This window comes from Malus sylvestris, chromosome 4, assembly GCF_916048215.2.
Source record: "Malus sylvestris chromosome 4, drMalSylv7.2, whole genome shotgun sequence".
In the NCBI taxonomy this organism is placed as follows: Eukaryota; Viridiplantae; Streptophyta; class Magnoliopsida; order Rosales; family Rosaceae; genus Malus; species Malus sylvestris.
Window position 1 is genome coordinate 20,033,580 of NC_062263.1, and position 119,395 is coordinate 20,152,974.

The 119,395-nt window shown below is 39.4% G+C and overlaps 9 protein-coding genes, 2 long non-coding RNA genes, 2 other non-coding genes and 2 pseudogenes across 23 annotated transcripts in view; 8 read left to right on the forward strand and 7 right to left on the reverse strand.

The window, feature by feature from the left end:
• Positions 1-19,242: 19,242 nt before the first annotated feature.
• LOC126620233 (histone H4-like) lies at positions 19,243-19,788 on the reverse strand. Its single transcript, XM_050288744.1, has one exon. The coding sequence runs from the start codon at positions 19,701-19,703 to the stop codon at positions 19,392-19,394; it is 312 nt and encodes a 103-aa protein (XP_050144701.1). The 5' UTR covers positions 19,704-19,788; the 3' UTR covers positions 19,243-19,391.
• Positions 19,789-20,243: 455 nt separating this feature from the next.
• LOC126620232 (kinetochore-associated protein KNL-2 homolog) lies at positions 20,244-25,050 on the reverse strand. Of its 2 annotated transcripts, XM_050288743.1 has the most exons (11): positions 24,902-25,050; positions 24,661-24,746; positions 24,389-24,533; positions 23,718-23,832; positions 22,536-23,615; positions 22,134-22,447; positions 21,961-22,039; positions 21,418-21,476; positions 21,046-21,100; positions 20,726-20,768; positions 20,244-20,580 (listed from the first exon to the last, which is right to left on the reverse strand). In XM_050288743.1, exons 1-10 carry the CDS (start codon positions 24,974-24,976, stop codon positions 20,731-20,733), a joined length of 2,046 nt encoding a protein of 681 aa, XP_050144700.1. In that variant the 5' UTR covers positions 24,977-25,050; the 3' UTR covers positions 20,244-20,580; positions 20,726-20,730. The 2 variants fall into 2 exon arrangements, 1 of the variants encoding a protein (XP_050144700.1); XR_007622301.1 differs by lacking the exons at positions 20,244-20,580; positions 20,726-20,768; positions 21,046-21,100 and having other exon boundaries at positions 22,114-22,447.
• A 6,543-nt stretch (positions 25,051-31,593) lies between these two features.
• On the forward strand, positions 31,594-31,759 carry LOC126620528 (U2 spliceosomal RNA; annotated as a pseudogene).
• Positions 31,760-32,846: 1,087 nt separating this feature from the next.
• Positions 32,847-32,918, forward strand: TRNAH-GUG (transfer RNA histidin (anticodon GUG)). The gene has a single exon. It is a non-coding gene; the product is annotated as a tRNA-His (tRNA).
• On the forward strand, positions 32,853-34,500 carry LOC126620234 (uncharacterized). Its single transcript, XR_007622302.1, has 2 exons — positions 32,853-33,094; positions 34,251-34,500. It is a non-coding gene; the product is annotated as an uncharacterized LOC126620234 (long non-coding RNA).
• A 338-nt stretch (positions 34,501-34,838) lies between these two features.
• Positions 34,839-38,931, reverse strand: LOC126618180 (uncharacterized). Its single transcript, XM_050286264.1, has 3 exons — positions 38,401-38,931; positions 36,701-36,868; positions 34,839-36,491 (listed from the first exon to the last, which is right to left on the reverse strand). Exons 1-3 carry the CDS (start codon positions 38,929-38,931, stop codon positions 34,839-34,841), a joined length of 2,352 nt encoding a protein of 783 aa, XP_050142221.1.
• Positions 38,932-50,579: 11,648 nt separating this feature from the next.
• LOC126620235 (uncharacterized) lies at positions 50,580-55,080 on the reverse strand. 2 transcript variants are annotated; one of them, XM_050288746.1, is made up of 5 exons: positions 54,897-55,080; positions 53,937-54,141; positions 53,186-53,525; positions 51,312-52,340; positions 50,580-50,942 (listed from the first exon to the last, which is right to left on the reverse strand). In XM_050288746.1, exons 1-5 carry the CDS (start codon positions 54,986-54,988, stop codon positions 50,812-50,814), a joined length of 1,797 nt encoding a protein of 598 aa, XP_050144703.1. In that variant the 5' UTR covers positions 54,989-55,080; the 3' UTR covers positions 50,580-50,811. The 2 variants fall into 2 exon arrangements, with proteins under 2 accessions (XP_050144703.1, XP_050144704.1); XM_050288747.1 differs by having other exon boundaries at positions 51,312-52,328; positions 54,897-55,079.
• A 14,548-nt stretch (positions 55,081-69,628) lies between these two features.
• On the forward strand, positions 69,629-72,546 carry LOC126620236 (heat shock 70 kDa protein 1-like). Its single transcript, XM_050288748.1, has 2 exons — positions 69,629-69,943; positions 70,696-72,546. The coding sequence occupies exons 1-2, from the start codon at positions 69,730-69,732 to the stop codon at positions 72,426-72,428; spliced, it is 1,947 nt and encodes a 648-aa protein (XP_050144705.1). The 5' UTR covers positions 69,629-69,729; the 3' UTR covers positions 72,429-72,546.
• A 3,168-nt stretch (positions 72,547-75,714) lies between these two features.
• On the reverse strand, positions 75,715-78,226 carry LOC126620237 (uncharacterized). Its single transcript, XM_050288749.1, has 2 exons — positions 77,925-78,226; positions 75,715-77,539 (listed from the first exon to the last, which is right to left on the reverse strand). Exon 2 carries the CDS (start codon positions 77,395-77,397, stop codon positions 75,904-75,906), a length of 1,494 nt encoding a protein of 497 aa, XP_050144706.1. The 5' UTR covers positions 77,398-77,539; positions 77,925-78,226; the 3' UTR covers positions 75,715-75,903.
• Positions 78,227-91,552: 13,326 nt separating this feature from the next.
• Positions 91,553-92,191, forward strand: LOC126620238 (RING-H2 finger protein ATL51-like). The gene has a single exon (XM_050288750.1). It carries the CDS (start codon positions 91,576-91,578, stop codon positions 92,158-92,160), a length of 585 nt encoding a protein of 194 aa, XP_050144707.1. The 5' UTR covers positions 91,553-91,575; the 3' UTR covers positions 92,161-92,191.
• Positions 92,192-93,757: 1,566 nt separating this feature from the next.
• On the forward strand, positions 93,758-94,656 carry LOC126620240 (RING-H2 finger protein ATL33-like). The gene has a single exon (XM_050288753.1). The coding sequence runs from the start codon at positions 93,867-93,869 to the stop codon at positions 94,458-94,460; it is 594 nt and encodes a 197-aa protein (XP_050144710.1). The 5' UTR covers positions 93,758-93,866; the 3' UTR covers positions 94,461-94,656.
• A 6,632-nt stretch (positions 94,657-101,288) lies between these two features.
• LOC126620242 (beta-glucuronosyltransferase GlcAT14C-like) lies at positions 101,289-103,454 on the forward strand (annotated as a pseudogene).
• Positions 103,455-103,496: 42 nt separating this feature from the next.
• Positions 103,497-103,570, reverse strand: TRNAV-AAC (transfer RNA valine (anticodon AAC)). The gene has a single exon. It is a non-coding gene; the product is annotated as a tRNA-Val (tRNA).
• A 52-nt stretch (positions 103,571-103,622) lies between these two features.
• Positions 103,623-119,395, forward strand: part of LOC126620239 (transcription factor-like protein DPA) — an 18,002-nt gene continuing 2,229 nt past the window's right edge. For 2 of the 3 annotated variants that reach the window (XR_007622303.1, XM_050288751.1), the window contains exons 1-7: positions 103,630-103,813; positions 104,147-104,325; positions 118,327-118,394; positions 118,533-118,576; positions 118,875-118,940; positions 119,063-119,200; positions 119,303-119,371. Coding sequence is in view for 2 of the 3 variants with exons in the window: in XM_050288751.1 (XP_050144708.1) it covers positions 104,195-104,325; positions 118,327-118,394; positions 118,533-118,576; positions 118,875-118,940; positions 119,063-119,200; positions 119,303-119,371 (516 nt within the window). In the remaining variant the exon portion in view is untranslated. Of the gene's footprint in view, positions 103,814-104,146; positions 104,326-118,326; positions 118,395-118,532; positions 118,577-118,874; positions 118,941-119,062; positions 119,201-119,302; positions 119,372-119,395 lie in introns of all 3 variants that reach the window. The other variant, XM_050288752.1, reaches the window with a different exon arrangement.
• Positions 104,334-118,189, reverse strand: LOC126620243 (uncharacterized). Of its 7 annotated transcripts, XR_007622310.1 has the most exons (4): positions 117,315-118,189; positions 104,560-104,653; positions 104,490-104,513; positions 104,340-104,442 (listed from the first exon to the last, which is right to left on the reverse strand). It is a non-coding gene; the product is annotated as an uncharacterized LOC126620243 (long non-coding RNA). The 7 variants fall into 7 exon arrangements; XR_007622304.1 differs by having other exon boundaries at positions 104,334-104,442; positions 104,490-104,653; XR_007622305.1 differs by lacking the exon at positions 104,490-104,513.

Sequence of the window (119,395 nt, forward strand, 5' to 3'; positions counted from 1 at the left end):
TCAACCTCCGCCAGTCCCACTGCAATCGCAGACCGCCTTGAACCCCAGCCGGAGTGTAGGTCTGCTACGCCAGCTGCGGTAAAATCCTGACTTTGGACGCAAGGGTCATCGAATTCGCCTGCAACCCCTGCCAATTGCCTCTTCATTTGCCGCCCGAGCTGATAACCCGAGCCTAGGAATATGCCTAGGGCCGCGCTCCGCCTCCTCTGCCACCCCATCTGCCCCATGTTGCGCCTCACGGCGTTGATCCTTCAAAGATCCAGCTTCATTGCGCTAATTGCAAGGCCATCCTCAACGTGCCTCATGGCCTCGCAAAGTTCTGGTGCCCTCAGTGCCAAGTTGACTTGGTTGTCGATGTCGCGAAGCTCCAGTAGTCCCCCAACGAAATCGTAAAGTTCGGGTCCAAAATCCGACGAGCCTCGTCAAGTTTTGACCACCTGAATTTGAATCATTAGTTTCGGAACTCCAAAACGCACCGTTTCTCTCCTCTCGTCGACTTCAAGTTCTTTGACAATGAAGGGGTCCAGCAGTCTAGTTGCGTCGATGGTCACCGTCCAACTAGGGTTCTTCTTCCTTGGCTATGAAGAACGGCGGACAAAATTCAAATTCGACGTCGGATAAGGAAAAATTCGAGCCCAGATTCGACGGGTTGAGGTTCATTGAGACGCTGGTGACCGCGCACAGATGATTAATTTGACGTCGAAACTATGGAGTTAATTGTCAGCCCCGCGATTAGAATTCAAAGGATTTGATGGGGCCCTTTGTTGAGCAGCCTGAGTACAATTTGCTCTTCAGACACAAGGTTCCCTCTATCTGCAAGTGCAATGGATGCTCTCTGAGTTGGCCAGGGCTGGGGTCAAGGCCAGTAGTGATTGGGTCATAGACAGCATAGGCAAAGGGACAAGATAAGATTCTTCGTCATGAACCTGCCCATTTTCTGAAGACCAATTGTCGACCACCAACTTCTGAATCATGCATGTTCCTCTTTTCTGAAAAACAGAAAAGCAAAAGCAGAAAGCAAAAGAATATAAAAAGAAGCAGACATAATTGCAGTGGTGATGACATGCAGAAAAGGGAATTATGGGCGTGACCCATTGAGCAGAGGATCAGATTTATTTTTTAATGATGTAATTTATTTTCCTTATGTTTCGGAAACATCTGTATAAACCCCATCAGATGGTAATAAAAAATAAAAAATAAACGGCAAGCCCAAAATAATGAGCTGGAATGTTATGTGAAGGGCGAAGGCCCATATGCCCAAAAGAGCCAGGTCCTGCTATTACCACCAACCAGGTGATCAAAAGTACGTCCAGTACTCTAAATTTATTCGGCAACCTGCCGCTATTATCACCAACCAGGTGATTAAAAGTACGCTCAAGTACTCCAAAATTATTCAGCAGTCTGCCGCTATTATCACCAACCAAGTGATATTCAAAAGTACATCCAATACTCCAAAATTATACATGAGCATCACTTATGTCAATCATACATAAACATTCATGAGTATCACTCATGTCAATCATACAAAACATTCATAACTATCATTCATGTCAACATTCATGAGCATCACTCATGTTAACATTCATAAGCATCACTCATGTTAACATTCATAAGCATCACTCATGTTAACATTCATGAGTATCACTCATGTCAACATCCATGAGCATCACTCATGTCAATCAACATAAACATTCATGAGCATCACTCATGTCAATCAGCTTCAAAAGCTTCATTTACAGAGCTCCAGCTTCAAAAGCTTCATTTACAAAGCTCCAGCTTCAAAAGCTTCACTTGCAAAGCTTCACCTACAAAGTTTCAGTGCAAGGTATACAAATACCACCTCCGAACAACCGCCACTTCGGCCCATACATAGATTCAATTTGAAGTCTCCAGCCAACAGACTCTATTGACCAAAGACTTGGGGGACTACATTAGGTACCATATATTGGGCCTCAACTGGGCCTCATGAAAAATACTTGGGGGACTTAACTCATTATTCATGTACTAATGAACGAGCCCTTATTCAATAAAATGGACTCCCTCACTTTCATTATAAAGCACCCATTATTCATGTACTAAGGAGTGAGCCCTTATTCTATTAAAAGGACTCCCTCACTTTCATTAGAGAGCACCCATTATTCATGTACTGAGGAGCGATCCCTTATTTTATAAAAGAGACTCCATCACCATCATTAGAGAGCATCACCACCAGCTGAGCAACTGCCTCGCCGCGAGCATCACTCCTAACCATTATTCATGTACTGAGGAGCAAGCCCTTATTCTATAAAAGGGACTTCATCACCATCATTAGAGAGCATCGCCACCTACTGAGCAACCACCTCGCCGCGAGAATCAACTCTTAGCCCATCACTTATGTATTGAGGAGCGAGCCCTTATTCTATAACAAGGACTCTCTCACCTTCAAATGTCACAAGCCGAGCCAACCAAGGCAACATAAGCCACAAGCAGAGCAGCCTCGCAACATGTGCTACTTCTAGTTGAGCATCATTTCAGATTGGGCACCGCCTCATATCGAGTATCAGTTCTAGACAACATCTAGTTACTTCGGCCTACACATGGACTGAATTTCAAGTCTCCAGCCAAAAGAGTCTCTTGACTGAAGACTTGGGGGACTACTGTTTATACCATCTTAGGGGCTCCATATTTAGATCTCGTATAAATACTAGTGGGACTTAAGTGTAATTATGTAATAAAGGAATGGGCAAATATGTAATAAGTGAGAAGCCCTTATTAAATAAAAGGACTCATCACTCTCCTCATTGAGGGAAGCCAATTCCTAGGCTATGAGGATCCTCACACTCTCTCCCTCACAATCCTCTCAGAAATACAATATCAGTGTGGACGTAGCCCAAACCTTAGGGTGAACCACGATACATCTTGTGTTATTTACATTTCTTGCAGATCCACAGTCAGATTTACGTTGTTCCAAGACCCCTCTGGTTTTGTGCATCAACAGACCCAAACACCCTCATCCCTCATCAATTGGTATTTCAAAGTAGCTTAAAATCAACAGTTATCCATCTAAACCCCATTTATCATGTATAGCCAAAATTAATTTAACACCTAATTTCATGAATGCCCTTAACAATGAAACCTAGTTAAACTACAGGGAACTTGTGTGGATGCAAATTTCTTCTTCCTCGATCTTGGACAAAATTGCACCTACAAAACAATTAACACCTTAGGGTCAAGGCCAAGAGCCTTACGCACCCACGATAAATGGGGGGGGCTTTGGCCGAAGAACCTCTGATGCCAAAGTTAGAATTTAGAGAGAAAAGTGTTTAAAGAGTTTTTGGAGTTTTGCAAGAGTGTGGACTTAGGTTTTTAGAAAAATTGGGGTTCAATATATAGAGTATGGCCGGTCCCCTTTGGAGAAAAGGTGGTCGGCCTTTGGGATAATTGAATTTTACTGCTTAATCTCGTATATTCCATATTTCTAAGTAAATAGGTACATACAATTCTTGTTACAAAAGGAAGCATATAAAGGACATATTATCCTTCCTAAACAAGACTCTTATAATTACAGAATATTTACATTCCTTTTTTCCTAAACCTTGACTTATTCCAATACTCCCCCTCAAGTTAGAGCATAGATATTACTCATGCCCAACTTGACTAATGAATCATCAAAACGCCTAATACACACGGCATGGGTAAGAATGTCTGCAAGTTGTTCTTCTGAGTTCACAAATGGTATTGACACAATCTTCTTCTCCAGCTTTTCTTTGATAAAATGCATGTCAACCTCCACATGTTTAGTTCTGTCATGCTGTACCGGATTCTCAGCGATTTCTCTGGCGGACTTATTATCACAATACAACTCCATTGCTTCTGTCTGTTTAAAACCGAGATTCCAAAGTAACTTCCGTAGCCAAAGAAGTTCACACACACCCTGTGCCATTCCCCTATACTAGGCTTCAGCAGAGGATCGTGAAACTACATTTTGTTTCTTGTTTCGCCAAGTGACCAAGTTACCTCCAACAAATGTAAAATACCCAGATGTAGATCTTCTATTAGTCACATCACCTGCCCAATCAGCATCAGTAAAACTCTCAATTCTCATATGTCCATGACACACGTACAATATCCCTTTACCAGGTGTAGACTTCAAATTAGCCAAGATTCTCATTACTGCCGCCATATGATCCACGCTTGGTAAGTGCATGAATTGACTCACCACACTTACAGCATAGGCAATATCCGGACAAGTGTGAGACAAATAGATCAGTCTCCCCACCAGTCTATGATACCTACCCTTGTCAACCGGTTCTTGATTTAGATAAATCCCCAAATAATGTTTTTCCACGATGGGAGTGTCCACCAGTTTACACCCCAGCATCCCTGTTTCTTTTAATAAATCCAAAACATATTTACGTTGAGACAAGAAAATACCTCTAGATGACCGAGCAACCTCCACGCCAAGAAAATATTTCAAATCTCCCAAATTCTTCATCTCGATTTCGGCAACCAGGTTTTGCTCTAGCCTCATCATCTCTTCTGTATCATCACCCGTTATTATCATGTCATCCAGATAAATAATTAAGGTCGTCACTTTTCCACTTCTCCGTTTCAAAAATAACGTATGATCCGAGTAACTTTGATAATACCCAATTCTTCTCATCACTTGAGTAAATTTTCCAAACCATGCATGAGGTGACTGTTTAAGTCCGTAAAGTGACTTTAACAATCTACATACTCCGGTTTTCCCTCCGATATTGAACCCTGGAGGAAAATCCATATATACCTCTTCTTCCAAATGTCCATAAAGAAAAGCATTTTTTACATCAAATTGTTTTAGTGGCCAATTCAGATTTGTAGCTAAAGAGATTAGAACCTGTACCATATTCATCTTCGCCACTGGAGAAAAAGTTTCCTAATAATCAACACCATAAGTCTGAGTATAACCCTTTGCCACTAACCTTGCTTTATACCTGTTTACTGATTCGTCTGCCTTGTATTTAATTGTAAAGACCCATCTACACCCAACCGGTTTCTTTCCTTTATGTAGCTCTGTTACCTCCCATGTATCATTCTTATGTAATGCCATCATTTCTTCATTTATTGCAGCAGCCCATTTAGGATCTTTCAAGGCCTCCTCAACTCTGGCTGGTGCTTGGATTACTTCTATATTATTCACCCAGGCTTGGCGTTCCGGGGCAAGGTTCGAACACGACACATAATTAGCTATTGAATACTTCACTTTTCCTTCAGGAGAAAACCTGTCAGGAGGAACACCACGATTTTGCCTTGGTGGCAGCTTATATGTACTCACAATGTTATCTAGATTACTTACATGAGTATCAATAATACTTACCTCATGGATATTCAGAGGAGACACATTGGGTGGCACTATCGAAGGCGAGTGAGAAGGGGTTGCGGATTTGGTAAGAGGTGGCGTGACTGGGTCGGCAGCTTCTTGCCGACTGTCTTCATCACACTCAGCAAGCTGTTGCCGAGAGGGCTTAGGTGGCTGAATAAAATTCCAATGCTTGGCAGGCTCTTGCCAAGAGCTTTCACGGCTCAGCTCTACATTATGCCAAGAGCTTTCACAGCTCCCTTCTTCAGTACACTCGTTCCCTGAGCTATAAATTTCCAACTACCTAATAGCACCGATAATATTCTCCCCCTGGTGATCAGAATGTGATGGAAACAAACCATAGAAATACTCGGACTCCGAAAAAAGTAACATTCATGGTCACGTACATATGGCGAGTTGCAGGATGGTAGCACTTATACCCTTTCTGTTGAGGAGCAAAACCAAGGAAAACACACCGATGGGCACATGGATCCAACTTACTCCGATGAATCTTATGAATATGAACATAAGCTACACATCCAAAGACACAAGTAGTAAGGGTATTGGTGGACACAACTGGAACAAACTCCGTTAACACTTGGAGAGGTGTACGAAAGTCCAACACCCGGGATGGCATACGGTTAATGACATACACAGTATAAGTGACCGCATCATGCCAAAACTAGGTAGGTACGGATGCACTAATAAGCAAGGGGCAGTCTCTAAGATGTGACGGTTCTTTCTCTCTGCAACGCCATTTTGTTGTGGGGTATGAGGACAAGTAGTTTCATGAAAGATTCCTTGATCCCGGAGAAAGTTAGACAACTCAGAACCAATATATTCACCTCCATTATCAGAGCGGAGAACCTTAATAACAGAGGAATAATGTGTCGCAACCATTTTAAAGAATGACCGAAACACCATACTCACATCACTTTTATTTTTCATCACATAAATCCACGTCATACGTGTGCAATCATCCACAAAGGTAACAAACCATCTAATGCCCGACAAAGTACTAACAAGGGAGGGACCCCAAACATCAGAGTGCACAAGATCAAAGGGTAATAATCTTTTATTCATACTAGAAGGAAATGAAGCACAATGACTCTTCGCGAGAATACATACTTCACAATGTAAGTCTAATTCTTTTATTGCATGGAATAAACTAGGCAACATACGCCTTACATAACCAAACGAAGCATGTCCTAACCGACGATGCAATAACCAAACTTCGTGTAAATTATTGGTACGGGATGCTCGAACTGCATTAGCTCTGCCAGGAACAACGTCATCCACATAGTATAACCCATGTCTCTTAGTGCCACGCCCAATTATCTCCTTAGTTTGAATATCCTGAAGTAAACAAAACAGTGGATACATAAGTACAACACAATCTAATTGCTCAGTGTCGGCCCCCAAAACCAGTGCTCTTTGTCCATTGGCAATTGCAATACATTTTCGTGAACTCGTTGTCATACTAGTAAATAAATTCTTATTAAAAGTCATATGATCGGTTGCACCCCGAGTCTAGAATCCAACTTGTATGATGTTTCATATCAGAGGCTAAAAACGCATGCCCCATACTACCTGGAATGGCCGGGGTTTCACTATGAGTGGTCCTAGTCAGCAAACTTTGACTCGGATCACCAAATGGGGGTACGGCATTCTTAGGAGCAGTAGCCACGGATGCACGGCCGCCACCTGCTCCACCAGTACCTTGTTCCTTGGCACTCAACTTTTTCTTCAATTCCGGAAACCATTCAGGTACTCCATGTTTCTGAAAACATGTATCTTCTGTATGACGGGTTTGCCCACAAAAGGTACACTTCAAGTCATCCTTATTTTCCCGAGTAAATGGCCGAGAAGTTGTTGATGATGAAGGATTAAAGGTCTGGCTACCCGAAAGTGGCCGAGACACCATAGCCACGGGAAAGACTCCTCTCTGATTCCCAACGCAATTACTACCCATCATCGTTGCATGGCGTTGTGCTTCCCGCCTCACAATAGAGAACACTTCCTCCACAGATGGTAAAGGTTGTGATCTCAAGATATCACTACGTGCCTTATCAAATATATCATCAATCCCTGCTAAGAAGGCATACACACGATCTAGTTGGATCTCCTCTCGAAGTGTCTTTAAGTCACCAGCACATTCCATCTTGATTGGTCTCCTCTGATCCAATTCTTGCCAAACAGCTTTGAGATCGACATAGTATACACTGATAGGCCTCCCTTCTTTTCGAAGTCTGAATGATTTCACTTTCAACTCATAAATCTGAGAAATATCAGACTTGTCATAATACATTCGAGCAACTTCTTCCCAAACTTCTCTAGCAGTACGAAGATGGATGAAAAACCCATGATGGTAGGATCCATGGAATTAATCAACCACCATTTCACAATGGCATTCCCTGTCTCCCAAGCTTCATACTCGGCATTGTCCTCCTTGGGTTCTTTGATGCTTCCTATCACAAACCTTTTTTTATCATGCCCAGCGATATGCATCTCCAACACCTTGGACCAAAGAGGGTAATTTGATCCATTAAGTATTACAATACTAGGTACCGCCGAAGCATAACTCTGAATAACAACTGGGTTTCCGACTGAACCATGGGTAGAACCATGTGGTCAACCCTCCAACTTCAGCCCCATGTCGCCTTTGTCACTTGTCATAGGTCACAGCACACACAAGCACACTGCATGACAAACTATTCTTACTGCAGGTATGTAGCGAAAAAACCAGTCAATCTTCCTTTCTTCCCTCGCGACACGCAGCACGGCAGCACAGTGGGATTAAGGTTACAACTTGGCTCTGGTGCCAAATTGTATTTTATGGCTTAATCTCGTATATTCCATAATTCTGAGTAAATAGGTATATACAATTCTTGTTACAAAAGTAAACAAATAATGGACATAATATCCTTCCTAAACAAGACTCTAATAATTACAAAATATTTACATTCCTTTTTTCCTAAACCTTGACTTATTCCAATATTTTTTTGGGTGTATTTTGTGGTTTAATGTGTGATTTATTTGGAAATTAATGGATTAATTAGGCAATTAATCCATTGATTAGCAAATTAACACATTTTTAGAAAGAAAGTTTTGGAGGTTATGGAATGAATAAAATAAATAGCTAATTGATTAGCTAAAAAAGGGAAAATGAGGTAAAAGATATATGGAATGAAATAGGTTTTGGGAGTTACCTTATAGAAGGGATTTGATGAGATAGGTTTTGAATTGTTACCTATTTTGGGCACTTTTGATTTAGTTGAAGGATGATTGCCCGCTGCTCGCGCGCAGGAATCCCGTTGTACCTCAAGGATATTTTTGTCCTCTTTTGTCCAAAAATTGATGTGTCACCTTGTGATTATTTTTTGCTCCACAACTTGCTTACAATTGATTTGATTCAAACTCATTTGTAAGCAAGTTCGGTGTACAACAAAATGATTGCTTGCTTGTCACAAGAAAAATTGTGTTGGGTTACCAGAATTCAATTTTTCATTCTTCGTCACAGAATCTCCTTCAACTAATTGTTAAATCCCATCAAAGTTGTATTTTCTAGCCTTATTAGAAGTGCTTTTCTTTTTGTATTTACTGCTTTGATAAATACAGCCGTGGGCTGTGATTACAATTGATACCATGTGTCAAATGAGCTCACAAGTAATTTTGAACTCACGTATAAATCAATCCAAGGCGCATTTGAGCTCTAGTGTCCGTTTTAGGCCCCTATGACCCGACCCGACATTTCAAAAAGAACAACACAATCAAACTCACCTATTTGTTGTGGCATATGAGCCCATTTAACAGAGTTTTATCGTTTGCTAGCCCAAAAATTTAATAATTCAATAATTCTTCAGCCCATTTCAATGATTCAACGAGCCCACTATCTCGGTCCAGTGACCCAAGCTAGGCAAGTAGACCACTAATTGGATTGACTTGCCACCAATTGGATTTCAATCCGTCCTTAATATTTATTTTTTTTAACAATCAATATTATCTACCCTACGAAAAGGAAATGAGCTAAACCTTACAACAAAACTAACAATAATATAATTCAACTTAACTTTAAATTCATCTTTAACGAGAATCCAACCTAAAATCTTTGACATCTTACATACTAATGAAGAAGAATACTACTGAAGAATAATACTAAGTAAAAATATAAGGGTAAATTACATAAAACTACCTCAACTATTGGGTCATTAACAATTTCATACCTCGTCTTTAAAAAGTTTCAATGTCATACCTTATATTAGAATTTGTTGCAATTAGGCCTGGCAATTCCTGACACGACCCGATAACCGGACACGACATGACACGAAATTAACAGGTGTTCGGGTCGACACCATAACGAAACGGGTCGTTATCGGGTAACCCGATAAGCACCTGTTAAGATAACGGGTTTGTTTGGGTATACACGTGGGTAACACGATACACGATAAGCAGAATATTAATTTAATAATTTATAACCCTAAAAAAATACTATAATAATTATATATATATATATTAATTTAACAATTTTATACCCCTAAAAACTATAATAATTATATATATATATATATATAATTAACTATAATAATTATAATAATTATATATACTATAATAATTATACCCAAAATATTAACTATAATAATTTTATATATATATATATATATATATTAAATTTTATACCCCTAAAAACTATAATAATTATACATACAAAATAAATACAAAATAAATAGATTTAAATCTACTTAATAAATAAATATATATATACACACACACACACCATTGAACTTCATGGGATACGAATTATACGAAACTAATTTCAACGATCCAACCGTCAAACATGTTTGTATATACTTCGAGATCGCATACGCCAAAAATTGCAAAAAACAAACATTCAGAGAGCGAGTAACAGGACAAAACTTTTCGACGGTTATAAACGAAAAATCACTATTTAACGATCATTTTAACTCCGATTTTGATGATTTTTTACAACCACACTCCTTGACCCTATATGAATACAATGATCGAATTCGATCTTCAATATAAAATATTTACACTAGTGGATATCACAAAATCTTATGTTATACTTAATAAAAGTATGAATAAATTCTTAAGTATTAGTGAATCTATTGTTTTGATGGGATACTCATTCTACAAAACTAGTTTCAATGATCCAACCGTCAAACATGATTGTATATACTTCGAGATCGCATACGCCAAAAATTGCAAAAAACAAACATTCAGAGATCAAGTAATGGGACAAAAGTTTTCGACGGTTATAAACGAAAAATCACGATTTAACGGTTATTTTAACTCCAATTTTGATGATTTTTTACAACTACACTCCTTCACCCTATATGAATACAAGTAATGAATTCGATCTTCAATTTAAAATATTTACACTAGTGGATACCACAAAATCTTATGTTATACTTAATAAAAGTATGAATAAACTATTAAGTATTAATGAATCTATTGTTTTGATGGGATACTCATTCTACGAAACTAGTTTCAAAGATCCAACCGTCAAACATGTTTGTATATACTTCGAGATCGCATACGTCAAAAATTACAAAAAACAAACATTTAGAGATCAATTAACTGGAGAAAACTTTTCGACGGTTATAAAAAGAAAAATCACGATTTAACGGTCATTTTAACTCTGATTTTGATGATTTTTTGCAGCTACACTCCTTGACCTTATATGAATACAATGATTGAATTCGATCTTCAATTTAAAATATTTACACTAGTGGATACCACAAAATCTTTTATTATACTTAATAAAAGTATGAATAAACTATTAAGTATTAGTGTATCTATTGTTTTGATGGGATACTCATTCTACGAAACTAGTTTCAATGATCCAACCGTCAAACATGTTTATATATAGTTCGAGATCGCATACGCCAAAAATTACAAAAAACAAACATTCAGAGATTAAGTAACGGGACAAAACATTTCGACGGTTTATAACGAAAAATCACGATTTAACGGTCATTTTAACTCCGATTTTGATGATTTTTTACAACTATACTCCTTGACCCTATATGAATACAATGATTGAATTCGATCTTCAATTTAAAATATTTACACTAGTGGATACCACAAAATCTTATGTTATACTTAATAAAAGTATGAATAAACTCTTAAGTATTAGTGAATCTATTGTTTTAATGGGATACTCATTCTACAAAACTAGTTTCAATGATCCAACCGTCAAACATGTTTGTATATATTTCGAGATCGCATACGCCAAAAATTGCAAAAAAAAAACATTCAGAGAGCAAGTAACAGGACAAAACTTTTCGACGGTTATAAACGAAAAATCACGATTTAACGGTTAATTTAACTCCGATTTTGATGATTTTTTACAACTACACTCCTTGACCCTATATGAATACAATGATTGAATTCGATCTTCAATTTAAAATATTTACACTAGTGGATACCACAAAATCTTTTATTATACTTAATAAAAGTATGAATAAACTATTAAGTATTAGTGTATCTATTGTTTTGATGGGATACTCATTCTACGAAACTAGTTTCAAAGATCCAACCGTCAAAAATGTTTGTATATACTTCGAGATCGCATACGTCAAAAATTACAAAAAACAAACATTCAGAGATCAATTAACGGGACAAAACTTTTCGACAGTTATAAACGAAAAATCACGATTTAACGGTCATTTTAACTCCGATTTTGATGATTTTTTACAACTACACTCCTTGACCCTATATGAATACAATGATTGAATTCGATCTTCAATTTAAAATATTTACACTAGTGGATACCACAAAATCTTATGGTATACTTAATAAAAGTATGAATAAACTCTTAAGTATTAGTGAATCTATTGTTTTGATGGGATACTCATTCTACGAAACTAGTTTCAAAGATCCAACCGTCAAACATGTTTGTATATACTTCGAGATCGCATACGTCAAAAATTACAAAAAACAAACATTCAGAGATCAATTAACGTGACAAAACTTTTCGACGGTAATAAACGACAAATCACGATTTAACGGTCATTTTAACTCCGATTTTGATGATTTTTTACAACTACACTCCTTGACCCTATATGAATACAATGATCGAATTCGATCTTCAATTTAAAATATTTACACTAGTGGATACCACAAAATCTTATGTTATACTTAATAAAAGTATGAATAAACTCTTAAGTATTAGTGAATCTATTGTTTTGATGGGATACTCATTCTACGAAACTAGTTTCAAAGATCCAACCGTCAAACATGTTTGTATATACTTCGAGATCGCATACGTCAAAAATTAAAAAAAACAAACATTCAGAGATCAATTAACGGGACAAAACTTTTCGACGGTTATAAACGAAAAATCACGATTTAACGGTGATTTTAACTCCGATTTTGATGATTTTTTACAACTACACTCCTTGACCCTATATGAATACAATGATTGAATTCGATCTTCAATTTAAAATATTTACACTAGTGGATACCACAAAATCTTATGGTATACTTAATAAAAGTATGAATAAACTCTTAAGTATTAGTGAATCTATTGTTTTGATGGGATACTCATTCTACGAAACTAGTTTCAAAGATCCAACCGTCAAATATGTTTGTATATACTTCGAGATCGCATACGTCAAAAATTACAAAAAATAAACATTCAGAAATCAATTAACGTGACAAAACGTTTCGACGGTAATAAACGACAAATCACGATTTAACGGTCATTTTAACTCCGAATTTGATGATTTTTTACAACTACACTCCTTGACCCTATATGAATACAATGATCGAATTCGATCTTCAATTTAAAATATTTACACTAGTGGATACCACAAAATCTTATGTTATACTTAATAAAAGTATGAATAAACTCTTAAGTATTAGTGAATCTATTGTTTTGATGGGATACTCATTCTACGAAACTAGTTTCAAAGATCCAACCGTCAAACATGTTTGTATATACTTCGAGATCGCATACGTCAAAAATTAAAAAAAACAAACATTCAGAGATCAAATAACGGGACAAAACTTTTCGACGGTTATAAACGAAAAATCACTATTTAACGGTCATTTTAACTCAGATTTTGATGTTTTTTTACAACCGCACTCCTTGACCCTATATGAATACAATGATTGAATTCGATCTTCAATTTAAAATATTTATACTAGTGGATACCACAAAATCTTATATTATACTTAATAAAAGTATAAATAAACTATTAAGTATTAGTGAATCTATTGTTTTGATGGGATACTCATTCTACGAAACTAGTTTCAATGATCCAACCGTCAAACATGTTTATATATACTTCGAGATTGCATACGCCAAAAATTGCAAAAAACAAACATTCAGAGATCAAGTAACGGGACAAAACTTTTCGACGGTTATAAATGAAAAATCACGATTTAACGGTCATTTTAACTCCGATTTTGATGATTTTTTACAACTACACTCCTTGACCCTATATGAATACAATGATTGAATTCGATCTTCAATTTAAAATATTTACACTAGTGGAAACCACAAAATCTTATGTTATACTTAATAAAAGTATGAATAAACTCTTAAGTATTAGTAAATCTATTGTTTTGATTGGATACTCATTCTACGAAACTAGTTTCAATGATCCAACCGTCAAACATGTTTGTATATACTTCAAGATCGCATACGCCAAAAATTGCAAAAAACAAACATTCAGAGAGGACGTAACGGGACAAAACTTTTCGACGGTTATAAACGAAAAATCACGATTTAACGGTTAATTTAACTCCGATTTTGATGATTTTTTACAACTACACTCCTTGACCTTATATGAATACAATGATTGAATTCGATCTTCAATTTCAAATATTTACACTAGTGGATACCACAAAATCTTATGTTTATACTTAATAAAAGTATGAATAAACTATTAAGTATTAGTGAATCTATTGTTTTGATGGGATACTCATTCTACGAAATTAGTTTCAAAGATCCAACCGTCAAACATGTTTGTATATACTTCGAGATCGCATACGTCAAAAATTAAAAAAAACAAACATTCAGAGATCAAGTAACGGGACAAAACTTTTCGACGGTTATAAACGAAAAATCACTATTTAACGGTCATTTTAACTCCGATTTTGATGTTTTTTTACAACCACACTCCTTGACCCTATATGAATACAATGATTGAATTCGATCTTCAATTTAAAATATTTACACTAATGGATACCACAAAATCTTATATTATACTTAATAAAAGTATAAATAAACTATTAAGTATTAGTGAATCTATTGTTTTGATGGGATACTCATTCTACGAAACTAGTTTCGATGATCCAACCGTCAAACATGTTTATATATACTTCGAGATTGCATACGCCAAAAATTGCAAAAAACAAACATTCGGAGATCAAGTAACAGGACAAAACTTTTCGACGGTTATAAACGAAAAATCACGATTTAACGGTGATTTTAACTCCGATTTTGATGATTTTTTACAACTACACTCCTTGACCCTATATGAATACAATGATTGAATTCGATCTTCAATTTAAAATATTTACACTAGTGGAAACCACAAAATCTTATGTTATACTTAATAAAAGTGTGAATAAACTCTTAAGTATTAGTAAATCTATTGTTTTGATGGGATACTCATTCTACAAAACTAGTTTCAATGATCCAACCGTCAAACATGTTTGTATATATTTCGAGATCGCATACACCAAAAATTGCAAAAAACAAACATTCAGAGAGCACGTAACGAGACAAAACTTTTCGACGGTTGTAAACAAAAAATCACGATTTAACGGTTAATTTAACTCCGATTTTGATGATTTTTTACAACTATACTCCTTGACCTTATATGAATACAATGATTGAATTCGATCTTCAATTTCAAATATTTACACTAGTGGATACCACAAAATCTTATATTATACTTAATAAAAGTATAAATAAACTATTAAGTATTAGTGAATCTATTGTTTTGATGGGATACTCATTCTACGAAACTAGTTTCGATGATCCAACCGTCAAACATGTTTATATATACTTCGAGATTGCATACGCCAAAAATTGCAAAAAACAAACATTCGGAGATCAAGTAACAGGACAAAACTTTTCGACGGTTATAAACGAAAAATCACGATTTAACGGTGATTTTAACTCCGATTTTGATGATTTTTTACAACTACACTCCTTGACCCTATATGAATACAATGATTGAATTCGATCTTCAATTTAAAATATTTACACTAGTGGAAACCACAAAATCTTATGTTATACTTAATAAAAGTGTGAATAAACTCTTAAGTATTAGTAAATCTATTGTTTTGATGGGATACTCATTCTACAAAACTAGTTTCAATGATCCAACCGTCAAACATGTTTGTATATATTTCGAGATCGCATACACCAAAAATTGCAAAAAACAAACATTCAGAGAGCACGTAACAAGACAAAACTTTTCGACGGTTGTAAACAAAAAATCACGATTTAACGGTTAATTTAACTCCGATTTTGATGATTTTTTACAACTATACTCCTTGACCTTATATGAATACAATGATTGAATTCGATCTTCAATTTCAAATATTTACACTAGTGGATACCACAAAATCTTATGTTTATACTTAATAAAAGTATGGTATAGTACTATTGTTTTATTTTTTTTCATAATTATTTTGGTAAACTTCTCATAATTTGAATGATTTTTAATGTTTGGTTTTTTCTATGCTTAGTTTATGCAGAAGATAGTTATGACGTGGAAAACCTTACTGAAAACATCATCAACATAACTCTTGAAGGCAATAGATCAAGCCAAAGTTCTAATGCAATTTCATGATGATCGATGTAAATCGAGGATTTTGTAAATTGAGGTTTAAACTTTTGAGAAAGATTTCACAACCTTGAAAACAAAAACTGTTTCATTTTGCATATCCTTGCACATTTAAAATTTGTAATAGATTAGTAGTGTATGTATTATTTTTTTATTATGCTCTTATTTTCGAGTGTAGATGTAGTACTTAAACGACAAATGTGTTTTAATGTTTTGAAGTAATATTTATGTGGCAATGTGCGGTATGTGCAAATTTAAGAAAAAAAATATATTTTTCTTAACGGGTCATAACGGGTCATAACGGGTCGGGTCACTTTACCCGTTGGGTAAAGTGACACGACCTGTTAAGGACCCGTTAAGATAACGGGTGTGACACGACACGACTCGTTAAGATAACAGGTGTTACACGAAAACGACACGAACACGACTGACACGACTCGTTTGCCAGGCCTAGTTGCAATATCATACCTTCCATCAGTTGTCAGTCAATTCCTTTGTTAAATGCTAACGTGTCATGAGGCGAGGCCCACTTTCTATTAAAAATTAATAAAATATTAACTAAATATTAAAAAATTAAAAAACAAAACCCAAACCCATATCCCATCCCTCCCTCCACGCCCCCTCCCAGCGAATCCCACCTTCCCATCTTCCTCATCTGTCCCCCCTTCCAAACCCATAACCCCACTTCCCCCGCAACCCCCCCCCCCCAATTTCTCCCTCCCGAGCCTCCCAACCACCTCATCTCCTCCACTCTCTTCACCTCCCCTCCCATTCAAAACTTAAAAAAAAAAAAAAACCAGTTGAGGTGGTTCAACTTCGACAGGAAGGAAGGGTTGGATAGGGTGCGACAATCTGGACAATCTAGGTTCAAATTTGTTTCTTTTTTTTTTTTTTTTTTTTTAAGTTTTGAATGGGAGGGGAGGTGAAGAGAGTGGAGGAGATGAGGTGGTTGGGAGGCTTGGGAGGGACAAAGGGCGGGGGAAGTGGGGTTATGGGTTTGGAAGGGGGGGACGGATGAGGAAAATGGGAAGGGGGGATTCGCTGGGAGGGGGCATGGAGGGAGGGATAGGATATGGGTTTGGGTTTTGTTTTTTAATTTTTTAATACTTAGTTAATATTTTATTAATTTTTTAATAGAAAGTGGGCCTCACCTCATGACACGTCAGCATTTAACAAAGGAATTGACAGACAACTGATGGAATGTATGATATTGCAACAAATTCGAATATAAGGTATGACTTTGAAACTTTTTAAAGACGAGGTATGAAAATGTTAATGACCCAATAGTTGAGGTAGTTTTATGTAATTTACCCTTATATTTTTACTTAGTATTATTCTTCAGTAGTATTATTCTTCATTAGTATGTAAGATATCAAAGATTTTAGGTTGGATTCTCGTTAGGAGGCTTCAGAGGGAGAAAATGGGGTTGCAGTTCTGGGTTTGGAAGGGGGGACGGATGGGGAAGATGGGAAGGATGGGTTTCTGCTGCTAGGGGGTGTGAGGATGGGTTCTAGGTTTGGGTTTTTTTCTTTTTTTTCCTTTTTTTTTAAATTTAGTTAATATTTTAATAGAAAATGGGTCATGTCTCATGACACGTTAGCATTAAATTGACAGACAACTGACGAAAAATACAACATTGCAACAAATTTAAAGATAAGGTATAACATTGAAACTTTTTTAGTAAAGTACAAAAAACTACCTCAACTATTGGTGTCACGACACCTTCATACCTCATCTTTTAAAATTAACAATGTCATACCTCATCTTACGAATTTGTGCCAATGTTAGACATCCGTCATTTTTTCTGTTAATTTCTCTGTTAAATGCTGACGTGACCCGACACGTGTCCCACTCACTAATCCAACTGGATCAAAAAATAATTAAATATTCAAAAATTAAAATATATATATAATCTCTCTCTCCTCCCCCCCCCCCCCTTTCTTGCCTCTCTCTCTTCTCTGCATCCCAGAAGACCTAAAACCCCTTCCCACTCGACTCCTCCCCCCCCCCCCGACCCCTTCCCACCCATCATCCACCACCCTCTCTCCCCTCTCTATCTTGCCTCTCATTCTCCTCTCCACCGTAGTCTCCTTCCTCCCCACTTCTCTATCTCTCCGTGCCCAGAACCGCCTAAAGCCACTTGGGTTTTTTCATCCGCCAAACTCTTGCCCATTGACCTGTGTCCCCCCTACTACCCTATAGACTCAGACTTCGTCGCAAATCAGACCGGTTCCCAATCCGAGTACAGGTCGACGTCGTCGGTTTGGGCGTCCAGGTGCAGATCGAGGATGGCAAAGTGAGGGAGGCGAAGTAGTCAAGGAAGATGATGTCGTGGAACGACGTCATTGCGATCTCCAGATCAAGGGTGGCGGAGTAAGAGAGGCGGAGTAGTCGAGCAATATTGGGTTCTTCGTTTTAGGGTTTTCAAATTGCGGCAACAATTGTTGCAATGGGAATGTGGGTTTTGTTCCTCCGGGGTCTGGGTCTTCTAGGATACAGAGAAGAGGGAGCCGAGAAAGGGGGAAAGGGTGGTGAAGGACGGGTGGGAAGGTATCGAGTAGGAAGGGGTTTGGGGTTGTAGAGAAGAGAGACGAGAAAGGGGGAAGAGAGAGAAGAGACAGTGAGAGAGATTTAATATTTTTTTTTTAATTTTTGAATATTTTATTATTAAAAATATATTTTATTATTTTTAAGTATTTAACAGAAAAATTAACAAAAAAAACTAATGAATACTTGACATTTACATAAATTTGTAAGCTAAAATATAACATTGTCAATTTTAAAAAATAAGGTATAAAAATATTATGACATCAATAAATAAAGTAATTTTTTATACTTTACCTAAACTTTTTTAAGACAAAATATAAAACTATAACAATATTTAAAGTAATTTTATGTAATTTACCCAAAACATAACTACCTTTCTTTCTAAATACCCAATTCGATTGGACAATTTGTCAACATAACTACCTAACCGGACTCAACCTATTATTTGATCAAGTACGAATCAACTTTATTAATCCAACGTTGTAACAACTTGTCAACATAACCACCCAACACAAAAGCATCGAAATACAATTTCAATAGAAACAAAATAGATAAAATTAACAGAAATTTCATTCAAAAGTTCGAATGAAAACAGATTCACGTTCCATTAATATCCAAACTACAAACATTAAATTTCTGAAATTCGTTAACTAAATCTACCGACCAATTTACAGAAATCCCCAGTCCGATACCACAACAACCTAACCCCCGAACCCGTACAGAGTCCTACCCTGCCTCTTGAGCGCATAGACGACGTCCATCGCCGTCACAGTCTTCCTCCGGGCATGCTCGGTGTAAGTCACAGCATCCCGGATCACATTCTCCAAGAAGATCTTGAGCACTCCGCGGGTCTCCTCGTAGATGAGGCCGCTGATACGCTTGACGCCGCCACGGCGAGCCAGACGGCGGATGGCGGGCTTGGTGATACCCTGGATGTTGTCCCTCAGCACCTTTCTGTGCCTCTTGGCTCCTCCTTTGCCCAACCCCTTGCCTCCCTTGCCGCGTCCAGTCATTGCCGCGGAAATGAAATTAGGGTTTGATTTTGGATCTGGTATTCAAATTGAGAGAGCGAGTTACCGTGACGGAGAGGTCAGGTGGAGGGCTTTATATAGAGAGGTTTGGGAGCTTTGATACGTGGGTTGTGTTTCTTTACATGAGATTTGGGGGGAATATGAGGACTGTTGGATTGGGGGCAATCGACGGTTAAGGATTGCGATCCGTGCCGTGGGTTTGCAGATTGTGGGTTCACGAGGATCAATGACGTGGCGAGTTTTGTGTGTTTTCGATAATAATGACTGTGAACCGTTGGATATAAGCGTTATCTACGTCCGACAAATCGGGGTGACTCGGATTTAGTTGATGCTTGAAAATGGTTCAAGTTCAACTGCAAGATTGAAAATCCTTCCAATTGATGTCTGAATACCAAACGAGACCTCAAGGACAAATGACTCATTTCCCTCATTGTTCAATAAAATTTGCACGTAATCTAACTCTGCGGCAAATCCGTGGATTTGCCGCAGAGTTCCAAATTTGCAGGGAAAAAATTAGACGACTGAAGGAAATAAGTCATTATCGTTGAATTGCAATGATTAGTCTACATGGGTTACAAAAGCACTCTAAATAATCATGACAATACAACGATTAACTTAAATCCAACGCGTAGAGTAGAAACGATAGATCCTCAGTTCAGGTTGTCTCCTGTACATACTCGTGCAGTTTTCCAAAATGGTTATCATCGAGTAGCGGTCAGCTTGACATGAGTTTACAGCCTCTAATCTCTCCCATCCGTGTTAGAATCCCTGTAAAAATAACCGACACGTGCCTCTTTGCTTTTAGTACGCCCCAAACTCCTTGAGATTCTTGTTCCAACCGGTAACCTGTGTTCAGATTCTACAATGACAAAGTCAAATGTTAAACTGGTGATTCTTGTCAACGTAATTTGAATTTTTTTGAGATTGTATTCAGCTCACTTTGGATACCAACAATTCTTACAACAAGGTAGGAAATGAGTCTAAAATTTTGCTAGAAAACCAACCTCTATCATCGTATTCTGCTTTTCTGAGACCCAGATTTGCTGCCTGAAAACATGCGACGCATGCAATAATCGGCATGTATTACAGTAAACCAAACCAAGAAGCAGATTAAATCCACAAAACGGTAAGGAATCTATAGAGTCAGTAGTCAATGAAAGAAACCCGGAAAGCACCAAGTTAAAATCAGTATCAACCCCCCAGTTGCAGTTTATTCTATTCATATATAGCCAGCTAGAGAATACCAGAAGCAGTCGACTTTAAACGCTACTATGTTTAGGAGGGAAAAGAGTTGCCAGCTAAATACAGTTTATAAGGGACAAACCTCTTGATGGTGTTACTACAGGTCGGTCATCCTGAATTCCAGTAATGTTACGATCCTAAAAATAAAACCCAAGAGAGTGTCAATGTACCTTCAAGCTAATAATTAGTCAGGCCATAAAATTATGGAAGTAGACATAAATTATAAAAAGAAATTGTGTAGCAAACCCCCCTACATAGTGTTGTACGAGTACGGCTCAAAAGAGTTATTTTTCTTTTTGGATAAGTTGGTATGCTTTGTAATTTTGATAAATCAAACCCTACTACATATTTTCCACCTATCCACCAGTGAGCGTGCAGCATACATGGTTGTTGCAGGTGAAAGCTAACATAAAAGGAAAATGAATAAAGCAAGAAAGGAAAGGTAGGGAAAAACCAAGTCATAGACTGCTGCTTGATTCCGCCAGAATTCCATGGTGGGTAGAAGTAGTCTCCCTGCAACATAGAGAAATCACATTTTTATAACTTTCATTGTTTGCTGATACACTGTCACAAACAAAATCAATTAAACAAAGTGATATTGACAAAAGATAATAATAAATAGATCAATAGAACAGTACAAATTAAAATTCTGTTGTTTTAACAAAATACAAAACTGAAAATACCACACAGACATGTTTCAAATGCTATGAACCATTCATTTGAACAGAAATGTGCATCCAAAGTTCCCTCATATATCTAGCCATGGAAACTATAACTGGGCTTGTGTATTTCATTTGGCAATGATATTAACTGACAGACTAAGGATAAATATAGCAAAAGAAAAGTAGAACCGTTGTGTGCTTGAATGTGTGTGAAGGGGAGAGAGAGAGAGAGAGAGAGAGAGAGAGAGAGAGAGAGAGAGAGAGAGAGAGAGAGAGAGAGAGAAAGAGAGAGAGAGAGAGAGAGAGAGAAGAGAGAGAGAGTCGCACAAATTCACCTGTTCTGGACCGTTTCAAATTCAAAGATTCTGGAGAAATGATAGACACTTTCTTGTTCTCCACTGGAGTGGGAGTTTCCTAAGCAGACGTTAAAAAGTCAGCATAAATGTGATAATAACAAGACCATTGGAGATACGTGACAATTAACTTACTTTTACTACAGCCAGCTTACCGCGGCATCAATGGTTGTTTTCCTCTTAGCTTTCTTCCTGGGTGTGTTTTCCTTCTTGGCATCAGTTTTTCCTTCTCCAACTGCAATATTGGCAGTTTTTCTCTTACTCTTTTTCCTGGATGTGTTTTCTGTTTTGGTGTCAATTCGTCCTTCTCCAACTACAATATTGGTAGTTTTTCTCTTACTCATTTTTCTGGGTGTGTTTTCTGTTTTGGCATCAATTCGTCCTTCTCCAACTACAATATTGGTAGTTCTTCTCCTAGTTTTCTTCCTGGATGTGTTTTCTGTTATGGCGTCAACTGCCCCTTCTCCAACTGCAATATGAATTTGTCAGTTTGATTAGTTCAAGAGAAGGCCAGAGGGTGAAAAAGCTTATCAAATTGTTCCCAGCATGCACCCTACCTTGAGCTGTTAGTCCCTGTTTTCCAATGCCGGTGGGTTCCAAATCTTCTAGACAGTCAAAATCTAGTCTTTTTACCACGTTCCCGCTGTTTGGTTCTTGAAGCTCTGAATCAGAAGGCTGGGACATACTTCTCCCTCCTACTTCACAATAATCATTTTTTGAAGTGTCGCCCAGAGTTTTAGGGACTGTGGGAATAAAATCCACTATAGTTGGTTCTTGAAGCTCAGGATCTGAAGGACGGGACATACTTCCCCCTCCTACTTCACAATTATCATTTTGTGAAGTGTTGCTCAAAGTTTTAGAGACTGCCGGAACAGAATCCAATGTAGTTGGTTCTTCAAGTTCAGGATCTGAAGGACAAGACATACTTCTCCCTCCTACTTCACAATTACCATTTTGTGAACAGCTCACAGTTTTAGCAATTGCTGGAACAGAATCCACTGTACTTGGTTCTTGAAACTCAGAAGCAGAAGGATGGGACATACTTCTCCCCTTCCCTTTATAATTGTCATTTTCTAAAGTGTTGCTCGCAGTTTTAGAGACTGCTGGAACTGGAACAGAACCCACTGTATTTCTCTCACAGTTCAATCCACTTTCCAGCATTTGCTTCTCTTTCCCTTTACTCCTTAAAAGATTTGACAAACTTCTGAACAGTTCACCCAAAGAAAGTCTTGGATCTTCCTCTGATATGTCCACTTTCTCTCCAGACTGAGTGGTTGCAACTGATGCTCCATCAAGGTTCTCGATGGCCTCTGACGCCACACTAGATTTTGTAATCTTATTCTTCATAAAGCATCTGGATACGGGTTTCTTCTGATTGCTTTCCAGATTCGTTGGTCTACCAATACTCTGAAAATCACCTGATCCAAAATTCGCTCTTCCTGTTTCCTCCTCAGCAGCATGCTTGGGCATGTCATCAACTTTTGTGTCATCAACAGCTACATTTATAAACCGCTTAGAAGATTGCTTTGCGACTTCAACATCATGCCTATCTTCAGAAGAGAGCTGCTCATGTGGAGGTTCTTCCAGATCAAAATGCACAGCAGTTGGAGCAGAACTTTCTGTGCCTGCATCCACTCCTGAGAAAGAGAGAAAATATTTAAATGCAAAGAAAATTTTGGAATGAATGGTACACATTTGGATATTTTAAGTGTTACTTCCCGGAGGAGCAGCTAACTTGCCTGAATGAGAAGTACTTTCAGGACCAGCTCCAGCAATGCTAGAATCTCCTCCAAAGAACTTTACAACACATTGTTCCCAGTGAGGAGGAAAGCCAAAAACAAAATGGCTGAAAACCTATTTAGGATCAGCCACAAACATCAATTGGGAATGTCCCAAATTTTAATGATATAAGATGGAATCCCACACATGTAACTTCTGAGAATATGTTATGCAACAACAAAAAATTACAGGTCGACCCTTCTACTGGTTAGCAGGGCTCCTAGACGAACAAGCAAAGCTACGGCTGAATTGGCCAAAGTAAATTTACTAGAATTTGATACAGACACATTGAGTGCTCATCATTCACTTGTGCTTGTAAAACCAAGACAAAGGGTAATTTCGCATTCTCCATAATTATACTTAATGCCGATATTCATAGCTAATATACTAAGTTACCACTAATTGATTGTTCAAAGCATCAATATCCCAATCTGGATCCGAATTAATGACGGTTCCCAATACTCAGTACCTACAGCATTTGTGAGTCCCCAACACTCTCAAATGCACGTATTTTTCAACACATCCATTCAAACCCAAAATTCAAAACTAAATTTGTACTGAAAAAAACAATATTCGCAATGTCAACCAAAATCAGTAAAGAAGAGCAATATTAACAACTATCGAGTACTACCTCAGACGGAAACCCATTTTCGATAGTCTTCTGCTCGTTTATGAACCCTTTGATGGCTACACAGATGCCATCCACCGTCTCCAGAGTGAAAATATCGAATCTTTTACTTATTGGTGCAGACGAAAACACTCTCCTGGCTTCGTTCCTGAAATTCAACAGCACAATTAACAATTAAGTCCTTCAACAACAGAATTATAAAAACTAAGAGCTCAAAATAATCAAATTATAAAAATCAAAATAATAAAACCCTAGAACAGCGAAATGTATCTCACTCAATAGAAGTCACGCCGGCGACGGCTAGCCCCTTCCCTCCGACGTCATTTTCGGCTATAATCAACCACCAATCGTGCAGACATACCTTTAGAAATTCAAAAGCGAAATAGGGTAAAAATATTTTTCAATAGTTATGTGTGTGTGTGTGTGTGTGTGTGTGTGTGTGTTTGTGTGTGTGTGTGTGTGTACAGACACGAAATGACAGAAATTAAGTTGTGGAGAAGTAGATAAAGGAGTTACTGTTTTCTGAAAGTAGGAGCCATCAGCGTTGTCGCCGCCGTGGACGGTTGGGTTCGCGGCAGGAGTGGAAGCCATGGCTCATGAGAGTGAAGCTCGGGTAATGGATCAATCGGGAAAGACGAAAATAGGGCGCGAGTGTTATATATTTTTGGGTTAATCCAATTTATTACCTTAAAATTTCTTGGTTTTCAATACTTGATCCATAAAATTTTTTTTGTCCCAGTCTAATACCTTAAGTTATAATTCTGTGACACTTTCATACATCTGTTAAATTTTTCATTAAAACTTCTGTTAACTGATGATGTGGCTCGCACGTATACAATAACTGAGCGCCACATGTCAATATGAGCCTACTTGAATATTAAAAAATTAAAAATACAAAAACACAAAAAAAAAAAAAATATATATATATATATATATATATACCCACCCGTCTTCTACCTCTCCCAACCCCCTCTCTCCCTTCTTTCTTCTGCAACCCACACCCTCCTTTCTCTCCTCTGCAACCCCTACCGACCCACCCTCCCTCTTTTCTCTCCTCTGCAACCCACACCACGCTCCCTCATCTTCTCTGCAACCCATACCCACCTCTCCTACCTCACCTCATGTGAAATCCCGCTCCCGGATTTCACTGTTATAATCTACGTATTGTTATTATTGAAAATTATGTTATTTTCGAGAATTTATATTAATTTATTTGAATTTAGATTTTAATTAAACTAGTTACGAAGTTTGAAGTTTGGAAATTAATTATTTAAAATCTGTAGGTCTTTCGAGATCACAATTTATATTTCTAAGTAGAGCTCGATCTCACGAACGTGTATGCGCAAACCGTTCGTGAAACGAAATTATAACGAAAGAGTTATTAATGTTTGAAATTATGGACATTTTTGTAATTTTGTCCTCATTTAAAAGGCTCCAGAAAATTTGGAGCAAAGGATGTGCCACGTGTGTGGCTAGGATGAAAGCAAAAGAAGAGATGGACAGCTGGGATAGAAAGGAAAGAAGAGATAGGAGAGAAAGAAGGGAAAGGATGGGAGAAGAGACCAACCATAAAAGAAAGAAATGAGGGGAAATGAGAGGAAGGGGAAGCAGGGGATCATCGACCCGTCCCCCTTTTTCGACCCCACCCAACTCCTGTTTGTGTTCTCCAGCAAACCAAGTCACCTAACCACCGGGAAAACATTCCCCATCATTCCCTCTTCCTATTACACCCCAAAAATCTTAGATTTTTATCATGGAATTTAGGAAACACCATACTGGTGGGTGCAGCGGTTCTTGATTCGATCCTCCCATTTCTAAAACAATTTCTTCCAACTACCACCACCAATAGACTTCCCTTGAGGTTTGGAACAAAGCCCAAACAACCTTGAAGGCGGCGGAGCACTGGAGGTGATAGATGGAAGTCACCCAAATCAAGGGTTTCCTACGGTTCGTGGGCAATTTAAGGTGTTTCCCAGCCAAATTAGACTTGGCCACATGTATGAAACTTGTTCCCCTCATTGAGACTTACTTGCTTGTAAAATTTGGTAATTTTTGGAAATAGTTGAATTTTTCCAATAAGTCGGGACGCCCGACCGCCACCCGTGGCAGCGCGTGGCTATTTGGCCGACGATGTCTTTGTAAATACTATTAGATGCCCTTAGTTTATGTTTGATATATGTATGATGTAATTTGATTGTTTGAACTTAGTTTTATTACGATACATTACTTGATCAAAATATGAATCGACGATCCGACTGTTGGATCGTCTCCAAACTTTAATGCATTATGGCACATAATATTGAAGACATTAGGAAATGACGGATCGGGAATCGGATGTACAAATCTTCCCGAATTGAATTTCTAAGTTTGTAAAACTAATTGTTGAATGTCACTTAATTCTAGAAATTGGCGGAAATCCGGCCGTCGGATCTCGATAAGAATTTAGTATGTTGTTTTATAAGCATAATGTGGACCTTAGGAAGTTACGGATCTAAAATACGATGTGCGGATCTTCTGGATTAAAGTACTAGGGTTTGGACCCCACCGTTGACCGAGAGTTGACTTTTGGTCAATAGGCATTGAACCATTTGAATTACTAAAATTAGTATTACTAGAGACTCAGTGAGGCGTTGCAGTCTTGTCTCGGTGAGTGACTTTAATATATTATATTAGTATCCTTTGTGAATATGACTTGGTTTTATAAATGTGTTTTCTGTTAAAATGTGATTCTTTTATAATTGGTCATCAATCTATTTTTATTAAATATGATTTGACTCATGGATTGGAAATATTTGTGAAAAGGTGATTTGAAGTGCATATTGAAATGTTTATCAATTGTATTGTAAATATATATTTGAAATGTTGAGAAATGTGTGGGCTAATGTCACGAGGTTAGGTGACACTGAGTCTGCACCATGTAGCAGTGGTACATGAATGGTCCTACTTGGTTAATCCGCGATGGGGGACCATATTATTTATGGATCACGCTTGGTTAATCCGCGATGGGCAATCTTTATGGCCATGTATACTTAGGAGTGATCATGCTTGGGTAATCCACAATGGGCAATCCTTATGGCCATGTATACTTAGGAGTGATCATGCTTGGTTAATCCGTGATGGGTGATCACTGCCTAACAGTTATGTAGGTGTGACTCTGCTTGGTTAATCTGCTAAGAAGGGTCACTACCTACTTGGTTATCTTGACCCTGCTTGGTTAATCCGCAATGAGGGGTCACCAGTGGTCCTGTTTGGTTAATATGCGATGGATGATCCTTATGGCCATACATACTTAGGGGTGATCATGCTTGGTTAATCCGCAATGGGTGATCACTGCCTAACAGATTCGTGGGAGTGACACTTCTTGGTTAATCCGCAATTGAGGGTCACTATCTACATGGTTACTCAGGGGTGGCTCTGATTAGTTAATCCGTTATGGGGGGCCACTTCCTGTTTGGTTACTTATGTAGGCTTTGGCCGAACTGCGTCCCTCTAGCCTTAGTTTTTAATGTACATATGAACAATGTTTTTAAGAATATAGTGGTTTGAATTAGAAAAACCGTTGGATGTCTGGGTGACTCCTACGGAGTTTTCAGCGACTTGATTATGACTCCATAAAGCATGATTCTATATTTGATGTTTATAGATTGTGATTGATGGTCTGTTTCAATTGAATATCACATATTTGCATTATTGTCACTCACTCGAGCTTCACAGCTTATTTGAGTGTCTGATTTGCCCAGTGTCCCATCTCCTTGATGCAGGCATGATTGTACATATGACAAATATGGGTAGATTACGAACAACAACTTGGTATTTTAGTTATGTTGAGTGGTCCGGAATCGTTACCCTTGCTCATTTCCATAAGGTTAGTCTAGAACCCTAGATTCGAGTGAATGAGAATTACCCCTAATAGACGTTGTGAATATAAATTAGAATTACCATGTTTATTACTCATAATCCAAGTAGGGAATTATATAGATTCCCTTAGTTAAATTTGTGAAATGACAAGTTATCGCATTGATTGATTAACGTAAATAAATGCTAAGATCATGCATTTTTTTTTATTAATTGACGAGATTGCAGAATGACTTTGGGTTATTATTTTAATATTTTAGTTGATCAATGTGGCTTGAGAAGAATATTGTGCTTCGTCATTGGTTCTTTGACATATTGCATGGTATGCATTGTCATATATTGTTGAGACATAGCGATTTATGTGATGGTTGTTTGAGTATAATGAAATGACGAACTACGAATGGCTTGATCTCTATTGAGGGTACGTAGGCAGTCTAACGGGAGGTTAGATGCAGCCATAAAGTGTACAAACAACTTTTCTACGCAATTCGAGGCATGGGATGTGCTCGGTATATATCCCAGAGACGTGTATGTTAGATATATGGTTATTTGATGACGTCACGTGTCGATCCTGGATGTATGTCGAGATCGGGGCATGACACCTCACCTCCGCTCCATCCCTTCTTTCTTCTGCCCCCACCCAATGCTCTATACCCAACCCACCTCCACTCTCTTCACCTCCCATCCCTTCTCTCTCCTCCATCCTCTTCACCTTCACCCTTTGCAAAAACCCTAATCCCCAAAATATAAGGAATACAAATTTGAAATTTGATCTGGAGTAGCTACGATTCACGAGCCAATCGAGGAGAAAGAAGAACCAAAGCAAATGAGCCACCACGCGCCGTTGTCGAAGTCCAGTGGGGTGGCGGCTGGGGCTAGGAATGCTTAAGAATCAGTTAGTATTTGGAAATTTATCCAAATTAGGGATTTGGGTCAACTGGGTTTTTGATAAATTTCATAAATTGTATGGGTTTCTTGTTGAATTGGAATTCCTTTGGATGGGATTTTGTTGAGTTGGGTGTGCGGGAAGGGTGGGTACGGGTTATAGAGGAGAGAATGGAGGGTGGTGCAGGTTGCTGAAGAGAGAAGGGATTGAGGGGTGCTAGTTGCAAAAAGAGAGAAGGAAGGAAGAGGGTGGGGGGATGAGGTACGAGACGGATGGGTTTTTTTTGTATTTTTTATTTTATAATATTCAAGTGAGCCCATATTAACATGTGGCACCTAGTTATTGTTCACGTGGGTGCCACATCATCAGTTAACAGAAGTTCTAACGGAAAACTTAACGGATGTATGAAAGTGTCCTAGAATTATAACTTTAGAAACCAGACAGGGACGAAAAAAACTTCACTGTTGAAAAACAAGAAACTTCAAGGTAGTAAACTGAGATTAAGCCTATTTTTAAGAGTAAATTATAGTAATGATCCCTTAACTTTAACTCAATTGAAGCAATAATCATTCAACTAAAAATCTACTACCATTGGTCTCTATACTCATCAAAATGTGCAGCTATGGTCTCTTAACTAATAATTTATTACCATTAGTCCCTCAACTTTAATACAACTGGAGAAATGGTCCTTCAACTTTAACTCAATTGTAGCAATGGTCCTTCCAACATAACTCATTTTGGCAAAATTCTGACAAAAATGACTATCGTTACACATTTTGATGAATTGAGGGACCAATGGTAATGAATTTTTAGTTGATTGATCATTGCTCCAATTTAATTAAACTTGAGAGATCATTACTACAATTTACTCTCTTTTTTTATATAAAAATAAACAATCGATGCAATTTTAACATGTAAAAAAATTTCTTTACATAATTAATTATATTTATTTCAACATATTATTATATCTTTATCAATGCAATTGTGTGTATATTTCATGAGAGATATGAAAATTTAAAATTATATTTTTGAGAGCATTTTTACTTACTACCATTCAATTTAGTGGATGTTCGTCTTCCTATCAACAGATTGTCATGTGTCCCCTCCTACTCAAGGTATTAAATATCGATGATATCGGAAATATCGGTAGTCCAAAAACACAGAAATATCGATGGAAATATCGGGATATTATCGATATCGATAAAAATAATATGGAAACCACGGAAATTGTAAGAAAAACTTGGAAATTTTTATTGAAACTTTGCAGAATGTTTATTTAGTCAATTATCTATTAGTTTATCATAAAAAATTGGAAGAAAATGCATTGCATGATGGATTTAACTGATTTAAGTTGATTATATAGCGAGCTGACAAACATTGTGAGTGTAGAAAATATGTAGTAATTAATGAAAGAAGTTTAAACACACCATAATCATTTATATATAATGAATTAGTACAATATTTTACACTTTATACATTACATGGTATTAACAATTTAATGTTCATTCGTACAACTAAATATATGCAACTCGACAAGATTTAGACATGAGTGAGTGAGAAACAGAAAAAAGAGGGGCACTTAAGATCTAAGAGAGGAATTTTCACTATTTTATGATTAATACAATTTCAAGGATAAATGCACATTCAGCATCTCTAATAGTAATACTATATTTGGGGTACCATACTATATTTCAAGTCAAATGTGAGATGTCTAAATGAACTAAGCAAGATAAGATCAAATTGCTTAGGGTATTAGAAAATAGAAAGTGAATAAAAATGACAGAATATTGTACCGAATTTTGCACTTCCAACTTTTAATGCATTAGGGTGCATTGTAGACGTTCAAGTTCCATATTATAGCATATAGCAATTAACAACCCGAAAATCGACACATTGGAGAAGACCTAACATTAATCTGGGTGCTAATGATGTTTTTCAAGTTTGTATAAAGTAAATGTCAAATTTTTTACGTATTTGGAAATTATATCTAGCGCAAGGACTTGTATCATCCTAAACAATTTTTTCGTTGATAGTTATTGGAGCACCGCCCGTTTTTGTGTTATGTAATGAGTGGTCACAAGCTATGGATAGACTCTCGGATGAGGAAGTTGTTGAAGCCATCGGGGGATTCACAACTAGTATACATACGCTTATAATGGAAGACAACAATATTAATGTAGAAATGGTGCAGCAAAGGATGGTAGCTGAAAACAAAGATGTAGCAAGGAAAGTAAAGTTTTTGGAGGCAGAGGAGGGGAAGGAACAGAAGATTCTGCATAAGCTGGTGTGCGGTAGAGGAGGAAAAAAGAATGTTGCTTCTAGTAGTTTGCATCCCACATCGGCCGTGCACTAGAAGTGAGCAAGCAAACAGGTCTATAAAAGCTAGTTTGCATCCCACATCGGCCGTGCAATAGAAGTGAGCAAGCAAACAGGTCTATAAAAGCCACATTCCAAAGCTGACGAAGGTATACCTTTCTCGGCCTTTTGGCTAAGATCAGGTGTAGTATCCGTTCTTGTTAGTTTAATATTTTTGAGCATTTTTAAGTAGTTTTGGGTTTCGTCTCGCGATATATTGCCCAAATAAAGCATTGAAACGCTGAAAATATCGTTTTTGATATTATCGACGAAAATATCGATATATTGACGATAATTAAGGGGATAAGTGTGAAAATATCGCTATCTAGAAATGATTATATTATCGGCGATATTTCGCCGATAATATCGATATTTTGGACAATGCTCCTACTAAATAACTAGAATTAATTTTAATGTTAAATATTTTTAAAAAGTATTAAAAAATTATATAAAAAAAAAAAAAAAAAAAAGGGCATTCAACCCAACACTAAGCGTTGATAAGTGTACCTTCCTTCCCTTCCTCTCCCTTCCACCCAACAGCCGTCGCCACATCTCCCAATCTCAACAACGGAAACTAACACCCACCCACTTTGCTAGCGCAATCGCCACTGCCACCTTCCATGCCTTATTTATTAAATTGAAAAAATGCAAAAGTGCATCATATATCTCCTCATGAAGATGCTTTAATTGAACTACAAATTATTTGTACTATTTTATTAAATTTAAAAAAAAATCGAACAAATACCACTTGAACGGTTTCAACGTAGTCCTCTCTTGTTGTTGTAAATAATGGGCATTTACTTCACAAGGAATTATGCCTTAGTGGTAGCTCTTTCTAATGTAGCAGAAGTTCAAAGTGTTTTTTTTTTTTTTTTAGCAACGGAGAAAGTTCAAAATTTAAATCAATAATCATCGTCGATTAATTAAAAAAATGGCCATGTTTCAAGTTTATTCTTGTCAATCTACATGACTAGTGACTACTGCACCTGATATTGACTAAGAGTCAAGTGTGATAACATCGATAAGTAAGGGCATATGTTTACATACACTTTTATGTATGAAAATGACATTGAATCAATGTAGAAGGATACCTAATTATTGGAGTATAGGATAGACAAACCCCATATTATTTGAATCGAACTGAGGAATTCAAAGAAAAATTCATACATACCTTTCATTTCTTGTTCTGTTTAATACGCTTTCAAATCATACAAAATCTAGAGAATTGGTAGAGAGAGGTCGAAACTCGAAAGCGATTATAACTTGTACAATTCTAAATAAAGTGTAACGATCATGTGATTGGCAAGAAAAAAATTCCTTATCCATCTATTACAAATATATTGCTTGTGGACAAGTTATCACCTAGTGGCTGTAGTTTAGTGGTAAGAATTCCACGTTGTGGCCGTGGAGACCTGGGCTCGAATCCCAGCAGCCACACTTTATATTTTCTTCTTTTTCCCCTTTTTAATTCTCAACGGCTATGCACGATACGACGTCGTTGCCCAAACTGCAATATATCAGCGCGTTCCTTTTCCTCAATGCACAACACAAACAGCACCTCTTCACACTCTCGGAAGGCTTCGTCACTGACCGAGTAATCGACTCCAAAAACTGTTAGATTCTCGATCTCTTTCTCAATTCTTTGAATTATGACCGCTTCGATCCCTAAGATCTCCAAATTCGTTATTGCAATTCGAAATTTTTGTGTTGTTTTGCTGTGCAGATCGGTTTTGTTTATTTGTTTCGTAGATCTATTTTTGTGCGCAGTCATTTGGAATTTTTTTTGCGCCTTTTGGTTATGGTTTTTGAATTTGAAAGAATCCAGTTTTAATACAGTTGGGTTTGGAAATTGGATGCTTAGCTGAATACGGATACAAAATTAAGCTTTTTTTTTTGCTAGTGCAGTCTATGGTGAAGAAGGAGGGGTAATTCAAGGGAAGCATAAATTTTTCTAATCGCTGTATGGCGTGGAGAATTTAAGTGTAATGGGTGTTTTATGATTTAGAAAACGTTGCCATAGGAACAAAATTGGGAATAAATATTTGTAGTAATGTGAGTTATTCACATGAAAGGTTTTGTTGGGTTTGATTTTCTGTTTTCTTAGAACACTAAGCGTTTCTGACTAATTTACAAGTTATAAACACAACCCGATTTCCTCTGTATGCTTTATTTGTTGATTTTCACTAGTTTCTGGGATTTGGCTTGTTTTATGGTTGATAGTTTTCCAACAATGGTTTTGAGTTTGGACTTCATTTAGATGTGATCTTTTTGTTGGGTCAACTAGGGCACGATTGATAATTATTTCGTTTTTGGTTTTGACTATTCATTTTATGTGCTTTAGATAGAAGAAAAGTATGTGGGAGAAACGAGGAGTGGGGAGGGATGAAGGGAGGTGATGGGAGCGAGGATGGAGAAATGAAGGGAGAATTTATGAAAACAGATGCTTGAAAGTGAAAACAACTTAAAAATTGTTTACAGTTTTTGGGTTTTAGTTTTCATTTGGTGTGTCATTCCCTACACATTCCTTTCACATTTATTCCCCATCCTTCCTTCACCCATATTCAATTCTCCCCACATGCCTTTCCTACTCAATTCAATTCCTCCTCGATTCAATTACTCTCAATCTGACTATGGATTAGTAAATGTGCCATTAGTGTTTCTAACAAGTGTGTGTAGGATAACCTATTTAACAAGTATTTCACATCATAGTATGATGCTGAGGAACACTGAATCCTTCTGCTAAACTTTCTAGTTTTTCCTTTTTGACAGGTGATGGATGATCAGGACCTGGGCTTCTTTGCCAATTTTCTCGGCATCTTCATATTTCTACTGGTAATAGCGTATCATTTTGTGATGGCCGACCCAAAATATGAAGGCAACTAATGATCTGTTTCTTTTTTATGTATTTGCAATGGATATGCAATTTTCTCGCAACTAATGGGGTTACGCTATTAATTTTGTAGCGTGAACTATTTCAGAATGCATACAACTTGATTTAGTGAAAAGTTTTGGTATACAATATGACTGTGCTGTTATACACATGATTTTCTTTCTCTAGTTTATCAGTGCTTCATATTTAGTTTTCCACGCCTTTGCAGTGTTAAGGGTGTGGACTGTGTTCGGACTGTGTTTTGAAGGTTACCATTGGCTGTGGTAGCGAATCAAGTGATCCGTTGTTCATAGAAAGTGCGAAAAGCACATTTTAGGGTTCACGGAAAAGAACATTCCTTTTGGTGAATATTCAGAAAGATATAGGGAAATTACAATGTGTACTGAGGTCAATGGAATATTGAAAAATCTAATGGCATTTGCCAATCTGTTAGATGTATTGTCAAAGCTAACCATCTCTCATATGAGCTATGTATGTGCATTAAATTTGACTAGTTTTCTCACATCTTTCTTCATCTCCATTGTTTCTCTCGTAATGCTTTGAATGCAGAATCCCAGGCTAGTTAAACAAAGAACCATTTGGCTCTTGTGTTTCTCTTCACTGTTGCTAGCATGTACCTTGTCAGCTACTTCCTGCAAATGTTGAAGAAAATTACTCACAATAGTCTCCACCTCTTCATCATCAGTACCCAAAGTTGCAAATCCCCTTGGTGGGTTGCCCAATTCGCTATCATGGTAATCACTTTCCGACTTTGTCTCGGATACCTGCAGGGGCTTGATCGAAGTGGCCTCCTCAAGGCATCTTAATGGAGAGTTTATTTTTTCCTTTAGTAGCCCTAGATCTGCATTCATTTGTTGCCGTAGTTCCTCCCAAACACCTCCAAAGTTCTGCTCAACTTGTGCGAGAAACTCCGTTTTATAGGCCACAAAGAGTAATAGATCAGCGATTTTCGATAAAGATCCTAGGACCTGATTGTAACCGGAACCCTTGAAGGGCAAGAACCAGCAATTAGGCTCTGTTTCAGCTTCTTGGATGAACTTTTCTAGTTCCTTGACATGGGATTTTAGCTTCCTCTGCTTATCCCTCAATCCGGTAGAAGCCGGTGCACACAAATTTACTCCTTCGATGGAATCTCGAAGCACCCCCATGCTTTGTGAGAGCTTGTTTTTTGCTAGGGTCGCCGCTCTCATTGGATAAAAGGCGATCTCTACTGTTAGAAAACAAAGCAACCCAATGGAAGCCTCTATGATTCTTGCAATCGCAAATTCACTTGGAGCACCATAGTTGTCCCTACCCAAGATTAGTAGAGCCCCAATGGCTGCTGAGACGCCACCAGCTTGGCCATACATCCTGCTATACCTAAGAAAATGGCAGATAATGATCCAAGGTAAGAGTGGTAAGAGCCTGAATTTCTCAAGTCCGTGGAAAATAAAAAACCATAGGATCCCGTAGATCGATCCTAGTGCCGTTCCTTGAACTCGGGCATTTGTAACTGTGAATGTTGCTTGCCTTCCTGTTACAAAGCTGATGGCAATGGTGAGGCCTGACCAGTATCCGTTTTCCTTGTTATACAACAAGCCGAATAACACAGCAAGGCCTAATGCAAGTGAGCACTTGAGAGCAAAAATTAAACTCCTGCGACTCGGGATTATGTTTCTCCAAACCCTTTTGAAGTTCCACAGATGTTGATTTTGTGAATCGCTCGGTTCTTGGTTAGGTTTCCTAGTGTTTCTGGGATTTCGGGCAATGGGCTGATTTTCTAGTAGGAGTTCCATGCAGTACAAGAAGAAGAAAGCCGGAAGGTCCTCATGGTTTTTGGTGGTGGGTTTTTTGGTCCAAAGGGGCTTGTCGAAGATTTCTCTGTCCGACTCTGGAGCTAATGTTGCATCGGAAGGCAAAGAGTACTTAGCTTGCAGAAGCCTTAGTCTAACATGTGCTTCTGAACTTTGTAAATTGCCTCTTAGCTCTTCATCAATCAGGTTAACAGGATGTGAAGAGCAACTAGATAAAGCTATCTCCATCCCCCTCAGTGGAACCTCCGTTTCTTGCAACCTTTCACCCAAGTCCATGTATTTTGGTTTCAGAAATTTGATATGTGGTCTCTCCCACACCATGGTTTCCTGCTTACAAAGAAACAAAAGCCTTTAATTACTGTACTGAACTAATTGGTTCAGCTTAAATTCACCTGCCTATCACAGTTTGACATGTGTAAAAATTCTTTCATTTTGTGTTTTTGATGAGTTATTTATGTATTTGCGCCAAACTGTAATTTGCAGGAAGAAGCAAAGCAATATCCTTTACGAGTTGACATGAGTTAATAGTAGCTTACCAGATTATTAGTGATGTTATGAAGAAGCTTAGCAGCTTCTTTAGAGAGAGATTGTCCTTGAGAAAGGAGTTCGAGTGCTCCGCTCTTGTCCCGGGAAGCGATGGCCTCGATGAAGCGAGTTAACCTCTGGGATGCATTTCCGGCATACAGCCGCCACGATTTACAGACCTGTGAACGCATTATTTCCAGTTCAGTTTACATAATCTACACATAAAAATTATTCCCTACCATTCGCAGTATGTCTATAGAGTGATCTTAGCTAGGGAATTTAGAATCATTAGTTCTTGCTCTCTCCCAACAAGCTTGTGCTAAACAGAATCTACCGAACCTCAGTGTGGTGTTATATTCGATTTCTACATCTTTAATTAAACAGATCTTTTAGCATATCAAGCGGGAGATATGATCAAAAATGTTAGAACTACGCTATTCTAAACTACTATAATCAACTGACTTAACTTATATTGTACATGCACACAAATATTGGATGCTACATGAATTCTCTTTTTCGTTATTAGTAAAGAAAGGAAAATAAACTTTTGACGTAATCTAATTATAATCTACTTTCTCACTCCTCGTCACCACATGAATTAACCCTAATGACTTTCCTAGATCGTTTTCGATGTTGTTTAAGAGACAATTTGACAAGACCAAAGGCCTTCGATTGGACCACGAATCCCAAACTAGGCAACTGTCATGGACTAAGTCATGCCCTTGATTCCTTTTAATTCATATCTAAGATTCTAAATAATCCCATTTTATATTCTGGGTGCATGTATATTATAATTTCCTTCAATCTGATTGGCCAGGTGTCAAAGCTCTACACTTATACAGTTTAGACATTTGATTAGTAGTTCTTAATGATAAATCTGTATAGGAGCTGTTACGTAATGATGGCTGTATAGTACTTAAGCGCCCTACCATCAAATAAAAGATTATGCGGAACTGTCGGCCAAGGCTATAGACACATTGAACACATCAGTTGTAGGGACCCTTACCACTCCAGTAAGACAGTGGGAACTGGGAATGAACTTTGCTTTGTTCCATCCGCATCTTAATTACTATGATATATTCCTGCTGATAATTTTATTATTTAAAACTATGCTACTAAACGCGGGAAATTAGATTTTGTTATTGAATTGTTTGCCAACGTAAGATTCTTAATTGTATTACTAGACTGAAATACGATTCAATGGTCAATTTGTATTTCTTAAATGCAAGCTACTCATATAGACAATCTAACAATACAAATATTATATGTATACAGGGAGGACTCAGAAATTTAACTCAGAGGAAGCACCACAAAAACTAGCTTGATTTCTTACAACTTAGTGGATAAAACTTGCCTAATTTTGTCAATGTTTTCTTTAAAAAAATTTCTTTACTTTTTTATTAATAATTTAATACTCATTCATGTTAACAAAATAGATATGCGGATTGAAAAATGAGTTCAACCGTCATACCTGATAATTTACGACATATGGCCTAAAAAGATTATGTCCCTAGCATTTTCCTTTAGACACAAAAGTGAGTAAGAAAATGAAGAAAGAAAGGTGGGAAGTTTAAGAACTCAAAATGTGACAGGGGGCACGCCCCTTGCGACACTGTCTGGTTTAACTAGCAATATAAGTCCGACACTGAAAATATTACTCGTAAACTGCATGTGTAAAGAGTAAAAGAAAGCAAAGCGAAGGGTTAATTACCTCGTAGTAAGATAGCCGAGGATAAGGAAACAAGACGGCCACAACAGAAGCTAGAGCTCCAAGGGCAGTGCTGGATGCAACACCAAGTGGGTGCATGACAACTCCAGTTTGAGCACCGTGAATCACAGTGCCAACATAAACATTCACAAACTGCCCAAATGCAATTCTCTTAGACATCAAGTGCGTGGACTCCGGCAACGCCACCACAAAAGCACTCAGTGCTACTGCCGCTGCCGCTACCCCCACCGAAAAGTTTTTAGGCTCCACCAACCAAAGGGTCAGCACAGAAGACACCAGAACCTGTGCCGTGGCAAAGATCACATGCCAACTGCTTCTCATGACGTCCCCAACCGTTGCGTCCGGGACTATTAGGATTGTGGTGATGTACGAAAAGGACGAGTAGGTTAAGTACTTTTGAAGTTGTGGAGGTCCATAGAGGGTGGTGCAGCCGACTATGATGCATGCCAAAGCCGTGCGTAGGGCGGAGCATAGGCGCATCCGCCACAACGATTGGGTTTGGTGATCTCCCATTGTCGTGGAGACCAACAATTTATGTCACGAATTACTTGTGAAACAAGGAATTAGTGGTGTGAAATGAGATGAAAGGGTTTTTGCCCTTCAAGTGTTGGGAAGCTTGTTGGTTTTGCGTACAACCTGATGAGAGGAAATAAGGGTTGGGAGGAAGGGTAAGTTTAGAGGAGAGGAATTACACATTATATATGCTCTCATGGAGCAACTTGTATTATATTTATACAAGAAGCTTGTCCCAACTCAACATTTAATCTGAGGCATATTATTTTATTTTTGTGGGACTCTTTTTTCATCTTTTTGCTAATGGAGAAAATAAGAGTTGTGAAATAAATAAAAGAAATAGACCATCAGATTGATATTATGTTTTTAATGATGGATTAGCCAAAAGGGCCAAGTGAGTAAAACACACACACACACACTATTTGGCATTTGACTTTAAACCTATTTTAATAATTATGAAATCCTTGTAAATTAATTAAAACTTAAGACTCTTCTTATAAATTTGGTTTTTTTTCTTTTCTACTTACATGAAAAATATTGGAAGTATATGTGGGCGTAGACACATCGGCTAGACCAAAAGCCTCTTACATGTACTCAAGTTTGATTCCCCTCCTCCATACCTACTTTCATTTGAGAAGTATTAAAATTTTGATATTGAACCTTGTGATATCTTTGTATAGTTTGTTTCTCATTTTTAAGCTACTATTTGGTTAATTGTAGCGTAAATCTGCCATTTAGATTTAAGCTACTAGAATCTTATGTCAATTCGGATTTTGTTTTTTGTCAATTTGTTCTCTAGTTTTTGTAATCATCGATCTTGGAGACTTTGTGATCGTGCCCTTTGTACAAGCCAACTTTTGGGGAACTACTTATTTAATATTTTTTATTAATTTTTAAGAAAAAAATAATTTCACCAGGAATAGGAATATTTTTCATCACAAACGTAAATTTGTTTCCAATCCCTTTAGCGTCGGCACCAGAATACCAAATTTTTTGTCTTTAGAATAAATTCTTGTATATTTTTTTGGACAGTTTATTTATTTATTTATTTGGTCAAATTTTGCTGGACAAGTTAAATACTTTGAGAATTGTTGAAGCTGCTTTGTGTAAAAATGGACAGGAATGTGTGAACCACAAACCAGCATGTAGATTATGAGTAAGTGAACTGTAGTCATTAAGTGACTAATCACCATAATTTAGTCGGCCGACGGCAACTAAGTGACTAATCTTATTCATTAATGATAAGCCTCGATAAAAACCTTATTGGAGCTTTCAACCCAGTCGAAGGGAGGCAAAATAGATAGAGAAATGTTTCTCGCACATCATTTTCTCTTTTTAAAACCCTTGTATAAATCTGTCTCTTGGTCCTCTTTTACTTTTTTTAAGGAAATTTTATTTGAACCCATATATAATCTCACACTACACCCAACTTAAATTTTAAATGTGAATTGTTTTTTTTTTTTCACCCTACTATATAATTAATATTAAGTACAAGAAGAAATTAACAATAAAAATAAAAATTATCAATAAATACATACCCATTAATCAAACCCTTATTATCTTTCTCTTACTTTATATTTTGATTAAAATCCTAAAACGCTCTCATAGAAAAGAAAAAAAATCTCTTTTGACGAATATATCGCTCATAAATTTCTCCTTTTAAGTAAATTTTGTACACATGACTTGGTTTTATCAATATTGGTAGGCTTTTATTAAAAAAGAAAGGGATGTGCTACTCACACACCCATTTTTACTTCTCACACACCCTTTGTTAATTTCTGCCATTTGATCTTCTTTAATTCAGTCGATCCGACAAGCACAAATTAAGAGGGTGTGTATGAAGTAAAAAGGGGTGTGTGGATATCACACCCCAAAAGAAAAAGGTCAGGATGAAAGCCATTCACGATGGTTGTGATGCTGAATTGTCTCTGCGAGTCTTTCCGACCTCCGAAAAGGTGGACTGTAGTGGTGAAGCCACCAGCTGATCCTTTTTTTCTGAAAAGAAAGGCATTCACGAGGAGGTGAAAGCAGGAGAAGCAAGTAACAACAAGCTTCTTCCCTTTTTGAAAACTATGTCTCTCAAAGATGTGCGCTTTGGTCCCAATACTCTTTGCTTCCTAACCTGTTACTGGCCTTCTTCCTAGCCTCGTGGGTTAGTGCGGAAGCATGATTCTCTCAAAGATGCTGTTGCTGTCTCTTACAGTACTTGAGCTTCAAGTCCCTCATCAAATGCGTTCCCCAACCCTATCGACTGTACGGCGGCTTCCGCCTCCGCCGCCACCCCTTTCTTCCCGCTCGTCCGACTTCTCATCCTTCTCTATGTTTTCCTCTCACTTTCCCATCAACAAGCACCTTAACCAGCATGATGGATCGCCAACAGCCATGTATGAGGTTTAAATGTGTATAAAGATAAATTAACAAATTGAATTAGGTTTGTAAGGGTAGTTTAGGTAAAAAAAATTAGGTTTAAAGCGATATTGATGGTTTAATTAAAAATAATATAGATGTAGAGAGTAAATTAGGTGTAAAGTAAGGTAATATAGGTTCAATAAAAAATTTCATTTCTTTAATCTAAAAATCAGAAATAAGCACCCTGTGTGCAGGAAAACAACAACAACAACAACAACAACAAAGCCTTTTCCCACTAAGTGGGGTCGGCTATATGAATCCTAGAACGCCATTGCGCTCATTTGTATCATGTCCTCCGTTAGATCCAAGTACTCAAGTCTTTTCTTAGGGTCTCTTCCAAAGTTTTCCTAGGTCTTCCTCTACTCCTTCGGCCCCGAACCTCTGTCCCGTAGTCACATTTTCGAACCGGAGCGTCAGTAGGCCTTCTTTGCACATGTCCAAACCACCGGGACCGATTTTCTCTCATCTTTCCTTCAATTTTGGCTACTCCTACTTTACCTCGGATATCCTAATTCCCAATCTTATCCTTTCTCGTGTGCCCATACATCCCACGAAGCATCCTCATCTCCGCTACACCCATTTTGTGTACGTTGATGCTTCACCGCCCAACATTCTGTGCCATACAACATCGCTGGCCTTATTGCCATCCTATAAAATTTTCCCTTAAGCTTCAGTGGCCTACGACGGTCACACAACACGCCGGATGCACTCTTACACTTCATCCATCCATCTTGTATTCTATGGTTGAGATCTCCATCTAATTCTCCGTTCTCTTGCAAGATAGATCCTAGGTAGCGAAAACGGTCACTTTTTGTGATCTTCGCTAGATTGCTCCAGTCATTAGTGTGGATAAGTATATAAATGGATAGAGATAGGAAAGCAAACACAAGATGTACGTGGTTCACCCAGATTGGCTACGTCCACGGAATAGAGGAGTTCTCATTAATTGTGAAGGGTTTACACAAGTACATAGGTTCAAGCTCTCCTTTAGTGAGTACAAGTGAATGATTTAGTACAAATGACATTAGGAAAAATTGTGAGAATGATCTCGTAGCCACGAAACTTATAAGTACCGGAGTGTGGTATCGTCTTGACTTGCCTTATCTGTCTCATAGGTAGATGTGGCATCTTCTCTGGAAGTACTCTTCCTCCATCCAGGGGTGGTATCTGTAACTGGTGGAGATGCACAAGGTAATGTATCAATTTCACTTGAAGCTTACTTGTAGTTTCATGCTTGGTCAAGCGAGATACAAACCATGTAGTAGGAGTCCCCCAAGTCGCCGAGCTGGGGGATCTGCTGAAAGAGGTGACAGACAAGGTAAGCAATCAGAGCTCCGGCTGATTGTTCACATTCTCCCTATCTTGCAGGCAGCATGAAGGATAAAGAGAAGAAAAATGAGGAGAGATGATATGGGATACTTTTGCTTTTGAAGAAGTAACTTTCCACAGGCTTATTCTTGAACTGGGCTGGAGGGTTTTCTGGTTTCCTCCAGAGTATAAGGCCGACTGAAGAATTTGATGGTCAAAACAAGTCCATCAAATCTAGAGTACGTTCGACCCTGCTGATATGGGATACTTTTGCTTTTGATAGAGTAGTGGATGTATCGGCACGTGTGCTGTTACGCTTGTCTCCACATGCTTCCTTGTATCCTTCTCACTTGCCCTATCTGTTCCTCAGGCAGATGCGGTATCTTCCCTGGAAGCATAAGATGTTGAAGATGAGTACTCGAGAGCAATGCCAGGTAAGTAATCAGGTAAGGGGTTCCAGGCAGTCAGTTCCTGGCTGGAAGCTTGATTCCAAGTGCTGACTGATTGCTCTCTTTCTCCTTGTCTTGCAGGTAAGAACAAGGCCAAAGGAAAAGACAGGGAAAAAGCATGATATGGGATACTCTTGCTTTTAACCCTGATGATATGAGATATTCTTGCTCTAGTATAGCTTGTTTACAGAGGTATTATCGGGGGGAAAAAAAGCTGAATATTTCGAAAGGCTTTGTTGGGAGTGCCCTCTCAGATAAGAGAAAGGGTTGAGCATTTTTGCAGGTCTGCCTGTCCGTTAGGGATGGAAGTCGACATATATAGGAGTCTCCCTAACATCAAGTAATAATGCTATTCCTTTACCCTGCTTGGTTATAGCACGGTAGTGGGAGCTGCCAGCTTCACATGTTTTAACTCTGTCAGAGCACTTTGAAAAAGTGGTTTGTGGTATCTGGAAAGCTGATGTTGCGTGTGAAGATTACAGACCTGTCGGGGGTCTGGCTCTCGAGATTCGGAGAACGATGCCTCTTCGATTTTTGAGAAAGCAATCCTGCTGGGGGTCTGGCTCTCGAGATTCGGAGAGCGGTGTCTCTTCGATTTTTGAGAAAGTAATCATGTTGGGAGTCTGGCTCTCGAGATTCGGAGGGCGGTGCCTCTTCGATTTTGGAGCAAGCAATCTTGTTGGGAGTGTTTTCTCGAATGAGAGTAAAGGTTGGGCATGTTTGCTAGTCTACCTTGCCACGAAGCACAGAGGTTGACACACAGGGACTTTCCAATTATCCAGCAGTGGTACTGTTCCTTTACCCTCTCTTCGATTTTTGAGAAAGTAATCATGTTGGGAGTCTGGCTCTCGAGATTCTGAGAGCGGTGCCTCTTCGATTTTGGAGCAAGCAATCTTGTTAGGAGTGTTTTCTCGAATATGAGTAAAGGTTGGGCATGTTTGCTAGTCTACCTTGCCACGAAGCACAGAGGTTGACACACCGGGACTTTTCAATTATCCAGCAGTGGTACTGTTCCTTTACCCTTGTGGGTAATAATATGGTAGCTAGACCTTCAAAATTTATGTGTCTAAACTTTGTTAGTGTTGTTTCTTTGCAATTCTTTTACCCTTCTTGGTCAGAGCGATGTAGTGGGAGCTGCAAGCTTCACGTGTCTCAACTTTGTCAGAGAACTTTGGCAAAGTTATCTGTGGTACCCATGAGCTACTGTTGCATGTGGGAAGTGGGTGATTGAACAGTACGATTCATGTGCTTTCTACTTCGCCAGAAATCTTCGACAGAATGCCCATAATTTCCGTAAAGCTGAGTGTGCGAGTGACAGGTGCTGACAAGGCTGGAAAAGTAGGTGCCTCTTCGATTTCTGAAATCGGCCCTCGTGGTCTCTGAGCAGCCCAGCTTTTGAGAAAGCAAGCCTCTTCGATTTCTGAGATCGGCCTTTGTGGTCTTTGAGCAGCCCAGCTTTTGAGAATCTCTGAGTAGCCCAGCTTTTGAGAAAGCAAACGCCTCTTCGATTTCTGAGCAGGCGCCTCTTCGATTTCTGAAGCTTCGTCGAGTGCAGATTTTTATAGGGGCTGACATTAAGTTCCAAAGCACACTTGAATATCCACCAGTAGAAGCTCCATTCTTGCACTTCTAAGATCTTGATTTATCCGACCTCTTCTCTCTTCAACACCTTTGAAAATGTCTGGCCCCTCCGATCGTCGTTTTGACTTGAACCTTGTTGAAGAGGCAGCCCCGCCTTCTCCAGACAACATATGGCGCCCATCCTTCGTCTCCCCTACTGGTCCTCTTACCGTTGGGGATTCCGTGATGAAGAATGATATGACCGCTGCGGTAGTGGCCAGGAACCTTCTCACTCCCAAAGATAACAGACTACTTTCCAAACGGTCTGATAAGTTGTCTGTTAAGGATTCTCTGGCTCTCAGTGTTCAGTGTGCAGGTTCTGTGTCTAATATGGCCCAACGCCTATTTGCTCGAACCCGCCAAGTTGAATCATTGGCGGCTGAAGTGATGAGTCTCAAACAGGAGATTAGAGGGCTCAAGCATGAGAATAAACAGTTGCACCGGCTCGCACATGACTATGCTACAAACATGAAGAGGAAGCTTGACCAGATGAAGGAATCTGATGGTCAGGTTTTACTTGATCATCAGAGATTTGTGGGTTTGTTCCAAAGGCATTTATTGCCTTCGTCTTCTGGGGCTGTACCGCGTAATGAAGCTCCAAATGATCAATCTCTGATGCCTCCTCCTTCTAGGGTTTTGTCCAATACTGAGGCTCCGAATGATCCCCCTCCGGTGCCTTCTCTTTCTAGGGCTCTACCGACTGTTGAGACTTCTCCTAAGCAACCTTTGTGAAGGCTCCCTCTTGTTTGTTTATTTTGACTCAAGTATATGTACATATTTGTAACTTATCGGGGATATCAATAAATAAGCTTTCCTTCATTTCAACGTATTGTGTTAAATACACCAAAGCCTTCTTCGCTAAGTTCTTTGAATTTTCTTTTGTTGAAGCTTGTATGTTGAAGCTTTGTGAGTGGAGCATATAGGTTGAGGTAGTGTTCCCTTAATTTCCCGAGTGAGGAAAACTTCTCGGTTGGAGACTTGGAAAATCCAAGTCACTGAGTGGGATCGGCTATATGAATCTTAGAACGCCATTGTGTTCTGTCCTGTGTCATGTCCTCCGTTAGATCCAAGTACTCTAAGTCTTTTCTTAGGGTCTCTTCCAAAGTTTTCCTAGGTCTTCCTCTGCCCCTTCGGCCCTGAACCTCTGTCCCATAGTCGCATCTTCTAATCGGAGCGTCAGTAGGCCTTCTTTGCACATGTCCAAACCACCGTAACCGATTTTCTCTCATCTTTCCTTCAATTTCGGCTACTCCTACTTTACCCCGGATATCCTCATTCCTAATCTTATCCTTTCTCGTGTGCCCACACATCCAACGAAGCATCCTCATCTCCGCTACACCCATTTTGTGTACGTGTTGATGCTTCACCGCCCAACATTCTGTGCCATACAGCATCGCCGGCCTTATTGCCGTCCTATAAAATTTTCCCTTGAGCTTCAGTGGCATACGGCGGTCATACAACACGCCGGATGCACTTTTCCACTTCATCCATCCAGCTTGTATTCTATGGTTGAGATCTCCATCTAATTCTCCGTTCTTTTGCAAGATAGATCCTAGGTAACGAAAACGGTCGCTCTTTGGTATTTCTTGATCTCCGATCCTCACCCCTAACTCGTTTTGGCCTCCATTTGCACTGAACTTGCACTCCATATATTCTGTCTTTGATCGGCTTAGGCGAAGACCTTTAGATTCCAACACTTCTCTCCAAAGGTTAAGCTTTGCATTTACCCCTTCCTGAGTTTCATCTATCAACACTATATCGTCTGCGAAAAGCATACACCAAGGAATATCACCTTGAATATGTCCTGTTAACTCATCCATTACCAACGCAAAAAGGTAAGGACTTAAGGATGAGCCTTGATGTAATCCTACAGTTATGGGAAAACTTTCGGTTTGTCCTTCATGAGTTCTTACGGCAGTCTTTGCTCCTTCATACATATCCTGTATAGCTTGGATATATGCTACTCGTACTCCTTTCTTCTCTAAAATCCTCCAAAGAATGTCTCTTGGGACCCTATCATACGCTTTTTCCAAATCTATAAAGACTATGTGTAAATCCTTTTTCCCATCTCTATATCTTTCCATCAATCTTCGTAAGAGATAGATTGCCTCCATGGTTGAGCGCCCTGGCATGAACCCGAATTGGTTGTCCGAAACCCGTGTCTCTTGCCTCAATCTATGCTCAATGACTCTCTCCCAGAGCTTCATTGTATGACTCATTAGCTTAATTCCCCTATAGTTCATGCAATTTTGTACATCGCCCTTATTCTTGTAGATAGGCACCAAAGTGCTCATTCGCCACTCATTCGGCATCTTCTTCGTTTTCAAAATCCTATTGAAAAGGTCAGTGAGCCATGTTATACATGTCTCTCCCAAAACTTTCCACACTTCGATTGGTATATCGTCTGGGCCTACTGCTTTTCTATGCTTCATCTTCTTCAAAGCTACACCCACTTCTTCCTTCCGGATTTTACGATAAAAAGAGTAGTTTCTACACTCTTCTGAGTTACTCAACTCCCCTAAAGAAGCATTCATTTCATGTCCTTCATTGAAAAGATTATGAAAATAACCTTTCCATCTGTCTTTAACCGCGTTCTCTGTAGCAAGAACATTTCCATCCTCATCCTTGATAATACGACAATATATAAGTTAACATGTCCTATCAAGGAGGCATTCTTAGCTATCTCTGACCGTATATCTTCTTGGTCTATCTTTCTCATCATGTGTACCAGTTACAAGACATATTATCTCTTTGTTTGGACTCAAAAGGATTAGGTTACACAACTACATTATCAAAAAGGCTTATTTTTAGCTACGACTCAAACTCGATTTAAATCTCACTTTGCCCTTGTAACTTAAAAATCGTCACTTTACTTCCTGAAACTCAAATTTTGCTTCTTTTGCCCCCTGAAACTCGAATTTGATCTTATTTTGCCACCTGAAACTTGAAAGTCTTCTCTATAAAACTCAAAATTCGCTCCACATTATCTTAGATCTGTTAATTTCTTGTTTGGGTTTGATTTGGGTGCGCCAGACTAATCAATTTCTTTTTTATATTTTTCATCTCTTCAATTTCTTTTAAACTTAATACTCACTTATTGTTGAATATTAGTGCATAATGGAGATTTATAATCAAATTTATTGCATATGTGGCTAGCCTTATTAGTTGCTGGATTCCATATATGTTTTAGGAGGCGATCTATAAGTTTCAGGAAGAAGAGAAAGTCCACGAGTCAAAGGGAAACGAATTGTGTTTAGGGAGTAAAATGGTCATTTTTTAGTGAGATCAAAATAAAATTCGAATGGGCGTAGCTCAAAATAAGCTTATTAAAAAAATAAAAAAAAAAGCAAACAGTCTATCCATAACCAACCACCACCTTATACCAGAATGGTAATGGGATATATATCTATATCTATATCTGTGTATATAAAGCCAACACATTAAAAGAGGAAAGATTTTAGCTAAAATTGTTCTTGTCATGTTAAGGTGTTTTTTTTAACGATATAACGATATTATCTACACTAAGAATGTGAGGAAGTAGGCTAAACCTTAGCAATAATGTGGTTCAAATTCATATTTTGCGAGAATCCAACCTAATACCTCTCACTTACAAGTGAAGAAGAATACCATTAGACCGTAGTATTAAATGGCATACTAAGGTTTTAAAGAAAACAATTTAATTTGAAAAAGGACAAAATAGTAATTAACTTCCATGGTGCTAGTTGAAAAATCCCCACGTTTTGGGGTTAGTTTTCTTTCACATTTTAAAAATAAAATAAATTAAAATCAATTTAAGAAACAAAAACAAAAGTACAAATTGAAGTATTATAAGCTTACAAAAATTTGAATTTCAATCACGTCATTGCTTTTCTTTTTGGTTTAATTAAGAAAGAGAAAGAGACTTCGACAACAAAATAAAAAATAAAAAAAACAAAGTGTTGGGACAAGAATATAAATAAGAAAAGATTTGAGAGGGAAATTCAACTCATGTTAGAGGCCCGTTCACATAAAGTATATCATCGTGAAGCAACATTGAGTGTGACTTTCCCGTTATACACCCAATCCATCCAAAAATATATGTCATGGGAGGCGCACCATCACCATGTCTAAAAAGGACTTGGTAACATGCTTGTATGACCTAACTACGACAACGACTACTAACAACGACAATTGTCTATTGTATATGTTTAATGCACTTTCCTACGGGACAATCTGACATGTTTTGTTACCATAACCGTACATTTGGACACGATTCTAGGAATTGGAACTTTGCAAGATGGATGCCTAACACGAGGACATATTTTGTGTGGGAGTAGTTGTACTTTTATGCGTAAACGGAAGCGAATTCTAACAAAGTACCAATATCAACGTCGTAGGTGAAAGCTAAAACAAATAATCTCAAACTAACACAAGAAATTTACGTGGTTCGGCGTAAAGCCTACGTCCACGAGCAAAGAACGACGAGAAATTTCACTAAACAAATGAGATTACAAAAGAGTATTTAAACTCTCACAACCCAAATCCCACAAATTACAAACCCTAAACCTAAACCAAACGAGTAGAGAACCCAAAACTAACGGAGAAGATTCTCCCAAATTGCTCTCTAACTCACAAACTCACAAATTGACTCTCACCAAATTGCCACACGAATGAGCCACACTAAATACACTAACCCTAAGGTCCTATTTATAGTGCATAGGACTTAGGTTACAATAAGAATCCTAATAGGAAATAAATACAAATCCTAATCAAATAGGTAATTAACAAAATCTCTCCACCAAGGAAACTAACTAAGAAGTCAAAACCAAACCCAAATAGGATACCAAAACCAAATAGGTAACACAAACCTAATTTATTGCATCATCCTAATTGGGAGCAGCCTCCATAAATGGGGGTAAGGCTAGCCGACATTCACCTCTCCCAGACCCTGTGTAAAGCGGGAGCCTTGTGCACTGGGTACGACCTTTTTATCCTAATTTTGAGCTAAGAGGTCGCACTTGGTGCGATGGCAAATGCCTTCGCCCATGAGCGGTAGGTCTCGGGTTCGAGACTTGGGAGCAGCCTCTCCATAAAATGGGGGTAAGGCTAGCCGACATTCACCTCTCCCAGACCCTGCGTAAAGCGGGAGCCTTGTGCACTGGGTACGACCTTTTATCCTAATTTTGAGCTAAAAACCCAACAGGAGCTCACCCGGCATTCAAATATAATTCCACTTAATCAACAGCCTTTAACTAGTTTCACAAAGACAAGAAACCGCAAGCATACATGAACTCAATCTATTTTGTCTAAAACACACAATTTCACGTTGTAGCAATGCATGCAAACAAACATGCTAGTTATCTTCCTAAACTTGGAAGCGTAAGGATGGGTAGTAGTCTGAGGCAATAGGGTCTGACTCACAGTTGGTGTAAATTTGACTCGATGTGATTCGTCCCCTTTGATGTGACTTCATACGATTGAGAAGAAGAAAACAAACTTATAACAAGTAAATTGTCTAATTCCCTCAAAATATAGAATAAATATACAAATATACCCCAACAGTTAAACTATCAGCTCTCAAAATCTCCATAACTGGCTAATACGAGCTGCTCCACGCATAATGTCATTTTAACACACATGAACATAATGCATCAAATTGCAATCATGTGTTAAATAGAGGCCAATGCCTTATTATCTTGAACTGATTCATATTTTGTCGCCATTCACACTGCCTCAACGGTAGTGTGGCGTGGTGGGTTGGGTTCAAATGGCAAGACTTATGGAATTGGAATTATAAATAATTCCTCCAAGAGGAAATGACAAATAAATCCATAAGCCGTAGAGGAGCCAACAAGACCTATTCAAAAGGGCAATACCAAAACGGAAAGAACTATAACAGATATATAACAAGCATACTAAGCTGTTGATATGTTCGCTCATGCAACCAATTCACATAGATGATCCGAGATACAAGAAGCACACTTTGTGTTCATTTCACTTATAGTCCCGGTTCTCTCTTTTAAACATATGCAAAAGGAAAAAAAGTTTTACCTCCTTCCAATCCCCAAAATGCTGCGTCACTTGATTGTGAGTAATCCTGATGAAGAAAGCTAGTTTAAGACTTCTTTTGTGAGCGAGTCTGAGGGAGAAACTTCAATCGTGGAGAAAATCGCAGCTCTTGCTTACTGGAGGAAGTAGACTTCCTCTTCTGGCCTTGGCTTTTACCACCACTTCCTGAAACTTTTCCTGCAATTTACATAATTCTAAGCTTAGAATGCTGAAATTAAAAGGAGCTTAAACAGTAACTAAGGCATGCAATAAGAAAGAGAAAGGAAAACCGTAGAGTAGACATGATTTTTTTTAAAACAAGGTAATCAAATAGATTTGACCTGAGTTTAAACAAATGGAAATTCGATCAGGGACAACAAACAAACCACTTTTAAATCAGTTCTAACACAATACACAGTGGCGAATACCAGAATGCAAACTGTGTTAAATGTTTTAGAAGTTCTGCAAATCAGATCTGTTTTCTACGGTCTACCCAAGTAACATAACACAAATGATTATAACTAGACAGAAAAATACACGTGCACATGTGAATATAACATATGTAACCTTCAATTTGTCGAGTGTTTCCAGATCTTGTGACAGCACCAGACATGTGGTTTTCATTGCTTTCTTCGCCAGGCATATTATTGTCCTTGTCAACTGAAGGAGAGACAGCTGTTTTCTTTCTTGGTCCACCACTTTTCTCTTCCTTTCCATGGTTTTCAGGAACTGTTACATTCTCTTCAGAAGAACATGTCAAACGAGTCGACCTCCTCATGTTGGTTGTAATAGCTGACTTATTGTTTTTAGACTCTTCACCACAAGTCTTAATTGGATCACATATGTCTTGAATGGCTCCAGCATCACCAGACATCAGCTTTTTATCACTTTCTTCCATAGGGATGTTGCTCTCGGCATGAAATGGCGAAGAGACTACTTTCTTCTTTTTTGATACATCATTCTTCTGTTTCAATACATTGCTTTCATGAACGGTGAGATTTCCTACTGAAGAAAATGACCGTGCAGCATGAGCTGACTTGCTCTCGTCCAACCCTTGTTCAACTGTCACAGTTAACTTATCTTTTTCTTGTTGGATTGCTGAGCGTGTCAACCTTCTTGCACTGGTTAAAGCCCTTGGCTTAATCTCTTTGGCAGAATTTCTCAGGTGAGTATCACTATTTTGAATCTCAAAACCTCTCTGAACAACTGAGCTCGCTTTTGTAGCATCTGAAGTCTTATTTTCATTCTTATGAGCATTAGTATCTTTAATAGACATGTTGTCACCATCACAAGATTTGAAAAGTTCAGTCCCACCTATAGCAATATGCTTGTGACTACTTGATACTAGTAAGGCCAGAGCTGCACGAGCGCCAAGAGGACTAAGGCGAGACTTGTATTCTGAATGCTCTTCTTGCATGGATGAGCGAGGGGCTTGTAGACCCTCATCTTCTATGTTTACTTCGTATTCAATAGAACTCTGAGCAGTACTTTTTGATTTATCTTGGTCATGAGAAACCTGAGCATGTGAAATGCATATTTCGGATGCAGCAACAGGATTGAGTAGAATGTGTCCCTTGTTATCAGCTGCATGCACGACTAGGAATAATCTAAATGTTTGTAGCAATGCAAATGTAATTATGTATTTAATTTCAAGGGAGATTTGATGTAAAACAAAAAAGAAAACTGATGAACAAGCACCCCCTAAGTTCCATGTTAATGAAATGACTTATGTATCCCCCTCATTATCTGTTTTCACTTTTATTTTTTCAATAGTTTCTTTTGAAACTTCAAAAGGTTAAACATTCAAAATGACCATGGCCAACACACCGGCCTAGGCTAGGGTGGGAGAGGCGTTGTAGAATTTTTTTTTTTCCCCTGATTTTTGTGTATTGGCCTTTAAGAGTAAAATGGAAGTTAAAAGCTTAAAGGAAAGAAAAAGAGTAGGGGACTAACTGAGAAAAGTTTTTCAGTTCGAATAAAGTCACCTCCAGGCTCCAGCATACTTGGGTATCAAGCAGTTAATTTTTGCAAGAATAACTACCATGTAGGCCTTCAGCTTTAACATTGATGTCAACCACATTTTCTTGATGAGAGCTAGAGGGGGTGGGGAAAAGGGGGGAGTACATTTACCTGACTATGCATATGGCATGGATGATACACTATGTGAAGCCCATCTACTGCTCATTAGTTTGCAATTACCATATTCCTCTAATTCAACTTAAGAAGGGCATTCCAGGTTCAAGGTGCAGATGCAAGAAATATATGGTTGCAAACAGTCAATAAATTTTCTCAAAAAAAAAAAAAAAAAAAAAAAAAAAAGTTGATAGATATCGCTTATGGGAATAATTTTCTTTAAACAATAAAAAAGATATCCAGGACGAGATATTGCAACAACAAGCCTGATTCATTAAACATATGAAGTAGCGAGAACGGCTGGTTACCTTTGACCCCCTCTAAAATGTTTTCTGTGATTTCTTTTGTGAATCCATTAGTTGAAATATTGATCTCTTCTATTTGCTTTTCCAGCAATTTGTTAAGGTCCAATTCAAATCCAAACTCCTCATGCATGACTGGAAAGGGAGAAGCACCATTCGGACCCATTTGTTTAACTGATTTCAAGAATGCAGCAACAGTTGGATGGACAATGATGCTTTTGCTTGCTAGTTTCATAATTGAACTAGAGGGGACAGTCACGGTCTGTCCTTTGAGTTCTTGGTGAAGCCATTCGATCATGAAAGTGCATCTACAATAGACCCTCTGTGAGTGTCTCACTCTGAGCACCTAGTCGTCATGATGTTGGGACATGAACTCAATTAACAGAATGGCTTTTTGCATGCAAAGGGCATAACATGTATTGTAAATCATAATTATCACACAAGCCGAGGATTGCAGTACATTATAATCCACTAGAATATGATATGGTTAACACAAACAGTCTAATTTTTTTCATCTTAAAGCTATTAACCAGAAACACAAAGGATTTCTCAATAAGAACCCAATGTCATTCCCATTGCTGCTGTAAATTTATAAGGACACATCCTCTTAACCACTATATATATACATATATTTAGACTGATTAGGCATTATATAATCAAGCACTTACATAATGAGCAACAATTAATTCAAGAAAGTAGAAAGTTTATGATTTGATGATAGCCTGGTTCCAAGGAAGCTTAAGGAGAACATAAGTACCTTTTCCACCTTGGCATCATATAAGTGGCTCTTAAACTGTGACTTGTTCATTGCAAGAACTTTCTCTCCTTCAATGTGAGCGCAGTCATTGCCTTCAAGAGGAGTAGAACGGAAGCGGAGACAGGAAAGTGCTTCATCCTTGTTCAACACCATATCTTCTAACTCCTGGCGCCCAAATTCTATAATTAGGCTATCTCCAGTAGAGCTGTGGACCACAATCAGGAGCCACCTCAACACATTTTGAATGCATATCCAACAATTGAATAATTATATGCCCAAAATAAGGGGGAAGACATAAGTATCTGACTTTAATTCCGTAAATTCAGGACAATCCTACTTTAGTGTTAAAATCAAATCTCTCATGATCTGTAGAGAATCAGAATATAGAATAGTCATCCCAATATACAGTCATGACATATGGCAGTCTTACCGGACAAGAGTAGCAGAAGTACTTTACAAACTTTCTTTAGAACCAATTCAGAAAGATAAATATTTGGGAAGTAAACATCACTAAGTAATCACACACTTAAAAAGAAAATGAAATCACTGACCACCAGCTCATTGCACGCGCACACGATGACCGGATACTAATTCACAACTGAACTGGGATTAAATTGTTTGATTACATCACACACATGACAATGCATTAAGACATATCATTTAGCATCATTTCGGCGTAGTCATACATGAACAAAATCAGTAATACACACACATGCACATGGGATGGTCAATAAAAACACATTTCATTGCGTGATCCAAACCGATCATAATTAATTCTAAGGAAAACCCAGTGATCATCTAGTCAAAAACACTACAAAAAATCACAACTTTGAAAACACCCAGCTCATAAAATCTACTAAAAACAAAACCCATTGGTGAGTTTCTTCAATAAACATCAGGATCCCAATCTATTTGGAACAATGCTGAGTGGGTTGTTTCAACTTCAGATAGATGGCTCACCTGAGAGAAACTTGGCATGGGTGCCAAGAGGAGTCTTCCATGCACATAGCTTCGAGCTCATCGCCGTTCCCTGCCTCACTGGTAGCTTCCATTTCATCCCCTCAGGTTGTGATCGTATTTTGGGGCGATGAACAATGATAGAAAGAGGACGAAGATGGAAGATGGAAGCTGGGGGAAGATTTGATGTTTTTATACTTATAGAAGCTTCGGAATTGGGGCTTTTACCGTTTTAAGCTTCCAGAGCTTTTTAGCATCAGCGACGGGCTGGACCGAGCCTGCAGAGAATGGGCCAAAGCTAGGACGGCCTAATTCAAAATTTTTTATTTTTTTTTATCAAACGATATTATCTACATTAAGGTAGAGAGGGTAGGGTTAACCTCACAATAGACTAGTAATAATACGTTCAAATTCGCTTTTGACGAGAATCGAACATAAAACTTTTCACTTACAATAATTTGTGCAATAGTAAGTGAGAATTGCCCTAGTGGTTGGGATATTTGTCTTTACCACATTTCATTTCGAGTTCGAAGCCTACTCCATCTTCGTCTATAACCAAATACTTATCTCTCATCCCCCGTAACCAACATACTATTCCTTTTTATGATATATCAAATGTTCATAACTGATAAGGATTTCTAAGTTTGATAAATCACACTTACATGATGATTAAGCAACTTATGGATCAGATTCATCGGTTTGATCGGTGTTGTAGAAGAAGGGTGACGAGAGAGGCGAGAGGTTGGCGGAGGGGATAGGTGCAGGCTGATGGATGGAGTAGCCATGCCCGATATGCCATGACATAAGCAAATGAAAATGAAGAAATGTGAAGGGTATTTTATTTTATTTTATTTTTTGTCAAATGATAGATTTTGTTAGATTAGATGTTAGATTAGTCACTGACAAGGTTTGAACTCACGCTGTCATACAAGGGTTCAATACTTTTCTACGTTGTATATTCATATTGATATGTGTCATGATTTTTAGAGAGTTGTTAAGGATACTTTTAAAAAGTCATCATACATCCCTTTTAAGTGTATTTTTTACTTATATTTTAAAATGTTTTTAGTGCAAATGAAATTTTTAGAGTGCTTTTACAGATTGTATTCCGCGTTCAAACTCTATCATTATAGAACACCGCTTGTCTTTAAAAAAATGTTTGCCAGAAAACAACTTGATACTGCGCAAAATGTTGTTTGCATCCCTAAAACCATTAGATGGAAGAAAAAGAAATCGAGTCCTATTCACATTAATGTGGCATAATCCAAAGGCTTTCCGCGGCCTAAGAATTGGTTAGCTTGGGATTGTTGTGCTTTAAAAAAAAATGTTTGTGTTGTTCTTTAAAACTAATCAATTGTAAAATAAAGTAGTAGAACATTTGATAAATTGTACTTTTAAGTGTTGTGAATATGAATAATAGTGTAAAATTGTTTGGCCAATTTTAAAGTAAAAGTGATACAATCATATATAATGACAAAAATAGAGATAATCGTGGGGTAGTGGTGACGACAACGGTGGCTGAGGTAGTGATGGTGATGGCAGCGACAATGATGGGAGTATGGTGGTTATGCCAATAGCAAGGTGTGGTGGTTGGGGTGTAGACGTAGTAGTGGTGGCGATGGTGACAACGACAATGGGGCGGCGATGACGATTGTGGTAGTGCCAATAGTGGGGTGCAAATGTAACAATCATGGTATGGGTAGCGGTGGGGAAGGCAACGATGGTGGTGGTGTTCACTTTATTCTCCAATGAAGAAAATAAATGAAGATTGTTAAATAATGTCATTTTTAAGAATTAATGAGGGTTTACCAGTATTGAAAATATGCATTAACAACCTGTTGATGCATAAAACCAGGAGGTCTTGGAACAACGTAAATCCGATCGTGAATCTGCAAGAAAGTAAAGAACGCAAAGATGTATCGTGGTTTACCCCAATGTTTGGGTTACATCCACACTGATGTTGATTGTATTTCTCTGTAACTGTACGTATGGATTACAAGTGTGATGGGGAGTCCCCCAAAGAAAGAGAGAGTGTGAGAGAGCTTTGCTCTGAATATGAGAGCCTCTGTTTGGGGATGTGAGGCTTCTCCTGATTGTGAGGGTGAAAAGTCTCTTTTATAGACTAAGGGCTCATCCCTTTTTACATAGATCATGGGCTCAATGTCTGGAAGCCCAAATAACGAGGCCCAATATAATATGGTACTAACAGTAGTCCCCCAAGTCTTCAGTCAAGAGAGTCTTTTGACTGGAGACTTGAAATTCAGTCCATGTGTGGGTCGAAGTAACTAGATGTCGTCTAGAACTGATACTCTATATGAGGCGGTGTTCAATGTGAAATGATGCTTAACTAGAAGTAGCACATGTTGCGAGGCTGTTCGGCTTGTGGCTTATGTTGCCTTGGTTGGCTTGGCATATGGCGTTGAAGGTGAGAGAGTCATTTTTATAGAATAAGGGCTCGCTCCTCAATACATAAATGATGGGCTAGAGTTGATGCTCGCGGCGAGACGGTTGCTCAGCAGCCTACGATGCTTTCTAATGATGGTGAGGGAGTCCCTTAGGGTTCGCTCCTCAATACATGAATAATAGGTGCTCTCTGATGAAAGTGAGGGAGCCCTTTTATAGAATAAGGGTTCGCTCCTCAGTACATAAATAATGGGTTGTGTCCCCCAAGTATTTTTCATGAGGCCTAGTTACGGAAGCCCAATATATGGTACATAGTGTAGTCCCCCAAGTCTTCAGTCAAGAGAGTCTTTTGGCTGGAGACTTGAAATTCAGTCCATGTGTGGGGCGAAATGGCGATTGTTCGAAGGCAGTCTTTGTATACCATGTACTGAAGCTTTGTAGGTGAAGCTTTGAAGCTGAAGCTTTTGTAAATGAAGTTTTAAAGTCGGAGCTTTTGTAACTGAAGCTTTCGAAGCTAATTGACATGAGTGATGCTCATGAATGTTTATGTTGATTGGCATGAGTGATGCTTATGAATGGTAATATGAGTGATGCTTATGAATGTTGATGTGGAGCCAAAAATATTCACAGGGCGACACGTGGATTTTTGGACAAAAATGACAAAAATACCCTTGCAGTACAACGAGGTTCCTACGCGCAAGCAGCGGGCAACCCTCTTTCAACCAAGACAGAAGTGCCCAAAATAGGTAACAATTCAAAGTCCATCTCATCAAATCCTTTCTACAAGGTAATTCCCAAACACATTCCTTTTAAATTATGTTAATTGGCTAATTAATAGGTTTATTGCCTAATTAACCCGTTAATTGTCAATTAAACCATCCATTATATCCAAATAACTACAAAATACATCCAATTCAACCCTAAAACACCACATGGCCGGCTATCCCCATTTCAAAACCTAATCCATCACTTTTTTCTACCTTTTTCACCATTTCTTCCTTTTTATTACCCAATAAATTCAAACACCACCAAAACATTCATCTTATGTTTAATAGCCAAATAAATTGGCTAATTAAACCTAAATTAAACCTAAAAACCCTAGCCACCTCCTATCCCTATAAATATACTCCCATTCTCACCAAAAAGCTAATTCCAACACTTTGGCAAAAATCCCAAAATTCTCTAAACACTATTTCTCTTTAAATTCTAACTTTGGCATCGGAGATTCTTCGGCCAAAGCCCCCCCCATTCATCGTGGGCACATGAGGCTCTTGGCCTTAACCTAATGTGTTAATTGTTTTGTAGGTGCAAAATTGTCCAAGATCAAGGAGGAAGAAATTTGCATCCACAAATTGGTGCTTTCATTGAGAGTTGAAATCCATACTCGTAGAAGACTCTCGCACAAAAAGGTTTTTTCTTTATTTTCTAGTCCATTTGAATATTTTTCATACGTTCTTATTATTAGAATTTTTTACTTGCAAAGGTTCTTTGATAAAACGTATAAGCAAAATATAATGGCTAGAAATTTAGAAAATTCCACAAGTGAAAATTCTAATGTTCAAGAAATGGGATTGCGGAGATCCATGAGGCTAAATGCGACAATAAGGGGAGCGGCATCATCATCACGAGCGGCCACCATGGGAACCACCGCGGTGGCTACTTCGGTAGCCACTCGTGGCGAGGTCCATAGAGCCTTCACCACGGCCCGGAGATCCGTGAGGCAAAATGCGACAATAAGGGGAGCGGCATCATCACCACAAGCTTCTACCATGGGAACCACCGTGGTGGCTACCTCGGTAGCCACCCGCGGCGAGGTCCATGGTGCCTTCACCACGGCCACCATGGGAACCACCGCGGTGGCTACTTCGGTAGCCACTCGTGGCGAGGTCCATGGAGCCTTCACCACGGCCCGAGCCGTGCCATCCAAGGCTCACGGTACCAAGACCACGATCCAAGTCGTGCCATCCAAGTTTACGTGGACCCAAGCCCAAGCCTCGCATTCACATGCACCGCGCATTGAGCAGCCTACTCCCGTGATCCAGCCTGCTCCCGTCAAGCAACCCACTCTCACGGCCCAACCTGCTCCTGCCGAGCAGCCTGTTCTCGTGACCCAACCTGCTCCCGACGAGCAGCCCACTCCCGTGGCCCAGCCTGCTTTCGTCGAGCAGCCCACTCCGGTGGCCCAGCCTGCTCCTGCCAAGCAGCCTGCTCTCGTGACCCATCCTGCTCCTGCCAAGCAGCCCACTCCCGTGGCCCAACCTGCTCCTGCCAAGCAGCCTGCTCTCGTGACCCAGCCTGCTCCCGACGAGCAACCCACTCCCGTGGTCCAGCCTGCTTCTTTCGAGCAGCCCACTCTCACGGCCCAGCCTGCTCCCGTGGCTTTCCAAGCAGCCCAAGTCGGCCCAAGACTATCTCAACCATCCGGACCTACCATCGAGCCGGGGGCATTCTCACCACATTTTTTCGCAGATTTGACATTTCCCAACTCAAATCTCGCGCCCGGAGTTTACCACCTTTCCACTACCCAATGAGGCGCATTCCTTCCAAGCTCTTCCAATCCAAATGGCGAACAACACTTGTCTCGACAAGTCATAGAGTTGACGAGCGCCCTTGTACAACAGAAAACCTTGGTGAATCAACTTTTGCAACGTATCGGGATCCAACGTGCCCCGGACGAGGTATCCCGAAGTAGGACAAGGGCAGACGAACATTTCCAGCAGCGTCCCGGTAAGCAGCCACTCGACCAGCCACGAGCCGAACGTTTGGGCAGTGTACATTCCCGTCTTAGAGAGCGAGGGAGCATGCACTCTCGACTAGGCCCACGGATGAGCAAACATTCACGGTTGGGGTCATACTCCGATAGTCAACATGAGCAACCTTCCGGGCAAAGTGTCTATTCGCAGCTAAGCCCACAAGGAGCGTCATCCACCTCACATCAGAGTAGGCAGCACGACGGACGGAGAGAAGCAGTCACTCAATCCAGCTCAAGTTCAACCAGCAGCCTGCGAAGAACTCGCTCACCTACTAGGGACGCACCATATGCACTGCATCCACGGCATAGACGAGCCAAACACATGGAAGAGCAGCCTAGACCAGCAAGTCATGACTGGGGGCAGCCGAGAGCTCCGCTACCCCAACAAAGGCAAATTCAGGAAGAAGTAGAGAGACTTTTGACCAAGCGATTGCATGATTTCCAACGCAACGAGGTCACCGACGAGGCACTACGACGGAACATGACCAACATAAGCAGGTCACCCTTCACGGACGAGATCGAGCAGGCAGAGCCTCCACGAGAGTTCAGCATGCCACATTTCACATCTTTCAAAGGGTATGAAGACTCGGAGAGACACTTAAAGCGCTACCGAAGCGCAATGATCCTTTATCGAAACAACGATGAGCTTATGTGCAAGATATTCGCCACCACTCTACAAGGCGAGGCGCAAGATTGGTTCTACACCCTGCCGCCACAATCCATCCGGAATTTCTACGAACTTTCTTTGGTTTTCACCAAAGAATATTCATCCTATCGCTCGATCAAAAAGATATCTGATCATTTGTTCAACGTCAAGAAGAACCCAAAGGAGTCACTTCGCGACTATGTGAGGAGGTTCAAAGTAGAGAAGGCAAAAATAGTCGGATGCAACGACTCGATAGCTAGAGCAGCCTTCCAAAAAGGACTTCCAGCAGACCACCCGCTATTCGAAAAATTAATCATGAAAGAAGATCTAACTCTAGCAGACTCTTTTGCTTTGGCAGAGAAGTATGCACTTTGGGATGAGGCTCGCCAATGCACATTCAAGGACTTGAAGAAGTACCCAACATCACCTCCCTAGAAGCAGCGGAGGACTTATTCACATGTTTGACGGTATCTAAAGTAGCAATAAGCTCTACCATCATGCGAGAAGAGATGGGGGCCCGACTACCTGTATTCCACAGTTACCTGTATTCTACAGTTTAAAAGCTCTCCTCGATGTTATTAAAAATTCAAAAGCTAACTTTGGCGATAGTTGTTGCAACCCAGAAGCACAAGTTTTACTTTCAAACGCATGCAATCATCCTAATGACGTACTATTCTGCCCAATCCAGACGCGCGACGATAAAGGCGTAGACCCTAGCGGATGTAAAGTTTTCTGACGAACGCAACACTGGAAGGACACACTCGAAAGCAAGTTTTGTCCTCGTCACTCTAAAAGATTCTACATAGGAGCAACATGTACCGGCAGTTGAGTACCATTTCTTGCTGCGCATCATACGGCCCTAGCCGACCCTTGCTCAATGATTCAACTCTAGAGTGGCCCAATACCGGCAGTTGAACATCTCCTGTTGCGTATGACATGGCCCCATCTCCACAGCTCCCTACTGCGTCTTCACGCCGAGCCTAGGTGACGTAACAGAGCGGCCCAACGATGCCTCAGAAGTAGCCGAGCACACTCTAGCTGCGCCTACTCCACCCGATGGAGACTTCTGGCATTTGCATGTCGACGACGCAGAAAAGCCTTCATCACTGCCGGCAGAGAAGGCTCCAAAAAGATGGATCCCATCTGGGAAGGTCCGTACAAGATCAGCAGAGTAGGGGGCAAGAGTAATTACACCCTCACCACCATGAAGCGGCAAAAAGATTGAAAAGAAATGGATGGCCTACAATCTGAAGAAGTACCATGTGTGACCTCACGCTACATCAAAACCCGAAGACTCAATAAGCTCGACGGGCACCACCTCACAAGCTAAGGACTATCCAGTTGTTATGCAGTTCCTACCTTACAGCTAAAGTTCTCGTTCGTTTCACTCGTTTTTCAATGAGGAATTTAGAAGTAATCACAACTTGGCTTGGCTGCATGCTTACAACAACTAATCACTACTGCACTTCAAAAGAAGACTGCGCCCTTCTTAGGGACTCATCGCAGGAATTGCGCCCCCCGAGGGACCAACCATGCTCTCCAGTGCGAGAGGGTAAACCAATTCTCCGACACCCATATGGGTCAGCTCTCCAAGACGGAAGGATAAACTTTACACTCCGAATATCCAGACGTGGATGAGCCTGGCTGCCCTAGTATAACTAGATGCACGATGGCTTGCGCCGGGGTTCCTAGAAGTAGCCGCAATGGTCTTTTTCAAGGCTTAGCTAACTGAAGGATTTTGGGTCTCTTGGCCTAATCCGTGGGGAACCGGGCCCTAGAGACGGAGAGGGCACATTACGCAGTACATCCGATGGACGGCTGCCCTGGAATCCTAAAGCTGCTACCGAGTGCACTAAGGTAGCCTACGGATTCCGGAAGACTGCCTACGGCTTGCCCTTCGAGCAGAGAAGCCGCACTAGACTTATACAACCGCACATTCTTATGAAAGGTTAAACAAGCTAGCGCGCATATACGAAGTTTTATCCACTGCCGACATGCTACGTAGTCGATAAGCTTCACCTCTGCCAAGCGCGGAACAACCTACACCAAGTCCTAAAGTGTTGTGATACTTGCTACGCAACCTACGGAATTGAAGAAAGTCAAGGTTAACAGCCTAGTGGTTACGCGGACTTGTCTACTTCTGTAAGTAAGGCATCCGGCTGCCAACCATATGGCTAACAACTTTGCAAAGTTCTACACCAACACCTACGGCTGCATAGGCTACGCGAGTTTGTCTGCTTATAAAAAAGTAGCATGTCTGCCACTGGTCTATCAAGTCTAAAGGTTAGGGCATGAACAAAAGAAGTGAAGATGAAGAAAAACGAAGGAAAACATGTTTATAAACAACTAGCAAAGGCCGAAGGAGTTCAAGCAAAACAAAAGCTACAAGGAAAAACAAAGAAAATCCTAAAGGCTACCTAAAATACTACACTACAGCAGCTTGGACATCCCACGACTACTCGGTCGCCACACCTTCAACAGCCGTAACGCTCTTAGCAGCGGCATCATCCGACGCTTCACCCCTGGCTGCCCCAGTCTGGGCACTAACTTTTCCAACTACTTCACCAATGGAAGCCTTAAAAGTAAAAGCAAGCAAGTCTTCCGGAGAAATAGAGAAGGTCTTAAAACCTCAGGCCCATCCTTGTCACCCTTCAGTTGCTCATTCTTCTTAAGCAGACTAACACGGACGCGCTGCAGCTCATCCACTCTCTTCTTAGCATAAGTAGCGAAACGAAGCTCAGAAATTGCAAGCTTAAGATCTTGAATCTGAGGCGAATCAATCTCAGCAGCAAAGGGAGCAGGCTTTGGCGCCACTTTAGCAGCAAGTCCACCTTACCACTCTTCATAATAGCAAGTTTCTACAAAGATGAACCAGACTTGGCTCCCAAAGAACGTCCTGGTACAGACTTCGGCACTGGGGGCATGATAAAACCTTTACGCTGAGTAATCTTATCCACAATTGTACTAGCCATTCTCAACATGGAAGACGCCATATGCTCAGATCTAGCAGCCTTACATTTCTTCCCATTGGAAGAAGTCATGTCAATCACATACCTCTTGGTAGCAAGCGGACCCTCATGAGCAGCGAAAGAAGTCTTTGGTTTTTTCTCAGCCGACATCTCTTGAACAAGCAGAGAAGATCCATTTTCCCACCTTCACTTGCAGCAGGATCCACAACAGTGATTGGACGAGCCAGTGCATCCGCTTTGATCCTATTCCCCTCATCTTTTGGGAACAGCCCACGTTTCTCCTGACGAAAAGAGTTAAAGTAGCCAACGTCATTCGTGGTACCTAGCAGGGAAGTTCAACCCAACATTCTAGCAGTTCATGAGGTTCGCAACCTCTTCATTTCTCTCAATCACCAGCCTAGCTCGAGTCATGTCCAAAAGCCTAAAAAGACATGAGCCATGTGACTTGCCTAACACTGCGCCCCAGTGCCACAATCCGAGGTCCCAGCCACACAAGCTGCCCTTGGTTCTAGCCAAGTCGAGCAGCTTAAAGCAGTGGTCCCTGCCACAATACCTCATCGGCCCATGCCGAGTCGACTCCTGGCCCATGCCAGCCGACGTGCCGCACCACCCCGACGGCTGCCCCGCGGTAGCACTATCCACGAAGAAGACGAAGAAATCAACGAAAGACGGTCCTTTGCACGGGCAAGATGTAGAAGATTGCTAGAGGAGGGGGAACAAATATCCTCTAAGCTATCTCTCTCTTGTAGGGTAGAATAAATCGCTCTCCAAAGTTGATTTAATAACCCACTTAAGGTGGATTTAAATAGGCTTTGAGAGAAATTTATTTCCCTTTCCTAGAAGGATCTAATTTCCTATTAAAGAGAGAATCTACATCAAAATAGGAAGCAGTCCTAAGTTTCCTAAAGCAAGAAGATCTCTACACCTGCTGCCCTTTTCTGCGAGCAGCCCAACAGGTGTGGGGGCATTTGTGGAGCCAAAAATATTCACAGGGCGACACGTGGATTTTTGGACAAAAATGACAAAAATACCCTTGCAGTACAACGAGGTTCCTACGCGCAAGCAGCGGGCAACCCTCTTTCAACCAAGACAGAAGTGCCCAAAATAGGTAACAATTCAAAGTCCATCTCATCAAATCCTTTCTACAAGGTAATTCCCAAACACATTCCTTTTAAATTATGTTAATTGGCTAATTAATGGGTTTATTGCCTAATTAACCCGTTAATTGTCAATTAAACCATCCATTATATCCAAATAACTACAAAATACATCCAATTCAACCCTAAAACACCACATGGCCGGCTATCCCCATTTCAAAACCTAATCCATCACTTTTTTCTACCTTTTTCACCATTTCTTCCTTTTTATTACCCAATAAATTCAAAAACCACCAAAACATTCATCTTATGTTTAATAGCCAAATAAATTGGCTAATTAAACCTAAATTAAACCTAAAAACCCTAGCCACCTCCTATCCCTATAAATATACTCTCATTCTCACCAAAAAGCTAATTCCAACACTTTGGCAAAAATCCCAAAATTCTCTAAACACTATTTCTCTCTAAATTCTAACTTTGGCATCGGAGGTTCTTCGGCCAAAGCCCCCCCATTCATCGTGGGCACGTGAGGCTCTTGGCCTTAACCTAAGGTGTTAATTGTTTTGTAGGTGCAAAATTGTCCAAGATCAAGGAGGAAGAAATTTGCATCCACAGTTGACATGAGTGATGCTCATGAATGTTTATATATGATTGACATGAGTGATGCTCATAAATGTTTATGTATGATTGACATGAGTGATGCTCATGTATAATTTTGGAGTACTGGACATACTTTTGATCACCTAGTTGGTGATAATAGCGGCAGGCTGCCGAATAATTTTGGAGTACTGGACGTACTTTTGATCACCTGGTTGGTGATAATAGAAGGTGAACCTTAAGTGGAGGGATGTAAATTGGACTTTGAAGCCATATGGCCTAGCTCTTTTGGGCATATGGGCCTTCACCCTCTAAATAATATTCTCGCCCACTATTTTGAGCCTGCCGACATTTTGCCTTTTTTTTTTGGCATGCTGCCTTCTATCTTTATTTATGATTACACATCAATATAACTATACAATAATTGCTCCAGTTTGCAGAAGACAACTAAATAAAATATTCATCAATGATAGTGGGTATAGGTGTGCCATGTTTTCCACTTCCTCATCGGCTTTTCTCCATCTCCAGACATATTTTCCTTTTTCATTATTTTCCTCCCTTTTTCTACTTTTGCTTTCTGTTTTTGCTTTATTTTTATTTATTTTTTTACCACAATTCCAACAAATGGAGATGTTGTTTGTCCTTGAAAGGTGTACCAACATTTGATTCTGACACCACATGCCTCAAATTCTTTATGACTAAGCCTCCCCTTAATTCTTTAAGGCTCCCCAGCTCACCAAGACCAGCACTACCGCCCCTCCACAAACAATTGCTTTCTGCTTTTCTTTTTCTGTTGCATGGTCCACGAGTCCACCCCCAAGGCTCCATAATATTCTCCCACACTACAATTTGTGCTTTCTTTAATAGCCTTAAATTGTTGGTGGACAAGATGAGCAGTTGATGCTAAGAAATTAATTAATTATTTGGAAAGTGAAGACGTTTGGTGCCGACAAAATGAAGGGGCATCTTCTGGTGCGCTTGCCTTTATTGCACCTGATGGAGGTGGAGACGTTGGGCATAACGGGACTACCAGGGACGACGAGACGTGAACGGCTTGTACTTCTGCGATTGATCAAACCTCCTCACCGAGGACCAGACGAGACGCACAGGGGCTTTGATGTGCCTGACCAGAGCCGAATTGCACTGGTTATCTCTCTAGGTTTGTGCCTGTGGTCGTGCTCTCTCTGGCATTCTCGATCTCGGTCCCGCTCACGTTCCCTGTCGTGGTGGTGCCATTGCTCAGGATAAGACTAACCCAACCAATTAAACCAATTAAAAGAGAAGCGATGGCCTCATAAATATAGTAGAATTTGTGGCGGCGAAGGACATGGCCAAGGACGAAAGAGAGGACAAGCATCATGATCTGGAGAAAAATGTCAACCCCAGCGGCCTGCTGCTCCTTCCCTGGAGTGGTCCAATTGGCATCCGCCGGAGATATCTGGATCGCCGTTAGTTGGTGTTCATCTTTCATCGCCATTAACTGTCCTGCTGCTGCTCAACTTTTTCCAATGGCCCACTTCTCATCCATCCTAAAATCTTCACCGTTCGTCCCATCCGGGCCCTCCTTCAGCGGCGACAGCACCTCCGGTAGCCTCAAGCTCCCGGATCTCGGAACCATCAGCGGCTCCGGCTGCGCCACGTGGTGGTTCCTCATCCGCCTCAATAAACCCAACATTAGGGACTGGCTTCGTGCCAGACTCTTCGCCCCCGACCTCCCCGACGACAAACCCCTCGTCACCTCCTCTTTCAAAGTATGCTTTCTCTCCATTTTACAAGTCTGCCTCTCACCCAAAACTCTGCAGAAGATGTAGAAAGATAAGAGCTTTAGTTTATGGGTTTTGCAGGGAAAAGTGAGATAGTGAGAAGAAAGACGGAAACTTTGGCGAAAGAAACTTCTAGGTTTGATTTTGTCGGTGTGTTTAGTGAGGATGAAGTGGTGGTGGTTTAGAGAGAAGGCTGGACATAGCCATCTTTTCGGAGGAAATGAAATGAAAGGTTTTCTGAAAAAGTCCAAAGAGGGAGGTTTTGGGTTCTTGGGTTGTGCAGATTCATGGTGGTGAGATGAAAACAAATGAAAGAGAACCAACAGAACTTTTCGTGTCGATTCCCACAGACGGCGCCAAATGTTGATGCATAAAACTGGGAGGTCTTGGAATAACGTAAATCCGACCGTGAATCTGCAAGAAAGTAAAGAACACAAAGATGTATCATGGTTCACCCCAATGTTTGGGCTACGTCCACACTGATGTTGATTGTATTTCTCTATAACTGTACGTATGAATTACAAGTGTGAGGGGGAGTCCCCCAGAGAAAAAGAGAGTGTGAGAAAGCTTTGCTCTGAATATGAGAGCCTCTGTTTGGGGATGTGAGGCTTCTTCTGATTGTGAGGGTGAGGAGTCCCTTTTATAGACTAAGGGTTCCTCCCTTTTTACATAGATCATGAGCTCAATGTCTAGAAGCACAAGTAACGAGGCTCAATATAATATGGTACTAACACGAACCAACTCAATTTTTTATGATTGCAACTTTCAAAATAGGTATGATATTATAGATTTACCAAACACATTTTATTGCTTAACTTTAAAATGAAGCGATTTTTGGTGAGAAAACAAAAAACAAACAGATAGGAACTTAAGAATTAGGTTTCTTAAGTTCATGAACAACAACCTCTCACAATTAAAAGTCAGACCCGTATATTGTTTAAAGGAGAACATGACTGCTGTTTATTAAAGTAAGAAATTTTATACCGTTTGAAGATGAGTGTGACTAAAGATTTTATACTATGCTTCAAGATTCTATAGATTTGATTTTTTGGCATATATGTGCCAAAGATTTAATAGCTAAAAATCTGGCTAAATTTAGACACCGAAGCATATTAAAATGGCTAAATAGCCAAAAATGGTCCTTAAGATTTGCATAACTCATCACTTTGGTCCCTAACATTTCAAATCAATAAAAGTGATCCCTGAGATTGTCCACCATTCATCATTTTGGTCATTCCATTAAAAACTCCATTAAGTGTCCCATAGCTCTTGGTCGGAAGTTTAGGCAATTTTCAAAACTTCGTAATTCAATCGTTTCTTAACCAAATTCGACCCACAGTATATCAAAATAAAGATAGGAAAGTGTAGAATAAGATTGTACCTATTTGGAAGCCTAATGGCTGCTGGAGATGGCCGGAAAATAACCTCAAAGTTGACTGGTCCGAGGGAAAACTTGAAAACTCACAAGAAACTAGGTAAACTTTAAACGTTCATAACTTCTTCAATACTCAACGAAATCAAGTGATTCAAAAATGAAAATCATATTTGTCGACGAGATGAAGAGAATGGCTTAAAAGTGGCTAACTCAATACCAAGACAACTACTTTTGAGCCGTTTTCCTACCAAACCACGGTGAGTTAGCCATCGAAAAAGGTACCATTTTCTTCATCTCATCGAGAAGTATGATTTTCGTTTTTGAATCACTTGATTTCGTTGAGTATTGAAGAAGTTATGAATGTTTAAAGTTTACCCAGTTTCCGGTGAGTTTTCAAGTTTTCCATCGGAATAGTCAACTTTGAGGCTATTTTTCAGCCATCGCCGGCAGCCATTGGGCTTCCAAATAGGTATAATCTTATTCTACATTTTCCTATCTTCATTTTGATATATTATGGATCAAATTTGGTTAAGAAACAATTGAGTTACGAAGCTTTGAAAATTGCCAAAACTTCCGGCTAAGAGTTTCGGGACACTTAACAGAGTTTTTAACAGAATGACCAAAATGATGGATGATGGATAATCTCAGGGACCACTTTTATTGATTTGAAATGTTAAAGACTAAAATGATGAGTTATGCAAATCTCAAGAACCATTTTAACTATTTGGCCTATTAAAATTTTTGGCATGACAGTTGCTCGTGCGAAAAGGTCTTAGAGTAAATTTCAAACAGTTGTAATTAGGCAATCTAGAAGGGGTTAAAAACCTAGGGTTTTCTTTACCACCACCGCCAATCTGGATTCCGACGTGGAGTGGGACCCCTCCTACGTGTAAAAGTGAACGGCGATGGTTGGAGCACCGAGAGCCAATGAGCCCAATAAGAAGCAACCGACTAAACCACAGCCGCGCGGACTGGAGCGCGGAATCTCAATCAAACATGACCACGAGTCTACGATCGTAACGTCAAAACAATCCCAGCCGTCCATTGGCCCCACATCCCACGGCTCCAAAACTCTAGGGTTATAGAACATTCTGGAATTCCAACCCCCCAAACTCTATATAAACCTCCTCGATACTCCTCTTCCTTTCATTCACTCTGCAAACCCTAGCAGCCACAGTTGTTTTTCGCCTTCTTATTATTTCATTCACCGTCGGCAAAACCCTAGATTGATACAATGGCCGGTAAGGGAGAAGGTCCGGCCATCGGAATTGATCTTGGCACTACATACTCATGCGTCGGTGTTTGGCAACACGACCGTGTAGAGATCATCGCCAACGACCAGGGTAACAGAACCACCCCGTCGTACGTTGCTTTCACTGATACCGAGCGGTTGATCGGAGATGCCGCTAAGAATCAGGTCGCCATGAACCCCATTAACACCGTCTTCGGTAAGATCTGAGCTCCTTGTTCTCTCTCTTTCAGTAGAATATGGATCTGTATTGTTTCTTTTGCTAGTTTCTGGATCTGTATTTTTGTTTAAATTAGCTTATAGATCTGTATTCTCTTAGTAGTATGCGTTTAGATCTGTTAATGCTATTTGATTCCTTTTTGTTCATTGACTTTGTGAATATGCATCGATTTGATTTGTGGTAGTGAGATTTATGGTTGCTGATTTAGATTGGATCTGTAGTTAACAATTTGGATCAGTGATTTGAAAGTTTTCAAATTTGCTTAGTAGATCTAGTAAAACAGGATCTTAGTTCTGTCACTATTTATTTGAAAATTATTTGAACCTTTTAATTAAGGTACATATCAATTGAAATGATAGAACCCAACTGAATATTTATTTGAATTTTTTAATTAAGGTACATATCAATTGAAATGATATAACTCAACTGATTCTTTATTAACATAGATATTATCTGGAAAGCTAAATGTTTTGTACAATGATTGATCTGTTAAAAACATGGATTACTATTGTATAAGATTACTTGGATGTGTTATAAATATGGATTAGTATTGTATAAGATTACCTCTGTTAAAAATATGGATTAGTATTGTATAAGATTACCTCTGTTAAGAACATGGATTAGTTGTATAGATTAATTTTTTAAATAATTGTTTTGATAGTATGCTTACAGTGATTTGTTTTAAACTAAAGATGTGTATGTTGATAATCTTTGATTTGTTAAATTTGCAGATGCTAAGAGGTTGATTGGTCGTAGAATTTCTGATGCCTCTGTCCAGAGCGACATGAAGTTGTGGCCATTCAAGGTTACCTCCGGCCCTGGTGACAAGCCCATGATCGGAGTCTCCTACAAGGGAGAAGACAAGCTCTTTGCCGCTGAGGAAATCTCGTCTATGGTCCTCATCAAGATGCGTGAGATCGCCGAGGCCTACCTTGGCAGCACCATCAAGAACGCTGTTGTCACAGTCCCTGCCTACTTTAATGATTCCCAGCGTCAGGCCACCAAGGATGCCGGAGTTATTGCCGGAATCAATGTCCTCCGTATCATCAATGAGCCCACCGCTGCTGCCATTGCTTATGGTCTTGACAAGAAGGCCACCAGCGTTGGTGAGAAGAATGTCTTGATCTTCGATCTTGGAGGTGGTACTTTTGATGTGTCTCTTCTCACCATTGAGGAGGGTATTTTCGAGGTCAAGGCCACAGCCGGTGACACCCATTTGGGAGGAGAAGATTTTGACAACAGAATGGTGAACCATTTCGTTCAGGAGTTCAAGAGGAAGAATAAGAAGGATATCAGCGGCAACCCCAGAGCCCTCAGGAGGTTGAGGACATCTTGCGAAAGGGCGAAGAGAACCCTCTCTTCCACCGCTCAGACCACCATTGAAATTGACTCCCTTTACGAGGGTATCGATTTCTACTCCACCATCACCCGTGCCAGATTTGAGGAGTTGAACATGGATCTTTTCAGGAAGTGTATGGAGCCAGTTGAGAAATGTTTGAGGGATGCCAAGATGGACAAGAGCACCGTCCACGATGTCGTTCTTGTTGGAGGATCCACCCGTATTCCTAAAGTACAGCAGCTTCTTCAGGACTTCTTCAACGGCAAGGAGCTCTGCAAGAGCATCAACCCTGATGAGGCTGTCGCCTATGGTGCTGCCGTCCAGGCTGCCATTCTCAGCGGAGAGGGCAACGAGAAGGTCCAGGACCTTCTTCTGTTGGATGTTACCCCTCTTTCCCTCGGATTGGAAACCGCCGGAGGTGTCATGACTGTGTTGATCCCCAGAAACACCACCATCCCCACCAAGAAGGAACAGGTCTTCTCAACCTACTCCGACAACCAGCCCGGAGTCTTGATTCAGGTGTATGAAGGAGAAAGAACCAGAACCAGGGACAACAACTTGCTCGGAAAGTTTGAGCTCTCCGGAATCCCACCTGCACCCAGAGGAGTACCCCAGATCACTGTCTGCTTCGACATTGACGCTAACGGTATCTTGAATGTCTCCGCCGAGGACAAGACCACCGGACAAAAGAACAAGATCACAATCACCAACGACAAGGGCAGGTTGTCCAAGGAGGAGATTGAGAAGATGGTTCAGGAGGCCGAGAAGTACAAGTCGGAGGACGAAGAGCACAAGAAGAAGGTTGAGAGCAAGAACGCCTTGGAGAACTATGCCTACAACATGAGGAACACCATCAAGGACGAGAAGATTGGGGCCAAGCTGCCGCCGGCCGACAAGAAGAAGATCGAAGACTCGATCGAGACTGCCATCCAATGGTTGGACAGCAACCAGCTGGCGGAGGCCGATGAGTTTGAAGACAAGATGAAGGAGTTGGAGAGCATCTGCAACCCAATCATCGCCAAGATGTACCAGGGAGCTGGGGGCGAAGGTGCCGGCCCAGTTGATGATGATGATGCTCCACCTAGTGCCAGCGGCCCAGGCCCCAAGATCGAGGAGGTCGACTAAGTTTTTTGCTGCCAGGGGTTATGTCGTTTTTTGGGAATTATTATTTAGGTGTCTGTGGAACTTAATATTTTTATGTTTTATTTGGCCTTGAAGTTATATATCAATGCCTATTTTTCTATTTTGCGGAACCTTTTATGTTGTGCCGCCGGTAAATTTCTGCCAGGCGTTTATTTTTATTTTTTTTGAACTTTTTAATTTGTACTTTTTTAGCCAGTTTTAAAGGAATATTCTTTTGGCTATATCATGTTTTTCTTTCTTTTGTTAGAATCTTTATTATACAAAAATAATTTATCAAATTTCTCTTAAATTGGAAAATTAAGCTTTTGAAATGGAACAGATTGGATCATCTCATAATTTCTCGAAGTACACAAATGAATCACACCAATTAGACAAATAAACTTGATTTCTCACAACCCAACAAATGAAACACATAAATCCAACTTTCCTATCATTTCGAGGAACCAAACAAAACAGTAAGAGAGACTCATTACCTTGATCGTTCTTGGCAGTAAAGAAAATGGTCCAGTCTCGTCCCCAATCAAGCACTCAGAGATTCTAGGCCTAAAGCTATTCGCCGGAACCTTCACCCTACTGGCCGGAATCACTTAGTTGTTCGTTGTTGGTGAGGCGAAAGGCCTGTTTGTGGTCTGCGCGGCTCATGTCACTTAGACCTCCATCACAATATGAATTTGTGAAAAAAAAAAATTAAAAAATCTGACTTGTTTTCAAATTACAATGGGTTATTCTTAAATTTTTTTAAGTCCAGTTTTGCAAAATGGGCTTACCATACAGGTTGTTTTTTACCTTAAAAATTGTTTTTGAGTTAAAAACTTTATACTCAAATCCAATACCAAACAGACCCTAAGTTTTTGAAATGGAACTGATTTCACCTCACATTTTTTCTTGACACTTATTTTGACAAAAAAGACGGTGTGGCTTTAGGAACAAATTTCAAGTTTGTAAGAAATACGGTACGTTTTGAGTTTGCTTATTGACGCTGATAAATTGATTCCTGGTGCTGATAAATTTTGTGATGGTGGACAGAAAGAAGTTGAAATGTCTCTATAAGTCTTTCTGATACTCGGAGGTTACGTGGTAAAGTAACCGGTTGATTTCCTTTTTTTTAATTTTAAATATTGAGTATTGACACGTATTTTGACCGTTATATTGACTATAATGACGAACGAAAAGATGATGATCACGCAATTCCTTGACCCTCTTTAACCATCCATTTGCAATCCAACGGCACGGCATATCCGTGCGTGAAGCAAAGTGTGGATACTGACAGAAGGCGGGAAGACATAGAACCTGACATCAAAATTGACATGAAATTATTTGAAGCAATAACAGCCAACAAGGTGTCGCTTCAAAGAGGCCAGACGCCACCATTGACCCCTTCTCTGCCTGCCTTTGCCCTTTTAGCCTTACTTGCCTCCGCCAACTCCCCTGACGGACAAAGGTTGTCAAATGCAACCCTATCAAGTCATATAAATCAAGTTGTGGATAAATCCTTCACCTACTAATTCCAAATTCAAAAAGAAAAAGATTTACGAATTTACATTGTGACAAGCAACAATTACTTAGATCTTGATTAATTTGGCGATACACATTTTATACAAGAAAAATCACAACTTGTGATATTTAATTTTCTATTTGTAAAAGAAAACTCGGAACTTGAGATATTTAATTTGGTGATATACATTTTATAAAAGAAAAGTCGGATCCTTGAAGAGTTAGCTGATATTTGTACAAAGTTAGTCTCTAATCGAGTTTTTCATGACTTAATGTAGCAAACCCTTAAAAATGGTGTCCTTGAATTATTTAGTTTTCCATTTCATTGTACCAGAATAAAAAAGAGAAGTGGTCAAAGATCATCTAAACCCAACATTCCGTTATACGCCAAATAAAGTCACGCGATTAAATTTTTAACTTTAAGTATTCTCTAACATTGAAGAAACAAAAATGCAACACTAGATTGTGAGCTGGTTGACAAGTTTCGTTCTTTAATACTATCATCATTTAAGTGATTAGCAACATTTGTTACCTACTTATCTGACAGCTACTTTTTTTGTTCATAGTTAATCACTGTTGACCCCATTTCTGTAACAATAACATCACCATGAACCGAAAAGAACACAAATCACTTGTGCTTTTGGCGAATAAAGTGGAATTCCCACAACCCACAGCTTTTAGGAATATCCAATGATTCAAATACAAAACCCTAATGTCACGTCGCCTTCCCAAAAAATATCGGAGGCAGATTATCTGTCCTCCCACTTCCCATGTCCACCTGTGCCCTTCTATTTGTGTGATCACGGTTAAGACATATTAACATTTTATATTACTATTATTTTTTGTCTTATTATTTTTATAAAAAAATTAATATAAAATGCTGACGTGGTTTAACCGTGACCATACAAAACAGAAAGGCACGGGAGGGTACGAAAAGTAGGAGGGGAGAGAATCTGCCTCCAAAAATATCTCCTCTTTGAAATTCCCTCAATTGCCCTGCGGCTGCCACAATTTTTATTCTTATCAGAAAGCTAAGCCATTGGTGTGAAGGAGTTAAAAAACTCTAACAAGACCTTCCGTATCGAGTGCCGACTTCATTATAAGCGGTTTGTAACTTAAGTCGTTGTCCGGCTTTATAAGAAACGATTTGTAGCTCAAGTAATTAAGAGTGTATATTAAAGCAAGCAAGGTCTTGTATTTCCTTCTTTTCCCCAACAAAAAGCCCCTCTTCTAATAAGTGGGTGGTGACAGCAATGCAAAAATGATAAGATATCATCCGAAGGAAGAAGAATGCAACGATATGTAACTATGACACGTGTCCGGCTTCAAAGGATATTTTAGTCTTGATGAAACAAACAAACAAGGAAAATGTATGAACAAATTGATCTCTGCGCTGGGATTCAAGTTCAACCCTAAATGAAATATTACAGAAAATATTCGTAAATCATAGCCTAATTATTGAGAGTGATCAAATCAAATATCGAAAATTATACTGATAACTGATCATTTACGCAAAGTGAGATTTGAAATAAATTGATCATTTCAGTCAATTTTTCAAAAGACACTGAAATATGTGATCATGGATTCATTGGCATCATGCCCCTTCAACCTTCAATACAGAACAGTTCATACAACCACACACTCAGTTTTCTAAGCCATTGACACAAGCTATGAAAGTGAGAAAGTCATGTTCAATGTATCGACAGGGCAGATTAGTCTACAGTTTAACGACTCGAACCGAATAAAAATCAAGAATTTTTTTGACAAATCTATATAAATCAAGAAAATAGTGAGAGTCAATTCATAACCAGATGCATAACTTAGTAGCAAAAACTGAAAAGCCAAACGTGAGCAGCACGTTTTTGTTTCCTTCATGCAATACGCTTTCATGGTACAACAGTTAGTAGAACAATGCCCCAACCATGACAATAAACCCTTACAGACCTCTATAAATTGCCTAATTTTAAGTCAACATGAGATCATTGCCTCCAAGGTGAGGGCGTAGGCAAACACGAACCTCATGTTCTTCTGGCCCAGCGCGGAGTTTTGGAACCATAATCTCAAGCACAGAGCCTGGCCCGTCGTAATAAGCTTCTATGTTAGCGTCTTCAGGAATGCGGGTGGCAAGCGGGATTTCCCTGACAAACTCTCCTGGGGAACAATGCTCAGAGGCTGGATCCGTAAGAATGAAAGTCCGATCATGTCTCTTGATGTATGGCAAGCGAGATGTGCTTATACAAGATACCTTAATGATGCCTTGAGTAAAAGTATTCCTCCAAGAAACTTTCACCCTTTGAAGATCCACAAAGGGTAAGCTGATGATGATTAAATAACCTGCATCATCCTCATAGATTGTTTTTGCAGCTGTAACAGGCCCGTAGACGTTCTTCATTACACCACTAAATTGATTTGGCCATTGCACCTCATTTGGGTGGGTTTCCGTATCTGGGATTCGATCGGACGGAGGATTAACAGCCAGGTAGCAATCGTCATCATTCCCGTGGGGGAAAAACTCCTTCCTCCTCTTGCTGACAGGAGAAAGGTCCATTCCATCAGAATTGTTGTTGATAGATGGCTGGGTAGACAAATTGAGCCCAGACCCATTCAGAAGTTTCTTTGAGTGAGAATTGGGCGCGCTCTTTATTGGAGCAGGTGGCCTCTCAAGCTCGAAATCTGTATTCGGAAGGTTTCTCCAAGAACTAAAATCCCCTGCTTCCATAGGAATTGTGAAGTTCACATCCCTCCCAGTCAGTTCCATCCACCTTTTACGGTCTTCTTCATCAAGACCGATGAGATTAGGTGACCGAACAAGCTCAATCCCATGCACACATTGGGGGTTTGAAAGACCCCTATAATGCTTCCGCTGCATCCTGTGAGATCGAGCAAAACCCTTGTCGACACTAAATGGAAACAGACGCTCCCCTTGGCGGGAATGCCCATTCATGTAGCTCCTTAGCTGCATCTTCCCCAAAGCATTCTCAGGCCTCTCCTTGAAAACCCACATGTACATGTTCTCCATGTCATGCTGAACCATGAAAACATCAAGCTTGAGATCAGATTTCTCATACCCAGAAACACCATTACTGTCCCGGACGATTTTGGCCTTTGACTTCTCATTCAATGCGGGCTTGAAGTAAAAACTGAAGAAGAACCAAGCGCCCCATATGCTGTCTACTCGCTTGGCGCATTTCCGTCCAACCTTGGGCATTGTAAGCAAACTCTCAGTCTCATACACCTGTGGGCCAAGGCCAACATCTAGAATATCACAAGCGTCTGAATTCCACGAAGGTGGAGGTGGGCTGCGCTCGGCTGACAGGGGCAAATTTATATCAGGGGGGCCGGAAAGTATGATCTGTCGATTCATCTCCAAATCCAATTCGTCGTGAGAGGAAGCGCTGGAATCCATGGACAAGAGCGTGGACGGGTGGTGATTCTCCATTGACAGGGCCGTGAGCATCGAATCTGCCGTTTCAGCTGAACAGCTCCTCGGTGGGGATTGTTGCTGGTGGATTGAATATTGCCATTTTTCCAAAAACAATTCAAAGAGAGAACAACATCATATCAATCAATCCCCACTGTATCTTCCCTCCATCAAAACCCTAGATTTATCAAACCAGATGAGAATTTCCTCACAAACCCACATCAAATATTCAACAATATAAAACAAGATTCAATACCCCCAATAAACAAATTATAAATAGAAATAGAATTCCAGAAGAACTGATGGTATATAATTTAAATTCAATCACAAAGGGAGAGAGATAAAAACGCTATAGAAAAAATGTATCTAACCCTAGCCCAAGAATCTCCTGAATTCCACCAAACCCAGGTGGAAGACACTGAATCATACCCATCAAATCCATGATTTTTTTTGTTTTTTTTTTTTTAAAGCACAAATTTTACAAAAACAAAGGGGCTAAAAATCCAGAGGACCCAGAAGACCCAGAAGCAGAAAAACGAAGCAGGGATCCTGAAAGAGATTACCTTTTGGGATAAGCATCGGGGAAGCGGAAGCAAGAGGGAACTCCAGAGGCGACCATGATGCTCATCTCCAGCATATCATCAACTACCATGTTTGCTCTTCCCTTTTCCACTTTTAATTATTTTTAATTTATCTGTAATTTTTAACTGTTAATTTAATTTAATTTAATTTTTGGATTAGTTTGCCGTCCGAAAATACAGACACAATTGGGGGAGGGTGAAAGAAAGAGGGCTAAAGTTGGATTTAGGGTTTGTTGGTTGGGGGGGAGTGAAGGGGAATGGGATTGGGAGTAGGAAGGGAAACCGGAGACGTGCGGGAGCATCTACTTATAGATTAAGAGGTGGTGGGTTAACGCCCCCATTTGGGCTTCCGTTACCGCCGTGAAGGTGTTTGCACTTTTGGCTTTATTTCTTTAAAGGTTTGTTTGGTATTCTATTTGAATCCAATGTTTTTAAATTCAAAAACAATTTTAAAAAACTGAACTCAAGACTAACTAAAAAATATAGTCTATTCTCTAAAAACATAAAAAGTAAGTTTTTAAAGTTTTTAAACTTAAACTCTCTCATTTCTTTTTTTTTTCCCTCCTCCCATCTCACTCCAAATCTCTCTTTTTTCTTCTTTGTCTCTCCTTTATTTTTATACCTTTTTCGTCTCTCTCCTTTAATCCGTTTTCTTCATTTTCTCGATTCTTTCTCTCACTCATCTTCCTCTCTATCTCGTCCAATCCTCTCTCTTCTTTCTCTTTCCTTCAATCATCTCTTACTTTATTTCATCCTCTCTCCTCTTTCTCCCTCTCATGTGACCCCCTCTTTTTAGATTTCTTTGTTTAGTTTAAGTCGTAAGATTTAAAAAATTTAAATCGTAAACCAATCAAGTTTTTGAGTCCTAAAGAAAATTGTTTTTAATAAATGTTCTTAGGAAATATTTTGAGAAATGATAAAAAATTTCAAATAAGATACCAAACAGGCTCTAAATTTTTTGTCCAAATTGTGCACTTTCTTTGGTGTTTTATTTTTATATATATTTTTTACTTTTTGAAGTGTTAATTCACTGAATTTAATCTAGAATTTATAAGGATTCTATTATTCATGCACCTATTTTTATTGTCCGACATCATTCTTAATTTTCAACCGTCAGATTAAATGAATTAAAGAACATCAAATGATAGAAATTAGAAAAAGTGTGTGAGAGTTAAAAATGAGAATGTAGATAGCTTCGTCCATTTATAAAGAATCAATCGTACATACAACCATTTTCTTTTCATTAACAAATTCAAGATAATATTATTTGTATTATCTGTGAGCGAATATAACTTTATTTATTATATTTTATTGTCATGACATGAGTTGACTCAAGTATCTTTTACTATTATTTATTCAGTATTTTGAGGTTAGTCAAGTTAGATAGAGTAGTGTGTTTCTGCATCCTTATTTAAATGCTTTTTTTGTATGTTAGATCAATTTAAAATAAGTTATTTGTAAATAAAATTTGTATTTAATTTACAAGTTAAACTATAAAAAGAAGAATCTAAACTTAGGGGTAGAAAAACGAGCACATTGGTCTTTAGCAAATTTTGGCTACACCCCTGTCTATTGGTTAAACCAAACAACTTGAAGAAATAGGAATTCGGATCCTCTTTGCGAGGATCCCAGAAATCCGTGAATCGTGTTCGTTCATCATACATCGTGGGATCATAAATTATTTTAAATATTTTTATTTAAAATTAAGCACAAACAGTACTTTCTAAAAACTGACCACACAATATATGATAAACGGACACGATTCATAAATCCCTAAGATCCTCACAAAAAAGAATCCAAAAAGGATCTTGTTGGAAGAAATAGACCAATTCACATGCTTAAACTGTTTCAGTTGATTAAGATAATTCAGCATGTGTTATCTTAATAAGAAACACTTAAATGTGACAATAATGAAGTGTTGACTTCTATTTTACCCTGGTTTTATCATTATAACTCTTTTCTCTCTCTCTCTCTCCCCCCCCCCCTCTTCTCTCTCTCCCTCCTAATATATCTACGGTAGTTACCATTTTATTTTGAAAATTATTTTCATGCATTTTTTTTGTTTTGTTTTGGATAGACCGATATTGTTAGTGGATTAACTCAGAAAAAGAGAGAAGGTAGTCTATGAGAATTGAACTCACATTAAGGTACATAGACATAATTGCTTTCAGCATAATTGTTTTCCACCATTACAGTAAAGTGTTATTTGTTTTTTATTTATATTTTCCCAACGTATGCCTACAGACTTTGTGTGTGAATTTTTTTCATTTTTATTTTTAAAATGAGAAGGAGAGAGGGTGACAAAGAAAGTGGGAGCGGGAGTGGAATTACATTACTGGCCATAAAAAAAAATTTGTGATAGAAGACTAAATAGTCAATCACCCTCTTTTGGTTGACAAAGGGAGTTTTATTATTAATTAATACTAGAGAGACCAAAATTTTAAACTAAATTTATAAACCAAATGATCTGTCACTATTTAGAAATAAGCATGTTAATCAATATTTAAATAACAATCATCAACAACCACATCATTTGATTTGCAAATTTAGTTTAAAAAATTTGGTGTCTCAAACATTATCCTTTTCTTAATAGTAGTTTAGATTAATAACTATCAATTACTATTGTTCATATCAAATAGAAATGTATCATATCCATTCCCATAAAGGTCATAACCGTAAAAATTAGTTATATTTATAATTACTAAATTAACAAAGTCTCATTAATTAACGAGTCCATTTCATCAATAAATATTTTTTTTTTCTTATAATTAATGAAACAAATGTTTGATTACATGATGTCAAGCAACATTAACAAAAAATTATGAATGAACGTAAAATATTATCAACCTAACCATAAAACGTCCACATCCAAAACCAAAAACTATAAAAAAGGTCGTACCCAGTGCACAAGGCTCCCGCTTTACGCAAGGTCTGGGAGAGGTGAATGTCGGCTAGCCTTACCCCCATTTATGGAGAGGCTGCTCCCAAGTCTCGAACCCGAGACCTACCGCTCATGGGCAAAGGTACTTGCCATCGCAAAACCAAAAACTATGATTAAAAAAAAAAGTGTATAACCAAACAATATTGAAATATAGGCATAGCTTTTAGTTTTGGTTCTGATTAAATTCTTGATTTGATAGTATTTTATTTTTACTATAATTAGAGAAAGAACAATATATTAGATAACTGCATCTTCTGTCCCGAAACACAATCTTTAAACCCTAAATCAAGAATTTGGTATTGGAAAACCATGAACTCGCAACTTAATACAAAGAATGATGTAAAATCCTTGATGTGCTAACATTAAGTTTCGACATTGTGAAAAAAAAAATAATAATAATAATTTCTAGCCATCTAGAACGAAAAACAAAGAAAAATCTTGTCTTCGGCAGGCACCCGTGTTTGGTCCTTGTTTGTCTCCTCTCTCTCCTCTTCTTCTTACTCATGTTTTTATGCTAAAATTGTCGCCATCAAAGTAGTCGTTGGGAATTATCTGTTTTTTGGCTTACAGCCATAGCCAACACAAAGGTTTTGGCTCCACTTGTCACCTTCGATATGGGTTTGAAGCGCATGAAAGCTCTTACAGTGTGCCGGGTTTGGGTTTAGTCAGTAAGGTACTATGGTTTTAGTTGGTGCGAACATGTGGCTATCTTCGGGATACATACTGGTAGTACTGTTTTGTCCTTTTAGTTTGATTTTGTTTAATAGTTTTCAGAAAACTCACTAGGAGTTTGATGGTTTTGGTTTTCCTGCTTATGAGAGTTCTTTCATTTTAGTTTTTTCTTGGTGTGCCGGATCTCTTTCATATCTATGTGCGAAATGGTGAAGATGTTTGATTTGCTGAGTTTACTTAAATTGGTGTTCTGGAGCCATAGTGGTGATTAAGTGATGTTCGATCCATGATATATCATATTGTATGTCTCAACATGATTTCAATTTTTTTTTGTTCTCATATATGTTGGAAAAATTAGTTATTAGTTTATTTTTGTTTATAGTTTTCTTGTGGGACAAGGATGTTAGAATTTTCTATATCCTTTAAGGATTAGGATTGTGCCTTAGTTTTCTATATCCTTTAAGGATTAGGGTTTGCTTTAGTTTTCACTATATATAATAGTGCTTGTATTAGTTAGTTTTAACAAGTCAGTCACGATGTAGCCTCTTAGGGTTTTGTAGCCCTTTCGGCATTCTCGTTTGTTTAATAATATTCTTATTATTTTGTTAATCTTGTTCGTTTCACACTTTGATATTCAACTTGGTATCAGAGTAGGTTTGATCATTTGGGATTTAATCTGCTTCGGGTTGGTATCTGTTTGCTTGTTTTCGTTGTCATTCGTGTTTAGATTGTTAGTTGGTATTGATTGTTTGCAAGAAGAAAAAAATTGTTCGTTCGGTTTTTGTTTTTTGTCCCGTGACTCTACTTCTGCGCCTTTGAACGCCGCAACCTGAGTATCCGTAAGTCTGTATTGCTGCAAAGGAAAAAAAGAGGGAAAAGTAGAATGGAATGAAAAAAGAAGGAAAAAAAAAGGGAGTAAAAAAAAAAGGAAGAAACAAGAAAAAATTGGTTGCTTGTTTGAGGCCCATGCGGGAAAAAAGAGAAAAAAAGTTTGGTTGGATTTTTTGTTTGTTTGTTTGGAAGTTGGCGTTGGCATTGGTATCGGCATCAACATCGGCATTGGCATTAGCATCAGCATTGGCATTGGCAGTGGCATTAGCACTGGAATTTGGAGTCTTGCATCCGCATCTACTTGTTGGCAAACTCATGACGTGTACCGCCATGAGTTTGACGGGAGGTGTTGGAAAAATTAGTTATTAGCTTATTTTTGTTTATGGTTTTCTTGTGGGACAAGGATGTTAGAATTTTCTATATCCTTTAAGGATTAGGATTGTGCTTTACTTTTCTGTATCTTTTAAGGATTAGGGTTTGCTTTAGTTTTCACTATATATAATAGTGCTTGTATTAGTTAGTTTTAACAAGTCAGTCACGATGTAGCCTCTTAGGGTTTTGTAGCATTTTCGGCATTCTCGTTTGTTTAATAATATTCTTATTATTTTGTTAATCTTGTTCGTTGTGCACTCTGATATTCAACTATATAATCACTGTGGGATATGAGAAAAGAAAAGAAATGCATCGTTTGATTGATTGAATGAACTTTTAAAGATTCCTTATCGATCGAGTTTCTTCATTCCAAACACTTTACATGTTTGTTAAGGGATCGAAATGATCATTAATTTACTATCTGTGGCTCTCAACTCAAAGAAGAAAGTGTTGTCTTACCAGTCCATCTCCTCATTTAGTATTTAAAGGTGGCTGTGGCTATCAGTCTTTGAGGGACCTCCCGGCCACTCCCCCCAAACACCCATAAATATATCATCCCACCCAATGAAAAAGGTGGCATTGCTTTTTTGTATATAATGTTCAACGTTGTGGTTCACATTCAGTATTTTTTTCAACTTTTGTTATGGTTCATGTAACAAAAGATAAGGTTCTCTCTCGTATCTCTGTTGCATTTTAAAATAGATAGGGTGACGTAGAGCACATATAGTTGTTGAGCTTCACACGTGGACTAATCTGTTCTGATACTATAAAGAAAGTTATGATTCCACTATAAAACTAATTGACAATATAGAGAATAACCCAACTTTATTTATAAGTCATTGCATAGTTTGGTCCCTCACTGATGTGGGACTTTATCCTCACATTCTCACAAAACTAATGACTAATTAAGCCCACTTTAGTGAGGCTTGTTTTAGTTATTCTCACGTGGTCGGTATGTGTATAATTCACATATCGCTCATCTTGTGATTGATCATGTGAAGCAATACAATGTTGCTATCATAGATAGCTTTAGTGGGCAAAATAAATAATACATGTACATTATCGTTGAGGCGTTCCATACCAATAATACAACGACATGTATAAATTTTACACTACATAACGTCGTATCATTGACACAAAACATCATAATAATTCTGTATAGATGCCATCTAAGTCCATCTTCCTAATGGGATCACATTTGATAAAACAAATATTGTATAATTGCATTTGTCCCACATGTGCAATAATGTGCGATAATGGCTTCATGGTCCATAAACTGCAAAAAGCAAATGGTGACAAGCAAACACAGTTTCCTCATACGCTCACCACATAAAACTATATTTCAATTTTATAATTATTAAGTACAGAATCATCTACATTTTTATTTATTTAGGGTGCAAAGTTTTGAAACTCGCATCCAATTATCGCACAGCTCATCTACACCTTTTTTATTTTATTTTATGTTATTTGTTTTTCCCTTGGCTTTTTCTCAGCTTCTTTTTTGGAGTCAAATTCAAAGACGCAAGCAAATAGAATACATGCAATAATGTAAAGTTCATATTATGTACATCCCACCTAGTCCGAGAAGGACTTACGTGGTACAAGTTTATCGAGAAAAGTAAATTCTAATATTACTACTCTTTTCAATATGAATAAAGTAGAATGTACACTATTACATCGAGTCGCTTGACAAGATAGTTGTGGCTTGTGGTGAAGCACAGAGGTGCAAGGAGGTACGACCACACCTTTAGTTGTCGAATCAAATTACTCAAAGATGTGCGTTTATGGGCTCATGCTAAAGTGTTTCAATCAATTCCTGTCAATATAAGCGAATACAATAAAAAATATTTTATTGTATAGATGTATAGATTTTTGAGAGATACATACTTATAATCGCTCTTAAGACCCACATTTTCGCCCTTCTGTTGGGCTATTGCTGCTTTACTGCGGCACTGCTACATTTTGCCACCCTGCTGCGGCGCTGCTGCGTGCTGCCCTTTTTTAACACCAAATCAAAACGACGTGGTTTTGAACCTTGGAAGCAAAATGAAACTGCAATTCCCTGCTCCCATCACCATTCTATCTCCTACCAATTGTTCAATTCAGTTTCCTCATTTGTCATTTTTGATTGATTAGTTGGAAACATATGTTTTCACACACCCATGAATCTTTTAAAGGAATTAGTGAAGATCGGGAGGCATAGAAGCTACAAATTAGTGTATAAGCTTTTTACATTTAATTTGATGTTACCGGTTGCAACCACTTCTGTGGAGTAAGCATTTTCTGCTATAAATACTATCAAAACACCACTATGTAACAAAATAGGAGATCAATGGTTGAGTGATAGTTTGACTGTTTACATCGAGAGAGATGTTTATGCGTTTATTGATAATGAGCCTATTATGCAACATTTTTTATAACATGAAATCTTCACATCAACAATTATAACTAGGGGTGGATTTTTTTGCCAAATTGCCGTACCAACCGAATTGCCAACCGTGCCATACCGATTTTGTGCCAAATTTTTTGTACCAATTGGTAATGGTACGGTATTGTACCGTACCGAAATTTCATGGTACAGTATTGGTAATGGATACCATTACCACGGTATTACCGTACCATACCAAAAATACAATATAATTTATAATTTATAAATTATATAATAGATAATTATATAACACATATTTATAATATTCCAATAATTTGAAAATAAAACCCTACTTATATTAGTATTGTTGTTGGTGACTTTGATATCTTAAAATTGTGGAAATCAAACACAAAAGAGTTCCTAATTCTTTCACAAAATAGCCAAAATATCTTTGTAACCCCCACTTCTACTGTTGCTAGTGAAAATGCATTTAGCCTAGGGAGAAAGGTTGTGGACCCTTTTAGGGTATCCTTGACTCCTAAAATAATGGAGGCACTAGTGCGTACTAGTGGTTGACTTAGGGCAGATGAAGTAAACTTCTACAAGGAACCAACGAAATATATGCTTCAATTTTACAAGGAAATGAAAGAAGAAAAAACAAGAAAGATATGCTTTAATTTTTTTAGTAAATTTGTTATTAAATGGTTTTCAACTTTAATTTTTCTTGCTACTAATTAATATGCTTTCTTTGTTTGTAATGTATGCTTGACACAAACTCAATCTTCTACAAGTTCAATGCCTCTTCCAAAAGTTTCGACATCTCAAGCTTGAATAACTGATCAATGAATTCTCCTTTTTGAAGTTTACTTCCAATTTTCATTTGGTTTGAAACTTTAATTTCTATTTGGATTGTTAACTTCTATTTGTTTTGGTTCGTAACTTCTATTTGGATTGTAAGCTTAATTTTCATATTGAATCTTGATGCATCATTTGAATTATTATGTGTGTGAATTGTGAATAATGAATAATAGATTAATTTAATCTACAATGTATGAGATAAAGGTACAAAAAAAAAAGTTTTGCCCTTGAATTGGGTTAAAAAAACAAAAACAGATTTTGTCCCAAAACAAAATGGCAATTACCATTGCCATACCATGCCAACCGAACTTTTGGCAATACCGAACTTCGGTATACCGAAAGTTTGGTACGGTAATGGTAATAGATTTTACTAAACCGAAAGTTTGGTACGGTAATTGGTACAAGGGTTTTGGTACGGTAACCGTACCGAACCCACCCCTAATTATAACTTGTTTGTATTGATAAATTATGAACGACACTAATATTGTCTACTATCTAAAAAGATTTGGTTGTCTACATTTTTCTTAAACCTTGCACCCTTTAAAATTCCACTCCTTCCCCAATGGTAGTAACTAGTTGGTTAACACAATACAATCGATCAACCGACCACTCATGTCCCCAAAATTTGTCTTATGTTATTTGTATAATTAAATGTCCTTGTACCAAACATTTTTGTGTGTTATAACTTATCAAATTATGAATCAAAACTTAGATTTAAACTAACGGGTTTAAGAATAAATTGGTATCGAAATCATGATTCAATTGATTTGAATTTCAATATCTCAAACATAAGTAATTCAGGATTTTCACGTCGTCCTGAGTAGAACTTATGATTCACAAAACGTAACATGGATATTGATAAGAGCACATAGTTTTACATAATCTATGAGTACGAGCAGATTCCTGAAAAATATGGAAAAGTATAAGTGCAGTATCATCAGGACAAACACTTTCTAGGCAGGCACTGACTCAAAATTTTAATGGGAACGCACGACACAGACCATAAAAACCCTAGAAAAATTGTTGAGGGCACAAACAAAGGGGAATGAAACTGGATCTTCAATAATTTCCACTTTAAATTTAAAAATTAAATGGTTTCTTTTATTTAATCATGAAAATGCAGAATAATGGCCACATATGTCTGCTTAAAAGCCAGCCTCAGATATCACCTACTGTATAATTCAGGTGCCTTTTGTTTGTGAGAGTACAGTGGAAGTGTGCGTGGAACACTGGAACTTACCTGGCCAGAGTCGAGTTCCTTCTTCCAGGCACGTATGAGGAAAATGTGGAACATGGGACCGCCTGGCTCTTTTAGTAATTAATTTAATTATTTTTAAAAGCTAGTATGTTCTTACCACTTAGTATTACGACTTAGTGTTATTCTTCTTTACTTGTAGGTAAGAATTCTTAGGTTCGATTCTCGCCAAAGACAAATTTGAACCATATTATTACTAGCCCATTGTAAAGATTAGCCTACTCTCCTACTCTTTTAGTGTAGATAACATCGTTTGTTTAAAAAAAAAAAAAAAAAAAAAACCAGTATGTTTTTTTCACTTGTATGTTTGAATCTCTGAGTTTTCAAATTTTGACTTAGATTTGAAATCAATACAAATCAAGTCAAATCTTTATAAAATGATATGATTTTGAAACTATATCTGTTTATATCATACTTAGGGCCTCTGTATTTAGACCTCGTATAAATACTCGGGGACTTAAATGTAATTATGTAATAAAGGAAGAGGCAAATATGTAATAAGTGAGGAGCCCTTATTCTATAAAATGACTCATCACCTTCACAATTAGAAGATGACAATTCCTAGGCCCTCTCACCCCCTCTCAAAGCCTCACTCTCATTACAGAGGCTCTCATACTCTCTCCCTCACAATCCTCTCAGAAATACAATATCAGTGTGGACTTAGCCCAAACATTGGAGTGAATCACGATACATCTTGTGTTATTTATATTTTTTGCAGATTCACGGTCTGATTTACGTTGTTCCAAGACCTCCGATTTTGTGCATCAACATTATCATTTCGTCTTTTCAACATGATTAGCAAACAAGTTTTTAGATTTAGTTTCTAAAATAAACAAAGAAGAAAAAACTTAATACAACAGCATAATTATCAAACGATTTCTTAACAAGAGTAAGAAGAAAGTTGAAGTGGAATATCATGATGTTTGTTGGTAGAAACCTTGTGAACATCTCCACCAGTTGGTGGAGGGCAATGGCAATTGAAGAGCAACGACAATAATGTTGCCTCACTATTCATTCTAAACAGTAAATATCATTGTGCAAGTCCATTCGTTTGGAAAGAGGAAGGACAAGGGTAATTACTATTCACAAACAATTTTTTTATTTTTTTAATGTTTTCTTCGTCTTATCTCCACGTATCATTATTGCCGTAATTTTATAGTGTAATTTGTGTGTTGAACTTTGTAAGATTTTTAAAGTGTGTACAGTATCTGTAAGTTTTTAAATTTTTTGGTAATTTTTATGATTTTTTTAATTTTTTATAGTTGATTAATCCTAATTGTTGAACTGAACAATTATTTTTTAAATCAAAGGCTCACAGAGAGCCACATGGGTGGGGAAGTGGAAGAGATGGTGAACATTTCACGGAGTGTAACAGTTGACAACAACTCTGGGCTTCAAACAGGGCGCAAGCTCTTGCAGCAGCCTTCAACCCAATTACCTCTCATTTTGTAGACTAGTGAAGGAGATTTTTGGCGTGAAAGGCAACTCAACCCAATTGTTCTTGCAATTGGATGACTGGTGGAGATGTGGAGCATTTAAGTTGCAACGTCAGCAACGTCGGCAGCCTATATGTGTCGTCGGCAACGACAATTCCCATGATATTCCGACACGTGTTGCAGATCCAAACGAAAAAAATTAATAAAAAAAAACTTAGGAAAAAGAAATATTTATAAAATAATTCTGTGTAATAATTAAAAAACCACAATAATTGAGGCAACTCGTATAGGCTATAATAAAATGTTGAAAACGAGGTGTGAAGATTTCTGGAGGGAGGATTGGTGGCATTTGGGATCCTACTCGACTCCACACATACAAAAAGTGCAGAGCTTTTTACATGGAAAAGCAACATCTTACTAACAAGTTGAAACCATCTTTTGGTTTTTGAGAGTTGGTTGGAATCAAATCTTTATAGGTATCATCATCCATGATGTATTGGATTAGAAAACAAGAGCTTAGTTGGACTAATAGCAATCTGCCAACTTGTCATCTTAATTTTATACTTAATTTTGATGTTAATTTTGTTGTTTACATCACTATGTAGCACGATTAGTGGTATTTATCCTTATTCGATAGTAGGATGGCTTATGTTGACTCTCGTGAACGATAAGTTCAAACTAAATTATTATGATTGATATATTATGTGTCCAAATCCCTCACTATTTAGCATGAATATATTATTATATTAAAAAAATAAAGATGAAACACGACAATTTATTATATTTATTTGTTTGTTATTTTTACTTTTTGAACTGCTTTCGGAAGAATTACATGTGAGGGAACAAGAGGCGCTTTTCAAACAAAGAATAAGCAACGTAAGTTGGTAATTATGCTGATGCGACTACAAATTGGTTCGATACAACTCGAGTTATGAACATATTTTAGGTCAAAGTAGGAGGCTAGAAAGGTGTTGTTACATGAAGAGAATGTGAGAGAGCAATATTAGCAGTGGCTTGACCTTTAGTATGTCCTATGCCTAGCCTAGGGTTGATTCAATTTCAACTATATGTTCTGTGAATTATTATTAGCATTCCAAAAATCTCATTTAGCACTTCAAACTTTCTATAATTAGGATAAAAAATATAATTGTGAAGAATTTAGAATAAGATTTTTAAAGTACTAATAACGGTTCCTTATATTTTACTCATCACAAATTATAGTATCTACCAGATAGTGTGGACCCCAAGGAATATGCAATTAGAGGAAGAATGACCCTTGATCAAAAGGAATCTCCATGATCAAAAGGAATCTCTATGGGCCCATCTAACATAATAGAAAATATAAACATCGTCGGAATTGATCAACCGACCTAGCTCTTGGATTGGTGGATGGGACTGTATGTGTTCGGATTGACCAAACCTCACACCCGGGCTTAGGACGCGGTCGGGTTAGGGTAATTCGTCAATGAAAGTTTTAATGAACTTTTCTTAGTACTGTTTACTTTTAACGTTAATAATATTTTTATTTTAAAAAATCACTCATGGTATTATTCACTTATAATACATTTTTGTCATTTTAGTTAAAACTCAAAATTTTCAAATCATTTTTATTATTTTTCCTTTCGTCAATCAAGTTCAACTTATACTCCTCTTAACAAAGAAAATTTCAAGTGTAACATGTGTATACAATCATTTACTTATCTTTTTAGGTGTAACATGTGTATACAATCATCTACCTATCTTTCTCATTACTGAAATTTTGTGATCAGTGGAGTAGCAAGAATTGTGGTCCAAGAGGGGCCCAACACGCATTTCTTATTTTTGAAAATTTAAGCATATCTTGCTTTCGACCAACTTTCGTTTAGGTTTTGAATGATGAGTATCCACAAATCTAGGACCTAAACTTGCGATATTACGCCCACAAAATAAGTGAGGGAGTCATAAATTTTGGAATGTGATTTCCATACTTCTTTTTCTCCTTCTACACTATATTTATTCTGATTGTTAAATTGAATAAATCAGAACAGTATTTACGAACATTAATACATAAAAATGTGTAGAATGAGAAAAAAAAATGTGTAAGAATCATTTTCCTAAATAATATAATAAAAAAATAATTGTGTAAAACCATAGCGAAAGCTTCAAGGAATAACCCCCAGTCTCTCAACCTCTTCCTCTTTCTCGCTATCTACTCAAAGCTCCATGGCTGCCAGCCTCCTGAACTCCACCAGAGCTCTGAGCCTACCAAAAAACTCAAAGCTAGCATGGTATTAATTTTTTGAACCTGAGAAGAAAAAAAAAGAAAAAAAAAAGGTCAAGATAGGCCTGAAACCATTGTAGTCCTTTCATAGCTCCGCCAATGCGTGTAATGAGAGAAATATATACATAATTATATACAAGAAATGATAGAGAACTTTTTCTACTTTCCAACCTATCATCCATGCATAACTCATATCTCCAATCCATCCGCGTTGCACCCCTATTTCTAAACTACACTTCTATAAGAGTTTGAACTGGATCAAGTCACTATATGTTTGTGATGGGCCAAGTTAACTTGATTGGGCTTATTCACAATAAGACCCATATGCTATTCAGCAACAACGTTGACTTAATTTCCGGTGTTTGGACTGCTAACTTGATATTTGATTAAATTCTATTATCCATCCTTACATAAATTAATCCTATTATCTTATTCCTAAATATAGCTTGTAACAAAGTCGTTTTCTTTTTATCCGTAACACCTACGTTTAAACAAAGCATATATTAAAGCCATTATTTTGTCACAATGTCACAAGTGAAAATCCCAAACCTCTCCGGATCACCTATAAAACGAAGCCAATTTTAACATGCCCAAATCCTCCCCTCCATCTCCCACCATCTCTGCCTCTCATCTACCCACCATGGACGACGGCGGACAGCACCATGGATTTAAACTCACCCCTGAACTCATCGGCCTAATGGGCGTTGCAGCCGGAGCCATAATCGTCGCGACGTACCAATGCCTTGTCAACCACATTTGTTGCAGCCAAATGCGCGTAGAATACAACATACAACAAGAACAAACACAAAATGAACATGAACAGCGTCTTCAAGGGCATCACGTCAACCAAAACCTCAGATCAACAACTGCACACAGCGTTAACTCGCCCTCCTACGATCAGTTGATCCCGGTTTTCAAGTACACCAAGGAATGCAGAGAAGGAACCTGCGCCGTTTGTTTGTGTGAATTTACCGACGGCGAGAACATCCGTTTACTGCCGGAATGTGTGCACTTGTTTCATGTGGGGTGCATTGACATGTGGCTCAGCTCACACTCTAACTGCCCTCTTTGTCGAACTGATATTATTCCTAGACGAGCACCGCAGCACGTTGTTCCTCCTCCGCAAGATGTTGTGACTCCTCCTCCGCAGAATACTTTGCCTTCACCACAACATGTTGTGATATTGATGCCAAATTTCGGCGCGGTTCATAATATGAGTACTTGATCTTTGGAGTCATGGATTGATGGCTTTTATTTTTCAGTTGATTAAGCTACTTTTGTTTAAAAGAGTGTATCTAGTTAAGACTTGCTCAAATTAGCGGGTGTTTTGCCGAATGAAAAAAAATGGAGGAGGTTTCATGTAAGTGTGATGATTTTGCCGCTCCAATTTAGCTTCTCACGCGCTCTAACTTACTTAGCTTATAATTAGGGGTGTGATATCCACACATCCTTCTAATTTTTAGTCGTCGGATCAAATGAATTGAAGAAGATCAACGGACAAAAATTAACAAATGATGAGTAAGAAGTAAAAAATAGTGTGTGGATAGCTCGCCCCTATAATTATTATACACTTGTAATGGCGAAACCTAAAAATGAGAGTCATTTTCTTTTCTCATTGCGATGGACTATAGGATTGGTGTAAAAGTCGTCCTACCAGTTGCGCGCCGAATTATAGTTGTCTCTCAATCAATCCAACCTGCCAAACTTGCACAGCGATAGGCATCACCAGTTGTTCTATAGCTAGTCAACTTCAAGTTTTGTTTCTTGTTCATCCGGGCCATACTTAGTGGAACTGTGGCCCAATTTTGTATCTGGTTTAATCCAGTCTGTTCTATATCCATCACAGAGGACCCAAGTTCAGACAAGATCCCTTATTAATAGGACCAAGACAAAGCTGGTGTAAAAAAATACCGACTTCAAGGTTTGTGATGTTGTTGAGTTTATACTTTGGTTTACAGCTTGCTATTGATAAGGGTGATACTAATCTTAGTATTGTTATTGTTATGTTGTTGAAGCAAACGTTGTTAATTTCCATCCTTTGGACACAATCATGCATAGCTATATATTAATGATGAGACAATTGAGGAGATGTGAGTTGAAACACATTTACAGAGAGAAGAATACTGTGACGGATCATTTGGCTAACACATTTACAAAGAGAAGAATATTGTGACCGATCATTTGGCTAACTAAGGTTTTAATATGGATATTAGCGTTCTTGTATTTGATGAGTCTCCTGTTTGGATTAGACCAGCTCTCATAGATGGTGATGCTAGAGTCCCTCAGGCTCAGTTTGTGTATGCTGATATTTTGAAGTTTGCTCTTTGAGTTGTATTCCTCATTCTTCCTAAAGAAAATATATATCAACTTACTCAATATCTATCCATAAATTTTTCAGTGCGGTCATAACTCTGCTATGAATGCTTCTAATTTATCCATGCCCGTATGACATATCATTGCATTTAAATTATTTTTGACACCCCAAAATAGTGATAACACATGCCTCGGTTACTGTTTTTGAAATGAGAGGAATGCATGACTACGAATTTGGGTTGCCAACAATAGTTCTCTACCACATAAATATAGCAAAATTATATGTATCTTGAATGTGAGATGTTCATTTCCAACTATTAGAAAGTACACTATCTAATATAAATTGTTGCGTAATAAATAATTAGTGACGCGAGAGAATGACTAACAAATCATATCTCACCATGATCATACTAACTGTGGTAAAATATGGATCCATCATGAAATTACTTGAAACTTGTCCTCAAACCCCACACACGTTCCCATTAATAATTGCTCTTCACAAACACAAAGAAAACTCCACCGCAACACCTCAAACAAACAAAAACACAAATAGAACTCCAAAACCTCACCCTCTCTCTCCCTCTCTCTCCCTCTCTCCCTCTCTCTCTCGCTCTCATCATGGACAGCGCACCCACCGTTCTAAACAAACCACCGCCACCTTTCCTCATGGACAGCGTACCCACCTTTCTAAACAAACCACCGCCACCTTTCCCAGCACCGCCTCGGAGCGTCGACTTCTCCGCCCTTGAATTTATCCTCGGCCTCATCGCGGTTATCACCATCCCTGCTCTCGTCTACGCCTTCTTCTTCGCCATCAAGTTCCCTCCAAACCCTTTTCGCCGGCGACCCCACCGGACCTCCACCACCTCCCCCGGCCCCACCGAAACTGAACCCAACACCCAAAACAAAAACGACGTAATTTCGGAGCTCAAGTACCAGAAGGAAGCCCACGTTAAGGAAATCGGAACAGAGTGCCCTGTGTGCCTGTCTCTGTTTGCCGACGGCGAAAAGGTCCGGCAGCTCTGCGTCTGCAAACACTCTTTCCACTCTCTGTGCATAAACATGTGGCTTAAGGATCACTCCAACTGCCCCATTTGTCGAGCTTCAGTCGCCGTTGATCGGAGTAGTGGTGATAATCGGACGGCGGCTGCTGGAGCTAGAGGCAGTGATGATCTGCAACAAGGTTTGCCTGATGCTTCTGCCATGGTTTGACAATTAATTCTTTCTAGGATTTTGGTGGTTTAATTCTTTTTCTCTTTTTCTTTTCCGAAGTTTTTCAAAAACTCGCCGACAGAAGTTGTAAACTTGTATCTGTAGTGAGAATTAGGGTTTGAGAGAAATGCCAAGAACTAGTAGTTAATCTATGATTTCTATAATTTGAAGACCATCTGAAATTTGAATTTTCATATATTTCTGGGTAGCTGGAGGATATCATATATATATATATAATATTTGGGGGTTAAGGATTGAAACTTGAAACTCGTACTGTTCTAGTTTTTTATCTGTATTACACACCAGATGATGTTGCATTTAAATTTTAATTCTCATTTGGTTTTTTTTAATGTAAATAACAGTCTAACATATACAAATATAATTGATTAAAATCACTGAAAGAAAATTAAAACACTGAAGAGGATTTTTGCTTATTGATGGAGAACATTTTGGCATTTTGCTACTGTTGTGAAGTTCTTAACTGTAGGTTAAAAAAAAGTATGATTTTTAAGAGATTTTTATGATTTAACCAAAGTTTATTTATTTATTTATTTGCTTGGTGAGTGTTGGGTATTGACAAAGAGTGTAGTGGAGTGGTTGAGTCATAAAAGTTTTCTTTAAACCATACTACACGTAATGGTGTTATTGTTCTTTGAAATTTAATTAAAAATTATGAACAATTAAATTTTTTTTTGGTCATAAACAACCAAATTAACAAACGTTTTATTGGACCATATTGCTTAGATTGATCAATTACAATATTATAGCAAGAAGTTGCCAAGAGCCTACCTTTGGAGAGTTGTCAACAACCCATTTGATGTTTCATTGTGAATGGGTGAGTGACCAATTTTTTTAAACAAAATTTGTAAATCAAATGACGTGGTTGTATATGATTAAATTTAACTAAGTATTGGTTGACGTGCTTGTTTCTTATAGTTGACACACATTTAATTTGCAATTTGGTTTAAAATGAGATAATGCTACACTTACCCCTTAGGTGTATCATTATTTGTATTATTTTTCTAATCGAGGCAGAGACCATCAACGCATGTGGATTCCATCTCAATTAGTGAGATTGTATAAATGATGATACATCTAGGTGGTAATAGTAGTATTTTTGTTTAAAAAATTTGGTCTCCCCAACATTATTATTCATAAATAAGTTGCCACATCCTTTCAAATATATATTCTTTTGGTAATGAAATTAACAAGGATAAAATCCTTCAAAAGGATGGTGGATGATCATGCATAACTTCTAATCTTATCTTGAAAGCAGAGATATTTTCACATACAACTGGATATATATTCGGCTCATCACATGATCAATGTTGTGTACAATATTTGTTTTGTGCTTATTTGGACAAAGGAAAAAAGGTCACCTTTATGGGGATTCCAAATGCATGGTTAAATGAAGGCAAAATTCTTTATGCTTCACGTGTTCTCTTATAAGTCTAAACTTGGTGAGGAAATTTCCGATATCACACCAATAAATTGAGTCGTCGTATAACGAGGCCCATTTCGTACCAAAACCTATTTCCATTGTCTTATAAATTCACACTCATTTTTATCTTTCACACTTTCTTAATTTCTCATCGTCAGATTAAATGAATTGAAAAATATCAAATGACAAAATTAACAAAGGTTGTGCAGGAAGTAAAATTAAATATATGGATAAGATCACTCTAATCCTATTTGTGTCTTGAAACACAAGGACTTTTCGCCAAGATTGATTCATACAGTCCTTAGTTATATTTGTTTTGGAGCAGACTTGACTATTCAAAAGATAAGTAAGAACTAAACTTCGTATTTATAATCAGAACCATTCATGTTATAAATTACTATATAAAGATCATCTCTAAGAAAAAAAAGAATCAATTAAAACTAAGGTCTTTTAGAAATTGAACTATATGAAAACTGAGAGACATAAATGGTAAAAGCATTACAATCTATTTCTGTTTGTTACAATTGACTAATTAAACAATCTTAGTTTTAATTCATTTTTTGCAAAGATGGTCTTTATAGAGTACTTTTCATAATATAAATGGTTTCGATTATAAGCACGAAGTTCTTTGAATTGAACATGAAGACTTTTGAGTAAGAATTCTTAATTATTCTTGAGTAGCCAAGCATTATTTTTTTTCTTCTCCAACTATTAATGAAGCTATCAATCACATTAAAAAGTATTAGGAGAATATTGCCAATAACACACCCCGACCCAGAAATCAGGGCGTGCTGGCCGTCACGTGAGTGTAACGTAACCAAAAGTGCGATACGGAAGCAAATGATATAATAAATACGAAGGAATAAAAACTAACTACTAACAATAAAACCAACTAGCGTGCTAGAGTGAGTTATATAGTAAGACACACAATTTAGAGCGTAGGTACTAGGTGCAGTCAAGTAGGACTATAATTAAATTACAACACCCGCAGGTGAGTCCTACATGCAAGGTGTCTGTCAGAATGCCGAAGAGAACCTCGTGAGCCACCAACTGCTAGCTAGAACCTGGAGGGGCGCAAAAACAAAATTGAGTGGGTCAGTAAAACCAAAGTTTTCCAAAACATTTCATTTAAAACATTTCTAACCCCTCACTATAAAACCTGTATATTTTCCCAGAAAAATAGTATATAAATATATATATATATATATATATCATCAAAAGCTCAACTCACAATCCTTCACCGCTTTTCAGAAAGAAGATGCCATGCCATGCCAAAATATAATATAAATGCATCAATATAAACCAGGTGAAATAATAAATCAACCGGAGACCCTACAATGGTCCTGTACGGCTGATTCTATAGCTCAATATCCCATCCAGCCGGAGTCACCCACAGTGACCTGTACAGCCCTGCCGGAGTCACCAACTGTGACCTGTACGGCACTACACTGCACATAAGTCGGAACTACCTATAGTAGTCTGTACGACTATGATGGTGAAATAATACGCTTTAGTGCTTCTCTCATCAATCATCTGCACGCGTAATCTAAGGTCACCTACTAGTCGGAACCACCTCTAGTGGTCTGTACGACTAGCATGTCGGAACCCTCTCGGGGTCTGTACGACATGCACCTACTTGGATCCAAGGTGAGCATGCGATGCGGTGAATAATATAAGCACTAACACCAAGGGTGCAGATTATGAGTTCTCAACACAATTCACATTATCGATGATTCACATGATTAACATAAAACTCACCTGATACTCACATGTGCGTCCACAACACCAATTCACACATATATATGCATTAATATCAATTCATAATATTCATAATATGCATGCATGGCAATTGAAAACATACTTTCATATAAATTCAATTTCTGGGAAAATTAATAGTATATAGGTATATACGAAAACAAAACTGCCCACTCACTGGTAAGTCGATGGGTCGTAGCCCCCGTGACGTCCTTGGATGCGCTCGTCCTCGGGATAGGTGTCACCTATATGCGAAACAACTATAAAAACGTTAATTAATGCACATAACCGACAATTCGAAGTAATTTCTCATACGGTGCTCAATTTAGGTATATGAATATATCACATCGACCTACTCGACGTCACGGACGTCGAGAAATTTTTAGAATTTTTTTTTGACGTGGCACACACCCCCACGGGCCAGGGCAGGCACGGGTACATGCGCCCCCCCACGCGCGTCTTCTTCCTTGGTTCGCCAGACTGTGTTTTCCGGTGGTCGGAAAACTGGGGATTTTTCAATCCCCTTGTTCTCCCTCATTTCTCAACCGTTTTCTTCGTATTTTATATCAATTTGAAGCCCTCAACATGAAGAGTCACGATAGACTAGTTTCAAGGTCTAAAATCCACTAGATTTTACCTAAGAAAGCTCGATAATCCGGCCAAATTTGAAAAACTCCGTTCTCAGTCCTCCGACGTCCAAATTCCAACGAAGTACCCCGAAGCTCGTGAGGATCTCCTTAAGCTCACTATGGGCTTGAAATTCCCTGAAATGCAAGATTTTACGTGTGCATGAACAGTGCACATTTTCTGGGTTAGGGTTTCACGACGATTCTGAGGGTTTTAACTTCCACAAATCACATATACGAACTCACAAGCTTACTAGGAGTCCAAATCTTACCTTAGAACCTTTGATCCGTGAAGAAATGGGAGGTTCCTAGCTTGTCCGTACAATTCGAGAGGGAGACAGAGAGAGGAAGCCGTGAGGGAGGAAAGAGAGAGACACGGGGGAGGGAGAGAGGGAAGTAAGTGTGTGTGTGGTCCATCACAAACCCTCACCATCCATTTCTTTTTCCTAACTCCCTAACCACACAAATTACAAACCAACATTTTAATCCCACTTAATAATTTTATAAAAACTTATGAAATAAATGTAATTAGTCCAAAAGATATGTCACACATACACATGCCTTAATACCCATCAAGGGTAATTTCGTCATTTTACGTCCCCGATATATAAAATCCCGGAACGGGTTGTGACAGCCAAGCATTGCTTTTTGTTATATGAGCTCTCATATTAATTTTAAGGGTAAAGTACAAAAAACTACCTCAACTATTGGTGTCACGACACTTTCATACTTCATTTTTTAAAATTGACAATGTCATACCACATCTTACGAATTTGTGACAATGTCATACCTCTGTCAGTTTTCTGTTAATTTCTCTGTTAAATGCTGACGTGGCCCGACACGTGTCCCACTCATTAATCCAGCTAGATTAAAAAATAATTAAATAAAATTTTAATAATTAAATATTAAAAAATTAAGAATAAAAAAACAAAAAAAGAAGTTCCTAGGGGTGCGGTGTCCCCTTTCCTTGTCCTGCACCAATTTCAATTTTTTTTTTGTTCTTTTCTCTCCTCCTTCTTCATCTTCATCTTCATCTTCTTCTGGGGCGAAACTGGATTTGTCTTTTTTTTTTCGTTCTTCTTCTTCTTCTTGGGCCGAAATTGGGTATGAATTTTTTTTTCTTTTTGTTTTTTGTTTTTTTTTTGTTTCTGGGTTGCAGGTAGAGGGAAAAGGGGACGAAGATGAAGATGGGGGAGGAGAGATGAGTGCGTGTTGGGTTGGGGGGGGGGACGAACCGGGTTGGCAGAGTGAGGGAGTCGCGAGAAAGGCGGGAGAGAGAGAGAGAGGAGAGAAAGGGTGGTGGAGGACGGGTGGGAATGGGTCGGGTGGGAAGAGGTTTTGGGTTGCAGAGAAGAGAGAGTGGCGAGAAAGGGGGAAGAGAGAGAGAGGAGAAAGTGAGAGAGATTTAATATATATATATATATATATATTTTTTTTTTATTATTAAAAATATATTTAATTATTTTTTAATCCAATTGGATTAGTAAGTGGGACACGTGTTGGGCCACGTCAGCATTTAACAGAGAAATTAACAGAAAAACTGACGGAGGATGACATTGTCACAAATTCGTAAGATGCGGTATGACATTGTCAATTTTAAAAGATGAGGTATGAAAGTGTCGTGACACCAATAGTTGAGGTAGTTTTTTGTACTTTACCCTAATTTTAAGGTGGATTAAGCTATCAACTTAAATAAACCACGTTATACTGAAACACAATAATCTTGCAAAGTGATTATATTAAAAAAAAAAATGGATGTGCAAAGTTATTAGGGATTTATACAATTGGATTTGCTGGATTTAGATATTCGACAAAAAGATTAGGTTTTGCAAATGAAAGGAATTCGACATGACATGCAACTTTCTTCTCATTTTTTTATTAGTTAGTATTTTTTTTGTTTTCGCATAACATAGATTATTTAAGTTGATATGAAAAAGAGCAACTCTGTAATTTAAAAACGATGATAGATTAAAAACTTTAAGGAGTATGGTTGAATTCCTCCTACAAATAATTAAGTTAGAATTAACTTTAATGGTAGTGTTAAATCTGATCTTGAGGCTACTTTGGGTTTCTTAATAAAAAAATCAAATTGTCACATATGTTATATACGTATCTTTTTCTATTGGTCATTTTTGTGTGTTGCAAGCTGAAGCTATAAATAATTCTTCGAGAGATGTTACATTAGATAGGTCTTTTTTGGCGATTCGTATAAGTGACCGAATAAGATTAATAATATAGGACTAGTTGTTTGGTGCGCTTATGTATTAAATACTATTTGTATAATTTATTTGGTCTTACCTTTTAAGTCCAATTCACACTCGCTTGGATATCCCTCCAAAAATCTCGGTATAATAGTTGGGGCCAATGACACGCTAACTCTCGCTTCCTCCTTCTCTCTCGTTATCTCTTTTTCCTTCTCTAGTTTCTCTCTTGTGCATCAGAAACACGAAGAATCAGCTACCCACTCTACCTTGCAGGTGATGGCGAGCCTAACTGCGACTTCTCTCATCCCAAGATCCCCTCCCTCTAACGTCCTCACACATCGGCACCGGCTATGAATCAAACCCATTCCTCCTCATCTCTTTGGCCGAATGATATTCACAATTTTTTTTTATATCCGAAAAAGATTCGAATTTTAATCTCCAAATTTGCCCCATTTGGACGGTCACAATTATAGAGTCGCAATTGGGTCTTAGCTCAAGACGAAAGTTCGAATGACAACAAATCATAACCAACATTTCAAATTAAATAGAGGTGCTACACTTATAATTTATTTGTATCATTTCTCTAATAGTACGGTCCATTAGGACATGTATGTATCATCTTTAATACAGATATATGTTACAAATAGACAATAAGAATAATATTTTTTAATTAATTAACCAACTACTAGTCTACTATAATTTTCTTAAGAATCATATGATTGTAACCGTTTATCGTATATCGTGAAGTCATAAATTATTTCAAAATTTAAATTTTAAAATTAAATATATATAGTATCCAACGAAAAGCCACCGCACACTGTACGAACGGGATTTCTAGGTTCCGCCGGATCCTTTTCCCTCCCCCACTAAACCCATTTCCCACCTGTAACCACCAAACAGACGCAAGCTCCACTTCACGCCGACCACCACCCTTCGCCTTCTCACTCCTCCCTCCAAACAACCGCCCAAACAATCCACAAATCTCTCATCTTTTTTACCAATTTCTCCAAAAATCCCAAAAACCCACCTCACCTCCATGAAAAGAGCTCGCTCTCAATGGCTCGTGATTTTGACCGCCACTTCCCTCCTCTTCCTCTTCCTCCTCACCCTAACTCTCGCCGGACACGGTAAATACTCCTCCTCCGCCGCCGCCGATTTTTACTTCGAGCAACGCGAATTCACTACCCTCGACCGGAATTTCGAAGACGTGACAGAGAACACCGACGACGAAAACAGCCACCGGTTGGGGCTTCCGAAACTCCCGAGATTCGCCTACCTCATATCGGGCTCCAAGGGCGATGGTCCCCAGCTGCGGTGGTTCCTTCAGGCGGTTTACCACCCGAGGAATTACTATTTACTCCACCTATCTCGAAGCTTCTGATGTTGAGTGGCTCGAGCTGGCGAAGTACGTGAAATCGGAAGGCACGATTCGGGAGTTTCGGAACGCGATGGTGATCGGGAACGCCAATTTGGTCACCGCCAAGGCCCCACCATGACTGCCGCCACGCTCCACGCCATTGCGATTTTGCTGAAGCGGGCGAGGATTGGGATTGGTTTATTAATCTCGGCGCCTCGGATTATCCTCTCATGTGCCAAGACGGTAGCTTTACTATTTGTGGTAAATCTAGTTAATTTTTTTGATTAAGGGTTCATTATGTTTGCTAATTATTATTTGGGTTATCTAGATCTGTTGCATATATTTTCGTTCTTGCCAAGGGAGCTCAATTTCTTGGAGCACACAAGCAATATTGGTTGGAAAGAGTGAGTAAAGCGTAATGCTTTTTAAATTTTAATACTGCTTTTTAAATTTCTTGGAGCACACAAGCAATCGGAAGTTATGACATGGAAATGGTTTCACAATTTTCATACCCTAAACCCTATTAATACTGCTTTGAAAAACCCAAAACAAATTCGGTTCTTTAGTTTTAAGCTTTCTGTACAGCCTCCGTACTGTAATTTTGCATTACATCATTTACCTTGAGAAGAAAAAGCATAAAGTATCTGGTATTTCTTAGAACTATGTGTTCAATCCAATGTGCTTTCTTCAAATAACCAATGCAGCCTTAGAGCCGAGTACCATTTCTAATGAAATTAGATAAATTCTGTGTTTCGCAAGACTGGAGGTCATTCGATTATCTCCAACATCAGTATGATATTGGAAAACGTACCATCAGTGTTTCTTTAGATTTTTAACAAGTGCGCTGTCGCAAAAGTCATGTTTAACACTTAAATTGTAACCTGGCGTTTTTATATATTTGGTTTTTGCAACCTTGATTGGGAATCTGAAAATGCCATTTACTTGATGCAAACGAACTTATTGTACTTGTTGGGAACTTGTAGTGGGTTATGGAACTGTAATCTATCTTTTTCAGTTGCGCTCTCTGTGGCTGATGGTTTGTTGTACCATTTTATTTTGCACACCTTGAACCTCAAACTTTCTGCTTTCAGGATCGACGTGGGTTCTGTGTTTGGGGTGGGACAATCTTCCCCGTACTTTCCTCATGTACTACACCAATTTCTTGTCATCCCCAGAGGGCTACTTCCACACTGTTGCCTGCAGCCATAAGGACTACCAGAACACAAGCGTGAATCATAACCTGCATTATATAAGGCGGGATAGCCCACTGAAGGCAAATCCAATCATTCTAACGTTGGAACATTACAACGACATGGTCCAAAGTGGAGCTCCTTTTGCCGGCACATTTGCCAGGGACGATTGTGAAACTTGTTGCAAAGGGGTAGAGCAACTCATTGTGAAACTTGTTGGTTCCGAAAATATCAGGCCTAAGCAGTGTAAATAGTCTTGTTAAGCGCTGTCCCCCTATGAATCGTTTCTGCTACGATATGACGCAATGTATCCGTATTACGGATTGTCATACTGTAACAACTAAGGATTCAAAGACGAAAGTTTTTTCATCACAAAAAGAAAAGAAATAAAAACAAAAGAGACTGAGTCGTAGTAGGTTAATCAGAACTTCATCTCACAGCAAAAAAAATTCAAAATGATTAGTGGCTTCGCCCGGGTTCGAACCGGAGACCTTCAGTGTGTTAGACTGACGTGATAACCAACTACACCACGAAACCTTGATGTTCTAATCCCGCACCACATATTATAATACTACGAATAAAAATCAAACACGGGCTGGCCCATTTGGATGGGCAATTTCGTCAATTGGTCTCTGGGCTTCCCTTTGGGTTCATCTGGGACTGTTCCTACTTCCTACTTCGTATTCGCGGAAAGCGGGAACTCCAAATATGCTGCAAAAATCCCTCTAGTTTTAGGGTTTCGCGTTCCTCCTTTCGAAAAGCTTCACCTTCCCTCTTCAGGTTAGATATTTCACTATTTTCCAGTTGAATGCCTCCATTTTTTTCATTATCTTTTGAAATTTAACCCCACAAATACATGATCATTGAAATTATTTTCTCTACTTTTTTTATTGATGAACAATATCTGGATTCTGATTGTTCTAGTAAATTTTGAACTTCATCAATTTGCTCACTATGCATTTTTTTATTCAATTGCTATTTGGTCATTCTGAATTGATATATTTTTTTTTGGAAACTCATCAATTTGGTCTCTTTCCTTTCATGATGCAAGAAACAAATTTCAAACTGTAAACACCTAGTTTTTTCTTCTGATTTTTTATATTGAATTTGCAGGAACTTAGGAATTTGAGGATCACTGCCAAGTGTAGATACTAGAACAATATGGATGATAATTACTCTGGGGATTCTTCTAGTGGATTCTCTCAGAAAGATTCTAGTGCAGCAAGTTCTGTTTCAGCTTCAGTGATGAACAATGCAGCTGCTTCCGAGAGTGCCCGAAGTTCTGTTGAGATGTGAGTCAAGTGTGTAGACATTGAAATTTCGTTGAAATAAATGTTAGCCATCGCATTAAAATTACATTTGTAAACATTGAAATTTTAGTGAAATAAATGTTGACCATTGCATTAAAACTACAACATACACCCAAATTCACCTACAACAATCCATCCAAATTCACCTACAACAATCCATCCAAATTCACCTACAACCTCCACCCAAATTCACCTACAACATACACCCAAATTCACCTACAACAATCCATCCAAATTCACCTACAACCTCCACCCAAATTCACCTACAACAATCCATCCAAATTCACCTACAACCTCCACCCAAATTCACCTACAACATCCACCAAAATAAATGGATGGTGGTGGTTCATTCCCAAAGTCTATAAATAGGCTCCTCCATCAAAGAATCAGGGGAGGATTTTTACATACACTTTCTCTACTCCCAAATTGGAAGAGAAGTCACACCACACCAAAGCCTTGAAGCCTCGAAACTTAGAAGCTCTCAAGCAAATCCCGAAGGATCAAGAAAGCCCTCTTCGTTCTTCGTGAAATCCTCCTTCAAGATCAAGCCCCAACGCCCCTTGGAGAACTTCCACTCATTCAAGATCAAGCCCCGACGGCCCTTGAAGAAGGTGTTCATCACTCATCAACTGTTCGTCCAAGATCAAGCCTCGACGGCCCCTGGATCAGCAACACTACCTCTACGCGTTTCAAAGATAGAATCAGAGGCCAAATTTGTAGAAGAGATTGTAACCCCTAAATCATTAATACAAATATTATTTTGTACACGTGTTCTTGTCTCATTCGTTTCAGGAATTTTCCGTGTTTACAAATTTGGCACGCCCAGTGGGACCGTCTCTACCTCTCATCTCTATCTTTGAATCCACAACAAGCACAAATGGCGTCAAGGAAGGCCCAAGTTGTTCTCGCTGCCAATGCAAGAAACAAGAGCGCCATCACGACAGGGGGCGTCACTTCAGGCATCATAACTCGGAGCAAGGCAAAAGCTCTTTCTGCCGCCTCTTCCGCCCCTGCATCAACTCCGCCAAAGGCACAAGAGCACCCGAGGCACAAACCGGTGATCACCCTGGTCTCGCTCAGGGCGCCAAGAGAGGAAAGCCAGAGGAAGTACTCTGAATCCTTACTTTCTGATGCCGACTCAAGCAGCGGCATAGCTATGCAAGTCATGGTGGCTGGAGCGACTTCAATTGAGGAGCAGCTGGCTCAGATGAGTGAAACAATCGCAAAACTCACAAGGACTGTGGAGGACAAAGACCTGCAAATCGCAGCGCTTGTTAACCAACTAGATGCAAAGCCCGATGAGAAAGTCAGGCAAGGGGATAATCTAGTAAAGAGGGAAAACGACGAGGATGAGGAACCTCCAGTGGAGAACGTCGAAGAGACACTGAAGCCGGACCAAGCGGCGACACTCATGGGGTCTCTCTCTATCCAGCAGCTGCAGGAAATGATCGCCAACACCATCAAGGCGCAGTATGAAGGAAGCTCACATGACTCCGTACTATACTCAAAGCCCTACTCCAAGAAGATTGACGCTTTGAAGATGCCGAAGGGTTATCAACCACCAAAGTTTATGCAGTTCGATGGAAAGGGGAACCCGAAGCAACATGTCGCCCACTTCATTGAAACCTGCAACAATGCTGGAACAGAAGGAGACTACCTCGTTAAGCAGTTCGTGCGCTCGCTGAAAAGCAACGCTTTTGACTGGTACACCGACCTCGAGCCCGAGTCTATCAACAGTTGGGATCAGCTAGAAAAGGAATTCCTCAACCGCTTCTACAGCACGCGCCGCACCGTAAGCATGCTGGAGCTGACCAGTACGAAACAGTGGAAGGAGGAACCCGTCGTCGACTACATCAATAGATGGCGTTCATTAAGTCTGGATTGCAAAGATCGGCTTTCTGAAACCTCTGCCATTGAGATGTGTGTTCAAGGCATGCACTGGGGGTTACATTACATTCTCCAAGGCATAAAACCAAGAACGTTTGAGGAGCTGGCAACGCGTTCCCACGACATGGAGCTGAGTATCGCCAATCACGGAAAGAATGAGCCGATCACCCACTTCAAGAAGGATAAGGTGTTCGCCCCGAGTGTGGACAAGACTGGAAAAAAGCCTGCCAAGGAAACTTTTACTGTCAACACTACCCCCATCAAAACTCCATCTGCGCCTATCAAGACCACCTCTGCGCCTATCAAGATTTCCTCCAAGACCAAGGCAAATGAGACAAAGAGAAGTGAGCCTCCTCGCACCCAAGACAAGTATAAAAACACCTTGAGAGAGTTGGAGCAAAAGACGTACCCTTTTCCTGACTCAGACGTGGATGCGATGTTAGATGACTTGCTGGAAAAGAAGGTAATTGAGTTACCAGAGTGCAAGCGCCCTGAAGAAATGAATCGAACGAACGATCCTAGGTACTGCAAGTACCATCGTATCGTAAGCCATCATGTGGGCAAGTGCTTCGTCCTCAAAGAACTCATTATGAAGCTAGCGCAACAAGGGAGAATCGAGCTAGACCTTGAGGACACAGCCGCAACACATACTACTACGGTGGCGTTCGGATCCTTCGATCCCGTGCCTCTCCAAACGACAGCCGACCATTCCTATCAATGTGCAAGCTACACGGCGCCATCTACTCAACCATCGCCGGGGGCAAACGAACAAGATGCGTATACTGATGATGATGAAGGATGGACATTGGTGACCTACAAAAAAACAAGGAAACCAAAACCACAAGCCACAAGACCAAAGGTGGAACAAGTGAGAAAAAACCGTCGCCGCAACAGTAGGAAGCCTAAAAGAAACGTAAAAGTCAATAAGCCAACGTATGCTGGGGAACCCATGGAGCAAGAGCCACGCATTCCTGTCTCCTTGCGCGAGTACTTCCCGAATGACTTCTTCCAACAGTGCACTATCGCTGCATGCCATATGGTCGAAGTAGAAACGGAAGAACCTCCAAAAGGCAAAGATATCACCACTGAGGGAGAAAAAACTCTCACGCTCGAAGAAGGTCTGCCAACACATTTTAGCATTGAGGAAGCGCTACGATTACCAAAGAAGATGCGAATAGCATTAGCAGCGGTCTTGGAAAGTCCCAATGAACATGAAGTGCAAGAAAGCAAGAACGAAGGCTTGAAGCTTCGGCCACATGAATGTGCCACATGTTGTGCTATCGAGGATGCAATCCATTTCACCGACGAAGACTTGCTGCTAGGATCCAAGCCTCACAACCGTCCTCTCTTCGTCTCTGGGTATGTAAAGGGGCACAAAGTCAACCACATGCTCGTGGATGGTGGATCAGCCATAAACATCATGCCAAAGTCAACAATGACTACAATCGGCATCAAGGCAGATGAGCTGTCCCTAAGTCGTCTACTAATCCAAGGTTTTAATCAAGGAGGACAAAGAGCGATGGGCATGATCCGAGTGGAGATGACTATTGGTGAACTCAAGTCGAGCACGATATTCCACGTGATTGATGCAAGAACTTCCTACGGCTTACTCTTAGGAAGGCCTTGGATCCATGCGAATGGAGTAGTACCGTCCACCCTTCACCAATGCTTAAAATTCTACCGAGAAGGAGTGAAGGTGATCTATGGCGACACCAAACCATTCACTGAAGCCGAATCACATTTCGCAGACGCCAAGTTCTACATGGATGAAGACATGGTACCCAAAGCTCTTCCAAAAGAAATCAAATCCACGGGCAAAGCAACACCTAAAAAGCAGGAGCGACAAGCCATGCCCAAGAAGCGAGAAGAAGAAGTTACGCCGTCTTCAAGCAAGAACGATAATGAGCTGGCTAAATGAGCAACAACAAAGGGGAGTAGGATACCCTCAAATGGACCAACCATACCCGTCTTCCGATACATCCCGATGTCGAGAAGAAAGAATGGTCAATCTCCGTTCGAAACTGGAGCAAACAAAGCCGATGCACAGAGGCATATGGATAATGTAAAGTTGCTCAAGACGAATGCAGTTTTACCTCTGACACAGCTAGGCGGCACTAAGGTCGCAAGACTACCACAAGGCTTCATAAAAGCTCTACCAAAGGGGGTGGAACCAAGCTTTCTCCCAACCCAGAGGACCGAAGAAGGTTTTGATCCAAACGCCTATAAACTCATGTCGAAAGCTGGCTACGACTTCGCTTCTTCTTCGAATCATGAAAAGAAGGTTTCAAACACCATTAACAATAAAGAACGTGACCTCACCGAGACTCAAAAGAAGTTGAAGAAGCACGGTTACGGAGTTGATAACAACAAAGCTGGACTAGGCTTCACACCAAATGCACCCGTGAAGATTTCAAGCAAAGTGAAAAATGCTAGCACCCAACACATCAGCGTGAGTATTGAACAAGATCATAATGAGCCTAAATCCACCCCTTGGACGTCAGTCTTCGATAGGATGAATCGTTCAAGATCCAGAATGTCAGCACTTAACCGCATTGGTGGTCAAAACCGAACCTCCGTCTTCAAGAGACTTAACATGCCAGCATCCCAAAGCTCTGTTTTTGAAAGGTTGTCAAAACCTAAGAGGCAAAGCAACACGACTAGCTCTCTTCCTCGTCAGTCAGCTTTGGAAAGACTTGAAGACAACAAGAAGTTTTCCAGAAATAGGAAGACAATGTCAAAGGAAGGAAAACTCGACATGATAGCAGAAAAATGTGATATTCGAAGCTCAATTCCTTCAAGAATGAAGCGCCAAGCAATCTTGGAGGTGGACACAAATGGACCACTGAAAGTAAAAAGGCGCACCATCATCCACACTGGACAATCTTCATGCCGACCGGCCCAAGAGGACGACACCGAAGAGGAATTCCAAGATGTCTTCCACATCACAATCCAAGAAAGTGGAGAAGATAAGATCCCCGAAGAAGATGTCGCTGCTGCGCCACCGCAACTTGAGGATGGGGGGCAATCCACGGTTGATGATCTCAAGGAGCTCAACTTAGGCACAAAAGATGAGCAGAAACCTATCTTCGTGAGTGCGCTGCTAAGTGCAGACGAGGTAGATGAGTATTACCAACTGTTATCAGAGTACAAAGACGTCTTTGCTTGGACTTACAAGGAAATGCCCGGCCTTGACCCTGTCATCGCTGTACATCATCTTGCAGTTAAGCCTGGAACGCGACCGATAAAGCAAACTCAAAGGCGCTATCGATCCGAGCTAATTCCACAAATCGAGGTAGAGATTGATAAGCTAATCGAAGCAGGCTTCATTCGAGAGGTGCAATACCCCAAGTGGATCTCCAACATCGTCACCGTCCTTAAGAAATCTGGACAAATACGTGTTTGTGTAGACTTCCGGGACCTCAATGACGCTTGCCCGAAAGATGACTTTCCCTTGCCGATCATCGAAATCATGGTGGACGCAACCACTGGCCACGAGGCACTGTCATTTATGGACGGCTCTTCTGGATACAATCAAATTCGTATGGCTCTCGAAGATGAGGAACTAACAGCATTCCGCACTCCAAAAGGTATCTACTGCTACAAGGTCATGCCGTTTGGTCTAAAGAACGCTGAAGCCACATATCAGCGAGCAATGCAGAAAATCTTCAATGACATGCTACACAAAAACGTAGAATGTTATGTAGACGACGTGGTGGTCAAAACAAAGAAAAGATCAGATCACTTGAAGGATTTGCGAGTAGTGTTCAAAAGGCTGCGAAAGTACAACCTCAAGATGAACCCGTTGAAGTGTGCGTTTGGCGTCACCTCTGGAAAGTTCCTCGGCTTCATTGTCAAGCACCGTGGCATTGAAGTGGACCAATCAAAAATCAAGGCCATCCAAAACATGCTCGAGCCAAGAAACCTGCACGAGCTGAAAAGTCTACAAGGACGACTAGCCTTCATCAGACGCTTCATCTCCAACCTTGCAGGGCGTTGTCAACCGTTTAGTCGACTCATGAAAAAGGATGTTCCATTCATATGGGACGAAGCGTGCCACAATGCTTTTGAAACCATAAAAAAATATTTATCAAGTCCACCTGTCCTGGGGGCGCCTGTGCCCGGGAAACCACTCATATTATACATCGCCGCTCAGGAAAGTTCAGTGGGAGCACTCTTGGCCCAGGAAAACGAATTCCAGAAAGAATGAGCGCTTTACTACCTGAGTCGAACGCTCACCGGCGCCGAGTTGAACTACTCCCCAATAGAGAAAATGTGCCTTGCCTTAGTGTTTGCCATCCAGAAGCTCAGACATTACATGCATGCTTACACCATCCACTTGGTTGCTAAAGCTGACCCGGTTAAATATGTCATGTCCAAGCCAGTCTTGACAGGGCGACTAGCTAAATGGGCGTTGATTCTCAATCAATACGAGATCATTTGCGTCCCAGCTAAAGCCGTCAAGGGACAAGCAATAGCAGACTTCCTTGCCGATCATCCAATCCCAGCCGATTGGAAAATCTCAGACGACTTGCCTGACGAGGAGGTATTCTACATTGACATATTTCCGAGATGGACGATCTTTTTCGACGGATCCGCACGAGCAGACGGAGCGGGGGCAGGAGTAGTATTCATGTCACCGCAAAGGCAAATACTACCTTACTCATTCCAACTAAGCGAATTGTGCTCCAACAACGTCGCTGAGTACCAGGCACTAATCATCGGGCTTCAAATGGCGATCAACATGGAAATCACAACCCTTGGGGTATATGGCGACTCTAAGCTCATAATTAGTCAACTCTTGACTGAATATGAGGTGAGGAAAGATGATCTCGTTCCGTACTTCCGATTGGCAACTCAGCTGCTACAAAAGTTCGAGGCCGTAACACTAGAACACGTGCCGAGAAAAGAAAATCAAATGGCAGACGCTCTCGCTAACCTAGCCTCGAGTATGACACTAGGGGAAGACGAAGCTGCAGATGTGCCAATTTGCCAAAGATGGGTCATCCCCCTCGCCACCGAAATGATACTAGATGATACAAATGTCATCTCGGTACTTCCAGTCGATGTTGAAGAATGGAGACAACCATTGATTGACTACTTGGAGTATGGAAAACTTCCAAATGATCCGAGACACCGCTCTGAAATACGTCGACGAGCACCTCGCTTCCTCTACTACAAAGAAACACTCTACCGGCGCTCTTTCGAAGGAATACTTCTGAGATGCCTAGGTGAGGAAGAAGCCAATCAAGCCATGGAAGAAGCACACTCAGGCGTGTGCGGGGCGCATCAATCTGGACCAAAGCTACATTTCCAGCTCAAAAGAATGGGTTACTACTGGCCAAGCATGGTGAAGGATTGCCTGGAACATGCCAAAAGGTGCCAAGCCTGCCAATTCCACGCCAACTTCATACATCAACCACCTGAACCATTACACCCTACAATTGCTTCATGGCCATTCGATGCATGGGGATTGGACGTCGTAGGACCAATTACTCCAAAGTCATCTGCAGGAGAAGCTTACATCCTAGCTGCAACAGATTACTTCTCCAAGTGGGCTGAAGCCATACCCCTAAGGGAAGTAAAAAAGGAAACTGTTGTCCGTTTCATCAAAGAGCATATCATCCACAGATATGGTGTGCCTCGCTACATTATCACTGACAATGGAAAACAGTTCTCCAACCGACTTGTAAACGAGCTCTGCGAGAAATACAAGTTCAAGCAGCACAAGTCTTCCATGTATCATGCTCCGGCCAACGGTCTTGCAGAAGCATTCAACAAAACATTGTGCAACCTCTTAAAGAAAGTGATCGGCCGAACAAAGAGAGACTGGCACGAAAGAATAAGCGAAGCACTTTGGGCATATAGGACGACGCATAGGACTCCCACCCAAGCTACCCCTTATTCTCTCGTATATGGCGTGGAAGCTGTTCTACCGCTAGAAAGTCAAATCCCCTCACTTATGATGGCTATACAAGAAGGCTTGACTGATGAAGAGAACGCAAAGCTGCGCCTTCAAGAGTTGGAATCACTCGACGAAAGAAGGCTCGAAGCTCAACAACACTTGGAATGCTACCAAGCACGGCTATCCAAGGCATTCAACAAGAAGGTCCGCCCAAGGTCTTTCCAAACTGGAGATCTCGTCCTTGCATTACGAAGGCCTATCATCACAACTCACAAGACAAAAAGCAAGTTCACATCAAAGTGGGATGGACCGTACGTAATACAAGAGGTCTACACGAACGGCGCCTACTTAATCATGGCAGAAGACGGCTTGAAGATCGGTCCCATCAATGGCAGATTCTTGAAGCGTTACTACCCCTAAAGGCTACGGCACAAAGCTCCTGGCCCGCAAGAGCATAAACTGTGTACGGCAAAATCATCATCAAAATCACTATAAATAAAAAAATAAAAAAATAAAAAATAAAAAAATCATCGCTCATTTGAACTACGTTATGACTTGATCCCTCATCAACCGAGGGTACGTAGGCAACTTGAAACTTCAAAACATCAAGTACAGTCACATCACCAACAAAAACACAAACACTTTGAAGAATAAATAGCAAATTCAAGATATGAATATTTTATTTCTTTAAAGAAATGATTTGGTTACAAAGTCATATTACAAAGGTGAGCAATACGCCAACGTCACCACCAAGGGAAAACTGTGACCAAAAGGCATTGCACAGCAAAACCCCACCTGCAACACATGGTGCGCACACCCGAAGCAAGTGGACCTCCAAGTCAGCCACGCGACCTCGTCTGCAAACACCTTCTTTTCCGTTGACTCTTCTTCTTCCTCTCATAAAAGTTGCACAGTCACCCACAAACGAAAGGAAGACCTGCAGATGCACAAAATCTGAATCCAGATGTGGTGTTTCTCTCTCTCTCTCCTATGCAGCGACGTCTCTCTCTCCAAGCCACAGCAAAGACGAACCTGTAGCAACAAGAATGAAGCTGTAGCGGTTGAAGACGGGGAAAGCAACTCGGCCTTGTCATTCGAACCTGCACTCGCATTCACTTTCTCTGACCGAGTCAAGCAGAGCAGACTTTCGATGCCTTCCTAGGTTCTTCGCCGGTTTAGCAACCTCAGCCTGACAGAGCACTATATAAAAATAAAATATATATATATATATATTTATATATGCGGCAGACCGTCCTCAGCAATAAAACACACCTCACAGAGTGAAGGCAGCGCCCTCCTTCCTCTTCTCCATTGGTGGAAACATTTGCAGCGCCATCGAGGACGATAAACGGAAACCCAAGCGGTTGTAGCAACCATGCTGCAGTCCTTCATCCTTCCGTCCTCATGCTCTCCTGCAACTCTCCCTGAAGCTTGCAGGATAATGAAGTTTGTTGTTGCTGCCCTAATTTTGATGATGGTGAGCTTTTCCTTTGCCGCAGTGAAGACTTCGGATGAACACGATGAACATCGTGACCGACTGTAGGGCGATGGGGTTGATGAAGCTGCACCACTTTTTGTCCAACACCGAGCTCACCACACGGCAGACGAGAATAGCACGTCGCAGCAAAGAAACAGGACGGTGCAGTTAAGATTCAGGGCAGTAAGCTGGTGCAGTGTCTATGTAAAGACTACGCAATGCCCTATGTATGTATGCATGTGTGTATGAATGCGTGTGTATATATATATTGGTCTCAACAGGCTGCAAATAAAACCGGTCTGCATGTAGTGCAGTGACTGTGCAAACAGTGATCCGTATGCGATGCAGTGACTGTGTAAAAAGCAATCCGCATGCAATGAAGATTGTGATAAGGTGATTGTGCAAGTGAAAAGATGGTCCGCATGCGAGAAGAACGCAATGCAGTGAGGAAGGCCACAAAAAAAAAAACCAACTGTGCTATCGTCAAGCCACTCACGAGTGTGTATTACTATTCGCAAGTCAATAATGGAAAAGGAAATGGGTGGTGATGACAAAATGATGCTTCCAGTCACCATCTAAAAAGAAATGGGTACACTAGTCACCATCTAAAAGGAGGTGGGTGCATGGGGAAGTAATGCATCTTAGTCAGATATGCGTTTTATTTGCGTTTCAACACAACATACTGAATAAAATAAGACATGTCCATTAATATCTCCGAGAAATTACACACAAAAAAAAAAAAAAAAAAAAAAAGGAGCCTTCACGAATGTCACTTGTGTGAAGCCTCGGTACTTGGAGCCTTGGTACTCGGTGGAACCCTAAAGGAGGGAGGCACTGAAGATAGCTTATTTGGAGCCTCAATACTTGGTCGAATTCCAGATGACGAAGGCAAAAAGTGCCTCTGGAATACATCCACAAACTTCCGATGGTCACTTTGAATTCGACCTTCGGAGTCCGTCAGCTGATCAAGCTTCCTCTTCATGCTCGTCGAATAACTATTTGCAAGCATATGCAACTCTCTATTCTCACGCTTGAGCTGCCTAATCTCTTGACTAAGAGCTGCCACCTCAGTTGTCAATGATTCAACCTGGCGAGTTCGAGCAAGTAAGCGTTGGCCCATGTTAGAAACAGAGTTCGCACACTGGACACTGAGAGCCTGGGACTCTTGAACGGCTAACTCATCGGACCGTCGTGAAAGTATCCTATTATCTTTAGGAGTGAGGAGGTTTCTAGCTACAACCGTAGCCGTTGTTGCATCCCTCATCACAGAGTCTTCAACTGTAAGAGGGCCATTAGAAGAAAAAAAAGACGGGCGCCATACATTACCCTGACGCGGTGCACCTGTGTCGCTGCTAAGACTCAAATCTAAGCAAATGTTAAAAGGGGAAGTCATTTTCAAAAAATACTAAAAGAAAAAGGTTGGATGAAGTAAAGAGTAGCAGAGATAATTTTTCACGGACAGGCAATCTTCAAATTGTGCGTGTTGAATACAATTGACACCTCTTTAAAAGGAGAGGCAGCACAACCATTCGTTCGTAAATCGAAGAAACACCACTCTCCGAATTTCAAAACCCGGATTTTTCTGCGTAAAGTCCGTCGACACTTCTCAGACACAATCTCAGCTTTCGGCTATCACGTGCAACTTCGTCAGATATCACTGACAAAGTTGAAGACGTGTGAGGTCCATTACGCCAACTACCGCACTTCTGCCGACAAGCGTGGGTGACAAGGCCACGCTCACCCTACCACTTGATGTTGAGAGCTCACCATATAATTCGACCTCCATCCTATAGCAAGACACACATCTAGCTTGACTCATCTTCCTTGCCGAAGGCATCTGCAACCAAAACTCAGTTTTCTTCCTCCCTGAAAACACATCCAACCTGACCTTTCTTCCTTGCCGAAGACATTTGCAACCCAAAACTCAGTTTTCTTCCTCCCTGAAAACGCATCCAGCCTGACCTTTCTTCCTCGCCAAGGGCATCTGCAACCAAAATTCAGTTTTCTTCCTCCCTGGAAGCGCCTCTTCAACCAAGCCACACCAGAGTAAAGGTATCTCATATCACTGGGGTTGAGAGCAAGAGTATCTCATAGCATGCTTTCTCCCTATCCTTTTCTTTGTCCTCCCTCTTCACTACGAAGACAAGGATAAAGAAAGCAATATGTCGGAACCTCCACTCAAGCTCCTGGTAAGGAACCGACTGCTTGGAACCTTTCCTGATTGCTCACCTAGCCGTGCTCTCGAATACGCATCGTCAACATCTTCTGCTTCCTCTTCGTCTACCACGTCTGCCTGGAAAACAGATGATGCAGGTGAAGATGATGCAGATGAAGATGATGCATCGAAGCATATGGAGACAGGCGCGACGAATGCATGTGCTGATCGTCCGCTACTTCTTCAAAAGCAAAAGTATCTCATATCACTGGGGTCGAAAGCAAAGGTATCTCATATCATGCTCTTCCCCCATCTTCTCATCTGCCCTTGCTCTTGCCTGCAGAACAAGGGGAAAGGAAGCAATCAGTCGGAACCTGAAATTAAATGTCCGACCAGGAACTGATTGCCCGGAACCTTTGCCTGGTTACTTACCTAGCGTTGCTCTCGAGTGCTCATCTTCAACTGCTAATATGTCTCGAATTCCCTCAGCAAATGCTTCAAGAGTGTGGATCTGTTGACATCGGCTCTTTGCACTGAAGCTGCCAAGCATGAGTGAGTCGCTGAGAGGTGGTGCTCCGAGGAACCATTTAAAGGCAAAAGGTTGCACATCGCTTCAGCCATGCAAAAGAAATAAGCAGAGAAGAATGCAACACAACAAGCTGGAACAAATCATGAAGCACGAAGCCCTTCCCTGCATAACCACATAATCCAGACGGAGGAGTTCAAGTAAAGATCCAAGCTAGACACCGTTGCTCCAACCCAAAAGGCTCGAGAAGCTTTAACGACCCTTCGCTGGTACCGTCACCGAAGAGCAAAGCCTCGATAATCCTTAAAGATCAAGTCACCAACTGGAAGAAGAGCCCATCAATCTTGAAGATCATACTGTTGACCAAACTGCTCAGGGTTCATATGAAAATGCTGCGAACTTCCTTGATCTTTCAAAGCATGCATGTCCTGAAACTGCTCGTGGTCATGTTTAAGTTCGAAATCAAGCCTCAACGACCCTGACTCAAGATCAAGTGTCCACCACTCTTGAGTCAAATCCAGTTCAAGATTAAGTCTGTGGAAAGTCCTTTGGAGGAAACCAGAAAACTCCTCCAGCCTAGTTCAAGATCAAAGCTGTGGAAAGTCAACAAGCACAACAAAATACGTGCTGATTCATCCATTATCAAAGCCAAGGATCGTCTACTACGTGAAGCTCCTTGTGGTCCAATTTCATCCAAGATCAAGCCTCAACGGCCCTTGAAGAAATTTCAAACAAAATTCAAGAACAAGCCTTAACGGCACTTGAAGAAACTCCCAGACCAGTTCAAGATCAAGCCTCAACGGCCCTTGGATCGACATCTACATTAAGGGACTTCAAAACGCATCTTCTACACGTGACAAGCACATGTATACTATGCGCCTTGAAGTGGGGGCATTTGTAGACATTGAAATTTCGTTGAAATAAATGTTAGCCATCGCATTAAAATTACATTTGTAAACATTGAAATTTTAGTGAAATAAATGTTGACCATTGCATTAAAACTACAACATACACCCAAATTCACCTACAACAATCCATCCAAATTCACCTACAACAATCCATCCAAATTCACCTACAACCTCCACCCAAATTCACCTACAACATACACCCAAATTCACCTACAACAATCCATCCAAATTCACCTACAACAATCCATCCAAATTCACCTACAACCTCCACCCAAATTCACCTACAACATACACCCAAATTCACCTACAACAATCCATCCAAATTCACCTACAACCTCCACCCAAATTCACCTACAACATACACCCAAATTCACCTACAACAATCCATCCAAATTCACCTACAACCTCCACCCAAATTCACCTACAACAATCCATCCAAATTCACCTACAACCTCCACCCAAATTCACCTACAACATCCACCAAAATAAATGGATGGTGGTGGTTCATTCCCAAAGTCTATAAATAGGCTCCTCCATCAAAGAATCAGGGGAGGATTTTTACATACACTTTCTCTACTCCCAAATTGGAAGAGAAGTCACACCACACCAAAGCCTTGAAGCCTCGAAACTTAGAAGCTCTCAAGCAAATCCCGAAGGATCAAGAAAGCCCTCTTCGTTCTTCGTGAAATCCTCCTTCAAGATCAAGCCCCAACGCCCCTTGGAGAACTTCCACTCATTCAAGATCAAGCCCCGACGGCCCTTGAAGAAGGTGTTCATCACTCATCAACTGTTCGTCCAAGATCAAGCCTCGACGGCCCCTGGATCAGCAACACTACCTCTACGCGTTTCAAAGATAGAATCAGAGGCCAAATTCGTAGAAGAGATTGTAACCCCTAAATCATTAATACAAATATTATTTTGTACACGTGTTCTTGTCTCATTCGTTTCAGGAATTTTCCGTGTTTACAAAGTGGCTTATGCGTTTATTCGCTCTTCGTATCCATATGTTATCGTTTCAAAATTTTTGAGTTCTGAAATGCAGCTGCTCCTGCTTGATGGCTGCATCAAGTGGCATTTGTTTCTCAAAAACGTTTTTTGTTTCTTTTCCTTTTCTTTTTGTTCCTGCAGAAATGCACCAAAGAAGAAAAGGGCATCGGCAATAATGGCGGGAGGTCTGCGAGAGTTCAGTTCAAGAGGTCAGTGATTCATATGAACGATTCAGATTTGTGTGTATGTGTCTGTGAAATGAAAGAAGAATATCGTATTCGTTGTAATAGATTACTACTTGTAGGAGATGGGGCTAGTCAACATCTTATTCTCTTCTTCTTTTTCAGTTTGCAACATATTGGAGAGCAAGGGAACAACCACCTTATCTAAGGTATGTTTTCTTTATTTTTCTAGAGTAACTATGAAGTTTGTTTGGTGAAGGAGCGTTGGGGAAAATAATTAAGAGATCCCTTACGTAGTAACTAGTAACTGTTTATAGGATCGTGTATCTATGGTTTTTCATTGCGGATAATGGGTATGGCTTCTCATTGAATTAAATTTTGGAGTTCGTCGTGGTTATGCGTAGGAAAGTTTTCCAGTGCCACCCAATCTTCAGAATTTTGTAATTTATTTTGGCTTCTTTGACCAGTGAGTGGTTGAGTATCAGTATTTATAGTGATGATGTTCAGGTTGCAGATGAGATAATTTCTGAGTTTTCTGGAAATGACTCTGAAACAGCAAAGTGTTCGAAAGAGGTTCGATTCAGAACAATACATGGAACTGATTTTTGAGTTATAATAATCATTACTTCTACCATTATTTTTCCATCATGAAAATTACTCAAGTAAGTTGTGAAAATGATTTTTCAACTTCTCAGTTTGAAAACGTACGACGTCGAGTATATACTGTGTTCCATGTTCTTGAGGCACTGGATATCGTCACAACAGCTAAAAAGGAAATCAAGTGGAAGGGGCGTCCTTCAGACAGAAGTATAATGAATCTGGAAGGGATGAATGTTAGTGAATGTCATTATCTTGATCATGTGATACATCAACATACTATACAATAATGGGATGGAATAATTTGACAATGTTGATTTGGTTTTTGATCCTTTCAGGAAGAGTGTGTCAAATTGGTGAATACGATTGGAAGGAAGACGGCATACTTGAAAGAATTAGAAGAGCAAGTAATGAAGTTTTACATACTTTAC

Coding starts and splice junctions, on each gene's coding strand:
- LOC126620233 (XM_050288744.1), bottom strand. CDS start 19,703: ATGACTGGACGCGGCAAGGGAGGCAAGGGGTTGGGCAAAGGAGGAGCC.
- LOC126620232 (XM_050288743.1), bottom strand. CDS start 24,976: ATGGCTTCCACTCCTGCCGCGAACCCAACCGTCCACGGCGGCGACAAC. Junction 24,747..24,901: donor GCTCCTACTTTCAGAAAACA/GTAACTCCTTTA, acceptor GAATTTCTAAAG/GTATGTCTGCACGATTGGTG. Junction 21,477..21,960: donor TTTGAAACGGTCCAGAACAG/GTGAATTTGTGC, acceptor TCTATGTTGCAG/GGAGACTACTTCTACCCACC.
- LOC126618180 (XM_050286264.1), bottom strand. CDS start 38,931: ATGGGAGATCACCAAACCCAATCGTTGTGGCGGATGCGCCTATGCTCC. Junction 36,869..38,400: donor CTCGGCTATCTTACTACGAG/GTAATTAACCCT, acceptor ATGCGTTCACAG/GTCTGTAAATCGTGGCGGCT. Junction 36,492..36,700: donor ATAACATCACTAATAATCTG/GTAAGCTACTAT, acceptor CTTTGTAAGCAG/GAAACCATGGTGTGGGAGAG.
- LOC126620235 (XM_050288746.1), bottom strand. CDS start 54,988: ATGGAAGCTACCAGTGAGGCAGGGAACGGCGATGAGCTCGAAGCTATG. Junction 54,142..54,896: donor CCATGCCAAGTTTCTCTCAG/GTGAGCCATCTA, acceptor TGTGGTCCACAG/CTCTACTGGAGATAGCCTAA. Junction 52,341..53,185: donor CATTTTAGAGGGGGTCAAAG/GTAACCAGCCGT, acceptor GATTATTCCTAG/TCGTGCATGCAGCTGATAAC.
- LOC126620236 (XM_050288748.1), top strand. CDS start 69,730: ATGGCCGGTAAGGGAGAAGGTCCGGCCATCGGAATTGATCTTGGCACT. Junction 69,944..70,695: donor CCCCATTAACACCGTCTTCG/GTAAGATCTGAG, acceptor TTAAATTTGCAG/ATGCTAAGAGGTTGATTGGT.
- LOC126620237 (XM_050288749.1), bottom strand. CDS start 77,397: ATGCTCACGGCCCTGTCAATGGAGAATCACCACCCGTCCACGCTCTTG.
- LOC126620238 (XM_050288750.1), top strand. CDS start 91,576: ATGGACGACGGCGGACAGCACCATGGATTTAAACTCACCCCTGAACTC.
- LOC126620240 (XM_050288753.1), top strand. CDS start 93,867: ATGGACAGCGCACCCACCGTTCTAAACAAACCACCGCCACCTTTCCTC.